The sequence below is a fragment of the Pituophis catenifer genome, unplaced genomic scaffold (assembly GCF_029215685.1).
Source record: "Pituophis catenifer annectens isolate HBS135680 unplaced genomic scaffold, rPitCat1.0.hap2 SCAF_8, whole genome shotgun sequence".
In the NCBI taxonomy this organism is placed as follows: domain Eukaryota; kingdom Metazoa; phylum Chordata; class Lepidosauria; order Squamata; family Colubridae; genus Pituophis; species Pituophis catenifer.
The window spans coordinates 12,195,749-12,339,927 of NW_027256888.1; the positions used below are offsets into that span (position 1 = coordinate 12,195,749).

The 144,179-nt window shown below is 41.8% G+C and overlaps 2 protein-coding genes across 2 annotated transcripts; both read right to left on the reverse strand.

Moving 5' to 3' along the window:
* Positions 1 to 10,748: 10,748 nt before the first annotated feature.
* Positions 10,749 to 32,193, reverse strand: PDCL2 (phosducin like 2). The gene is made up of 6 exons (XM_070948941.1): positions 32,128 to 32,193; positions 26,981 to 27,101; positions 18,707 to 18,797; positions 16,108 to 16,251; positions 12,654 to 12,862; positions 10,749 to 10,870 (listed from the first exon to the last, which is right to left on the reverse strand). The coding sequence occupies exons 1-6, from the start codon at positions 32,191 to 32,193 to the stop codon at positions 10,749 to 10,751; spliced, it is 753 nt and encodes a 250-aa protein (XP_070805042.1).
* A 4,117-nt stretch (positions 32,194 to 36,310) lies between these two features.
* NMU (neuromedin U) lies at positions 36,311 to 61,082 on the reverse strand. The gene is made up of 7 exons (XM_070949052.1): positions 60,938 to 61,082; positions 46,376 to 46,425; positions 46,087 to 46,134; positions 45,511 to 45,570; positions 41,228 to 41,302; positions 38,629 to 38,682; positions 36,311 to 36,346 (listed from the first exon to the last, which is right to left on the reverse strand). Exons 1-7 carry the CDS (start codon positions 61,080 to 61,082, stop codon positions 36,311 to 36,313), a joined length of 468 nt encoding a protein of 155 aa, XP_070805153.1.
* Positions 61,083 to 144,179: the final 83,097 nt, after the last annotated feature.

The following is a 144,179-nucleotide window of genomic DNA, read 5'->3' on the forward strand; positions in this document are numbered from 1 at the left end:
CCTCCAGGCCGCGGGGCTCGCAGCGTCCCAGCTCTTCCCGCCCAATCCACGAGGGCGGTTTGCCCTCGTTTCCTCAGAAAGAGTCAAGCGACGGCGGCAATCTTCCCAAGGCCTCGGCAGCAACCTTGCTTGTCACCGCGCATGCGCCACCCTGGCACTTACCGGCAAAACAGTAGCCGCCGTCGCCAAAACCTGGGAAAAGCTTTTTTTTTTTTTTTTAAACCCTTGTGCGCGTGCGCTCCTGGCAAAACCCGCGAACGGGACTCCGATCGTGCGAGAGCCCCCTCCCTCCCCCCCTCAGTCTCTTTTTTTTTTCCCTCCCGCCCCCCTCTGAATGTCCCTTTGGAGGCTACTAGGCATGCGCCATGAGCGCATACTCCAGCCCAAGGCTGCCCAGGGTGATTCCCGTTCGTCAAAAGCCGAATAAGGACAAGGGGTGCCTTGCGCCTGCGCCGCCGGAACGTTTTTTTAGTAGAACGGAACCTACTGCGCAGGCGTCCTAGCCGAAGCCCGCCTGACCTCAGATTACCTCGTTTTAGAACCAGGAGCCTCTAGGGAGGAAACGAAGGCGAAATAAATAAAAGGGCGCTGCGAGAAGACTTCGGTGCGCGTGCGCGGGATTGAGCGCGGGGAGAGAGAGAAAAATAAATGGATTGAATTTATCCAAAGGAGGAGCCGCTTTAGCAAATGGGATTATTGCAAGCGCCTTTATAAACGGGGGGTAGGTGGGTGGGTGGGTGTAGGGCTGGGGAGGGGGGTGGCCCTCTGAGGAATGCACTAAAATAACCGGTCTCCAACCTTGGCCAATTTAAGACTTGTAGACTTCAACTCCCAGAATTCCCCAGCAAGCTAACTAGAGAATTCTGGGAGTTGAAGTGCACAACTCTTAAATTTACCAAGGTTAAAGACTCCTGATGCTAAGGAACCTTGTTTATAGTGGAGCCACTTTAAAAAGCTGGCAAGATGCCCATTGTTGTGGATTTAATAAGACAAACACAACTTTTGGGTTAATCAGAGACAGATTTTATACATTGCGCAATAGGTTCAAGGCTCTGTACATGAAGCGTTGAACAAAGACAGGAATTAGGTACAATGGTTTTATACCCTTCTAGACAAAGGATTCTTTGAAGTCAGCAGTTCATATGGTCATATACATTTATCAATTTTAGTTGACATTTCCTAATTACAGAGTTTCTTTGCAAAACAGTCATAATTCTTTTTTGTAGATTACTGAAGCATATCTTTTATCTTTTGTTGAAACAACAAAATGGACATCTCTGTCACTTTAACCTCAAGGTGTAAATCACGTAGACTGTTCTTATCTGTGACAACTGAGAGGCCTTGAAGTAAGCATCCTTGCAAAGGAATGTCCCTGCCTGTGTTCTAATATAATTGCAAGCAATTTCTCTCTTACAATATTAAGAACAAAGAGGGGCCCTTCAGTGACTATCTAACTGGATCCGTGTTTTTTTATTTATTTTATTTTATTTGTTACCTGTCCCACCATACCATGGCACTGTAGGAAGAAATATCCTTCTGGGTTCAGCTCCAAGTGGGGGGAAAAGACACTGGAAACATGGAGACTGCTTGGAAAGATGGTTTAATGGTGGACAGGATCACATGGTTTGAGTTCCTGAACAGAAAAAAAGAGCCGAGATACAGCGAGTCCCCAGGTTTTATGCTTTCTCTGGCTTTGAACTGCTGGAAGAAACATCCTTCTAGGTTCTACTCCAAGTGGGGAAACAGACACTGGAAACATGGAGACTGCTTGGAAAGATGGTTTAATGATGGACAGGATCACATGGCTTGAGTTCCTGAACAGAAAAAGGGCAGATACAGTAAATCCTCGGGTTTTTATGCTCTCTCTGGCTCTGCATTTCTTGGGGCCCCAAAAGAGTATCCTGATTGGTTGTCAGACTCCCAGGGGGTGAGGGTTTTAGCTAGCCTTGCTGGCTGATGGTCACATGTGGTGAGTTTCTGCTGCTATTGTGTAGAGGGCTAATCCTATCTTTGTTGGATCTTTGGCAATTCCTACTTTGGCTCTGCCTGAAGGAGGTAGATCTTTGTTATGTAGAATAGACTGGCCCAAGCTTTAATGGCCCATTGACAAAGGGTGAGGGCAGGAAGATGGGAGCTGCTTCAAAACATGCTTATCCCAGGGAAATATAATATTCTGCCTTTTTCATATTTCCTAAAATATTTCACTCTTCCAGGAAAGGGGTGGGTGCTAACTTCCTACAGAACTTCCTGGGGCCCAGAAAGAGGATCCTGATTGGTTGTCAGACTTCCAGGGGGTGGGGGTCTTAGCTAGCCTTGCTGGCTGATGTAATCTTCCCACGTGCCATGTGGTGAGTTTCTGTCCTAGATGGGTCCTATTGTGTTGCAGATGAGTTTCAAAGATTGAAAGATTGAGTTTCTGCCTCTGGCCCATTGACAAAGGGTGGGGGCAGGAAGGTGGGAGCTGCTTTGTCTTTAAAACATGCTTCTCCATTTCTCATACAGGGAAACATAATATTCTGCCTTTTTAATATTTCCCAAAATATTTCATTCTTCTAGGAAAGGTGCGGGTGCTAACTTCCTTCATCACCTTGAAGACGATATAGAGCAGGGGTCACCAACCTTTCGGACCTCAGGGACCATTAACATCATAATTTTAAATCCCACGGACCACTAATATGATCTGCCTAGTGACTGGCTGGGTGGGCATGGCTAGGTGGTCATGTGACTGGGTGGCTGTAGCCAACTTGATGTCACTCACGCCAGCCTCTACTCGCCCCTCCCCTCCCACCCACTCCTCGCCTGCCCACCTGGACTCCTTAGGGCCCCAACAGGAAACAGTTGCTGGAGCTAAGCAGCCACCATGAGAAAGAGTTGGCAAAACAGCTGGCTCACTTCAAATTGGATCTGACCAAGAAGGAGGCTCAGCAGAAGCACCTCATTCAGGACTAGGAGCATAGGCTTTCCAAAAAGAGAGAAGACCTGCAGGAGTGCAAGGCCAAGTAGCGGCGCCTGGAAACTCAACAGGCTGATGGTCAGCTAGTTCCAGGCCATGATGCAGTCCCACTGGAACAAGGCCCTCCAGTTCTTCGCCACCAGCGGCACTTCCCTCCAGCCTTCGCCAAAAGTCCCGCACCAGGAGACCAAAGCAGACCCAAATCGGAATTTCTGCCCCCCTCCGACCCGCACAAAAAGACCCCAAAGAGGGAGACTATCTGCAGCAACACAAATGTTCATTGCACGTATCCATCCCAGGGGCCCTAGTTTGAGGACCCCTGATTTAGTGCAATATAAACAATTGCAAATAATTTTTCTGCAGACCACCAAAATTTTTTCGTGGACCGTCAGTGGTCCATGGACCACCAGTTGGTGACCACTGATATGCAGCACCCAAGAAGGCATCTGAGAGCAGGAAGCAGAAAAAAGAAAAGAAAAAAAGTTCATTTCTCTATCTCTATCTACAGTTTTACTGCTTAATCGTGGGTTCCAGGATAATTTTTTTTAATTCACAATTTAAAAAATGAAAAATCCTTGCTCTAGAACAGGGGCTTCTCAACTTCTTGCCATCGCACCTCTTTTTACTCTGCTGTAAGCTCTGGTGTAAAATCTGTCACTACCTCCATTTCTTCCCCATCTATTTGCTAGGAATTCAGAGGGCCGGATGCCATGATCTTAGTTTTCTTAATGTTGAGTTTCAAGCCAACTTTTGCACTCTCCTTCTTCTCCCACATCAAGGGGCTCTTTAGTTCATCTTCACTTTCTGCCATTAGAGTGGTATCATCTGCATATCTGAGGTTGTTGATATTTCTCCCGGCAATCTTAATTTCAACTTTTGATTCATCTAGCCCCGCCTTTCTCATGATGGAAGGAAAGCTATGGCAATTCTAGACAGCATACTAAAAAGCAGAAACATCAGCCTGCGAACAAAAGTGCGTATAGTCAAGGCTATGGTGTTCCCAGTTGCAATGTATGGCTGTGAAAGTTGGACCATAAGGAAGGCTGAGCGCCAAAGAATTGAGGCCTTTGAACTCTGGTGCTGGAGAAGACTCCTGCGAGTCCCATGGACTGCAAGATGATCCAACCGGTCAGTCCTAGAGGAGATCAACCCTGACTGCTCTTTAGAAGGCCAGATCCTGAAGATGAAACTCAAATACTTTGGCCACCTAATGAGAAGGAAGGACTCACTGGAGAAGAGTCTAATGCTGGGGAAGATTGAGGGCAAAAGAAGAAGGGGACGGCAGAGAACGAGGTGGCTGGATGGAGTCACTGAAGCAGTCGGCGTGAGCTTAAATGGACTCCAGAGGATGGTAGAGGACAGGAATGCCTGGAGGAACGTTGTCCATGGGGTCGCGATGGGGCGGACACGACTTCACAACTAACAACAACAAGCTTAATTTATACACCTGTAAAAATTCCTCCTCTAAAGACCTCCCCTAAAAGACACCAAAATGAACACAAATGAACAATGGAGATTATGCAGTGAGATTTGGGAAAAGGCAGATTTTTCATAATATCGCAACTAAAGGATTCTTCGCATCTCGCTCTGGTTACTTGGGTCCCAAGATAGCTACCTCAGAGTTTGCCAAAACCTGCTCTAAAATGTATGTGTGTATGTATGTACTGTATATATGTATTTATTTATTAAAGCATATATAAGATAACAGATAAAAGTATAAACATAATTTGAATACACGAAAAGAGTAAGTAAAAAGGAATATTAGGACAGGGATGGTCCCCTTATTGAACAATCCTGAGAAATGAAGCCCCTTCTTCAAACATTTGATCGATTATTTGCCATCAAGTTGATGCCAACTCAATGACAACATAGGTAGATTTTCTCCATGATAATCTGTCCCAAACCTGCTCCTTCAGATCTTCCAATGATGCACCGATCATCACTGTCACAGTGTCCATCCACCTTGTTGGCTGTTCTCTTTCTCACTTGCCATCCATCTTTCATAGTATTAAAGCATTTTCCAGGAAGCTAAATCTTTGCATAATGTGTGAAAAGTCTCTTAATCTGAACCTGGTCATGTGTGCCTTGAGTAAAAACTATGGGTTGAACTCAGTCGTGCGTTTCAAATATTTTTATTACTGGTTCTGTGGGTGTGGCTTTGGGGGAGGGCTTGGTGGGTGTGGCAGGGGAAGGATACTGCAAAATCTCCATTCCCACCCTACTCCAGGGGAAGTTACTGCAAAATCCCCATTTCCTCCCAATCAGCTGGGACTTAGGAGGCAGAGAATAGATGTGGGGGCAGGGCCAGTCAGAATTTTTACTACCGGTTCTCCAAACTACTCAAAATTTCCGCTACAGGTTCTCCAGAACTGGTCAGAACCTGCTGAAACCCACCTCTGGTTGAACTGTTCGATGAGCCAATGGTTTGTTTTCCTGGCTATCCATCTCAAAGAGTTTCCTCTAACACCAAAGTTCATAAGTGTCAATACTCTTTCTATTCTGCTTTGTCAAATATTAGGATTTAAACCTTGCAAAACTTGTGACTATTACTACATGCATGACTCAGTATCATTAAAGCTTGGTTTATTCCCTTTATTTTGTTTGTTCATAAGTAATATTTTCCCCAGGTTGCTAAGCAACTTTAACCAAATTGACACTTGGCTTCTCACATTTTTTTAAAAAAATACATAAACTGTATAAACACATGTTCCAAATTTAAAAATAAGCTTGTTCCCTTCATCCTTGCCATTCTGGAAAGTTATGATCCTAATCCACTATAAATTTCATCATGCTCGTTCAAAGTGGTGGAACTATAGATTGTTTATTCTATACAAATAGTCCTCGATTTACGACTACAATTGAGTCCAACATTCCTGTTGCTAAGTGAGACATTTCTTAAGTGAATTTTGCCTCATTTTACAATATTTTGTTCTGCCCCAACTACGGACCCCAAAGAACGCAGCACACACAAACTCTATACAAATCTTATTTTACTCAAATAACTTAGTCTTTATCAACCAAAGGCTGTTAATAAAACTGTCTTAACAGCCTACCAGAATTCTAAAATAAGGTAATCACAGTCTTACTAGATTTGGCAGAAAGCCCAGAAACAATTTTGCAGAGAATCCAGACATGAAGGAGAGTGAACTAAAGTTGTTCCCTACAGCTTACTGCAATCGGCATTCCTCCTTAAATAGGCTAAGGGAGTGGCCAATTAGCCCCAAGCCTTACTCTCGAGGAGACCTCCTCCTGAGGAGCCACTCCTGCCTTTTGGCAGCTCTGCGCGCCCGTGCATCAAGAAGAGGCTCCTCCTCTTCGTCCTCTTCACTTAAAGGAGCTTCTGGAGGTTCTGAAGGCCCTGGCTGAATCCCTGCCTCTGGCACCACATCTTCTCCAGCCTCCTCACTGTCCGACGAGCGCCAGCTGCACAGGCTGCTGGCATAGCACCACACCAGCCTCGTCATCAGAATCAGCTACAATCTGCACAGGCCGCTGACGGGCCACAACATATTTCTTGCCACAGTTGTTATGTGAGTCAGTGCTGTTGTTACATTAGTAACTTGGTTGTTAAGTGAATCTGGCTTCCCCATTGACTTTGCTTGTCAGAAGGGGGCAAAAGGAGATAATATGACCATGGGACACTCAACTATCATAAATATGATTCAGTTGCCAGTTGACTTGACCTTATATGACCATGGGGATGCTGCAAAGGTCATAATTGTGAAAAACGGTCATAAGTCGCATTTTAGTGCCGTTGTAACTTTAAATGGTCACTAAGCAAACTGTTGTGAAATGAATTGGAGTGGTATAAATTTTTTGCAAATATATAAAGATAGAAGAAAAATAACTATCGGCGACTCAAGACATTGCTTGTGGCTGCATTTCATCTCTGAGGAATCCCTTTATTTATATTGGGAAAGAGAAGTACTGAATTTAGGAATTAAAATCAGCATTCTGCATTTTTAAAACAATTTTAGCAATTAGAACAAATGCCACATTTAGTTACCAAAAGATCAGCCCCAAACGAGGTGAAGGAATTCCAGGTAAGAGATTATAAATATCCTTAAAGGGCCATATAGGGAAACATAACATTTAAGTCTTCTCCGGTAAAGTTCATTTATCTGGATGGTAGACCAAAAATAGCAAGTGAAATTCTCACTGTGAGTAAATGCCAAATGAGGTTGTGTTCTTTTCAGGAAAAACTGCAAATGTCTATAATGCTGACTCAGAGGTGAGATCCTAGAAAACCTAGAAACAGTGCTCGTTCTGGAAACATGAAAATATTTGCAACTTTGGAGGGAAAGTATGGTTTCTTTCAGCAAAATCATTTGCCAAGGAAGAAGTTTTTGGTTTGGTTCTTTTTTTTTTTCTTTCTTTTTGTCAGCTGCCATCTCTTGCTTGCTTGTGCTTCATTACCATGTGGTGACAATCTGCCAGGAATTCTGGGGACGGTGGATAGGAGGGGGAATGCCTGGAGGGAAAGCAAAAGTAGCGAGAGTACATGCTGTATCTCCTTGAGATGCCGCTTCAAGGTCACCGATTGGGAGAAGAACACAGTTGCGTGCCAACCTATACTTGAAGTGGCCCTTCTGAAAACATCTTGTTTGAACCTGATTGGCATGGATCAGTGGTGAAATTCAATTTTTTTTGCTACCGGTTCTGTGGGCGTGGCTTAGTGGGCATGGCAGGGGAAGGATACTGCAAAATCTCCTTTCCCTCCCCACTCCAGGGGAAGGATATTGCAAAATCTCCATTCCCTCCTCACTCCTGGGGCCAGCCAGAGGTGGCATTTGCTGGTTCTCCGAACGACTCAAAATTTCTGCTATCGGTTCTCCAGAACCTGTCAGAACCTGCTGGATTTCACCCCTGGCATGGATGTGTCAGCGATGGAAGCTAGTTAAGGGGGGGAGATTTTGAATTTGGGGACTTTGGCGCACAATTCTCAGTTGTGGCTATGCACAAAACTAGTGCAATGCACTTGACCTCTAATAAAACTACATCTTTCTCAACAGACGGAGCCAAGGATCATTTCTATTTAGAGGTTTAAGTTTGAGGCAAGTCTGACATTTTTACCAAAAGGAATAGGTTGGCTTGCTGGTGGCTAAGAATTTGTGTAGCAGAGTCAATGGTAAATGTTTGTTTTAAATGAACTCATAGTTAACTGGAAATCATCTGGTGAGCCACCCAAGAACTTAATTTTGCTTAGTTGCATGTGGCATTCTTGATTAGAGCTTGTTCCTTTGATGGCTTGCCCTAGCTCCAATTCTTAGTTTTTGTTTTAATTTATCTGTTTAGCAGAGTAGGTCTGTATTTCAAACAGAGTCCCATTCAAAAGAAGCAGGATCACAATCATATGTTTAGAGGGACTAGAGCGCTGGGCCACCTTCAGTTATGATCTCTGTGGGGCTTACTCCATGGATAGGATCAGTAGTGGGATTCAAATCCCGTTTCTACTGGTTTGCTCGTGGGCACACATGCGCTCGAGCGCACAACACTTCTGCGCATGCACAGAAACATCCAAGCGGGTGGGCGGAGCCTCCTTCCGCCGCTGCTACCAGTTCGCCTGATCCGGGGCGAACCGGTAGCAACCCACCCCTGGATAGGATTTTGCAGGAGCCCTTCAATCATCTCCCAACATTTAACTGCTCCTTTTTCAAGTGTTAGTGAAATGTTGCTTCCTTACAAAACATGCGTCCCCAAAGTCGTTGAGTTTGGATTGCTTATTGGACATAATCTCGTTGCCTTGGAGAAAAGAGGCTGAAATAAGTACCTACAGAGGAAGCTTGTGCTTGTGTTCACTATTCATTCGTCTGTATGCCTTTCTGCCATTATAATTCCAGTGCTTTTTGCCATCAGCAAACATCTTTATTAATAGCCTCAGACAGTACAATCGCTTCAATTGGCCTCTGCTGGATAAAAATTGTTAATTGCTTCTTTTGTGAATAGAAACGACCCTTCGTTTTCATTCATTGTTCATTCATCATTCACACAGAGCCTTGATAGTATAGTGGTCTAAGCACCCTGTTACTAACACAGCTGCTTGCAATTACTGCAGGTTCGAATCTCTCCAAGGCTCAAGGTTGACTCAGCCTTCCATCCTTTCTAAGGTAGGTGAAATGAGGATCCAGTTTGTGGGGGCAATAAGCTGACTTTGTATAAATATACAAAAGGATGAAAGCTATTGCTTAACGCATTGTAAGCCGCCCTGAGTCTCCGGAGAAGGGCGGCATATAAATCAAATTTTTTAAAAAAAAAAAAAACACAGAGAAAGCCATCTTGTTTAAAGCTGACTCTGCTGTAATAAAGGAACTCGTAGCTCTGCTCTATCTAATTCAGGCAAATTAGCGGGGCTTGAGAATGAATGAAAGATATTTTGCCTAGTACAGGTAGTCCTCGGCTTACGACCGGAATTGAGCCCCAAATTTCTGTTGTTAAGTGAGACATTTGTTATGTGAGTTTTGCCCAGTGGTGAAATCCTCTGCAGATTGCCACCGATTCACTGCCCACGCATGCGCAGTGCCCGCCAAAAGCACGCTTCGCACGGAAAGAGGCGGCTTAACAAGGTAAGTAGAACAGCAGGGGGGAACAGCTGAAAACAGGATTGCCTGCTTTCTAGCGAATATAAATCGCGTGGCACAGCTGATTGAAGTTTGAAGTTTATTAGATTTCTATACCGCCCTTCTCCTGAAGGACTCAGGGCGGTGTACAGCCATATTAAAACACATAGATTTATAAAATTTAAAACCAATTAAAATCGAATATATAAAATTTGGGCCGCAAATTAAAACATACATACACCCATTATAAAATTTGTACTTGTCGGAAATACCGGTTCAGACGAACTGGTAGCTTTCTTTTTACTACCAGTTCACTGGTGCGAACCGGTTGCATTTCACCCCTGGTTTTGCCCCATACTGTGGGGCACTGCAACCGTCATAAATATGAACCAATTGCCAAGCATCTGAATTTTGATCATCTGACCATGGGGATGCTGCAATGGATGTTAAGTGTGAAAAACCATCGTAAGTCACTTTTTAAAGTGCCGTTGTAACTTTGAACGGTCACTAAAAGAACTGTTGTAAGTTGAGGACTACCAGTACAAAGACATCACTAGCGAGATAATTTCACCCCACAGGATATACATTGTATGGGGGGAGTGGCCATTAGAACTTTTTTAATAAACTTTTTTAACTTTTTTTTTAATATTTATACTCTAATAAAAATTTATTTAAAAAAAAAGAAAAGGACTTTGGAACTGAGTCGTAAGTACCTTCTGGGGGCTCGTAACTTCAAATGGTCATTAAGCGACCAGTCATAAATCAAGGAGTAGCTGTAAGTAGTCCAGGCGCCTACTTCTCCTTAAAAAAAACTTCTTGAAGCCACTGAGTATAACTCAGCCATCTGACTGTGTGTTTTTGTATTCATTCTATCTATGACATGTCCATATGCCTGTACTAAGATATTTAACAAATTAAGCATTCCGTTTTGAAAAAAGATCTTGGAGAAAGCAATGACATCAAGGCTTTAAAACGAGAGATTGCCTGTATTTTTCACGACATTGAAATGCAGTTGTTGACAAACAAGCTACAGTGCTAAACAATCTTACTAGAGTAAAATCCAGCAGGCAAACATTGGGATATTTGTTCATCCAAGAGCAGAATGAGGGTAGAACATCAAATTTTGGACGGGAGTAGAAAGCCTTTATAACATTTGAGTGTGGACAGTACAGCAGATGGTACAATAATTGCAAACTAATTTGACCACATAGACATAGTAGCATTTGTCTCTTCGTACTCTAGTTATCGTCTATAGAAGCCTTTCTAAGTGAGGACATCATCATGTCCCTAATACCTCTTCTGGGGTTTTCTTCTAAATCCGTTTTTACAGCACCAAATTCTGCCAACTTCCATTCAAGATCTGAAACGGAAAAAAAAAAACCTATTCAGAGAAACGGAAAAAGGAACTGCAGCAATACTAATGTGCCTAACCTTTTCTCACTGGTTACACACACATTCATGCAGAGGTATCATTTCTCACGTCGGATGGAACCTAGCATGGAATGCATAAGGTTGTCAGGTAGGACTACAAGCTTAAATGAACCTTACGTTTGTTAGGGTTATTACTATATATTTATCCCACATAAACACAGCCAACGGCGGTTTCCACATTATGTTACTCCCGGTTCACCCCACACGCACGCGGTTCACACAAGCGCCTGCTTTCCGTGCACGCGACCGGCCTCAAAACTGTGCCTAAGTAGGACAGCATAGATCCAGGGGGGAGAGGGGGCAGGCCCACCCAAGATTTCCGCTACCGGTTGGGGCGAACCGGCCCGAACCGGCTGAATACCACCTCTGAACACAGCATGCTTAATTCTCCTGCCTCTTATTTTCCACAACAGCGATTTTGTGAGGTAGTTAAGCTGAGAGAGTGCGACTGGCCTGAAGTCACCCAGTCAGCTTTCATGCACAAGGGAGGCCTCAAATTGGCAGTCTCCTGGTTCAACACCTTAGCCACTACAGGTAGGCCTCGACTTACAACACTTTGTCCAGTGACTGATTGAAGTTACGACGGCACTGAAAAAAGGCATTTATGACCATTTTTCACCCTTTCAGCATCCCCGCGGTCACATGACTAAAATTCAGGCGCTTGGCCGCTGACTTATATTTATGACGGTTGCAGTGTCCCGGGGTCATGTGATCTTCTTTTGCGAAATTCTGTCAAGCAAAGTCAATGGGGAAGCCAGATTCACTCAACAACCGGATTTCTAACTTAATAATTGTACTGATTCACTCAACAACGGTTGCAAGCAAAGTTGTAAAATGACGCAAGATTCGCTGAATGAATGTCTCACTTAACCATAGAAATTTTGGGCATAATGATGGTCATAAGTCAAGGACTATTTGTACAGATTCTCACTGTTTATATTCCACTGTTCCTCCAGGAATTCAAAGCAGCCTACATGGAGATTTCTCTTTACATATCTCCCCATAACAGCAATCCTGTTTGGTAAGTGAAATTGACAGAGAGATTGGCTGACCCCAAATCATCCAGTGAGCTTCTATGACTATGAGTGGACTTGAACCAGTGGTGAAATGTAAAATTTGTTCTGTGGGCGTGGCTTGGGGGGGTAATGTGACTGGGTGGGCGTGGCCAACTTTTTTTTTTTTTTTTTTACTTTTAAAAGCATTTTTTCTACAACCTCTTTGGCCGAAGAAGTTGCAGAAAAAAAAATGCTTTTAAAAGCCTCAGATGATCAGGCAACTCAGCTGGGATCGTCAGAGGCTTTTAAAAGCATTTTTTTCTACAGCCTCTTCGGTCAAAGAGGTTGTAGAAAAAATGCTTTTAAAAGCCTCTGACGATCCCAGCTGAGCCGCGCGATCATCAGAGGCTTTTTTTTACTTTTAAAAGCATTTTTTCGGCCGAAAATGTTGTAGAAAAACTGCTTTTAAAAGTAAAAAAAAAAGCCTCTGATGATTACGCGGCTCAGCTGGGCATGGGGTGGGGATGCAGGGATTTTTGCTACTGGTTCTTTGAACCACCCGCCACTATCGCTACCGGATCGGGCGATCCGGTCCGAACCGGGAGCATTTCACCCCTGACTTAAACCAGCTTCAGTTTAAGCACTACATCGCATTGACTCTCTTTGTAGAATCCTCTAATTCACGGATTTATTTTAATATATATACATATATATTACCTTCTACCGTAAGTGCTGTTCCACCAAACTCCACAACTCCAATTAACTTGCCTTCAATTTTACCGTCCTTATAGACAAATATTGTAGGCAAGCAATTATCATGATAATTTTCAATACAGCTCTTGGCAATGGCTTTCACAAACTTAGTTTCTGGAAATTTTATGGCCAGTAGACTCAGGTGTCTGTTAACCAATGTACACATTGGAATACTAAAGGAGGAAGAGGAGAAAGAATTTGATTATTAATCTCCAACAGAAATATACCGTATAATAATAATCTTTGGTATGATGAATCTGAAAACAATGAATTAGTAGAAACTCTGTCAATTGCTTATAAATCCACATATGCAGTTTATAAATACCAGTATATCTGTCTGTTTTCAGTTCTAAGCATAGATGCCAAAATGGATCCCCTTCCTGACAATCAGGCCGAATGCCAATCTAAATGACTTCTTCATGCTGTGCAAAACACAGGCACCCCCTGTAAACTGCTTGGTATAACAGGATCGAGAAGCACGTTTTAGCTTCATGTGTTCTCCCGCCATAGATAATAGATTGTATATGAATCATGACTTATTGTAGGAGAAAATCAGGCAGAACGGGAGGTGGAGTTAAATGTGTCATTAGCTTAGAGTCCTTACTTTGCTACAAACAATCCAAGTCCAGCCCCTGCCCTTTGAATTCCTTTGACCCTTATCTAGCATCAATTTAGTGCTGACTATTAGTTGACTAGATTCTTGTGTATAGGCTTGAATAAATCTTTTGTGCTGCAATTTAGCACACGGTCCTGATCCTTTGCGCCTGACACTCAGTGACAAGAGCCTAATGCAGGGGTCAGCAACCTGCGACTCCAGAGCTGCATGCGGCTCTTTGGGCCCTCTGCTGTGGCCCCCTATCAGGTGATCCCACCACTGGCTGGCCTCGCCCTTTGCCCTTCCCTCCCAGTCACTCCTCGCCTGGCCTGAGAAGGTAAGGGCAACAATGGGGGATGGAGAAGTGGCCAGGGCAGAGACAGAGAGATACAGAGAGAGGGGGAGAGAGACAGACGTAGAGAGATACACAGAGAGAGGGAGAGAGAGGGAGGAAGGGAGGGGAAAGAGAAATATGTCAAAATGATTTTGTGGTTCCTGGTGTTTTTTAACAACTGGTTCTCTGCCCTAATGACCGGCTGGGTAGGCGTGGCTGGGGGGGGGGTCATGTGACTGGTGGAAGTGAGTGACATCAAGTTGGCCACGCCCAGCCAGGTTTTGTGGCTCCCGGTGTTTTCTTTTCTGTGAGAAACAGATCCAAATGGCTCTTTGAGTATTTAAGGTTGCAGACCCCTGGCCTAATGCATGCACCGAAGTCTGTTGCATATGGAGAAGTAGCATATTTAAAGAAATGGCTCTTTTGCCCAACTAAACTGCAGATAATATTTTATTATCCGCAAGAATCTGGTATATACAGAAATAGTTTCCCCGGGGGAAACTATTTCCTCCAGTTGGAAATTGTTTTTAGTGTTTCTCCAGTGACACATAGCCACTGTTCTTTTAGGTAACTTGGATTGGGCTGTTTAAATTAAGTTGCACCCAATATTACATCAGTGACACTGTAATGCAGGATTTTCCATCACTCTTCCCTTTATAAACATCTCTATGAAACCTCTAGATCCGTGATGGTGAACCTATGGCATGCGTGCCAGAGGTGGCACACAGAGCCCTCTCTGTAGGCATGTGCGCCGTCACCAGCTGCCCTTCCGGGTTCCATCACATGCATGCATGCCAGCCAGCTGGTCCAACACTCATGTGCACTGGCCAGCTGCTCTTTCCGGGTTCTGGCATGTGCATGCACGCCGTCTAACTGGTCTTCTGGCATGCATGCGATGGAACGCAGAAGACCAGCTGGCCACCATGCGCATGCGCACCATCCAGTTGCTCTCTTCTGGATTCCGGTGCTCTGGTGCATGCATGTGCATGTGCACACATGTTCCAGTTTTGGCACTCAGTGCCGAAAAGGTTAACCATCACTGCTCTAGATCTTCTTAGGACAGTGATGGCGAACTTGTTTTCCCACGGGTGCCAAAAGCATGTGCCAACACCCATAATGCAATGCCTCTCCACAGGTCTCTATCCCGCACATGCACGCTCGACCCCCCCCGTGCTTCCCTGCCTCCCACGCATGCGTGAGCGACCCCTGCTTTGGTGCCTCCTGAAGCCTCCTGGGACCAAAAACGGGCTGTGGGGCAGCACTGCACCCCCAAGCCCGCGTATGCGTGCATGACCAGCCTCACCCTCACACATGCAGGCGCGTCTCCCGGCAGAGACCTGAAAATCAGCTGCCTGGCGGGAGGCACACGGGCATGCGCGGTGGAGCTGATCTGGGTGTCGGCTCACGTGCCCGCAGAGATGGCTCCGTGTGCCACTTGTGGCACGCGTGCCACAGGTTCACCGTTACTACTGTAATGCTCCCTACATGGGGCTCCCCTTGAGGAACACCCGGAGGCTCCAACTGGTCCAGAATGCAGCTGCGCGGGTGATTATGGGAGCGACTTGGCGCTCCCATGTAACGCCTCTCCTGCGCGAGCTGCACTGGCTTCCAGTGGTCTTCCGGGTGCGCTTCAAGGTATTGGTTCTCACCTTTAAAGCGCTCCATGGCTTAGGGCCAGGGTATTTACGAGACCGCCTTCTGCAACCGATAACCTCCCACCGGCCAATACGCTCTCACAAAGAGGGCCTCCTCAGGGTGCCGTCGGTCAAGCAATGTTGGCCGGCGGCCCCCAGGGGGAGATCCTTCTCTGTGGGGGCACCCGCCCTGTGGAATGAGCTTCCTCCCGGAATACGACTGATCCCGGACCTCCGTACTTTCCATAAGGCCCTGAAGACTTTTTTATTCCACCAAGCCGACCTAGCCTAAAAGGTCTTATGGGATAGTTTTTTAAATTGTATAGATGTGGGGTTTTAAATTGGGAGGCCGATCGATTTAATTTATTTTAGTTATTTTTAACTTTTATATTATATGTATCTTAATTCCAGCTGTCCACCGCCCTGAGTCCTTCGGGAGAAGAGAGGTATATAAATTTAAATAAAATAAATAAATCACAGTCTTAGGAGGTTCCTCTACCTCTCTAGAGAAGATTTGGAGACACACCAGAAAGTGAAAGTGGCGGAATAGGGAATCAATGTGTGTCCCATCACTGCATCAATAGTGGGTTCCTCTTACCCTCGCTAGCGGTTCAGAACTGGGTGCATGCGTGTGGTGCTTGTGCACATGCGCAGAATTTCCATGATGATGTCCATGTGGGTGGGTGGAGCCTCCCCCCACCATCACTACCGGTTTACCCGAACCGGGGTGAACCGGTAAAAACTCATCACTGCACTGCATGCATTTCTAGTAGCAGAATGACATCAGGGTGTCAAGAGACTTACTGTATTTACAGTATAAATGTTCTAACACACACACACACACTCCTCTCTTACCTTTCATTATACAGATGGATGACAACCCACACATCCTTTGGCGCATTTGTGACTTCCTTCACGTATTGATCCCCAGAAATTTCATTCAGTTCTCCATATCTCTGTCTCTTTTGTAGAACTTTTAGTTCTGCTAAACGTTGTTTCCTAATTTAAGGAAAAACCTTTCGTACCATAGCCATTAATAAAAGCGGGAAGAGAGACCATGAACATATAGGGTTAAGGTATCACACCCGTTCCTTGGAGATTTTCAGAAATGAAGGTTGTTAAGGGTGGGAATGCAAGAGAGTTCAAAAATGCAGTGATTGAACTATATAGGAGAGAGATGGGGAATCTGAATTTGTTGCCTGGGCAACATGTAACCCATCCATTCCTTTCCAATTCAGACCTGCGAGCCCTTCCAGACACCACCGAGTGGGCAAAAACCGTTTTCAGTTCAAGGTAAAGGTAAAGGTTTCCATCACACGTATGTGCTAGTCATTCCCGATTCTAGGGGGCGTGCTCATCTCCGTTTCAAAGCCAAAGAGCCAGCGCTGTCCGAAGACGTCTCCGTGGTCATGTGGCTGGCATAACTCAACGCCAAAGGCGCACGGAACGCTGTTCCCTTCCCACCAAAGGTGGTCCCTATTTTTCTACTTGCACTTTTTACGTGCTTTCGAACTGCTAGGTTGGCAGAAGCTGGGACAAGTAATGGGAGCTCATCCCGTTACGCGGCACTAGGGACTCGAACCGCTGAACTGCCGACCTTTCTGACCGACAAGCTCAGCGTCTTAGCCACTGAGCCACCACGTCCCCTACTAATAATAATAATAGTTAGGATAAGACTTATCCTGTGATAGATCTACAAAGGTTTGGTTCAAGAGGGATCAGTTTTAAATAATAAACTCTGCCCATTAAAAGGAGCCTATTCAAAAGGCAACTGGACTTGATTTTTCCTTGAAGACGTTTCGCTTCTCCTCCAAGAAGCTTCTTCCGTTCTGCTTATCCCAGCTTCTTGGAGGAGAAGCGAAACGTCTTCAAGGAAAAACCAGAATGCCCAGTTGCCTTCTGAATAGGCACCTTTGGGACAACCATGACCTGAATGACTGAAAATCTCCATAGACTTCTGCTCATTAAACTTTGCAGGTATTTAAAACATCCGTTTCTCTCTTTAAATGCTCCTGATAAAATAGGGTATTTTTTTCTTAGGGGTGTGGGTGCTGTTTTTAGGGCAAACCCCACAACCTAAATATTTGCATCCCTACTTTCCTTAAAGCTTTCTTATAGTCCTCTAGAATGAGTTGAAAATTTTGGCCGGCCTGCCCATTTTAGTGATAATATGATGTTAATGAACACACTCTGTGGCCTTCCTTTTAGGCCAATTTGGGAAAAAACAAACAAACTACAATCCAGCAAGTTAGTTATATTCAGTATAGGAGATTAATTCTCTTTGAAAATTTGCCTGTTAGAACTTGCTGCATTTTGTTATTATATTAATAACAAAAAAAATCAATGTAAAATATATAAGAATGTATGTAGTTACATTCTAAAATGAAAGGGAAAGTAATATAACTTAAATCTAGGCTGCAGCCCCACAGGAGCACAGAACCCTATAGCCGTGATAGCGAACCTATGGCACGTGTGCCACAGGTGGCACACGGAGCCATATCAGTGGGCACGCAAGCTCAGCTCCAGCTGATTTTCGGGCCTTCTGGGCCCACCAGAAGTCGGGAAACAGGCTGCTTCCAGCCTCCGGAAGGCCTCCAGGGGGGTCTGGAAGACCCATTTTTGCCCTCCCCAGGCTCCTAGAAAGGCTCTTGAGGCTGGGGAGAGTGAAAAACGCGCCTTCTGGTCTCACTGGAAGTCAGCAAACAGGCTGTTTCTGGACTCTGGAGGGTCTTGGGGCTGTAGGGAAGGTAATTTTCACCCTCCCCAGGCTCCTAGAGAGCCTCTGGAACCTGGGGAGGGTGAAAAATGGGCCTACTGGGCCCACCGTGCCGTCACATGCCAAAAGTGGGGGGCGGGGGGGCATGCGCATATGTGGGGGGGGTCAGTGCACATAGAATTATGGATGTGGGCACACACGGGTGTGACCCCTCAGGCTCCCCCCGCTTTTGGCACACGATGGCAAAAAGGTTAGCCATCACTGCCCTATAATGTTTCTTTCAGAGTTGACGTATGGATAATTATATGCAAGAAAAAAATCCAGTCACTTGGCTTTTCTTATTAGAGGGATTATACTAAGGACAAATAAAACTTCCTCTGAGGTTTGGAAAACTCAACAGTTGTGATGCAAGCGGTATAGAAAGAGGACGTACTCAGGTTAAGAGTACTCACGAGAACAGTACGTACTCACTAAATTTGAACAAACAGATACATTATTTAGATGGGAATTCAGTGAAAATGGATTTTTGAAAGTAAGAGCTGTAGATGGCGCCAGTTGCTTGGATATTTGCTAGCCCAAGAACTAACCTTCCATGTATTTAAAGGTATTTCTAACATTTAAAAGTTGAGATGATGATGATGATGATGATGATGATGATGATGATGATGATGATGATTAGGGAGATATCTATTTCCCCTCACTGGTGACTTTGCATTTCGTCCTTAGAATTTGACGTACCTGTACATTTCAACAGCTTTTAAATCTTCCTCATCAAAATCATCTTCTGCCTCTTTCAGTTGCTTCAGATTCATTTTTTCATAAGGTTTCACTAGAAAAAAAGAAATGGAGAGAAACAGCGGTTTTAACCAAAGGCTAGAAGAAAATAGAGTGGTGTGCTGGCCTAGAGGTGAAACTCTCGCCTCATAATCAGGAGGCTGTGAGTTTTGATCCTTGGTAGAGGCAGATATTTCTCTCTCTGGGCACAATGAGAACGTATCTGCTGAAGAAAACTCCTCATTGGCGACAGGAAGGGCATCTGGCCAGTAAAGACTCAGTTCCATTCAGTTGCCCAGACTCCACTCCACAAAAGATTATGGGGTCGTTAAAAGAAGATGATGAAAGACTAGAAGAAAATGCCCAGTTTAAATATTTCTGGGAAAGAAGTGGATAACAAATCAAAATCTTTTTTTCCCCCTTGAGAAGGCAAATTGGATAAATCCGTGCCGAGGACTTCTCCTTTAAATCTCATTTCAGAAGGAACTTATGAAATGGCCTCTGCAGGCGAAATTGCTATTTTTCCAGCTTCGAATCTCAGCTCTCTTCTCTGAACTGTGGAGATGCTAGTCAATTCAATGAAGTCCTGAGGTGAAATGGCTCATGATTGAAAGCCTGTGTGATGGAGAAATGTCGGGCTATGTATGAAAAGCTTCAGATTCAACTGTTCTCCATTTCAGAGATTCTGTTTTCTCTTGGGGATATTGCCTTTCTTTTACCTATAGGTCAGGGGTCTCGAACCTTGGCAACTTGAAGACTTGTGGACTTCAACTCCCAGAGTTCCTCAGCCAGCTTTGCTGGGAGTTTTGCTGGCTGAGGAATTCTGGGAGTTGAAGTCCACAAGTCTTCAAGTTGCCAAGGTTCGAGACCCCTGACCTATAGGGTTTTGTTGTGAATGTCAGATGGAAAAAGCATTGCTTGCACATCTTTGTGGAAGTTGGGGGGAAAAAATTATCATAATAGAGAGCAAAGTTGATAGGAGAGGGATAAGGAAGAGAATAACTACCAATATTTTATAGGGAAGTGATTTTGGAGGGCATTAGAAGAACAGGGGGTAAGAGCCATGGCAATAGCTCTTGGTTACGTATCTGGCCGGCAAAAATCAGAAGATTGCTAAATATAACAGGAAAGAAAGAAAAAAGAACCATGTTGCAGACGATTTAATTTTGGGAGTTATGGAAGCCCTGCCTAGGGCAATCATGTTGGTGAAAAGACATGTGGCAGGGAACAGGTGGGAGCAGGTGTGGGGCCCAAGGCAACAGCTTCCCCTTGCTGTTTGAAGAGAGTCTGTATTATCTACACAGTGGTGGGATTCAAATAATTTTACAATCTGTTCTCTGCCCTAATGACTGGCTAGGTGGGCGTGGCCATGGTGGGAGTGGCCAGGGGGAGTGACAGGCAGCACTTGGCCTCCTGTACCCCCCTGGGAGCAAAAACAGGCCATGGGGGACACACGCCCCTCCACGCCCTGTTTTGGGCCTGTAGTCTCCTGGGAGCAAAAATGGGCCACTGGGAGGGGAGTCACACCGCACCCTCCCGCGCTCCATTTTGGGCCTAGTAGGACTCCCTGCAGCCTCCTGGGAGTGAAAACAGGCTGCAGGGGGGGGTGCTTTGTGCTCCCCCCTGTTGTGGATTTAATAAGACAAACACAACTTTTGGGTTAATCAGAGACAGATTTTATATATTGCGCAATAGGTTCAAGGCTCTGTACATGAAGCGTTGAACAAAGACAGGAATTAGGTACAATGGTTTTATACCCTTCTAGACAAAGGATTCTTTGAAGTTAGCAGTTCATATGGTCCTATACATTTATCAATTTTAGTTGACATTACAGAGTTTCTTTGCAAAACAGTCATAATTCTTTTTGTAGATTACCAAAGCATATCTTTTATCTTTTGTTGAAACAACAAAGTGGACATCTCTGTCACTTTAACCTCAAGGTGTAAATCACGTAGACTCTTCTTATCTGTGACAACTGAGAGGCCTTGAAGTAAGCATCCTGTGTTCTGAATATAATTACAAGCAATTTCTCTCTTACAATATTAAGAACAAAGAGGGCCCTTCAGTGACTATCTAACTGGATTCGTGTTCTTATTTATTTTATTTTATTTTATTTGTTACCTGTCCCACCATACTCCCCCCTCTGAGAGTTTGTCTTAAGCATAAACTCTCACAACTTACTTATAAGTATAACTACTGAGTATAAAAAGTTCCAATAAACAACTCTATGATATAAAAATGCTAACAAAATATAAGAATTAAAGGCATATAAAAGATTATATATGATTGTTTCCATTCTTCTAAGTCTTAAGAAGATTCTCTCCATCTTTCCATTGGTCCCATTTCCACATATGGATCTACAGCAGGATCTGTAAGTCCTTCCATAGGGTAGGAACCAAGTTGATTAAGAAAATGTTCTATCAAAGCTAGTTCCTTTTCAACTTGAATCTCCTTTACTGCTCTTATTGATAGATTTTTCAGCATAGGGATTGCACAAGGAATAAAAGCTAGGTCTGCCACAGCCATATTAATTCACCCGGATCCAGGCAACCAAGAAAACCACATGTCAGAAGCTTGTAACCTCTGACTTATCTTGGAAGCCCTATCCTGCAATTCCTTGGCAATTTCTCTGACCACACCTGATTTGTTACATGTTCCTGTCCAGTTTGTTGGTAAACACAAATATGCATCCTTTCCACATAAGAAGATTTATGGAAAAGGCATGCACTCAGTAGTTCCTTGCATTAGTCCAGACCCCTAAGTCCCTGCCACAAACATTCCTGCCAGTGGTTGCAATGGGACTTCCAGTGAGAGGTCCTTCTGTTTATCTCTGAGAATTGGTCCTTCAAAAAACATATCGAGAGGTAGTATTTCCAGGTGGAAAAAGGATACACAAATCTAATTTGGACTTCAAGTTGAACCAGAGCGAAAATTCTGAAGGTTGAAATGGTCTTGGACAGATTCCATCCACCCCACTTTCCCTTCTTAAAGTTTATTTCTGGTAGCCTTTATTCTAACCCAGAGCTGTGGTTTGACAGGAACAGCATGATAAGATGTAGGGCTAGCAGATAAACATAACCAGCATTTCTGACCTAGGGTAGGGTTATACTGATTAACAAGATCTTGACTTATTCCAAAATCCGTGATATATAGTCTCCTCTATGCAATTGTTGTAGAGGCCCATTTTCCTTATCTACTCCCCCCTCAGCTGGGTATGTCAAGATAGGAACCTTAGGTGGTGGAGTTGTCTTAGGTCTAAGGTAACGACCTCGTGCATATACAATGCGTTTGTGGCGTGAGTGAACTTGACCTAAAGTGTAGTCATCTAGGGAATCAATGTACATTTTATGTTCACCTGAGAGTCCTAGTGCGAATAATGTCCAAAGCCATAGGCAAAACATAATCACTGTGGTGTGTAGCTCACAACGTCAGGGTCAGGGAGAGAGTTAGTGGTACGTGTGGTTTGGGATATAGCAGTAGCAAGAAAAATCCTAGGTCTACCACAAAAACGTTCCTTATATATGTAAAACAAAATTACTAGTAAGATTAGAAAAACAAATACCCACAAAACGTACTCCCAAACTTCTAATAACATTAGCATGTGTAAGAAAGTGTTATATTAAAGCTAATAATATGTATATGTACAATGTGAAGGCAGTTGTCCTCTTTACAAATCTTCCGCCGTGCGTAGAGAATCAGCTTCCGGAGTGATTCAGCAAGGCTGATGATCACCTGGTATCAGTCTCATCCAGTGGATCCAGGATTGTCCTCCTAAGATCTTAAAAACACAATTACAAAACCAATACATCTGGGCGAGTGCGCAAAGGAATCTGAGCAGTTGTAGTCCTTTTCAGTTGGGAAACAGCATAGGCAACCACTGAATCCTAAGAAGAAAAAAAAATACAAAAATAGTCCAGATGATGAAGAATGCTATTCCCACTGGTGGCTGGATCCTTTGGATCATCAACTTCACTGGATTTCCTTGATGAGATTGAGCCCGTTCACTTGGGGTCTAACTTCCGTCCAGTTTGGATTAACATCCAATCATTGTGGTGGAATTTGTGGACTGGAAACTTCAAAGGTAGTGTTTGGGCTAATAGTCCTTGTTTCCTAAAAACTTCAAAATATCTGGACAGGTTATACACATATTGTTTCAATACTTTGTCTCTGGTTTCCAAGGAAGTAATGCATATGCTTCCTGTAGTGAAAACTACTCCAAACAACAGTTCATATGATGATAATCTGTCAAGGTTGGGTAAAATTCTTGACACCACTGTTGCTGTAGCATTACTGCAGATAAAAGCTGCAACCCACATTTGTTTATAATTGATGTTACTAAAGGATATATCCCAATACAATCATAGCTTAGTTTAAAAGTTCATGTACAATAGCTTGAAGTCCCCAATGACTCCACCCATATTTTGCCAAATGATGTCCAGAGACTAAGGGTTACAATGCATTAAGCAATAGCCATCATAAAGTCAGCTTATTGCCCCCCACAAACTGGGTCCTCAATTCACCTACCTTAGAAAGGATGGAAGGCTGAGTCAACCTTGAGCCTGGTGAGATTCGAATTTACAGTAATTGCAGACAGCTGGTGTTAAATTACAATGCATTTATCCACTGAGCTATCCAGGCTCCCTGTCCATAGAGCTTAATTTAATGAATACAATTCAAAGGTTTGAGCAGACCAATTTTGAGGCAATTTGTCTCCAGGGGGTGTCCCTCCAAATCAGGTCTTGTTTTTGTATGTAAGCCAATTATTTCAACACCATAAAGTTCTCATCCAAGGTGATCCATTGATCTGGTGTTCGTTAAGAACTGTGCTTGATTCAAATTGAGAACTGCAGGTAAAATCAAATCTGTCTGCTGCATTAAAATTGTTTCATTTTTGTTTAGAATTTTGAATCAGATAACCACCACTGAAGGATAGTTCTGACTTGATGTGGGGTGCTTACAATGAGGGCTCCCTCAAAAGATCAATTTCCTACTTTCTGAGCCAACACCCCTCGTGCAATTCAATGTTTGTGTGTGTGTGTGTGAGTGTGTGTGTGTGTGTGTGTCTACAAAGAGACCGAATGGCTTTTCCAAATTTGGCAAAGCCAATACAGGAGCCCTGGTTAAAGCCTGTTTCAAATTTTCAAGGCTTCCTCTTTCATGTCCCTCCCATTTCAAACTCCAAGGTCCAGATTCAATTAATTTTGCATAGAATTGTCTTAATTCTTGCTTGTTTATAGATGGAGGCAGAGACGCTACCCCTCCTTTCTATCAGGAGTGATTTTTTTTTCTCCTGTGGGGGGGGGAAGTCTTTCCCTTTAAAGATTGCTGAAAGGCAGAGCTTTCCCCGTCCTGAATTCAAAACTCCTGGAATCAGTTTTATTGTTCCTAGTAAGGCAAGCAAGAAACAAACACATCTTTTATTCTTCCTTTTGTTGTGGAAATAAGGTGGCGTCTCAGTTTCTTAATGGCCCATTGATAAAGGTGGGGGCTGAACTCTACCTGAGTTTCTGCCTATTTTCTTTAGGGGAATTTTCTTGTGCTTTTAATATTGAGCTTCTCAAATCTTCCAACACTCCCTTCACTGATTAAGTGTATTCAAATGCTTTGTTCACTTAATCTGATCTCTGTCAACGAAAAACACCACTTCTCTTCTTTGGATCGGGCAATTTTTAACGCTGTCTTCCCTGCTCAGATCACCATTTCTCTCCTACTTCTTAGCACTTCCACATTTCAATCTGCCAACTTCCATAACTTTCCAAAAACAAATCACATACCTTCTCCTTTCCATCAATTCTACTTTCTCTAACTCCTTCTTATACAATTCTCCTACCGCTGTCAGCACAAGTCTGTGTAGACAAACTTGAAAGCAACTTTCTGACTTCCCTTAAAACTTCCTCTCTTCCTTCAACTACCGTATATCCCTCTATAAACAAATGAGCTCCTCAGCACCAATTATCTAATCTCCCCGCAAACTGAAGTGAACAAAAACAAGCATACTCTTGAGGCAGAATCCAACATTTTAGACAAAAATGCCACTGAATCTCTCCCACCACACATCGCAATTTCCAACTCATCTCTGTGACAATTCCCAAAAAGGGCAGTAACTTGTGCTACTAGCAAACAAACAAATAAACAACAAACAAACATACAAACGAACCACCCTTCTCCTGAAGGACTCAAGGCGGTGTACAGCCTATTTTGTTTAAGACAAACACCTATTTAAAATAATTAAAAATATTAAATGGATTCGGCTCAATTTAAAACCTCAGAAATTTAAAACATCCGATTTAAAATTATGTTGCTAACCCAGCCTGGCGAAACAACAGGATTCTGAGTACAGGTTTAATGAAGCGTTTTTAAACCTCCAAAAATTTCCAGAAAAAATAAAATCAAAATTGTATTCAGAGCAGAAAAGTTTTCATATGCAAATTAAAGAGACCTAGCAGCAACAGCATTAGCCGATCACCCACTTCCCCCTCCTTTCTCTGCTCAGCAGAGAGACATGCTGTCCGCAGCCCACCCTTTTCCTGCTTCTTTCTTCCAAAGGAAGGGGGGGGAAATACAGGGAAAAAAATATTTAAAATACATAGAATTCTCATCTTCCTTTCGCCTCTCCTTTCAACAACACAACCCTCTGCATTTCTTTCTAATTTCTCACATTCTCAACACACCGGCATTCACATTTGCACTGCAATCAACTTCTTGTTTAAACCAATTTCACATACAAAAAATCCCACTTCATGCAAACCAACCATTACAATAATCGCAAATATCTCTCACAGCCTCAAGCACAAATCATCTCACTTTGCTGGCAGCCACACATATCACAATCAATTAAATTCCATTCAAATTTACACACTATCATTATATATATACATATATATTTAACAGAAATCACACCAAATTGATCAAATCATATCTGTTTTCCCATTTAGACAGGCTCTAATTTTTAACTGCCTGCTAAACCCCGGGAGGGAAGAACAGTAAACTCTGGCTGTTTAAGAATGTCAGTTTATCAGAAAATTTATAACACTGCAATTAGTTCTTCTCTTACCACACATAAGATTACACACAATACTTAGTACTTAATTTCAATACTTAAATACTTAATTCCAGAGACTTCAGCACGCCAACTGGTCTCCCAGGAGGTTGATCAAACCCCACTCTTCCACCCCTTTAAAGGGTAGGTACCTCTAAACAGAGAGACTTTAACTCTCTGATTTATACTTACCTGTTTTCTTTTCCTCTTTCTTTCTTTCTTTCTTTCTTTTGTATTTTTGTTGAGTCTGTGTCTGATCAACCTTCAAGGATTCTTGACTGGCCTGTCTTTGTCAGTGGGTTTACGGCACCTCCTCACTGAATCTCCATGGACTTCAAAGGAGTCCTAATGGCCGGCCAGTGGATTTTCCTTGGGGAGGCCTCAATTCCCACTGAGGCAGGCTGTCTGGTAGAACAAAAGTTCTCTGCCTTGTAGTCCCATCTGGGGTGCCATAAATGTTGTGGATTTAATAAGACAAACACAACTTTTGGGTTAATCAGAGACAGATTTTATATATTGTGCAATAGGTTCAAGGCTCTGTACATGAAGCGTTGAACAAAGACAGGAATTAGGTACAATGGTTTTATACCCTTCTAGACAAAGGATTCTTTGAAGTTAGCAGTTCATATGGTCCTATACATTTATCAATTTTAGTTGACATTACAGAGTTTCTTTGCAAAACAGTCATAATTCTTTTTGTAGATTACTGAAGCATATCTTTTATCTTTTGTTGAAACAACAAAGTGGACATCTCTGTCACTTTAACCTCAAGGTGTAAATCACGTAGACTCTTCTTATCTGTGACAACTGAGAGGCCTTGAAGTAAGCATCCTGTGTTCTGAATATAATTACAAGCAATTTCTCTCTTACAATATTAAGAACAAAGAGGGCCCTTCAGTGACTATCTAACTGGATTCGTGTTCTTATTTATTTTATTTTATTTTATTTGTTACCTGTCCCACCATACCCCCACGCCCCATTTTGGGCATAGTAGGCCTCCCTGCACTTACCTAGGAGTCAAAATGGGGTGTGTAGGGACTCCTGGAAGGGGCAGCGAGGGGCCAGCCAACAATTTAACTACCGGTTCTCCTAAATCGGCGCGAACCGGCTGAATCCCACCATACCATATTTAAATGCCTAATTTGCTACAGAGGTGAGAGGAAGTTAATTTTAATAACTGATGAAAGCTAGGCCCTTACCTTCTGCTTTCTTTTGTAAACGTAAAACCATTTCTTCAATTTCATCCTTAACCTCCTCTTTTGGAGGCAGAATCCCAAAATCTCTTAATATGTCATTCCATTCTGTATCTTCATTTGGATCCTTTGTAAAGAAAAGTCCCAGATATCTCTAAGTTACAGCATGCAATCATCTCACTTGGAATCTACTTGGACAACAGAAGTTTTTTTAATCTCTTCCTCTTCATCAGAACCCTTTCAGAGATCCAAGGTCCATAACTCAGACCAGAAATTAATTGCCTCATTATTTTTAAACGGACAGCTTTGCCTTCCCATCTCCATTTACTTCCTTTCCCTAGAGATTCTCTGGAGTACTTTAAGGTGAAAGAAGTTAAAGTCCCCCCCAAAAAAATTTAACTGCCGAACAGGAGGCCTGGTGGCTCAGTGGTTTAATGATGCTGGAGATAGTCTCAGCTATGGTGGTTCAAGCCCTAACACTGCATGGCAGGGTGAGCTTCTGTCACTTGCCTCAGCTTCTGTTCATCTAATAGTTCAAAAACATGTTCTGTGCAAGTACTGTGTTTTCCCAAAAATAACACCCTGTCTTATATTTTTTTGAACCCTGAAATAAGTGCTTGGCCTTATTGCCATGTGCTCAAAAGCCCAATTGGGCTTATTATCAGGGATGTCTTATTTGGGGGGAAACAGGGTAGATAGATAGGTACCACTTAGTGGGGAGACAAGCTGTTTGCTCTGTGCAGGTTGTCAGATTCCTGATGGCTCTGAACCTTCCCTGTTGCGATGCCTGTTTGTGAGGCAGCTCCAGGAAGGGAGGGGGCCTTGGGTGATGCTGCAGGAAGAGCCCCTCGTCTTTCTCTAGGGTTGAAGTCAGCTTACCCACCTGTGGTGCACCTTGGGAAACATGCAAGCATTTTCTATAACAGGGTGGGTACCAGGGGTGGGTTCTAATTTTTTTTACTACCGGTTCTGTGGGCGTGGCTTATTTTGTGGGTGTGGCTTGGAGGTCATGTGACTAGGTGGGCGTGGCTAGCTGGTCAGAGTCATTTCTGGAAGGTCCTCACACTTACGACCAGTCCTCACACTTATGACCCGACTCATTTGTTTGCTTTTAACACTGATCAGCTGTAGGGCGGCCCTTTGAAGCCCCCCGGCAAGAGTTTAAACAGTTTTTTCCCCTCTAGTCATCAGCTGGGACTCAGGAGGCAGCAATAGATTGGGGGTGGGACCAAATAAAAGGTAAGAATAATGTGGGTGGGGGGGTGGGAGGGCGGGGGGGAGAAGAACCGGTTCGGTGACATCATATCGTCACCGCTACCGGCTCGGCCGAACCAGACCGAACCGGGAGGAACCCACCACTGGTGGGTACGGGTACCTTGGCAAACCAAACTACTATTCTGCAATAAAATTGCGGTCTCCTGGCTTCTGCAACAATGCCACACTCTAATCATAATAACTGCCAAACAACCTTTCCTACAAATAGGAATGGTGATAGTGATAACAAAACTGAATTTTTGCTACCCAGATAAGAGATGATGAGTGGATGAAAGCAGCATTTTATCCCAAAGGCCTTCAGTTTTGTTGTTGTTGTTCATTAGACACTTTCCTGCTTCTCTCCTACAGAAATTGACTCTCTCCATTGATTTATACTTCTAAATTTGATTTGAAATCTGTTTAGAAACTTCAGTTGGTTGATCATTACTGGCTAAATTATATGTACTTAGATATTGATTGCATATATTTTCCAGATGACTTTCAAGCATCTTGTTCTTAAGTAGACAGTATGGTGTCCATGGGCCTTGATGTCCTAGTAAACATCACTGATGGTGCCTTCTAGACTCTCAAATCAATTTTCTTACAACTCTTAAATACTAAAATATTTTCCCCAGAGGAGAAGTTGAGTCATTGGTTCACTATATCGTAAATATAATAAAAGGGACCTGAATTTTGGCTAACTCATTCTGTAAATTATTTCATGTTCCCTGTTCATTTCTCAGAGTATTCCATGCATGGACTATTCAGAATAAACTTTCTTAATCTGAGTTGCTACTAAAAGAATACTGATCAAGTCAGTATATATCAAAGCATCATTGATTGAAAACTAAGCAAAGATTTAAAGTTGGGCAAGACACAGCAGATCCAAAATATTTTATTTGGAATCCGTTATTGGTTTGGGTTATAAAGCTATGGCAAATCTAGACAACTTACTAAACAGCAGAGACATCACCCTGCCAACAAAAGTCCATATAGTCAAGACTATGGTTTTCCCAGTTGCAATATATGGCTGGGAAAGTTGGACCTTAAGAAAGGCTGAGCGCCAAAGAATTGAGGCCTTTGAACTCTGGTGCTGGAGAAGACTCCTGCAAGTCCCTTGGACTGCAAGGCCATCAAACCGGTCAGTCCTAAAGGAGATCAACCCTGACTGCTCTTTAGAAGGCCAAATCCTGAAGATGAAACTCAAATACTTTGGCCACCTAATGAGAAGGAAGGACTCGCTGGAGAAGAGCCTCATGCTGGGAAAGATTGAGGGCAAAAGAAGAAGAGAATGACAGAGAACGAGGTGGCTGGATGGAGTCACTGAAGCATTTGGCGTGAGCTTAAACGGACTCCAGAGGATGGTAGAGGACAGGAAGGCCTGGGGAATGTTGTCCATGGGGTTGTGATGGGTCAGACACGACTTCGCAACTAACAACAACAAATTGGTTTGGGTATATGAAGGGCCATTTTTGCTTAAATTAAATGTAGAAAATATATGGTCTTTGGTGTAGAGCAGGATTTCCCATCATGACGACTTTAAGATACATGGACTTCAATTCCCAGAATCCCCAACCAGTCATGGCTTATTAGTATTATAAAGATAAATAGGGCTAATATTATTTGTAAAAGATAATTGTAATAATATGTCCATTTGTCTGCAGTACAATTTTAAACTTACTATTTAAAATTGTGTTAACTATCACATTCCGGAATCCTGAATTCTTAGAAAAAACGGAAGATTTCTAACTGAATTTTCAACATTCTCATAAAAGTAGGGTGCCTTGAGAGCTAATAAACCTATGATAGCTTTGTAACATAAATTAAATCTATTTAGATATTTTAAGACTCATGAGGAATGTTTAGAGACAAAATATACAGTTATTTTAAAATTATGTAATTGTCCAGAGGATTCTAGCGTTGCTCAGTTCTTCAAGTGTTTATCAGTTATGGCTGGTATAGAATGGATGACATATTTTCATCATAGGATCCCCATAGTGTCTTATTTTTTATTTCTCACAGAATTTAATCCATTGAAGTTAGGAGACAGGCTTGAACCTGAAGATTTGCAAATCTGAGCTCTTTGTCAAATGTTATGTTTTCTGGCTGAATTGAGTCCTACTGCAAATTGTGAGATGCAGCTTGGTCTAACTCCTCAGGGAAAGCTTCCATTTGAAAATTGAATGTGTTTTGGGATTTTCAGACCGTGGGGAACATGAATATGTGTTTCTTTTGCAAATCTGAGCTCTGTGTCAAAAGTTACGTTTTCTGGCTGAATTGAGTCCTACTGCAAATTGTGAGATGCAACTTGGTCTAATTCTTCAGGGAAAGTCTTGAAAACTTGAACCTGGGTGTCTGTTTTTAAAATGTTAGTTATTGGTTCAATCACCGTTTGCTTTGTTCTTCATATATATTTTATGCTTGCCTTCTCCATCTAAAACATTGTTTTTCAAACTTCTCGACTCTAATTTGGCTGGCTGGGGAATCCTGGGAGTTGAAATCCACGCATCGTAAATTTGACAAGTTCAAAAAATACTGATCTAAAGTGACATATGCCATAACAGTTCTTTCCTTCCTATTATTTTTTTTCCCCAGAAGTGTTTGTACATCAATCAAAGTTATGGTGCCTTAATTTTGTTTGATAGCAAATACAATTAATGCAGCTCATACAGTAGACTAAGTTGTCAAGCATGGTTAACAAATCCACCATGGCTGAATTCATGCATCACTATAAGGCAAATCTAAATTAACCATATTAAGTGTACATACGATATTTGTGTTTAATGGATCTCTGGATTTAGACAGCATATAGTAGGCCTGTTATAATTCAATACACTTTTAGGAAGCTTAATAATGTCTGCTTTTATATTTTGTTTCTAGAACTACTGCAAGCTTTGCTCCCATCATCGGGGGCATTTATCCTTGCGTAGTGCGATTTTAAATTACAACTGCCATGACTTTGCTGCTTAATAAACTCACTCTTCTCTTCTCCCAGGCAGTAATATTTCAGTGCAGTTTCCTTTCCCAAACCTCATCTAACAATCCTTTTGTAGTAGCTTAGCCTGGGACAAAAAAAGCAAGACCATGTTGGACGAAATGTCCATTTGGGTTGAGTTTCAAGTGGGAAGAAAGAGACTGGAAACATGGTGGCTGATGGAAAGATGATTAATAATGGTGGACAGGACCTCATTGTTTGAGGTCCTGGGCAAAAAAGCACATGGGTGAGAGAGAGAGATTTATACCCTCTGTTGGGCTTTGAATTTGAGCTTGTATTCTGATTGGTTGTCAGACTCCCTTGGGGCCATGCAGGGGTAACTTTGTAGGTTGTCTTTTGAGTCCCAAGCTTGGTTGAATCTTGCTGGGTGATGTAATCTCCCCAGGTGCCATGTGATGAGTTCTGTTGTTAGAGGGCTAATCCTACCTTTGTTGGATCTTGGGTGAGGGCATTTGCTTATGAATAGACCTAGCTATCTCTTTATCTCTTAAGTGCTGACGTCTGCTGTGGGCTATTGAGGAGGATGGGAGCTATTAAGATGAGTCTACTTCCTGCCTAAAAAACACGTTTCTCCATTTCTCATCCAGGGAAATATAATATTCTGCCTTTTTACTATTTCCTAGAATATTTCATTCTTCTTGGAGAGGGGTGGGTGCTAACTTCCTATAATGTCCTACTCAATTTGCATTGCAGTCTGGAAATAAAGCACTTTTCCATTTTAATTTCAGTTAACCTCTACCTAAAGAGGTAAGAATGAATACACTTGGTATAGAGTAGATATACTATATTGCATTAGCTCTGACCTGCATAGTGCTTAGGAACTGCCAAGGTGATGCCCCCGACACCGAGCTCTGATGCCACCAGCTTACATCTTCTTGGGCTTTCAACTGAATAACCAACCAACCAACCGCTTCAGGATGTGGGAGGAGCCAGTAGAAGGTCCATACCAGTGGATTCCTGCACTTGGCATGACCCTCAAAGTCCACTGCAACCTTTCCAGTTTGCCTCCAGAAGCTGTGGATGCTCCAACACTGGAGGCTTTTGGGAAGATTGACAGCTACTTGTCTAAAATGATATAGGGCTTCCTGCCTCAGCAAGAGGTTGGACTAGAAGACCTCCAATGTCTCTTCCAACTCTGTGAGCCTGTTCTGTTATTCTATGAATTTTGAAAGACCTTTTACCGTAGATATATAAAAAAAGAAGTCTATGTAATGGATAGGCATAGACATAGCAACAAAAGAAATGGGTAATAATGATTAGTTTACGAATTCAGCCCATTTATATTCCGATTTCTGTCCTATCAATTTCTTCTCTGCAAGCGGTAGATAGTAATCCGTAGGGAAAGTCAGTAGTAAGAGAGGCACAAAAACACATGAACAAAAACACTTTATTGTAGCATCATGGATTCCACACTTACGTCCTCCCTACGTCCATCAACCTATTAGGCTAATCTGGTGGTGATTGCAAGCACCTGCAATCACCTGTTGAGCTATCCAGGGAGCCTGGATAGCTCAACAGACTAAGCACTGTAATTTAACACCAGCTGTCTGCAATTAAAGTAAGATCGAATCTCGCCAGGCTCAAGGTTGACTCAGCCTTCCATCCTTTCTAAGGTAGGTAAATTGAGGACCCAGTTTGTGGGGGCAATAAGCTGACTTGGTATAAAAATATACAAAAGTATGAAGGCTATTGCTTAACGCACTGTAAGCCGCCCTGAGTCTCCGGAGAAGGGTGGCATATAAATCAAATTTAAAAAAAAAAAAAAGCACAAACTGAGCGGTACATGAGGATAAATGTTATGTTTAAGATATAAAAAGGCTTGGGATTTGCTCAAAGAATAAACAGCTACCGAATACTGTTTGTTATATTTCCCAACGGTAATTTTTTACTCAGGGTTCATGGTTCCACTTTTTGTAAAAATTATACAATGCTATAAAGCCTCAGTGTCAGTGGTGAAATGCTCCCGGTTCGGACCGGATCGCCCGATCCGGTAGCGATGGAGGCGGGTGGTTCGGAGAACCGGTAGCAAAAATCCCTGCCCCCCCCATGCCCAGCTGAGCCGCACAATCATCAGAGGCTTTTTTTTTTTACTTTTAAAAGCATTTTTTCTACAACCTCTTCGGCTGAAAAAATGCTTTTAAAAGTAAAAAAAAAAAGCCTCTGATGATCGCGCGGCTCAGCTGGGATCATCAAAGGCTTTTAAAAGAAAAAAACCCTTTTTTTCTTTTAGATGCCTCTGACAATCCAAGCTGGGTTGCCTGATCGGCAGAGACTTTGTTTCTTTTAAATGCCTCTAACGATCAGGCAACTCAGCTTGGATAGGCAGAGGCATTTAAAAGAAAAAAAGGATTTTTTTCTTTTAAATGCTCTGACGATCCAAGCTGAGTTGCTTGATTGGCAGAGGCATTTAAAAGAAAAAAAAGGGTTTTTTTTCTTTTAAATGCTTCTGACGATCCAAGCTGAGTTGCCTGATCGGCAGAGGCATTTAAAAGAAAAAAAGTCTCTGCTGAGCAGGCAACTCAGCTGGGATCGTCGGAGCCTTTTGAAAGCATTTTTCAAAATTCGCTGAAGAGGTTGTAGAAAAAATGGTTTTAAAAGAAAAAAAAAATTGGCCATGCCCACCCAGTCACATTACCCCCCTCCACCAAGCCACGCCCACAGAACCAGTAGTAACAAATTTTAAGATTTCATCACTGCTCAGTGTGTGTCAGTACACTGCACATGACTCCTTGCTGTGGGCAACAATACGTTGTGGGCAACAATATGTTGTCTTGAAAGGGAGCCCTAGGTTAGAGGCCGCGTCTTGCACAGAATATGCAGGCATGCTTTGGGCAAAACGAGACTTTAATTGCGCTTTGACCAAAACATGCCAGAACTGATCTGTACTTTTCTAACCATTAGAAAGGAATGGTAAATGTGGCATGAGTAGGTTAAGGCTGGTAACTTCATATACATCTTTTCTGTCCTACCAGCAGGGGTGGGCTTCTGGGTTCTCTGCCCGGTTGCTGGGTAGGCGTGGCCTAGTCGGCCTCCTGCACCACAGTGGTGGAGGGAGGCATTTTTGCCCTCCCCAGGCTCCAGAGATTTTCTGTGAGCCTCCGGGAGGGTGAAAACGGCTTCCTCAGGCTCCAGAGGCCCTCTGAAGGCTGCAAGTGGGCCTGTTTCCGGCCTTCCCAAACTTTCAGTACACTCATTTTTTGTCCTCCCCGAGCCTCCGCGTGTGCCCTGCACTTACCTGCATCCAAAACAGGCTGCGTGGGGACTCCTGGGAGGGAGGGGCTGGGAGGGAGGGGCCAGCCAAGGAAACATAGAGTGATTGGGTAGGAAGCAGACTTTGCAGCAAAGAAATGTTTTTCAAAAAAAGTTTATATGGCTATGTTGTGGATTTAATAAGACAAACACAACTTTTGGATTAATCAGAGACAAATTATATATTGCGCAATAGGTTCAAAGCTCTGTACATGAAGCGTTGAACAAAGACAGAAATTAGGTACAATGGTTTTATACCCTTCTAGACAAAGGATTCTGTTAATTCAGCAATTCATGTGGTCATATACATTTGTCATTTTTAATTGACATTTCCTAATTACTGAGTTTCTTTGCAAAACAGTTATAATTCTTTTTGTAGATTACTGAAGCATAGACTCAAATCATCTTCTGACGATAGACAACTTTTAACTCATGTGGATCCCCTTGACCTAACCAACCTTTAAGCTGTATGTCATTAGAATGTTCCTTTCTTCTGACAACTTAGAGGCCTCCTAGAAGAACCAAAAGGATTTTGGCTGAGTTTGTACTTTTTCCAACCGGATGCATTGCTTTTTAGAATAGAGTGAATAGAAAGTTATCCAATGGTCATCTATCAGAGCCCGCTTCATTTACATTAGCTATGTATAAGGCGGTGTATCATTAAAGAAAGTTGAATGCCACAGGATTGGGATGTTTAAGAAGTGTAGATAGTAACACAAAGAGATGAAGTCAAGATTTTGAAAGTTCTTCATTTCTGTTAACTCCTCTTCCAATGCTCTCCCGCTTCAACAGCAGAAACATCATAATATCATAATATGCAAGGAAGGCCCATTTAAAAATATTTTGGATATTAGTGCATTAGTTGTATTGCAAAAAACACTCAAGCCTAATTGGAAATCATAAGACCTAAAGCCCGGAAAGCATGACGCTAACAATCAACAACCTTCTCATTAAAATACGCTCATTAAAAACAACTCTCTACTGAATGTTTTTATTTACAATATAGAATGGAGAAAAAAAAACTATATATAGGTAGCATTCTCTCAACTGACAAAGTCCATGCATGCAAGAACAACACTTTTGTTTTATAATTTAATTTCACACCATTTCAAAAATCGTAACGCAAGGGAATAGAATAATGTTAATAAGATGCTTTAAAAATTGTACTTTAGGTTACAAACCTGTGCACGCTAATGTGAGGGCAAGCCCCATTACACAAGGACTTTTTTGTGAGTAAACCATGCAGAGGTTTGCATTTTTAATCATAAGAATTTTGTACTGTGGATAGAGTATCTTTTAAAAAAAGCGTTGACATTTAATAGCGCACAAGATGCCCATTTTTTTTTCTGCAGCCCCAAAAGTGATCCAAGAACAAGCCTAAAGAAAGGGAAAAATATATTATAATAATATATCAAACGATTTCATGACACTTTTTTGAGAGACACTTTTTAAAAATGGATTAAATTGTTATATATTAGAACTGCAGAAAAAACAATTACTACCAACCTGCCTTCCATTGAGGACCTGTATACTGCACAAGTCAAAAAGAGGGCTGTGAAAATATTTACACATCCCTCACATCCTAGACATAAATTGTTTCAACTTCTACCCTCAAAACTACGTCTATAGCCTCCAGAGCCTTTCTAGGAGTCTGGGGAGGGCGAAAATGGCCTTTTCCACCCCACCAGAGTTCCTCCGGAGGCCGAAAAGTTTGCCAACTTCCGGCCGACTGGTCTCAGCTGAAGCTGAGCTCGCGTGCCCACCACGATACCCATGATAGGTTTGCCATCATGGGTATAAAGCATTATTTGGAACAAAAAGTAAGATTAAAAACCTTTTTAATAGAAAGCAGCTGATCTTCTTCCATTACGTGGCTACAAAAAGAAAAAAAAAGAAAGGATAGATAAATTAGTATCTTTGGGAATGCCTCTGTGAGAATTATAAGATCACTTCTTGTGATTTGTGAATTGAAAACAAAGTTCTAGCACGTGAATGAATGATTTTTTTTCCAGGTCACGCTTACATTTTAATTACAGCTGAATATTAGAGAAGAGATTTGAGAGTTTCAATAATAAAGGAAAAGTAGGAAAAATGAACAAAAAAAATCTTGACCTCTGTTTACCTTAAACTAAGCCTTCCGACTGCAAATTGCCCTAGAGGTATATAAAAAAATGAAGTCTGCCTGGCTCATTGATTTAACTTGCGAGCTTTTATATTGACATATTCAGCAGAATATATGTAGTGCTAGAGGGCAGCAGTGATAATCTATAGCTGAGGACTGCAGGATTATTCTCTGGTAGCTAACAAGAAACTAAACAATTGGCATGTATCAGGTCCACCTGTACCTCTTTATTCTCAGGGCTTTTCAGAAAATGCTGGAAGTACCGCATTTCAGTGCTCTACTACACTGGGACCAATCTTACTCTCTCCCCTTCTGGATATTTCTTTATTTAGGTCATCCTGTCCTATCCTGCTGTGTGCATTTTTCTGTGTACATGCACACATACAGAACTGGAATCTGCCCAACCGAGAAATAACACAGTTGAAGGAGAACAAACTTATTTAAGCTTTGTTCTCTAAACTGGTTGCTGTTCAGTTCAAAAAAAAATAAAGCATCCTAGGTTCTGCATGCCTCTTAAATTGGTTGTATTATACATTTAAAGTAGAGTCACGAAGATATAAAATTGGCTGCATCATCTATTGGCAGCTGTTCTACAGGGGAATTACTGAGTCTGTCATTTGCACCTCCGTAACTGTCTGGTTTGGCTCTGCAACCCAACAAGACAGACACAGACTTCAGAGGATAATTAGAACTGAAGAAAAAACAATGGCTACCAACCTGCCTTCCATGGAGGACCTGTATACTGCACGTGTCAAAAAGAGGGCTGTGAAAATATCTACAGACCCCTCGCATCCTGGACATAAACTGTTTCAACTCCTACCCTCAAAACTACATCTATAGGGCACTGCACACCAGAACAACTAGACACAAGGACAGTTTTTCCCCGAATGCCATCACTCTGCTTAACAACTAATTCCCACAACACTGTCAAATAATTTGCTAAGACTGTATTACTATTATTATTCTCACTTATTACTGTAACCATGTTGCTTGTATCTTTCAACTTATATTGTTTTTATTTGTTTCCTAGTATGATTTGATAGCTTATTAGTAACCTTATGAGCAAGGTGTAATCATAGCTTTTCCTTTTCATCTGGTTAGTTCAATTGAAGACACAGTTTTACAATTTCATGCCCAATTATATGGGAGTAAGCTTTGAGATACTCACAAACATACACATTGTGTGTATATGTCTATATCAGGCTGCTCTATTATTTTGCACTTTGAGACAAACTGTGAGCTGCTTCAGTATCCTTGCTTGTGTGTTTCGCTACCATGCAGTGACAGTCTGCCAGAAACTCCGGGGAAGGAGGAGGAATGCTTGGGGAAAGCGAAAGTAACTGCTGTATCTCCCTGAGATGCTGCTTCAAGGTCACCTGGCTAGGAGAAGACAGCTGCATACCAACTTACGTTTGAAGTGACTATTCTGAAAACATCTTGCTTGAACCTAATTCATCATGGGGAGAGGGTCAGCGATGGGAGTCAGTTAAGGGAAGGAAAGGTTGGACTTAGAAATTTTGGCACACAATTCTCAGTTCTGGCTATGCACAACTGCGACACACTTGACTTCTAATAAAATTATACCTTTCTCAACAAATGGAGCCAGGGATCATTTTTATTTAAAGGTTTAAGTGCTGCCAGGTCTGCCACAAACTATCTAGACAATGAATGAGTATAAAATATTTTTCTGCTAATTACAGAAAAGACTAGCTCATATTTTCTCAGAATTACTGAGTTTGAGGGGCTTCAAGATTATGGAAGCCCACCCTTTACTCAACTGAAAGTGTTCTCCAATTGAACTTGATGCTCTGTTCTACTCTACTCTACTCTACTCTACTCTACTCTACTCTACTCTACTCTACTCTACTCTACTCTACTCTTCTCTACTCTACTCTACTCTACTCTAGTTCTATCTTAATTTATTGGCCAGCCAAAAGACTATCCCCAAAGAATAATCTCACTTCTCAGCATAGGTTCTGTTTATTGTCTTGTAATATATAGCCCTGAGCCAGAAACAAGCAGAAATTGACATACTCGGAACATAAAATATCCTCTGCTTTGAACTCCTCCAGGTATTCGATGTTCTTCCTAAAAAGAGAACAGATTTCAAAATCCCCAACACTGTGGCAAAGTAACAAAGACCAATTTTCATCCTTTTGCACATGGCAAAACCCTTTTTTCTCCAACAAGCCATCTCAATCAAGCTTAATGAGTGGACATATATGCCTGTCTGCCATAAATGGGAAACATTTACCCCAACATTTTGTGAGGTGATTATAACAGCCCCATCAGAATGTTTTGCTAAAAAGTCCTTAATTATTAAGAGCAATGAAAATCCGATTTCACTGACTTTTCTTTCATTTTCTTTGTGGTGAAAAGTTTACACGAGGACTTTCAGGTAAATGTACTACACAAAGAAACATAGTTTGTTTCTTTCAGGCTTTTATTGTTGTTGTTGTTAGTTGCGAAGCCTTGTCCGACCATCGCGAGCCCATGGACAACGTTCCTCCAGGCCTTCCTTTCAGGCTTAGTGTGATATAAATGCATATAAATGTATTGCTCTGTGTGAATCAATCCCATCGTGGCAAGAAAAAACCCCAACTTAGTGTTATATGCAAACTCAGTTTTAGAATATAGAATAACAGAGTTGGAAGGGACCTTGGAGGTCTTCTAGTCCAACCCCCTGTTTAGGCAGGAAACCCTATACCATTTAAGACAAATGGTTATCCAACATCTTCTTAAAAACTTCCAGTGTTGGAGCATTCACAACTTCTGCAGGCAAGTTGTTCCATGGACCAATTCTTCTAACTGTGAGGAAATTTCTCCTTAGTTCTAAATTGCTTCTCTCCTTGATTAGTTTCCACCCATTGCTTCTTGTCCTGCCCTCAGGTGCTTTGGAGAATAGTTTGACTCCCTCTTCTTTGTGGCAGCCCCTGAGATATTGGAACACTGCTCTCATGTCTCCCTTAGTCCTTCTTTTCATTAAAGTTGACATACCCAAGTCCAGCAACCGTTCTTTATACATATACGTATTTAGCCTCCAATTCCCTACGATTACAAGTAGTCCTTGAATTACAAAACCGTGGTGACCTTATTAATAAAAATAAATAAATACCAACTTTATTTCTTGATGTATATTTTGAAGTGCCATATAAACAGATTTAAACATTGTAAATGTTTCAGATACATCATGAGCCTTGGTGGTGCAGCGGACTAAAGTGCTGTTAAGTAGCACTTAGCTGCCAGCTGCCTGCAATTACTGCGAGTTCAAATCTCACCAGGCTCAAGGTTGACTCGGCCTTCCATCCTTCCTCGGTAGGTAAAATGAGGACCTGGATTGTGGGGGCAATAAGCTGACTTTGTATATAAAAGAACACCGCTTAGGGGAGGGGCCAAAAGCCCTACTAAGCAGATATATACAAAAGTATGAAGGCTATTGCTTAAATCAATAAATCAAACCAATAAATAAATAAACAATAAATAAATTTAATTTAATAATTTAATTTAATTTAATAATAAAATTTATATGCCGCCCTATCTCCGAGGACTCAGGGCAGCTCACAACAATAAAACAACCAGTTAAAAATATAAAATACATAATATATAATTTATATATTACATAATATATATATTATGTATATAATTTATATATTACATAAATTATATACATAATATATAATTTAAATATCCTAACAGATGCCAAGGCCTGCTGTGCTATTATTGTCCTATTGAAACTAATGGAACAAGAGTGTCATGAGTAATTTAGGCTACAGTGCTGAATGAATGCACTAATCCTCAATGAATTTAGGATTTAGTTCTGAATAAAAAAGAAAAGCATAAGCATGCAGTTAGAAATATAGGTAGTCCTCGCCTTACGACTACAATTGAGGCCAAAATTTATGCTGCTAAGTGAGGAACTTGTTAAATGAGTTTTGCCCCATTTTACAATTTCTCTTGCTGCCGTTGTTAAGTGAATCACTGCAGGTGTTAAGATAGTAACCCGGTTGTTAAATGAATCTGGCTTGCCCCTTGACTTTGCTTGTCAGAAGGTCGCATGACCCTGGGGACACTGCCACCGTCATAAATATGAGTCAGTGGTCAAGCGTCTGAATTTTGATCATGTGACCTTGGGGACGCTGCAATGGTCGTAAGTGTGAGAAACAGTCGTAAGTTGCATTTTTCAGTGCCGCTGTAACTTCGAGCAGTCACTAAAAGAACCATTGTAAGTCCAGGACTACTGTATGATACAGCCCAATAGAAATAATTAAAACTAAGAAATAGAAGCTTTTTTTAAAAAAAAAAAAAGAAAAAAGATGAGAAAGACACATGAAAAACAGCCTTGGTAGTACAGTGGTCTAAAGCACCCTGTTATTAAGACCAGCTGCCTGCAATTACTGCAGGTTCGAATCTCGCCAAGGCTCAAGGTTGACTCAGCCTTCCATCCTTTCTAAGGTAGGTAAATTGAGGACCCAGTTCGTGGGGGCAATAAGCTGACTTTGTATAAATATACAAAAGGATGAAGGCTATTGCTTAGCGCACTGTAAGCCGTCCTGAGTCTCCGGAGAAGGGCGGCATATAAATCAAATTAAAAAAAAAAAGTTATGCTGTTGTGCATAATTTAGAAGGTACATACGTCCGCTTTGTATCTCTTCTGTCTCCTGTCATGAAGTTGGGGAATAAATGGCAGCAACGGATGTGTGGCCAATGACTAAGAAAATAGGAATAGAGACACGTGAACGTCAGTGAGATTCTAGCCGGAATCTGGGAGAAATTCCCCCTCCTACAATAAACACTTGTAAGCCCAACAGAGACATGCATAATCGATATCTTCCAGGCTTAAAATCATCATATATGGGAGTCAGGGCTACTATTATACCGAAACTGTCTAGAGTGCTAAATGCAGGCAGTCCTTGACTTACAACAGCTCATTTACTAACCGTTCAAAGTTATAACAGCACCGAAAAAAAGTGACTTGTAACCATTTTTCACTTATGCCCTTTGCAGCCTCCTCATAGTCATGTGATCAAAATTCAGACACTTGGCAACGGACTCATATTTGTGACAGTTACAATGTCCCGGGGACATGGGATCCCCTTTTGCGACCATTCGACAAGCAATGGGGAAACCAGATTCACTTAACAACCTTGCTACTAATTTAATAATACTGCTGTCAGGTTTCGATGTCATCTCAAATAAATTGCACTCCCAAACAATTAATCTTTGCTGAAATATTCCATTTATTGAGTACGACAGATCTGGCCCCGACTTCGTCGTAGCCGATACTAACCCTCTGACCCCCTATCCCTTCCCTTTCCATTCCCCAATTCTCATCTTCTCATTAGCCATCTTCCAAGTCAGTCTCCCCTGCTTCTGACCTGACCCCACAGGAATGTCTCCCCTCCCATCCCATCTCCTAAGGGATATTATCTACAGAGAAAATAAGTAGGTGAAAAGTCAAGACTCGTCTCCTCCTTTTTATGGCAGCATCAGAATGCTGACAACTGCTTTAACAAAGCAGCGGTTCACTTAACAACGGTGGCAAGGAAGGTGGTAAAATAGGACAAAACCCACTTAACAAATGTCTCACTTAGCAACAGAAATTTTGGGCTCAATTGTTGTTGTAAGTCAAGGACTACCTGTAGACGAAGGAGGCCTCTTCTAACCACAAATATAAATGTTATAAATGAGATTAAATTGTATTTACACTGTTATTGTTCTATTTTTTTTTGTCTTCCCAGCCTAAAATGAGATGCTGTGGGATTTTTCGTCTTACATATTTAGCCTTCGGTCCTGTGCATCATGTAGAGAAGGATGAGACAGGAGGAATATTGGACTGTAGTCTAGCTTGGCATATTAGGAGGGCATCAGTGGTGCGATGCTGCTGGTTAACAATCAGTTCGGTGAGCGTGTGCTTTGCAAGCGCCTAAAGTGCTTGTGCGCAGCGCTGAAAATGGAGCATTTAGAAGCTCAGCTGCTTACTGTCCAAGTCAGCAATGGTAAGAACAGCGAGGAGGGGGGAAATCAGCTGTGCCACATGATTGAGATAAGCTACAAAGCAGGAAATAAAGGACATGATGGGGGGGGGCGCAGCCAGCTGATCGTCGGAACTAACAGTTCACCTGAATTGGTCCGAACCGGCTGAATACCACCTCTGGAGGGCATGCTAGGAGTGGAAAAAATCAGGATGACAGCAAATTCCCTGACCTCCAGAAGGGAGAATTTTACAAATCAATGCCAGGAAGAATCATTGGCTTAATTCTTTGAATCCAGCCATCTCTCTCTCTCACACCCAGGAGTATGGTTCCTTCAATCCAACTTTGATTTGTATGACTGTCTCTACAAACCCTACATCAGGGGGTGTCCAATCTTGGCAACTTTAAGAGTTGTGGACTTCAACTCCCAGAATTCCCCAGCTAGCCTGCTCAATTGTTTTTCTTCTCTTTGGCCTTGCAGAATTCAGCTGCTACTTGAAACAGCCAGTAGTGCTGTAGTGCTGTAGAATTAATTCCTTGATGATGGTTAGGACTTTTGGTATGAGATTTATACAGAATAAACTTCCTCTTGTTTGTTACAGTTTATTTCTTATTTGTTAAGAATGCCTCTTACAGTTTATATATTTATTTAAAATGCCTGTAAAAGTTCATGCAACAATGTAAGAGTTTTACATTCACAAAATGTATCATGGTAGAACTAGCTTTACATTAGTAGTGTCGTTTTTTTTGATTTCCTTGCTAAACCGACATGGCATGAGCTGTAATAAACTGGATTATCATAGATCATATAAAGGCAACGGGAACTGATAAAACTATTTAAAAAAGCAAAACTGGAAACAATTATGCTGCATTTTGTAGCAGGACCCCATTTCCTTCTAGAAATGGAGTTATTAGTTCATTCTAATAATGAACTTTACAATAATTTGTAGAGCTGTAAAAATAGTAATGATTTCTGATATTATCCCAGAATTTGGCCCAAATGGATTTCTGCCAGGAAGATTGACAATGTGGCAAGAACATTAACTAAACTATGTCCTTTTTGGAGAGGGAAAAGGGGAGCTTAATTCATGCTAAATTGTATTTAACTATTTAATTGCAGTACTATTTAATATATAGCAATGCTCATTTACAAACTATGGTTACATTAACTTTGGTTAGTTTCTAATGACAACTTTAGGAAACCGTGGTTTGAAATTAACTTAATTCAAAACAATCTGCATCAAAGAGCCTTGGTAGTACAGGGGTTTAAGGCACCCTGTTATTAAGCTTATTAAGACCAGCTGCCTGCAATTACTGCAGGGTTCGAATCTCGCCAAGGCTCAAGGTTGACTCAGCCTTCCATCCTTTCTAAGGTAGGTGAAATGAGGACCCAGTTTGTGGGGGCAATAAACTGACTTTGTATAAAATATACAAAAAGGATGAAGGCTATTGCTGAGCACATTGTAAGCTGCCCTGAGTCTTCGGAGAAGGGCGGCATATAAATCAAATTAAAAAAAAAAAATCATTACTTTCTAACAATGAAAATGCTAGAAATGAATAAACGCTGAAGTTTATCAACCCTACGAAGAACATTGCCCAATAAAGCTTGTCCTGCTATGTAATACAGAAAATATTGAATTTAAATTCATTTCAAGGCTTAGGCAAATTAGAAATGCCGTATTCGTATCTGCAAGTTGGTAAAACTTTCAAAATAAGATTTTTAAAATACCTACCAAACTTCCAATTTGACAAATGTTTCTGCTGACTAAGCCGCCCAGAGAAGCCCCATTAGGCTTAGATTTAGAATAACTTTATTGACACTTTAAATCAGGGGTGAAATGCTCCTGGTTTGGACCGGATCGCCTGATCCGGTAGAGATGGAGGCGGGTGGTTCGGAGAACCAGTAACAAAAATCCTTGCCCCACCCCATGCCCAGTTGAGCCACGCGATCATCAGAGGCTTTTTAAAATTATTTTTAAAAGCATTTTTTCTACAACCTCTTCGGCCGAAAAAATGCTTTTAAAAGTAAAAAAAAAAGCCTCTGTCTCAGGAATTCTGGGAGTTGAAGTCCACAGGTTGTAAAAGGGCCACATTTGCCTACCTCTGCACTAGGTCATTCTTGATATAGTAATGTCGACTTGTTTCAGAGGAAAAACAGACCATCCGGTTTTGCATATTCCTTATTTAAATTAATCCGTCGGCGAGTAGCCTTGCAATAGCTGGTATCTGGGAGCCACAAAGCCGAGAATCCATTAGCATCCATCGTTTGCTTGAAAACTAATTATAAAACATTGCAAGTAGTTCTCAATTTACGGCTGGAATGCAGCTTGGATTATTATTGCTGTAAGTCGTGACAGTTGTAAAACGGACCATCACCTGATCAATTTTATGACCTTTGCGGCCATCGTTAAAAGAACCCATTGTTCACTATGGGGTGTGCTTTTTCTGAAAACTGGAAGTAAGCGTCATGTTTTGGCCAAAACATCATAAATTGTGGTCGTGTGACCACAGGACACTGCAAATGGCCATAAATGTGAGCTGGTTATTAAGCACTCGAAATGAGGTCATCAGTGGTGATATTCAGCCGGTTCTATCCGGTTCAAGTGAACTGGTAGCGGCGGCTGCGGGAGGCTCCGCCCACCCACCCAGACGTCATCATGTCCCGTTTTTGATGCTCTGTGCATGTACAGAGGTATTGCGCGCAAGCGAAGCGAGCACGTGCACATTTGCGAAACGGTAGCAAAGGTAAGTCAATATCACCCCTGGAGTTCATGTGACCGGGGAATAGCAGTTGGAACTTAAGAACTGGGTATTGAGTACCATATTGGGCGGAGCCATCGGAACTTTTGAGCAGTTGCTAAGCAACCGGCCATAAGTCAAAGACTACCTGAACCAGAAGAAGCTGACTACCATATTAAGAAAATACAGTGGTAACTGTTATTACCTTGTCTTTCTGTAGAAATTCCAGAACCATAAAGCAAAATTCTTCGACCGCATTGGATGGCTAAAAAAAGAGAGGCTAGATTAATGAACTGAAATTATCCTCCTTGAAAAAATAAAAAGGGTTGATGTGCCTACAACTCAAGAATGGACCTTGAAGATGGCCAGTTTCGCAGAAATGGCGAAGATATCAGCATACTTAAAAGACCGGACTCAAGAGAGTTACGTATGGGAGTGGAAGAATTGGATAGATTATGTGCAGAATAAATATCAAGCCAGGAAGTACCAGATAGTTTTTAGCTAAATGTTGTGTAGAAATGTATAGTTTATAGGGGGCAAAATAGTTTATTGTGATGTAAAGATTTATAGTGCACAGGGAGGGGAATAGAAGGGTGGTAAAGTATGACATAATATAATGTGGATGGATTTCACCTTGGGGAAGTCATGGGGAGGGAGGGTTTGGGGGGGCTAGGGAGGGATGGGGGGGAAATGGGGGAAAAATTTGTTGTTTGTAAAACTTTTTCAATTAAAAAAAAAAATTAACACATTTGCATTATTTACAACGTTAAATTCAACTGACCTGAGGCAGAATGTCTTCAGCTGGGATAGCAGAACATATATCATCTATCTAACAATATTGAGAAGAAGGTAGATTCAGTAACGTTTTCAACTGAACAAAAATGGAAGAAATTTAGCTTTTTTTTGTTGAGTATTACAAATAAAGTATATGCCAGTCCCCTATTAGAATTCTCAATTATTAAATGTTTTTTTTTAAAAAACCACACCTTATAGTACGAATGGCATAGGCACAGCTTTGTGTTAAATAAAACAACACTAAAAGTAGTAACATGAGGGATACTGTTTTTTACCTCATTCCACACTTTTTCTTCTTGGAGAACATGGGACATCACTGGTACACCTGAAAATAAGGGGAAAAAATGATCTGGGTTTAAATTTTTAATTTAGGATATTACCAACTATGCAGAGATCACCAACTGAGTAACAAATACTGTTACTCAGAAAACAGAGTGGGTAACAAAAAAGCAGGCAAGACATTGAATATATACAAGAAGCTGACATTTGGAGTCCAAAAACAGTTCACTTCAGGCCTGATTTATGTTGTGCCATAAAATATTATATGCTTACGTCATTATTTTTTCTTGCTTTTCATTAATTTCAGTGCCGATAAATTTGTGAAATCTCTACACTTTTGAATCTGAGCTGCTTAGCAGTACACATTGGATTATGTGAAACACATGTTTTCAAACACATTTTATTTTAATCCCTAATCCTAACAATGTTGAGTTTGAAATGTGATCCGTCCCATAAATATCTACATCTATTTGAATGCAGAACTTTATTATACTTTTAAATCAGACAGTGTTCCCACTTTATCTAGATGTGAATTCAACATACTCAGGTATTTTTTGAAATGATTATAGTTAGAGAAAAATATATACTATGTATTTCTGTCTCTTTCATTCTCTAAAAGATATATATTCAACACCTAATCAATATTTCAACTATTTATGAATAAGGAATTTTTATGGTTCTTTATTTATAAGGAATCAAGAACATATGGAGCAAGCTGTCAAGAAATATACTACAGATTAACATTTCCTAGAGCATCCATAATGTCCTTGGAAAAGATATTAAAATGTCATGATGTGTCTACACCTACAAAGCAGGGGTGGGTTCTAAATTTTTTTACTACCGGTTCTGTGGGCATGGCTTATTTTGTGGGCGTGGTTTGATGGTCATGTGACAATTATTTAGGATTTAGCAGAGGTACTGGTCTACCAGGCTTTTAACTGTTTGCAGAGCTGTACCGGTCTACCCATTTGTTCTTGGCGCATCCTGGTCTACCCATTTGTTTTTCGAGCGTCCTGGTCTACCACCACACTGCCTTTTAACACTGATCAGCTGTAGGGCGGCACTTTGAAGCCCCGCGGCAAGAGTTTAAACAGTTTTTTTCCTTCCAGCCGATCAACTGGGACTCGGGAGGCAGCGAAAAATTGGGGGTGGGCTGAAATAAAAGGTAAGAATAACGCGGGGGGGAGGGCCCAGCTCCCAAACAAAGAGAACAGGTTCGGTGACATCATATCATCACCGCTACCAGTTTGGCCGAACCAGGCCGAACCGGGAGGAACCCACCACTGCTCCAAAGATCAGAATTGTACAAGCCATGGTATTTCCTTTACATATCTATTGATGTGAAAGTTGGATTTTAAAGACCCAGGCTAGAAAAAACATTCACGCCTTTGAAGTTGAATATTGGAAAAGATTCTTGAGTATACTATTATTTGAGAGGTTGCCACAAAGAAGAGGGGGTCACTTTATTTTCCATAGCACCTGAAGCCAGGACAAGAAACAATGGATGGAAACTAATCAAGGAGAGAAGCAATGTGGAATTAAGGAGAAACTTCCTAACTGTGAGGACAATTAACCAGTGGAACAGAAGTTGCCTTCAGACGTTGTGGGTGCTTCATCACTGGAGGTTTTTAAGAAGAGACTGGACAGTGTATCTGAAATGGTATAGGGTCTCCTGCTTGAGTAGGGGGCTGGACTAGAAGATCTCCTAGGTCCTTTCCAGATCTATTCTCAGGGGTGAAATGCTCCCGGTTCGGACCGGCTCGGGCGAGTAGGTAGCGATGGCGGCGGGCAGTTCGGAGAACCGGTAGCAAAAATCCCTGTCCCCACTGCCCATGCCCACCTGAGCTGCGTGATCATCAGAGGCTTTTTTCTTTTAAATGCCTCTGACGAGCCAAGCTCTGACGATCCCAGCTCTGACGATCCCAGCTGAGTTGCCTGCTAATCAGGCAACTCAGCTGGGATCGTCAGAGCCATTTAAAGGAAAAAAAGTTTTTTCTTTTAAACGGCTCTGACGATCCAAGCTCTGACAATCCCAGCTGAGTTGCCTGATCGGCAACTCAGCTGGGATCATCAGAGCCTTTTGAAAGCATTTTTTTTTACATGGTTTTACATGTAAAAAATGGTTTTAAAAGTAAAAAAAAAATGGCCACGCCCACCCAGTCACATTACCCCACACACACACCAAGCCACACCCACAGAACCGGTAGTAACAGATTTTAGATTTCACCACTGTCTAATCTGATTGATTGGTATAATGGACAGCCAATCACAACACAAACCAATGGCTCATCAAATAATTTAATCCAGAGTGATCACTCAAGACACAAGGACAGGGTCTCAAATTAGCCTGTTTTGGACATTGTCAGGTTTCAATGTCACCTCAAATAAATTGCACTCCCAAACAATTAATCTTTGCTGAAATATTCCATTTATTGAGTACGACCGATCTGGTCCCAACTTTGTCGTAACCGATACTAACCCTCTGACCCGCAAACCCTTCCCTTTCCGTTCCCCAATTCTCATCTTCTCATTGGCCATCTTCCAAGTCAGTCTCCCCAGCTTCTGACCTCACCCCACGGGAATGTTCCCCCCACCATCCCATCTCCTAGGGGATATTATCTACAGAGAAATAAGTAGGTGAAAAGTCAAGCCTCATCTTTTTATGGCAGCATCAGAATGCTGACAGACATCTTATGTGAAAACCTGGGATTCTTGAAATGACTTTAATGCTGGGGAAGATAGAAGGAAAGCGAAGAAGAGAAAAATCAGCAGCAAGGTGAATGGACCCACAATGGTGATGGCTGCTGGAAGACTTGAAAAAAATAGGTTAAGTATAAGAATGCTAAGAATCGAAAATGACTTGATGGTATACATAGTCCTTGACATATACCCTTTCATTTAGTGACTGTTTGAATTTATAGCAACACTGAAAAAAGTGCCTTATGACCATTTTTCACACTTACGACTGTTGCAATATCCCCGTGGTCACATGATCAAAATTGAGATGCTTGGCAATTGGTTCATATTTATGATGGTTGCAATGTCCCAGGGTCATGTGGTGACCTTTTACGACCTTCTAAACAAGCAAAATGGCTCAGGACCTGGGTACTTGCGGGACCGCCTACTACCACCAATAGCCTCCACCCGGCTGGTACGCTCTCTGTCAGCCTCCGCCTTTACTGCTTTGGCTGCCATGAGAAACGGGTGGGGTAGAATTAGAGCGCGTGGGGGGGAAGCGTGCTGGAGGGTTTTTGAAGAAACGAAACCTAATCTCCGAAGCGGCTATCGGGTCAACCGTCATCGCGTTCCTGATTGATGACGATGCCAGACGTGCTTCCACCTGACCTCTGGAAGACCTTTGGATTGGGTGATTGATGATGGACAGTGGGAGGGGATGCTTTCTATATGCAATTTTCGCGCCTATTACTTTAGTTTCAGCTTTTCCTTGGTTGCATTCACTTCATTTTCTAGTAAAAGTACATTACTCTATAAATAATGGAGTTTGGCTTATTCTTTCCTGGACTTTGAAGTAAGCAGACCTGACACTCTCATAGAAAGGGGCTCCTCCGGGTGCCGTCGGCCAAACAATGTCGACTGGCGGCCCCCAGTAGGAGAGCCTTCTCTGTGGGGGCACCTACTATCTGGAACAAGCTCCCCCCCGGAGATACGGAGGATCCCGGATCTGCGCACCTTCCGCCGCGCTCTCAAGACCTTTTTATTTCACCAAGTGGGCCTGGCCTAACTTTCTCCCTTTTTTTAAACAATTTTAATATTTTAATATTTTTAATATCTTTAATCCTCAAAGTTTAAATTTGTTTTAAATTGATTGGGGTTTTAATCTGTCTGGGCCAAACTATTTAATTCGATTTTATTTCTGCTTTTTAAATTTTGTATGTATGTATTTTATTGTTGGCTGTTCACCGTCCTGAGTCCTTTGGGAGTAGGGCAGTATACAAATCAAATAAAAGTAAAGTAAAAGTAAAGTAAAATCAACGAGGAAGGCAGATTCACTTAATAACAGTGTTACTAACGTCACAGTTGCAATGATTGACTTAACAACTGTGGCAGTAAAGGTTGCAAAATGGGGCAAAATCACTTAACAATTGTCTCGCTTAACAAACAGAAATGCTGGGATTTATTGTGATCATAAGACAAGGACTACCTGTATAATCTATCAATAAGTCAGTGTTTAAAGTGACACTGAGTTATATTGGTTGAAGATGTACAATATATGGATGTGTACTAAGCTATACAGACTGAGCAATAAAATTATTTGCACTGGGAATAACAATAGCAATAGCACTTAGACTTATATACTACTTTCACAGTGCTTTACAGCCCTCTCTACGTGGTTTACAGAGTCAGCATATTTGCCCCCAACACTCTGGGTCCTCATTTTACCAACCTCGGAAAGATGGAAGGCTGAGTCAATCTTGAGATTTGAAGTGCTGAATTGCTGGCAGTCGGCAGAATTAGTCTGCTGAATGAGATACTTAACAATTGTGATAAAAAAAGAAATGATACAAAAATGTATTGATGCTAAAGGACAATGGTTTGAGTACAAAATGAGAGACCGGTATAACATTAGTACACTAATGGGATTTGGTCATATGGAAAAAATGAACTGGGACGAAATGGCAAACTGTGTGTTTGTGTGTATAAAAAGAAAGATGAATCTGATTCATACAATTCTCAAAAAGAGACTGCTGAGTTTCTGAAGCACAGAAAGTGACGTACAGATATAATGGCAGTCAAGATTATTTGCAAAAATATGAAGGTGTGTAGAATATAGTGAATAGTGTTGGTGAATTCCAGATTTAAATCTGTTTCCTCTTCTTATCTTGTGCAATTAATTTGCTTTCTTACTACTTTATATTACTTTTTTGTGCTTTGCCTCACGAGTGCTGCTCACCCCAAAAGGGAATAGCGTGACATTTTTGCATGAATTATGTTAACAGGGTGTTTTCACCGTAAATAAAACCATACAATGTTCAAAAAGATATAATTAAACAGTTCTGATTTTTTATAATCTTATGCATATCTATTCTGAAGGAAATTCTAGTCAGTGGGCTTTGCTGCCAGAAAACTGCAGTATGAATGTATGTATGTATGTATGTACAGTATGTATATGTATGTATGTGTGTATAGATAGATAGATAGACAGATTATATATATATATATATATATATATATATATATATATATATATATATATATATATATATATATAGGTCTTTGGTTATTCGGGTCTTTGTTGTTTGGCTTCATGTTTGTGGCCGTGCGAGCTCTTCATGGTGGGTGTCAGTCTGCTTCATGTATGGATTGGAGGGGTTTAAAGTGGCTAATGATGCAGCTGCGGTTTAAACTTTAAACCCCTCCAATCCATACATGAAGCAGACTGACACCCACCATGAAGAGCTCGCACGGCCACAAACACGAAGCCAAACAACAACAACGCAGCTCACCAGCTCAAATCCCCCTACAACTCAGACTAAGCTGAGCACAACCAAGCCCCCACCCAAACAGAACACACACCCAGCCAATCAGAGCACAACCAACCCCCCATCCAATCAGAGCACAGCCAAGCCTCTAACCAATCAGAACACACCTCCACCCAATCAGCTCACACCCCCACTAGCAGTTAAAAGGAAGAGACAGCTGCGATCTCACATTGCTCCTGGAAGCACGAAGCCGAGAACACCAGCCTGAAGATGACGAATGAGACTTCGTCGAAACGTCGCCAAGACACTTCCAATTTTACGTGGGAGAAGACCCGAATAACCAAAGACCTACATACAAACACCCGCGAAAACCTGAGAAAACAAATATATATAGATAGATAGATAGATAGATAGATAGATAGATAGAGAGAGAGAGAGAGAGAGGGGGGGGGAGAGAGACAGACAGACAAGAGATGGATAGATAGATAGATAGATAGATAGATAGATAGATAGATAGATGGATGGATGGATGGATGGATGGATGGATGGATGGATGGATCGATGGATCGATGGATCGATGGATCGATGAATGGATGGATCGATGAATGGATGGATCGATGGATGAATAGATAGATATAGACAGGCAGATAAGAGATAGATAGATAGATAGATAGATAGATAGATAGATAGATAGATAGATAGATAGATAGATAGATGGATGGATGGATGGATTGACCGATGGATGGATGGATGGATGAATGGATCGATGGATGAATAGATAGATATAGACAGGCTGATAAGAGATAGATAGATAGACAGACAGACAGACAGACAGACAGACAGACAGACAGACAGACAGAAAGATGATAGATGGATGATCGAGAGAGAGATGTTTAGATAGATAGAGAACACAGATAAGAGAGAGAGAGAGAGAGATAGCATTCAAATTGTAAAATGAGGGCAAAAAGATTATACCCATTTACAGCTTGTTAGTAAAATATTTTATTACGCACATCAGCAGTGCTTGCTAGTTGGAGTCTGGATGGCTTCTAATACTACTCCTAGCACTACTAATTAAAAAAAAAAGTATTTTGCAACTCTTCCACATATTTCTGTTTTTAAAGGAAGAAAAAAGTCACAGAAGAAGCAACAAAGAGATGGAAGGGAACTGCACAAAGAATAGGATCCAGGCTAAGGACCACATTAAAATTCTAACCGGGCAATGCATATACGCTTAGTTAATGCTTTGTGCAGAAGCCCAAACACTTAGAGAAGATACAAACAAGACTGCCATTATTCACATTCTCTTTGTAATGTTTTCATTTTTAAGTTGTGGTTTTTTATAATATTTTGAAGTTGTAAATATAAACGTGATTTCGTTTAGGACTACGAAGCAAGTATTGCAGATCAGGCTAGATGATATTAAATATGAGCATTCCATATAATCGTATTTCTTTGTGTGCTTTGACGAATGCTGTCATTTTATCAGTGAAATAAGTAAACCATGGAATGGTTTGTGAATAAATAACTGGGATATTTTAAAATGTATTTATCTACTTGCCTTAAAATTGCATCTTCAGGATCTATTAGTAACTTTACCCAGGGGTGAAATGCTCCCGGTTCGGACCGGATCACCCAATCCGGTAGAGATGGAAGCAAGTGGTTTGGAGAACCGATAGCAAAGATCCCTGCCCCCCCCCCATGCCCAGCTAAGCCGCACAATCATCAGAGGCTTTTTTTTTTACTTTTAAAAGCATTTTTTCTACAACCTCTTCGGCCGAAAAAATGCTTTTAAAAGTAAAAAAAAAAAAGCCTCTGATGATCGTGCGGCTCAGCTGGGATTGTCAAAGGCTTTTAAAAGCATTTTTTCTACAACGTCTTCAGAGGTTGCAAAAAAATGCTTTCAAAAGGCTCTGACGATCCCAGCTGAGTTGCCAGATTAGCAGAGGCTTTTTTTCTTTTAAATGCCTCTGACGATCAGGCAACTCAGCTTGGATCATCAGAGGCTTTTAAAAGAAAAAAAGGCTTTTTCTTTTAGCCGAAGAAGTTGTAGAAAAAATGGTTTTAAAAGTAAAAAAAAAAAAAAAGGGCCACGCCCACCCAGTCACATTACCACCACCATCACCAAGCCACGCCCACAGAACCGGTGAAATTTTAGATTTCACCACTGAGTTTACCCTTATGTTTTAAAGTCAAGCATTTCATTAAATGAGCGTACTATAGATATACTTGAAAATATCTAGAAAGGAAAATATTAATTGCTTGACCTACTTGGTATTTCAGAGTTATAATGCCTGCATTGTGTGAAGAAATCCTATATCCTGTTCTATTGCAGAGATTTGTTTCTGCTGTGGCTTCTATTTAAAATTAGCATATAATATTCATTGGTATCACATTCTTTATTATGTCAACTATTATTTGAAAATTCAATATTTTTTATTTATTAGTTATATTACTGTATTTTTCAGAGTATAAGACGCACCTTTTTCCCCCCAAAAAAGAGGCTGAAAATCTGGGTGCCTCTTATACTCCGAATGTAGCACCACCGAGCTTCTCAAACGGAAGTTTCAGAGGCTGAAAAAGCATCAGAAACAAAACTTCAGAAAAGAAGCCCCCAAACAGAGCTTCAGAGGCTTTTTTTCTGAAGCTCTGTTTCAGAGGCTTTCGGAGGCAGGAAAAAAAGTTTTTTCTGAAACAGTTTCAGAAGTTTCAGAGGCAGAAAAAAAAGCAAAAAAAAAGCAAAGCACAGAGCTCACAACCAAGGAACCTGTTGCAAAAATTCACCTGGGAACAGCTGATTGGGGGTATTCTGGGAGGCCGATCCACCTGCCAATCAGCTTTTTTCTTATTTTCCTCCCCAAAAACTAAGGTGCATCTTATACTCCAGTGCATGTTATACTCCGAAAAATACGGTAATTATTTATTAGTTGACCTAAAAAGGCACTATTGCTCTCTAGAGGGGCTTACACAATAAGTAACTTTGCATTGGAAATGACATTCGTTGCCAGAAGTAAACTAGAACGAGACAGAGTTTTAAAAATTGGAATTACATTCTTACTGCTATAATTGTGACAAGGAGGAGTCCCCAGATCTGACTTAAAGCTCTGCATAATATACAATATGTATATTATGCAGGACCTGCGTGGAATTCTTTAAAAAACAAACAAACCAGAACATAACTTTTTACAATTGTTAAGAAACTCAGAAGACATAGAACAGAGTTGGAAACAGATGAAGTATTCCATTTAGATCAGGGGAGCCCAACCTCTGGCAACTTTAAACCCTGTGGACTTCATCTCCCAGAATTCCCCAGCCAAGTTTGATTGGTGTAAAATGACACACCTTTTGAATTCTGAGGTAACTGTCATATGTTACAGTGTAAGAAAAGCAGTTTACTGCAAATACTTAAAGTTAACCCTAATAAAAGAGAATATTTGTAGCTCAGGGTTGACATTTATTTATTTATTTTATTTATTTGTTTCAATTTCTATACCGCCCTTCTCCAAATAGGACTCAGGGCGGTGTACAGCCAAAGTAAAAAACAGGACATACAAAATTTAAAAACAGTTTAAAATAATTAAATATTTTGGCCGTAAATTAAAACAATCCAATTTAAAATCAGTTTAAAATTGATGAGGGCTCCTTGGTACTCTTTGAGCTTGCTTATAATAATAATAATAATAAACATTATTGTCATTGTATGTGTATACACAGTATACACATACAACGAAATTTACTTTCTTTTTTTTTTTAATTTGATTTATATGCCGCCCTTCTCCGGAGACTCAGGGCGGCTTACAATGGGTTAAGCAATAGCCTTCATACTTTTGTATATTTTTACAAAGTCAGCTTATTGCCCCCACAAACTGGGTCCTCAATTTACCTACCTTAGAAAGGATGGAAGGCTGAGTCAACCTTGAGCCTGGCAAGATTCGAACTTACTAATTGCAGACAGCTGGAGTTAAATTACAATGCATTAGTCTGCTGAGCTATCCAGGCTCCACCCACTTAACACCCAAAGACCAGGTCCCACACACATAATTTAGATATTTTTAATTGTAAATGGTTTTTAGTCGGGAGGTTTTAAATTTTGGGCCAAAATTTGTTTAATTCTTTTAAAATTTTAAATTTTGTATTGGGATGTTTTTTATTCTAGGCTGTGCACCGCCCTGAGTCCAGCAGGAGAAGGGCAGTATAAAAATTTAAATAAAATAAAATAAATAAATAAAAACAATCCCCAAACATACTCCCACCCACCACAAATTCCCCATCCCTAAACCTCCCAAGCATCCACACAACAGACCAAGTAATGCTGTCCAACAGCTCACTGATGGTGGCCCTTTAGTTCATTGTTGAGTGCAATTATAGCTCTGGGATAAAAACTATTCAGAAAACGTGTGGTCTGAGTTTTAATTGTTCTGTATCTTCTGCCAGAAGGCAACAGTCCAAAAAGATTGTAAGCAGGATGGGAAAAGTCTCTGAGAATGTTATGCAACTTCCTCAAACAACGAGATTCAAAGATGTCATCCAGGGCTGGTAGCTGGAGTCCGATAATATTCTGGGCAGTTTTAATGATTCCCTGTAGAGCTTTTTTGTCCGCTACAGAGCTGCTCCCATACCATGCAAGAATGCCGTATGTCAGGACACTCTCAATGGTGCTGCGATAGTAGGACAGAAGTAGATGCTGAGATAGATTTATCTTCCTGAGCATTCTCAGGAAGTACAGCCTGAGAATGTTTTCTTGCAGACGTTTTCAGTGCTAATAAGGAATGGGGTTTGATCTCAGTTTATATCATAAACTGACAGCAAACAACACTCCTTACCCTGTTTCCCTGAAAATAAGACCTCCCCTGATAATAAGCTCAATCAGGCTTTTGAGCGCATGTGTTAAAATACCCCCCCCGAAAATAAGCCCTCCCCAAAAATATTTAAACGCATGCACAGACGGTCCCCGCCTTTTCCTCTGGTTAGGGTTAGAGAGACAGAGTTGGAAATCAGGTAAGACGGCAAGAGGAACCCCATCTTGCTCAACGCGCCTCAAAATAATGAGACCTCCCTGAAAATAAGGCCAAGCGCTTATTTTGGGGTTCAGAAAAATATAAGACATTGTACTACAGGAGCCTGTAGTACAGTGGACTAAAGCACTGTTATTAACATCTGCTGCTTGCTATTACTGCAAGTTCAAATCTGACCAGGCTCAAGGTTGACTCAGCCTTCCATCCTTTCTAAGGTAGGTAAAACGAGGACCCAGTTTGTGGGGGCAATAAGCTGACTTTGTATAAATATACAAAAGAATGAAGGCTATTGCTTAACGCATTGTAAGCCGCCCTGAGTCTCCGGAGAAGGGCGGCATATAAATTAAAGCAAAAAAAAAAAAAGACAGGGTCTTATTTTCGGGGAAACACGGTACTAGCACTGATGATATTTGGATAATGAAATGTCTACAAGAAAACAAGCAAGCTCAGAGAGCACCAAGGAGCATTCTTCACAGCCCTCTATGAAGAAAAGAGGTAAGTCACTCAAGAGTTGCCTTGTTTATTATACACTTCGGGATACCTATCCCAAAATCTAAGTAAAACTTCATGTATTAAAATCCTGGAGAAGGAAGTAATTGAGGAAAACATAGATTTGGCACCTGAAACCTTTCTCCTGGGAGTACTAGAGGACATATGAGAAAAGATAGAGATATCTAATTATACACATCATCACGGCAGCCAGAATAACATACGCGCTGTCAGGTTTCGATGCAATCTCAAAATAAATGAACTTCCAAACTGCCAATCTTTAAGGAAATTTTCTCTTTATTCGAGCATAGCAACTGGATCCTGATTCTTCGTGGTCAACACTGACCCCTGCCCCCCAATCCCTCCCTTTCCGATCCCCAACCCTCCCGCCTCCCACCGGCCATCCTCCAAGCCACTCTCCCGATTCCTTTTCCCGTCAGTCCACAGGAATGTTTTCCCCCTCCTCATCTCTAAGGAGACCGAATCCTCAAAGGGATTTAGCAGGCAAAAGTTCAGGCTTCATCCTCCCTTTTCCATGTCAGCGCTGAGACGCTGACACGCGCAGCATTGGAAAGATAAGGGAATACTACCAGAAGAACACTTAATTCGGAAAATTTTAGAATGCGCTGAGATGAGCAAATTAACATATGAGATTGACGAGAAAGAGGAATCGGAATACTATACGGTATGGGGATTATGGTATAGATGGTTGGAAGATAGAATAAAGAAAGGAAGAGAGATAGCTTAGTATAGCCAAACAAGGGGGAAGTTGAGGAGATATCATAAGTCAAAAATGTATTCAATCTGTATTTATATTATCACTGTCAAACCGATACTCTATGTATTGTATTATAATGTAATCTAATAAAAATTAATTAAAATAAATAAATAAATAAAATCCTGGAGAAATTTTTTTTGGGGGGGCAAGCAAACTTTTACAATTGCCTTAAAGCAGGGGTGCCCAAACTTGGCAACTTTAAGACTTGTGGTGGAGCTGGCTGGAGAATTCTGGGAGCTGAAGTCCACCAGTCTTAAAGCTGCCAAATTTGAAGACCTCTACGTTAAAGTCTGAAACAAGAAACATAAACTTTGAATAAGAATGAGAGGAAGGGATGCTTGGATAGAGAACTTCCCAAATAGCTTTTTATGGCCATTTTAAAGAGGGGAATCCTCAGGGAGGGGGGGTTACTTATGGCAGGGCCACCCTGACCTAAGAATGTAGTATTTGAAATGCTCGATGTTTTCCATTCAAAGCAGCAACGTGCTAGAAGCACAGGTAGTCCTCGACTGACAAAGTTTCATTTATTGACGGTTCAAAGTTAGAACGGCACTGAAAAAAAAAGTGACTGTTTTTATTCATTTATTTATTGATTCGATTTATATGCCGCCCTTTTCCGGAGACTCAGGGTGGCTTACAATGCGTTAAGCAATAGCCTTCATACTTTTGTATATGCCTGCTTAGTAGGGCTTTCACCCTCTCCCCAAGCCGTGTTCTTTTTTTTAATACAAAGTCAGCTTATTGCCCCCACAATCCGGGTCCTCATTTTACCTACCTCAAAAGGATGGAAGGCTGAGTCAACCTTGAGCCTGGTGAGATTTGAACTTGCAGTAATTGCAGGCAGCTGGTGTTAGTTAACAACACTTTAGTCTGCTGCGCCACCAAGGCTCTTTTCACACTTAACGACCATTGCAGCATCCCCCATGGTCATATGAGCAAAATTCAGATGCTTGGCAACTGACTCCTATTTACGACGGTTGCAAGTATTCCCCAGAATCATTATCTGTTCTCCTTTCGCCACTTTCCGACAAGCAAAGTCAGTGGGGAAACGACGATCTGCGTTACCAACTTAACACCTTCAGGGATTCCCCTGGGGCAAGAAAGGTCATAAACGGGGCCGAAACTCACTTAACAACCATATCGCTTAGTTAGTGATGGAAATATTGGGCTCCATAGAGGCCGTACGTCGAGGACGGACCTGTGTGATGAAAAGTCCCACACACGCACACTCTGGATAATGGGGGCATTTGCTTTCAATGGATTCCCTCCCACCCCCCAAAAAAGTGTGTTTTTTTGGGAGGAAGATCCCAGAGAGATCGGTTGCTAAGAGAAGAAACTCTCTATTTTTTTTTTCCTCTTTTTTTAGGCAGGTGACCTGATTAGCAGTTTGACAGGAAAGAAAGAAAAAGCTTCTTAATAAAGGCTGACACGATTAAAAGCTAGAATAAGTGATTGAAATAGAGGGGATATCAATATATACATTTTTATTTGATACAATGGAAGTAATAATGAGAAAACTGTGGAATAATTGGATACTGGTAGACTGTAACCTAACATAGATGTGTATTGTTATTAGCAATACATAAATTGATCGAAATTAATAATACTGTTTAATCTGATCAGTTTCATTTGTATTGGAATGTAGGGCACCCAGGTGCCACACTGTTCACGCATTGATTTGACATTTTTTAAATAAAAAATAAAAAACTAGAAAGAAAGAAAGAAGAAAGAAAGAAGGAAGGAAGGAAGGAGGGAGGGAGGGAAGGAAGGAAGAAAGAAAGAAAGAAAGAAAAAGAAGGAAGGAAGGAAGGAGGGAGAGAAGGAAGGAAGGAAGGAAGGAAGAAAGAAAAAGAAGAAGGAAGGAAGAAGAAAGAAGAAAGGAAGAAGAAAGAAAGAAAGAAGGAAAGAAAGGATAGAAGGAAGAAAAAGAAGGAAGGAAGGAAGGAGGGAAAGAGGGAAGGAAGGAAGAAAGGAAGAAAAAGAAGAAGGAAGGAAGGAAGAAGGGAAGGAAGGAAGAAAGAAAGAAAAAGAAGAAGGAAGGAAGGAAGAAGAAAGAAGGAAAGAAAGAAAGAAGGAAGGAAGAAGAAAGAAAGAAAGAAAGAAAGAAAGAAAGAAAAAAGGAAAGAAAGAAGAAAGAAGGAAGGAAGAAAGAAAGAAGGAAGAAAGAAAGAAAGAAAGAAAGAAAGAGAAGGAAGAAAAAGAAGGAAGGAAGGAAGAAGGGAAGGAAGGAAGGAAGGAAGGAAGGAAGGAAGGAAGAAAGAAAGAAAGAAAGAAAGAAAGAAAGAAAGAAAGAAAGAAAAAGAAGGAAGAAAAAGAAGAAGGAAGGAAGAAAGAAAGAAGAAGGAAGGAAGAAAGAAAGAAGAAGGAAGGAAGAGAAAGAAAGAAAGAAAGAAAGAAAGAAAGAAAGAAAGAAAGAGGAAAAAGAAGGAAGGAAGGAAGGAAGAAAAAGAAGAAGGAAGGAAGGAAGAAGAAAGAAGGAAAGGTAGAAGGAAGGACGAAGAAAGAAAGAAAGAAAAAAGGAAAGAAAGAAGATATAAGAAAGAAGGAAGGAAGGAAGGAAGAAGAAAGAAAGAAAGAAGGAAAGAAAGAAAGAAAGAAGAAAGAAAGAAAGAAAAAGAAGGAAGAAAAAGAAGGAAAGAAGAAAGAAAGAAAAAGAAGGAAGAAAAAGAAGGAAAGAAGGAAGGAAGAAAAAGAAGAAGGAAGGAAGGAAGGAAGAAAGAAAGAAAGAAAGAAAGAAAGAAAGAAAGAAAGAAAGAAAGAAAGAAAGAAAGAAAGAAAGAAAGAAAGAAAGAAAGAAAGAAAGAAAGGCGCTGAGATTTGGGGCTGCCCCCTTACCTTTGCAGGAGCTCACCCCAAAAGCCAGCAGGGCGAACAGCAGCCTCCAAGGCGTTCCGGGACCGGCTTTCCTCCGGCTGCCCTTCGCCGGCAACGGGAGCAGAAGTTGCTCGGGACGGGTCCGGCCAGCGCTGCCCCTTCGCATGGTGCCTCTTAACGCCGGCGCTCCTGCTTGCCGCTCCCGGTGGTTTGCGAGGGCTCGGCTGGGGCGCTCCCACTTTTAAATCGCCCAGCTCTGGGGAAGGCGGCGACTGGGCAGCCTCGCCCGCCCACGCGTGACTCAGAAAAGCGTCCGAAGTCCAGCAGCAGAACGGGGGTCCCCTCCCTGGAAGGTCTTGGGGGGGAAAAGGCGACGCGGATTGACCGCAGACCCTTACACGAGGGAGTCGCGTGCGTGCAAAAAACACGCGTGGGGCTCGCTCTATCCTTCTCTTTTTTTGCTCCACGGGCAGAAGTGGCAGAGCCCGCATATGTGACACTTCGAAAAAGGAAAGTGTGCGCCCCCCTCCCCAATATAATGATTCCTCACCCCCTCCCCCTTACAGGTAGTCCTCGACTTACAGCAGTTCATTTAGTGACCGGTCAAAGTTACAAGGGCACTGAAAAAAGTGATTTATAAGCCTTTTTCACACTTAGGAACCCTTGCAACGTGGTCACACATGGTTCTGTTGGCGTGGCAGAGGAAGGATACTGCAAAATCCCCATTCCCTCCCCACTCCAGGGGAAGGATACTGCAAAATCTCTGTTCCCTCCTCACTCCAGGGGAAGGATACTGCAAAATCTCCGTTCCCTCCACACTCCTGGGGAAGGATACTGCAAAATTTCCATTCCTCACTCCTGGGGGAAGGATACTGCAAAATCCCCATTCTCACCCCACTCCAGTCAAAGGATACTGCAAAATTTCCATTCCCTCCTCACTCCTGGGGGAAGGACATTGCAAAATCTCCATTCCCACCCCATTCGGGGGCCAGCCAGAGGTGGTATTTGCCGGTTCTCCAAACTACTCAAAATTTCCTCTACCAGTTCTCCAGAACCTGTCAGAACCTGCTGAATAGCACCCCTATCCCCATGGTCATGTGATTGAAATGTACATACTTCGCAACTGACTCATATTTATGACCGTTGCAAGTGTCATGTGATCACCTTTTGCGAGCTTCTGACAAACAAAAGTCAATGGAAAGACCAGATTCACTTAGCAACCATGTTTCTAACTTAATAATTGCAGAGATTCTCACTTGACAATTGTGGCAAGAAAGGTTACGAAATGGGCCAAAACTGACTTAACAACTGTCTCGCTTAGCAAACGAAAAATCTGGGCTCGATTGTGGTCAAAAGTCGAGGACTATCTGTGTTGCTAAAAAAAATTGTAGAAAGGAGAAGACATTAAAAAAGCTTGCATCTTAAGGAGAACAGTTGTTTGTTCTGTGCTAGCTTTCTACCTGCAGGGAGATGCCTTTTTCATACATACAGCATTAAAAACAGTCCGTGTTCCATCACAGCATTTTTCAGTGTTATGCAAAGTTATTGTCTTGATTTTGCCACATTTGTAAATCAGGAGGCGAATCCTAGAATAATATGGATTTTATGGTACCTTGCCCAGAATCACTGTAGGTGGGAATCGATAGCCATACAAAATTAATTAACTGATTGATTAATGGATTAATTAAATTAAAATCATATAGGAAAACTTCTAGATACAGGTGGAGTATTATTATTCTGTAGTAATTTCTTCAACATTTATTTATATTTATTTATTTATTTATTTATTTATTTATTTATTTATTTATTTATTTATTTAATTTGATTTGATTTATATGCCGCCCTTCTCCGGAGACTCAGGGCGGCTTACAATGCGTTAAGCAATAGCCTTCATACTTTTGTATATTTATACAAAGTCAGCTTATTGCCCCCACAAACTGGGTCCTCATTTAACCTACCTTAGAAAGGATGGAAGGCTGAGTCAACCTTGAGCCTGGTAAGATTCGAACCTGCAGAAATTGCAGGCAGCTGTGTTAATTACAGGGTGCATTAAACCACTGTACTACCAAGGCTCTTATTATTTATTGGTTTATTATTATCTTATTTGTTGGTTCGATTTATATGCCGCCTTTCTCCGGAGACTCAGGGCGGCTTACAGTACGTTAAGCAATAGCCTTCATACTTTTGTATATACCTGCTTAGTAGGGCTTTTTGGCCCCCACTAAGCGGTGTTCTTTTTTATACAAAGTCAGCTTATTGCCCCCACAAACCGGGTCCTCATTTTACCTACCTCGAAAGGATGGAAGGCTGAGTCAACCTTGAGCCTGGTGAGATTTGAACTTGCAGTAATTGCAGGCAGCTGGTGTTACTTAACAGCACTTTAGTCTGCTGCGCCACCAAGGCTCAACACTGTAGGATGAATTTCATGCCCTACACATTGCAGTAGAATGGCTTGTGATAGCCAATGTAAACAGCAAAATAATGAATATAAATGCTTCATTGTATGAAGCAATATGACATTATCTCTAACATAGCATGACAGCTGAGCAAAGGGGGATAAAAGGGGGCTGGACTAGATGACCTACAAGGTCCCTTCCAACTCTTATTATTCCAAGGTACGAGCAAGTATCCAGGGTTTTCCAGAAAAGTTTTTGGGAGAAAGAACCTAGACCCGTGATGGTGAACCTATGGCACGCATGCCACAGGTGGCACACGGAGCCATATCGGTGGGCATACGAGCGTTGCCCTAGCTCAGCTTCAGTGCGCATGCATGCACTGGCCAACTGATTTTCGGGCCTTCCAGAAGTCAGGAAAGAGGCTGTTTCCGGCCTCCGGAGGGCCTCCATTGGGGTGGGGAAGGCCCGTTTTTTGCACTCCCCAGGCTCCAGATGCTTTCTAGGAGCCTGGAGAGGGCGAAAACCGCCTTCCCCAGCCCCCGGAAGCCCTCCAGAGGGCAGAAAACGGGCCCATCGGGCCTACCATGCCATCACGTGTCAAAAGCATGGGGAGCGTGGGGGGAGGAGTCAGGTGCACATGCAGGGGGCGGGGCCCATTGAATTATGGGTGTAAGCACGTGCGCGCGCAAACCCCCCCCCACGCTCCCCTCGTTTTTGGCATGCAACGGCAAAAAGGTTAGCCATCACTGACCTAGACAATTCACTTCACACGTTCATTCCACCACAAATTCCCTTTTGGCTGTTATTAGCATTAAGAGCTATGAACATGCTGCTATACAGGTAGTCCTCGACTTAACGACCACAATTGAGCCCAAAACGTTCGTTGCTAAGCGAGACATTTCTTGAGTGAATTTTGCCCCATTTAACCAACTTTCTTGCCACAGTTGCTAAGTGAATCAGTGCGGTTGTTAAATTAGTAGCACGGTTGTTAAGTGAATCTGGCTTCCCCATTGACTTTGCTTGTCAGAGGGTCGCGAAAGGGGATCACGTGACCCCCCCCGGGGACACTGCCACCGTCATAAATATGAGTCAGTTGCCAAGTGTCTGAATTTTGATTGCATGACCATGGGGATGCTGCAATGGTCATAAGTGTGAAAAACGGACATAAGTCACTTTTTTCAGTGCCACTGTAACTTCAAACGTCACTAAGTGTACCTGTATACTTGTAGCTCTGCTTACCTTGCGGATATTAGTGGGAGGGGGCAAAAACATGGAGTTTCATCCTCCTATTATTGTCTCTGAAGGAGGTAAAAAAACATAGTTGGGAAGACAGAAACCACAGAATAATTTGAGAATATGTTAGGATTCTGGCCTTCCTTCTTACTATCACGTTTCCCCAAAAATAAGACCCTGTCTTATATTTTTTTGAATCCCGAAATAAGCGCTTGGCCTTATTTTCAGGGAGTCTTATTATTTTGGGGTGCATGGAGCAAGTTGGGGCTCCTCTTGCCGTCTTACCTGATTTCCAGCTCTGCATTTAAATATTTTTGGGGAGGCCTTATTTTCGGGGGGGGAGGCTTATTTTAGCGCATGCGCTTAAAAGTCCGATTGGGCTTATTATCAGGGGATGTCTTATTTTCGGGGAAACAGGGTAGTGTCAGGAAAATTGTTTTAAAATACCAAAATTTAATGAGAAAACATGTAGAGAAAAGAAATGCTTCAGTTTCAATTATTAATTTCACCAATCCAGGTAACCACTAATTACAAATTTCGCTAATTATTACTTGACTACTACAGGTAGTCTTCAAGTTACAACCATCATTCCACCTGGCAATTACAGGATGCTCTCAAGGCGGTGGCCATGTGACAAGATGCAATTTTATGATTTTTTTTTTCCATGTTGGTCGTTAAGGGAATACCACACTCGTTAAGCAAGCAGTGAAGTCATTAAGCAAACCCACTGTTCGTTATAGAGCTGGTTTTTGCTGAAAAACAGAAATAAACACCTGTTTCTGGCAAAAAAAAGTCACACGTCGTGGTCATGTGACTGCAGGAAGCTGCAAACGGCTGTAAATATGGACCGATTGCTGAGTGAATACAATCATGTGGCCCTGGGGAGGGACGGACCATACTAGAACTTTGAAACCGGGTCGTAAATAGCTTTCTGTGGCACCATTATAACTTCAAATGGTCATTAAATGGAAAACTATATGTGATCCAAGTATATTGGTACAGTTTGAATCAATATTACCTCATTTCACCATTTTGGAATGGAATGGAATGGAATGGAATGGAATGGAATGGAATGGAATAGAATAGAATAGAATAGAATAGAATAGAATAGAATAGAACAGAACAGAACAGAACAGAACAGAACAGAACAGAACAGAATAGAATAGAATAGAATAGAATAGAATAGAGTATTACCTCATTTCACCATTTTGGAATGGAATGGAATGGAATGGAATGGAATGGAATAGAATAGAACGGAACAGAACAGAACAGAACAGAACAGAACAGAACAGAACAGAACAGAACAGAATAGAATAGAATAGAATAGAATAGAGTATTACCTCATTTCACCATTTTGGAATGGAATGGAATGGAATGGAATGGAATGGAATGGAATGGAATAGAATAGAATAGAATAGAATAGAATAGAATAGAATAGAATAGAATAGAATAGAATAGAATAGAATAGAATAGGGATTGTGCCAGAAACATACAATAGAGAATTGAGATATTTGATTGTGAATGTTTTAACAGCGACTAGAATTGTGTTTGCTAAAAACTGGAAAAATGAGAAAAACGCAAGATGAAGTTAATAAGAAAATAATGGAATGTGCTGAAATGAGCAAATTGACATTTGAAATTAGAGAACAAGAAGATAAACAATATTATAAGATATGGGATTTATTTTATCAATGGCTAAATAATAAAACATGGAAATTGAAATATGAAACATGAAATGAATGTTATAAATATAATATTTGGAAATATTTTTTATGAAGCGATAAAGCCATAGTTAAATAAATGATAAGTGAGGATATTTATCTGTTTGATAATATGAGAAATTAGATAATTAGTAAATTTTGAATATGGGGATGAAGCACAAAAGACTTGTAACCGACCAACACACTGTTTGCAATTATAATGGATGATGGATTTATGTTTTATATTTTGTTTAAAAAAAATAAAAAATTAAAGAAAAAATAGAATAGAATAGAATAGAATAGAATAGAATAGAATAGAATAGAATAGAATAGAATAGAATAGTAATGGCTAACCTTTTCCGGACTGAGTGCTGAAAATGCATGAGCGCGCATGAACCCCCAAAATGCAATGTGCACCCCCCCGCACATGTGCCCCTCGCATGCACATGCCCGCCATCCCATGCATCCACACGTGGTCCCACGCATGCCCCCCGCCCCCCACACACGCGCGGCTGAGACCCGAAGACTAACTGGCCAGTGGGAGGTGCACACGCATGCGTGGCGGAGCTGAACTGGGACGATGGCTCCCATGCCCACAGAGAGGGCACTGCATGCCACCTCTGGCACGCATGATATAGGTTCGCCATCACGGAAATAGAATATTCTTTATTGGCCAAGTGGGTTTGGACATACCTAGAATTTATCTCTGGTGCAGAAGCTCTCAGTGTACATACAAACAACAAAATGATACGTCATAGATCATCAATCATAAGAAACAATCATAAATCATAAGATAGAAACAAGTGATAAATCATAAGGTACTGTTGTGACCTAGGCCTTACCAGACACAATCAGTTCTAAACAAACATATTTTATTAGAACACTTTAGAATTACTTCATTCTCAGCTTTGTCCAAATTAATTCCAAAACAAATTCTTCATAAACAGTCCTTCGGCCTTATCACCAACCTTTGTCTTCTTTGGCACCCTGCCAAAGGCTTTTCTTGGCAAAACTCCACAAAGTTCAGAAGCAAGAGACACTGACAGGGAAACAAATGTAGCAACGTTGCTTTCCTACAAAGAGCCCAAGAGCGGTTGCTGCTCTTTTAAGCCTTCTGGGAGGGGCCAATCATCTCCTGGCCTTACTCCCGAGTCGTTCTTTTTGCTTTAGCTGCTCTTGCCTTCTGGCAATTCATCACATGCATACACTAGGAACAGGCTCCTCCTGTTCCTCTGCCTCTCTGCTATCTGCCTCTGTGTTGTGGCTCCATTGCCTGAGCCTGGGCTATCGACAGATGCAGACTCTGAGAGTGAGGGGGAGGAGTTGGCAAGGCCTCCCTCTCCAGGACCCTCCTCTCTGGCAATGCCTCCGGAGGACACCGAAGGCCAAACGATAGGTTCAGAGCCAAGCACATCCCCACAGCCACAGGTGGACAGCGACGAGGAAGATAAGTGCTGGCTGGACCCTCGACAGAGGCACAGGGAGAAGCGTGCACAGCAGAGGGGAAGGCGTGCCAGAGATTAGCTGAGTCACTGGACCACACCCCACAGGGTATAAATGTGGGTGTGGTGGCCGGTTCAGTTTGTGATGAGCAAAAACTGGAAATACTCCATGATCTCTGCTTTACTGGACTTTGCCTGCTTTATCGGACTGCATTTGGATTAATCTTTGTTTTGTGTGAGTAAAGTCTGAATCGGCAGCTAGCCACTGGGTTGCTGCCAGCTTTATCATCAAAGAGTTTTGTCATGTGGCTTATTAACTCTGGGCCGTCTGTGGGGGTGTGTGCGTGGTACGGGGACAGAACACTCTGGAGGCTCCAGAGTCCGTGCATCGCTCCCAGATGGCCCTGGCCCCATCTCTGACTCCAGGACTGGCCCATTGTCCTCCCCAGCCTCCTCACTGTCCGACTCCGCTGCCAGCTCCGCAGGCTGCTGGCGGACCACAACAGGTAGTAGGAAGATGAGAGGATGAGAAAGATGAATAGATGAGAAGGATGAGAAGGATAATAGCAATACAGCGTTACCATCTGGATAAATATATTTAGGCATAAGACAGTGCCGTGGGAGTTAGGTGTTTAGCAGAGTGACGGTGTGGGGGAAGAACTATCTTTGTGTCCAGTTGTTTTGGCACACAATGCCCGATAGCGGCATCCTGAGGGGAGCAGTTGAAACAGTTTACATCCAGGATGTGAGGGATCTGCAGATATTTTCTCAGCCCTCTTTTTGGTCTGTTCAGAATTGTCATGGTTTCAAAGTCCAACAGCGATGTAACAGAAGTGATTTGGTGACAGTGGTGCTGAAAGTGGGGCCTGAAACTTATCAGTGAATGAGGGAGCCAATCCCTGTTGAGATGACCAAGACTCCAAGCTTTCATCATTCAGGACATCAGAGACTGCTCTGCTGTTTTTATAGCTCGTTTCATGCCTCTTAGGCTGATTCACCCAGATTTGGGCATTGCAATTTATCAACACCTGATTACTCAGTATCGAACATTTTCTGATCGAGTACGCATCGTGTATTCCCAATATTATTCATTTTACTGCACTTCAACATATGTCAATATTTTTGGCCTCAGTGAGTAAAGATTATGCTGTGGCCTGAACCCCTGCTGCTATTTCGTATTATCAACTTTAACTTGACAATAGTGGAATCATATACATTTCTAAATTTCTGATACTTTTCTCCATCTATTATCAGAATGATTCCCTGTACTTGATAATGTATAATTCCCAATACTTTATATCACTTTATCATGCCTTGATAAGGTCACACTTGGAATACTGCATCCAGTTTTGGTCACCACGATGTAAAAAAGATGTTGAGACTCTAGAAAGAGTGCAGAGAAGAGCAACAAAGATGATTAGGGGGCTGGAGGATAAAACATGAAGAACGGTTGCAGGAACTGGGTATGTCTAGTTTGATGAAAAGAAGGACTAGGGGAGACTTGATAGCAGTCTTCCAATATCTCAGGGGTTGCCACAAAGGAGAGGGAGTCAAGCTATTCTCCAAAGCACCTGAAGTAGAACAAGAAGCAATGGGTGGAAACTAATCAAGGAGAGAAGCAACCTAGAACTAAGGAGAAATTTCATGACAGTTAGAACAATTAATCAGTGGAACAACTTGCCTCCAGAAGTTGTGAATGCTCCAACACTGGAAATTTTTAAGAAGATGATGGATAACCATTTGTCTGAAGTGGTGTAGGGTTTCCTGCCTAAGCAGGAGGTTGGACTAAAAGACCTCCAAGGTCCTGTCCTATTCTATTCTATTCTATTCTATTCTATTCTATTCTATTCTATTCTATTCTATTCTATTCTATTCTATTCTATTCTATTCTATTCTATTCTATTCATACTATTTTTCAGTAAAAGTTCAACTGCATTTGAGATCCAATTTCCATGAAGTTCAGAGTTCTGATGCCGAGATTCCATATGGGATATCGGAGCATGTGCTTTGGTATCTGGCTGAGTTTAATTCCTTCATGCAATTAATTTGCAGATCTTGCAGGAATAAACACATCCTTATTAAAAGGATATTTCCAGTTTTAGATGGCTCATTTTGAGCGCTGATCTTTTGTGGTTTAAACAGACATGATCCTGGCAGATTCTGACATCAATCTTATTTTTCAGCTCTTTTTTTTCTTTTTTAACGTTGGCAGTATATTCTTGGGGGATCGGGAAGGATCACACCAGAGGACTGGGGTTTGCTGCAGCTCTTCCATGCTTCATCTCGAAGGGAAGAAAAATACAGACAATACATTGCAAAAAGTGAAACTGACCTGATTTTTCTTGTGTCCCAAAGTCAGATGCAACAACCATTAGATAGCAATTTCTTGATGCACCTGCCTCTCGCATTACCTTATGTAGTTGATTATGTGGGCGCAGAGTGTGGCCGCGCGGGTGGTGACGGGAGCGACGTGGCGCTCCCATGTAACACCTCTCCTGCACGAGCTGCACTGGCTCCCGGTGGTCTTCCGGGTGCGCTTCAAGGTTTTGGTTATCACCTTTAGAGCGCTCCATGGCTTAGGTTATTTACGAGACCGCCTGCTACCACCAATAGCCTCCCACTGACCAGTACACTCCCATAGAGAGGGGCTCCTCCGGGTGCCGTCAGCCAAACAATGTCGACTGGCGGCCCCCAGGGGGAGAGCCTTCTCTGTGGGGGCACCTACGATCTGGAACGAGCTCCCCCCCGGAGATACGGAGGATCCCGGATCTGCGCACCTTCCGTTGCGCGCTCCAGACTTTCTTATTTCATCAAGCTGGCCTGGCCTAAATCTTCTCCCCTTTTTAAATGGAAATTTTAAATTTGGTTTTAAATTATTGGGGTTTTAAATTTGTTCAGCCAAATTATTTAATTCGTTTTATTTTATTTTAAATTTATATGTTTTATTCTATGGCTGTTCACCGCCCTGAGTCCTTCGGGAGTAGGGCGGTATATACATTCAATAAAATAAAATAAATAAAATAAATGTAGAAGCCTATACTGTATACGTCTATAATATTCTAATTTCCTATTTACCTCTCTGCCCACCCCTGCACCTATCCTATTGCCACAGTTCCTAAAATTTACTTGTTTATAAAATGTTTGCTAGTCCATATGGCTAAGCTTGCCCCTGTTAATTAAATCTGCCTGGTATCTGGAGGGAGTCCAAAATAAAATAATAATCTGCCCTGTTTTTTGTATAAACTTACTCCTGGTTAAGAAACTGGTAGAACCCACAACAATGCCAAGTTGATGGCATTTCTATCCAGATACTTGTATTACTGGGAAGACTGAATCAGGAACACATGATGAATGCAGTCTGATTACTGTGTTCAGGCAGTCCTCACAATTGAGCCCAAAATTTATGTTGTTGATTGAAAAAATTGTGAAGTGAATTTGTCCCACTTTATGACTTTTCTTACCACGCTTGTTAAGTGAATCACTGCGGCTGTCAAATTAGTAACATGGTTGTTAAGTGAATCTGGGTTTTCCATTGACTTTGCTTGTCAGACGGTCGCAAAACGATTCCTGAACACTGCAACCATCATAAATATGAGTCGGCTGTCAACAGTGGTGAAATATGAACCGGTTTGGTACCGGTTCGCTGGCCACACATCCGTGCCAAGCGTGCACTGCACATGCGTGCTGTGCGCCAAATGCACACTGCGTGCACATGCGCACCGCGCACCATGAGGAGGCTTGGGAAGCTAAGTAGAACAGCGTGGGAGGGGATCAGCTGTGTCGCGCGATTTAGCTTTGCTAGAAAGCAGGATTTCCTGCTTTCTAGCAAAGCTAAACCGCGCGGCACAGCTGATCGTCGGAAATACCGGTTCGGAGAAACAGGTAGCTTTTTTAAACTACCGATTCGACCAAACCAGTAGCTAACTACCTGTTTGACCGAACTGGTAGCTAACTACAAGTTGGCCCAAACCAGTAGCTTTCTTTTTACTACCGGTCGGCCCAAACTGGTAGTTTTTATCATTACCGGTTCCCCAATGCTACCAGTTCACTTCAGTTCGGGTGAACCGGTAGTGATAAAAACTACCAGTTTGGGCCAACCGGTAATAAAAAAAAAGCTACCGGTTTGGGCCAACTTGTAGTTAGCTACCAGTTCGGTCAAACAGGTAGTTAGCTACTGGTTTGGTCGAATCGATGCTGCAATGGTCATAAGTGTGAACAATGGTCCTAAGTCACTATTTTCAGTGCCGTGGTAACTTCGAACGGTCACTAAGTGAACCGTCATATGTGGAGGACTACTTGTATTGAGTCTCATATCATGAGGGCTATATGTTCAGTACTGCTAAACCTGGCCACTTTTCAAGAGATTAAAAAAAACCACTCTACATTGTTGTAGTTGACCTATATAGTCTAAAGAAGGAACAAGTAGTACAACACGAAGAATACAACACGAAGAATACATGGCTTGCTTTCCAACTTAATAAATAAGGATTATTTTTTTTAAAAAAGAAATTGAATCATAAAGGTTGAAGGTGGAAAGCCAGGCAGATACTTGAAGGATGACAACACCGCGTGACTTATCATGTTTCTCTGCCCTTTGGAAGATGTTTTGTACTAATTTGCTGAATTCCAGTACCCACTAAACTGGCACTGATGGGAGCAAGTTCTTTTCGGCCTTGGTTTTGCCCTAGAGTAAAATCCATCTATTGACAAGGCAGACACAACTCATTACTTGAAGGGTTTTCAGGTGTCCTGGTAGTTCTCAGGAAATGAAGACTTGAAATGCCACGACCTTTTCTAGGAAGGGGCAAAAAATGCCACTGTAACAGGGAGGGCAACGTAAGAGAATGGGATGAGGAAAAGTCACACACACACACGTATATATATATATGAAATCTATATGAAATATATATTTCAAAGACTACAGAAAAACTATTCAGCACAGGAATATATTTGGATTGGAGTGTTAGCGCAGATGTCACAAATTGGTAGATTTGGGCAGGGGTGAAATTCAGCAGGTTCTAACAGGTTCTGGCGAACCGGTAGCGGAAATTTTGAGTAGTTCGGAAAACCGGCAAATACTACCTCTGGCTGGTCCCAGAGTGAGGTGGGGATGGTGATTTTGCAATATCCTTCCCCCAGGAGTGGGGAGGGAATGGAGATTTTGCAGTATCCTTCCCCTGCCACACCCACCAAGCCACGCCCACAGAACCGGCAGGGAAAAATTTGAATTTCACCACTGGATTTGGGGAATACGCTGAATGCAAATAGTCCTGAACTTATAACCGTTTGTTTAGTGACCGTTCAAAAGATATAACTTTAAAAAGTGACTTACGATTGGTTCCATTCACTTAACCACCATTGGAGCGTTCGCACAGTCAATTGATCAAACTTTGGACACTTGGCAACTGGCAGGTATTTAGGATGGTTGCAGATTCTCAGGGTCATGTGGTCACCATTAGCAATCTTCCTAGCCAGCTTCTGACAAGCAAAATAAATGGATCTGCTTAACAATCTGTCAGTGTAATGCAGCTTTAAAGCTGACCAACCGTTGTAAGGATGTGAATCACTGAGGATAAGTCAGCAGGGTTATTGCCCCTTTAAGACTGAGGATGAGTCAGCAGGGTTATTGCCATTTTAAGAAGCTGTCTATATAAGGGAGGCCATTAAAGGCGTCTCTTTTTCTCCTCTTCTTGTCGTGTTCTATCTGCACTGTAGTTCTCTGTGTAGAGTTGAAGATTGATTGCTTGCCTGGTATGTACCTACCACGTGTATGTATGTATATAGAAGTCTTGTATATAAACCACTATTTGTAATGACAAAACCTCTGTGTCCTGTATTTTGCTGCTGGGCTGTCTCAAAATAGAAGTCACACTGTAAACACTCTGACACAATCACACGATTCACTTAACAACTTTGCCCCCCCCCCAAATTCATAAAATTGGGCACAACTCACTTAATAATTGCCTCATTTAGCAATGGAAATTATGATCCCAATTGCGGTCACAAGTTGAGATCTCTCTGTCCTACTTCATTTGTAACTAAACTCTGAACTTTTTCTATACCAGGTGAAACTGTCCTTGATCAATTATCTAATTTAAAAACTTCTTTTTAAAAATGCACTTTAATCCAAATTAGATAAAGAGGAATTATTGAGTCTGTCATCTGCACCTCTATAACTGTCTGGTTTGGCTCTGCAACCCAACAAGACAGACACAGACTTCGGAGGATAATTAGAACGGCAGAAAAAAACAATGGCTACTAACCTGCCTTCCATTGAGGACCTGTCTACTGCACGAGCCAAAAAGAGGGCTGTGAAAATATTTACAGACCCCTTGCATCCTGGACATAAACTGTTTCAATTCCTACCCTCAAAATGACGCTATAGAGCACTGCACACCAGAACAACTAGACACAAGGACAGTTTTTTCCCAAATGCCATCACTCTGCTAAACAAATAATTCCCTCAACACTGTCAAACTGTTTACTAAGTCTGCACTACTATGAATCTTCTCATCATTCCCACCACCCATCTCCTTACGCTTATGACTGTATGACTGTAATTTTGGTGCTTGTATCCTTACAATTTATATTGATATTATTTCCCGATTGCTTATTTGTACCCTATGACTATCATTAAGTGTTGTACCTTATGATTCTTGATGAACATATCTTTTCTTTTATGTACACTGAGAGCATATGCACCAAGACAAATTCATTGTGTGTCCAATCACACTTGGCCAATAAAAGAATTCTATTCTAGTAGGGGTTTTTAGGTTAAAGCTACTACAAATAAAAGCCTATTGATTGAAAACTATTGATATTTTAAACAATCCTAATCAGAACATAATAAAAGTCCTCGCCTGATGAGAAAAAAAATAGGCCGTAAAACAATCAGGCATTGATAAGCAGAAAGAATTATCTATTTGCAAGTGTCTTAGAAATTTTCTGGGAAGGCTCTTGCCAAAACATTTAAGAGAGAAATATATTTAAGTCCTTCGGTCTAAATTTTCCTATGCAAGTTCCATTGAAATACAGCTAGTCCTTGATTTACAACAGTTCATTTAGTGACCGTTTGAAGTTACAACAGCACTGTAAAAAGTGACTTATGACCATTTTTCACACTTATGACCATTGCAACCAGAGGTGAAATCCAGCAGGTTCTGACAGCTTCTGGAGAACCGGTAGCGGAAATTTTGAGTAGTACAGAGAACCGGCAAATGCCACCTCTGGCTGGCCCCAGAGTGGGGTGGGAATGGAAATTTTGCAATATCCTTCCCCCAGGAGTGGGGAGGGAATGGAGATTTTGCAGTATCCTTCCCCTGCCACACCACCAAGCCACGCCCACCAAGTCACACCACGCCAACCAAGCCACGCCCACAGAACCGGTAGTCAAAAAATTTGAATTTCACCACTGGTTTCAACATCCCCACGGTCTTGTGATTTATATTTGGATTTATGACGGTTGCAGTGTCCCTGAGTCACGTGATCATCTTTTGCAAACTTCTGGCAAGCAAAGTTAATGGGGAAGCCAGATTCACTTAACCACCGGGTTACTAATTTAACAACAGCAATGATTCACTGAACAAATATAGCAAGAAAAGTCATAAAATGAGACAAAACTCACTTAACAAATTTCTCTCACTGAGCAACATAAATTCTGGGTTCAATTGTGGCCGTAAGTCGAGGTCGACAACCTGTACCCAAAATTCAACTGGTTGTTGTGGCTCCGTTACCTGAGCCTGTGTCATCGGCAGGAGAGGACTCCGAGAGTGAAGGAGAGGAGTTGGCAAGGCCTCCCTCTCCGGAACCCTCCTCTCTGGCAATGCCTTCGGTGTCCGCCGAAGGGCAAGAGATAGGGCCGGGGCCAAGCACGTCCACGCAGCCACAGATGGACAGTGATGAGGGTAATGAGTCTTGGCTGGATCCACGCCAGCGTCGCAGAGATAAGCGCGTGCAACAGAAGAAAAGGCGTGCCCGAGATTAGGCTGAGTCACTGGATCACACCCCACAGGATATAAAAGGGAGCGTGGTGGCCAGTCAAATCTTGTGACGAACAAAGCTGAAAGCTTCCACGCCATTCTGCATTGCCGGATTTTTGGCTATAGATTTTGCTGGATTATCTCTGGACTTGATTGACTCCGTAATTATTGAGCTGTTTCTTTTGATGTATCAGAAGTGGGGAGAAGTTATTTCTCCTCTTTGTAAATAATAAACTCTTGGCAGGCAGCCACTAGGTTGTTGCCAAGTTCCGTTATCATAAGGAAAAGGATTTTGCCGGCTGGTTTGGTCTTTAACTCTTGAACGTCTGTTGGTGTGTGTGCGTGTGGTTGGGGACAGAACACTGGTGGAATAAAACTCCACTTCTATTGGCTCAGTAATTTCCCCCTCTCTTTTGTGGACTCGGTGAAAGTTGTCTACTACTTACAAATACGTATGCAAAATAATCCCAGACAAGATACCAAATGTGACCGTATATTTGGCAAGACTGATATTGGCAATGGACACTTTGTTATGGTCATTGCTTCCTTCCTTAGACACGATGCATTGGGAAGAATAGTGAACTATGTACTTTGAAAAGAAAACCAACTATAATTACAGTCTGGTCTGGTTATATCAGAGCACAGACCAAACTCATTATTTGTAAACTTGATACTTGCATCCTTTACTGACAACAGTGTAGTTCTCTCAATGCGTCCCATTAAGGAAGGATGGGTAGAGGAAATCCCTCCATATTACCAGAAACCATGGCCCTTCTTCCATAATTAGAGGATATAAGACATTAGGGGTACAGGGAGAAAGCATCTAATTAAATTAACAGGAAATGAGCTAAACTGTTCACATCTAATAAAATCATCCCTATTGATTTCTGTTTCACCATGACAACTTATTTAGAATCAAATTATTAAGCCAATGTGTCCTATTTCAATTCCAACTTCTGACAAACTTTCTTTTCTTTTCTTTTCTTTTTTTTTTTTGAATTTCTGGTGTCCATTGGCGAAATGAATAGTCCAATATAGAAGACAATATGTTTTTCTTGAAGGCGCTCTTATTTTTTGAACATTAAAAACTGTGGCGGTGGAGAAGAGGTAAGCAGGAGAAATATGAGGCTCTTGTCTTCTACTGTTGGTGGTTACCTTTCTCCAAGTTTAATTGTTATGAGATGCAATTTGCTTAGAAATAATACTTCCTTCATGAGTGATCAGTGATCTACCATAACTCTGAATGGCCACCGGCTGTTCAGGTCCTTGTGTCCTACTTTGCAAACATTCTTTTGTTGTTCATGGAGTGAGAGAAGGAGAAAGCTATGTCCCCAAGGATGTAATGTCTTTTGCCCTGCCAAATCTGATAATTTGCAATTGAAATGAAATGAAATGAAATGAATAGAATGGAATGGGATGGGATGGGATGGGATGGGATGGGATGGGATGGAATAGGAATAGGAATAGGAATAGGAATAGGAATAGGAATAGGAATAGGAATAGGAATAGGAATAGGAATAGGAAGGGAAGGGAAGGGAAGGGAAGGGAAGGGAAGGGAAGGGAAGAGAAGAGAAGAGAAGAGAAGAGAAGAGAAGAGAAGAGAAGAGAAGAGAAGAGAAGAGAAGAGAAGAGAAGAGAAGAGAAGAGAAGAACAGAGTTGGAAGGGACCTTGGAGGTCTTCTAATCCAACCCCCTGCTTAGGCAGGAAACCCTACACCACTTCAGACAAATTGGTTATCCAACCTCTTCTTTCAAACTTCCAGTGTTGGAGCATTCGCAATTTCTGGAGGCAAGTTGTTCCACTGATTAATTGTTCTGTCAGGAAATTTCTCCTTAGTTTTAAGTTGCTTCTCTCCTTGATTAGTTTCCATCCATTGCTTCTTGTCTTACTCTCAGATGCTTTGGAGAATAGCTTGACTCTTTCTTCTTTGTGGCAGCCCCTGAGATATTAGAACACTGCTATCATGTCTCCCCTAGTCCTTCTTTTCATCGAACTAGACATACCCAGTTCCTGCAACTGTTCTTCATATGTTTTAGTCTCCAGTCCCCTAATCATCTTTGTTGCTCTTCTCTGCACTCTTTCTAGAGTCTCCACATCTTTTTTACATCGTAGTGATCAACCTGAGGGTAGGACAAGAAGCAATGGGTGGAAACTAATCAAGGAGAGAAGCAATTTAGAACTAAGGAGAAATTTCCTGAGAGTTGGAACAATTAATCAGTGGAACGACTTGCCTCCAGAAGTTGTGAATGCTCCAACACTGGAAATTTTTAAGAAGATGTTGGATAACCATTTGTCTGAAGTGGTGTAGGGTTTCCTGCCTAAGCAGAGGGTTGGACTAGAAGACCTCCAAGGTCCCTTCCAACTCTGTTATTCTATTCGATTTTAAGATATCTCCAATTGCATTCTGCCTGCTTTAAGGTGAGCGATGTCCCATTCCTTTCAGCAAGGAACACGAAAAAGGGATAGATAGAATTATATTACATTTTTGAAGTAGCAAGAAAAGCATCATGAAAGCCAAGCTTCCACAATCAAATATACATATACAGTAACGTACTCTAAAAAAATGGAATGTCATTCTCTCACATCCTATGCAGACAGCGGGTGGCAAACATTAATATATTGAATTTTGGATTCTAATAGTAGAAGGAGAATCTACAAAAAAAGACTTGGCTTTCATCAACACGAAGCATCTATTTCTCTGCCATTTACATCAATAGTATCAGCCAGTCTGCCTTTCAAGTGTTCTTCATACGTTTCTTCCTTCTTTTCAACTAGAATATTGTTTTCTTTCAACTTGCAAAAGTTTGAATGCTTTTTATTTATACACTGCAGTCAAAGAGGTAATGCAAGTCAATACTGCTGTCCAATAACTAAGGCATGTTGTTTATGTCTTACGTCAAGCTGAGCCATATTTAGATTGTATCCAGGAAAAGGATATGGTACTCTGCTCAGGCCTCAAGATCATTACACCAATTAACATTTTGCCAGGCAGTGAAAAAAAAAAGTTGTCTTATATTAAATGTTATGCCATCCAAGTATTGCCTATTTTAGTGGAATCATCCGGGTTCTTAGGCATAATCTTTTCTCATCACTGGTTATCTAATGCTACTGGGAGGGTCCTTCTATATCAGGGGTGTCAAACTCTATTTCATTGAGGGCCACATCAGGGTTGTTTGACCTCGGGGGGCCGGGGTGGGCATGGCCAGCTCAACGTCGCTCATTGGGGGGGCGCCTGTGGCAGCCCGAGTGCTCTGCCAGTAAAAATGAGTGTCAGGTTTCCGACGGATGCCCTAATTAAATCATGAGCCTCGAGCCAAGCTTCAAAGGAAATCCAGTTATTTATTAGGAACCTTCATGTTAGCACGTTCCCAAATAAAGGCAACTCTTACACTACGTAATTTACGGCCCCAATCATGACCCTGTTTCCCCCCTCCCCCCAGGGTGTGTCATCAATCACATTCACCCACAGAGCAATTTTGCGGGTTGTAGAGATCACTCTCCTCCAGCCACTGTGGGTAACCCTGGGAGATAGCCTTGAGAAAGATATGTCTGGAATGTGCTCCTGTCTTTGGCTGCCATACTGCTTTGTCGGTTTCCCATCCCCCTTGCCTATGGCAACTCGAGAGCAGACCAGGGATGCTTTGGGTACTTGGGCTCCCGAGTACTGTTTTCAGCTGTGACGGCTTCCTGCAACCCTCTGCCAGTGAAAACAGAATTCAGAGAGCAACTGTTTCCAGGGCAGCTCCGCGGGCCAGATCTAAGCACTCTGTGGGCCAGATCTGCCCCCCCCTCAGCTTGAGTTTGACACCCTGTTCTATATGCATCACAAATTCTTAGTTGTTCCATTGAATGGCTTCACCGTATCCCTTGCTAAGGCACAAGGCCTGCCTGTTATCTCTCCAGTAGAAAGCAATGTCATTCCTATACATGGTCTTTCTGAACCAACAAAAGAGCCATTTGCCAAAACGAAGCCGTTTTATGATATTAATCAGCTATCTCCATCTTTTCGGGATACAGCAAATAATATTCAATGAAGATGACAATCATTTGTTGTCTCAAGACAAGGAGAATCCTTTCCTTTATCCTCCAACTCAGCAGATGAGCTCCTAGGAAAAATGTGGACTCTGTAATTGCAGATCTCTGAGTTTTAATTTAGAAAACATCTTCCAAGTTTTAATCATTCCTTCACGGGAATGGAGCTGACCAAGAATGCCTTATTCAGTTGAGTGTAGTGTTGCTGTAACAAATTACTTCTATTGTCCAGCTGGGAAGAACAATCTGCAAAGGGCTTTGGGAGACATGGTGTGGGGGAGAATTATGAAAGTGTTGTGTTGTAAGTTCTGCCCCTTGCATAAGAATATCATGACATTATATATAAGCATGAAAAGGGCAGACCTTGTGCTGTGACATTGCTTCCATCATTTTGATAAAGCGTTGGAGCCTGCTGAGGCCTTGGTTACAAGGTGAAAATGTCACCCAGCAGGACTCATTAAAATTCCTTCATGCTGTCCTCTGGGTGTGAGATGACAGTATCTTCCTGGATCACGTTTTCCTGATTTCTGGTGATTGTCCTTCAATTTTCATACCTAGATCGGAATGCATTCATTTTCTGTAATTAGCCTCAAGTAATATCATATAAGAGTGAGAAACATAGTCAATGACTTCACGACTCACTGCACTAGTGAGGCCACACTTCGAATACCGTGTCCAGTTCTGGTCACCATGGTACCAAAAAAAGATGCTGAGATATTAGAAACAGCGCAGAAAAGAACAAGAAAGATGATAAGGGATTTGGAGACTTAAACCATATGATGAATGGTTAAAGAAACTAGGTATGTCTAGCTCAGGGCTGTCAAACTCCCGGCACGTTTCCAAAAAAATCGGGCTTCAAAAACGGGCCAAAAAAAGCCGAGAAAATGGGCCGAGAAAAGCCCCAAAAACAGGCCGAAAAAAAGCTTTGAAAATGGGCTGAAAAAGCCCCCAAAATGGGCCAAAAAAAAAAAGCCTTGAAAAAAGGCCAAAAAAAGCTAATAAGTACTGACAAATAGTCTCTTCACACGACATTAACTTCTGAGGTAACTTCTTTATTAACTTGAACAGGAGACTCTGAACGATCTCCTCAGAACTCAGAAATCAACTCGAACAATCGCTGACAGCTCTTATATACCGGCTGTCAGCGTGGTTAACCAATCACAAAGCATTACCCTACTATCCGTTCCAACAGGGGGCACAACCTGGGGAACCTGCTCAGTACATAACAAAAGCCTTAAAAAATGGGCCAGAAAAAGGCCTGAAAAAGGTCGAAAAAAGGCCAGAAAACAGGGCGTGCGGAGGCCAAAAAAATGGCTGGTGGGTGAGCGAGGCTTCAGAAATATTCGGTCTATAAGACGCACAGACATTTTCGCCCCATTTTGGGAGACAAAAAAGTGTGTCTTTTAGTCTGAAAAATATGGTAGGTCCTTATATCACATCTAATTTTCTACCTTTGACCTAGCAAATTTACGGCAACCACTGTCATTCCTGTAATTCCTTAACATCAGGAACTGGCAAATGAGGATATGCTCCATTCAAAATCTGAGCATCAATGTTGAAGATGTCTTCAAGAGCAAGAGTCTACTCATGCTTATGTTGCAGAAATTCAGGAATATCTTAAATCATGCCATAACCTTTCAGAAACAGTTCAGCTTTATCCCAAAGGTGTTTTTTTCAAGAGGCAACTGGACTTTCTGGTTTTTCTTTGAAGACGTTTTGCTTCTCATCCAAGAAGCTTCTTCAGCTCTGACTGGATGGTGGGGAATGGAAGGATTTATACTCCTTGCAGACAGCTGGTCATTTGCATCCTTTTAGCGGGTCATTAAAGTCACCTGGAGGTTTATCTGTGTCCTCAGGGTCACCTGAGTGGTGCAAATTGGTGTGGAGCCTTCTTGGAACTGCTGAAAGGACTGTGTTGTAGATTGGAGATAGATGATGTTGTATCCCTCCCCCTCTGTTGAGAGAGGGCTGTTCAATTTTGACATAGATGGCCTCTTTAACCCCCCTAAAGAGGCCATCTATGTCTGCAAGGAGTTGTTCTGCCCCAGATATGGACCCAAAAAACACAGCACACACAAACCTTAGTTTACTAAATAAACCAGTATTTTACAACAACGGCTGTTAATTAACTGCATTAACAGCCGCTAAGACTTCAAAGAATAATAACTGAAAGCTTACTATGGTTGGCAGAATGCCCAGAAGCAATTTGCAGGAAGCTGATAAGATAAGCAAAACAAGACACGAAGGTATGTGACCCAAGTTGTTCCCTGCAAATTGCTTCAGTCGGTGTTCCTCCTTAAATAGGCTAAGGGAATGGCCAATTGGCCCCAAGCCTTACTCTCGAGGAGACCTCCTCCTTTTGGCAGCTCTGCGTGCCTGTGCATCTAGGAGAGGCTCCTCCTCTTTGTCCTCTTCGCTTAAGGGAGTTTCTGTAGGCCCTGGCTGAATCCCCGCCTCTGGCACCACATCTTCTCCAGCCTCCTCATTGTCTGACTTGAGTGACAGCTGCACAGGCTGCTGGCGCAGCACCACACCAGCCTCCTCACTGTCTGAATCAGCTACTAGCTGCACAGGCTGCGTACGAGCCACAACAGGAGTATAAATCCTTCCATTCTCCACCATCCACTCAGCACTGAAGAAGCTTTTGGATGAGAAGTGAAACATCTTCAAAGAAAAAAACAGAAAGTCCAGCTGCCTCTTGAAAAAAACACCTTTGGGACAACCATGACCTGGATGACTGAGAATCTCCATAGGCAGCTCAGACTTATCGATCACTGCGTATTCTCATGCAAAAATCTTGTTTTCTATCTTCTATGCTTTAGATTTGTTATAAAGTGTGCTACGTGATAAAAAATAAAAACATAAATAAATATTTAACTAAACAGCAAGAGACTCAGTGTCCCACACTGCTCTGGATATTCAAGCTGATTAACCCAACAGAACTAATATAGTTAGTAACGTATCGCAATGATGTATACTAAAATATAGCCAATAACAACAACAAAATATAATCCAGTACATTAAAAATAAAACTGCCCTTTTCAATGCAAATCGGAAGAAACGTCATGTTATGCATTTGTATTAAATGGAAGCGCTTATTTTAATATTGTGTGAAATCTCAAAGGATGTATTGCTTTTGGACATCTACAGTAGAAAGATAATAAACTCCTGAAGCTTAATCTTCAAGAGGCTCTTTTGTGGGCTTGGGAGAAAATAATAATTTGGCTTACATAGTTAACATCTTCTATGACATTTTCACCTTGAGACTAATACCGTAGTAACTTGGAGTTGTCTTTGCTTATTATGTCAGCTCTTTACAGCTTTGAATACAAATTTTTATCAGTTTTGCATTTGGGGGAAATAAATAAATAAATCTGCTTTGGCCACTTAGTCATCATGCATATTTCAATATATTAAAGTGGGTCTGCAGGAATATTTTTTGATCTTCTTAAGTAAAAATTCTCCATGGACAGTAACACATTATAGACTTGTTTATGAAGAAAAACAGCTGTTGGGATGGGGGTTTTTTTTGCTGGTCTTTCCTCTTGTTGGAAGGAAAATCCATCTGGTTCAGTTCCAACCTGGGAGAAAGACGCTGGAAACAACATGGAGGCTGATTGGAAAGAAGGTTGGTTTATTGATGCAGCAGAACCACCAGCAGCATGTGGTTCTGGGACAGCTGACCAACTGGCTGAATAGGTGAGTGGATCTTTATAGTTTCTGTAACTTTGAAGTTTGGGATTTATGCAATATGGGCTTTGTGTTTCTAAAAGGGTATTGGGCAATTCCTATTGTGGCGAGCGAACCAGTAGCAAAGGTAAGTGAAACCCACCACTGAATACTTCCAACTGTTGGAAGAAATGTCCATCTGGGTTCAGTTCCAAGTGGGGGAAAAGTCACTGGATTCATGGAAGTTGCTTGAAAATGTTTATTGATGAACAGGATCACATGGCATGATTTCCTGGGCAAAAAAGGCAGAGATGCTGAGAATGCCTGGGTTTCATGCCCTCTGTTGGGTTTCGAATTTGAGCTTGTGTTTGTTCTGTCCCCGTCTCACACACGCACACCAGCAGTCGACCAAGAGTTAAAATAAACCTGCAGACAATAAGTTCCTTTGATAACAGAATTGGCAGCAACCCAGTAGCTGCTTGCCAAAAACTTTACTCACAGAGGGAGGTTTTCCTCCTCCGTCAGATAAACCAAAATAGATTCACAAAGCCAAAGAATTGTCAAGTCCAGTCCATAATAAGTCCAAGGAAGGCATATAACGAAGTTCCAGAAACATAGTATGACTTGCTAGCTGTTCAGTTTTGTCTGTCACAAAGCCTGAATGGCCACCACACCCCCTTTTATCCCCTGTGGGGTGTGGTCGTGACTCAGCTTAATCTCTGGCATGCCTCCTTCTCTGCTGTGTGCGGTTGTCTTTCCGATGCTGTCGAGGATCCAGCCAAGACTTATCTCCATTGCTGTCTAACTGCGGCTGCTCGGAGATGCCTGGCTCCTGGCCTATCTCTTCTCCTTCGGAAGACACCTGAGGCATCGCCAGAGAGGAGGGGAGGCCTCCTCTGGAGAGGGAGGCCTTGCCAACTCCTCTCCTTCATTTTCGGAGTCTTCTCCCTCCGATAAGACGGACTCGGGGGTCGGAGTCACAACAGTGTTCTGATTGATTGTCAGATTCCCATGGGGGTCATACAGGGGTAACTTTGTAGGTTGTCCTTTGAGTCCCAGCCTTGGTTGACTCTTGCTGGGTGATGATGTAATGAAAGGGCTTTGGGCAATTCGTACTATGGCTCTGCCTGAAGGAGGTAGATTTTTGTTATGTAGAATAGACTGGCCCAAGCCTTAATGGCCCATTGACAAAGATGGTGGTGGGGAGTTGAGTTTCTGACTCCCTTTTAGGGGAAATAGTCTGCCCTTTTAATATTTCCTAAAATATCTCATTTTCCTAGGAGAGGGGTGGGTGCTAACTTTCTACACAACAGTGAATGTGATAAAAGTAGAGGGTCTTATATATCACATTCACTGTTGTGTAGAAAGACCCTCTACTTTTCCTGCTACAGTACTCAGTCTGATGGCAATTTGCTGGTAAACTAATAATCTTCAAGTACATGTTTGTTTCCAGTTTTGAAATTCCTCTCAAGAATTTGTGCAAAGCTAGATTCCTTGTGCACTAGAAACCTTGGCGTTCGGTGCTTTGTTTTTCTCATCTTTACCAACCAATTATAGAGTACATGGCAGTTAGGTGGCAGACGCATATTATTCATTTTTTTGGCATAGTGCTTTCAGACACCACTTCTTCTTTACATGTTCTTTACATGTTGCATTTGTCATTATTAATCAAAACAGAAATTCTAGAGACCTTCATTGTGAAGTCTCATTTGGAAAGTTTTAGTTATCGGAATTTGATATTTTGTGGACCATGGCTTACAAATCAAGGAAAAAGAAAGAATCCAGTGACTCAGCTTTTTAAAGAACCCTGGTCAGAATATAACATTGGTGCATTTCAATATCTGTTCTTCGATTGTCTCTTCTGCAGGGGTGAAATGCTCCTGGTTCGGACCGGATCACCCAATCCGGTAGCGATGGCGGCGGATGGTTCGGAGAACCGGTAGCAAAAATCCTTGCGCCCCCCCCCATGCTCAGCTGAGTCACACGATCATCAGAGGCTTTTTTTTTTACTTTTAAAAGCATTTTTTCTACAACCTCTTCCGACAAAAAAATGCTTTTAAAAGTTAAAAAAAAAAATCTCTGACGATCCCAGCTGAGATGCCTGATCGGCAGAGAGGCTTTTCAAAGCATTTTTAAAAAAGCCTCTCTGACAATCCCAGCTGAGTTGCCTGATCACCAGAGGCTTTTCAAAGCATTAGAAAAAATGCTTTGAAAAGTTAAAAAAAAAAAAGTTGGCCACGCCCACCCAGTCACATTACCCCCCCCCCACCAAGCCACACCCACAGAACCAGTAGTAACACATTTTACATTTCACCCCTGCTCTTCTGCCAATATCAAATGAGTGGGATGAGCCACAGATGTAACATAGTGTCTGAAAGTTTCTATGACTTATTATTCTAAGCTCTAAAAAACATCTCACTCCACTGGTGTTAAATTTTCAGTTGTGAACTACGAATGTTCAGAAAATGTAGGGACAAATAAATAAATCTCCTCTCCCTTGTTTATGATTTTAAAGGCACAGGAGCACATTTTGGGTGAATAATAATATGACTATTGTTGCATTTGTATAGCTTTCCCATCCCTTTTTAGAAGGCCTTTTTAATAGAATAGAATAGAATAGAATAGAATAGAATAGAATAGAATAGAATAGAATAGAATAGAATAGAATAGAATAGAATAGAATAGAATAGAATAATTTATTGGCCAAGTGTGATTGGACACACAAGGAATTTGTCTTTGATGTATATGCTCTCAGTGTACATAAGGAGAATAAAATACATTCATCAAGAATAAAAAGATACAACACTTAGTGATAGTCATTGTTACTAATAAGCTATCAAATCCTACTAGGAAACAAAAAAACCCAAAAAAAATTGAAAGATACAAGCAACATGGTTATAGTAATAATTGGAAAAGGATAGATACTAGTAAGGAAGAGAAGAATAATAGTAATACAGTCTTAGTAAATTATTTGACAGTGTTGTGGGAATTATTTATTTAGCAAATTGATGGCTTTTGGGGAAAAACTGTCCTTGTGTCTAGTTGTTCTGGTGTGCAGTGCTCCATAGCATCGTTTTGAGGGTAGGAGTTGAAACAGTTTATGTCCAGGATGCGAGGGGTCTGTAAATATTTTCACAGCCCTCTTTTTGACTCGTGCAGTATACAGGTCCTCAATGGAAGGGAGGTTGGTAGCAACTGTTTTTTCTGCAGTTCTAATTATCCTCTGAAGTCTGTGTCTGTCTTGTTGGGTTGCAGAGCCAAACCAGACAGTTATAGAGGTGCAGATGACAGACTTAAACTAAATGTTGTACCAAAATGCAATCTAAAATTAAGTATTTATTTACAACTTGAATGTCACTGTATGCGGGGCTAAGGTAGCAAGGCAGTTATGCACACAAATAGCACAAGGGCAGAACATGGACCATTGAGGAGCTTTGACCAGTGGTGGAATTCAATTTTTTTTACTACCGGTTCTATGGGTGTGGCTAGGTGGGTGTGGTGTGGCTTGGTGGGCATGGCAGGGGAAGGATACTGCAAAATCTCCATTCCCACCACACTCCAGGGGAAGGATACTGCAAAATCTCCATTCCCACCCCACTCGCGGGCCAACCAGAGGTGGTATTTGCCGGTTCTCCGAACTGCTCAAAATTTCCGCTACAGGTTCTCCAGAACCTGTCAGAACCTGATGAATTTCACCCCTGGCTTTGACCCACCCACCTCACTTCCCCAGCAGTGCCTGCCCGGATGTGTCAACAACCAGCTGGCCAGACATCCTTTGCTGTCACAGCTCTGCTTTCCAAAATATACTGGCAATCAATTGTCACTGAATGCAAGGAGGTAGGAATGAGGCATGGAATATCTGGTTGGTAAAAATGGAGAATCTAGTTCAGTGATGGCTAACCTTTTTGCCATCGCGTGCCAGGAGAGGGGGTGCAGGGGAGGGTCGTGCGTGCATGTGCCCACACCCATAATTCTATGCGCTCTGCCCTGTGCATGCGTGCGCAACCCCCTCCCCCCCGGCTCCTGGCACATGATGGCCTGGTAGGCTCGTTTTTCTTTCTTACCTGGCTCCTGATCCTCTCTATTTATCTGGGAAGGGCAAAAACAGCCTCTCCCACTCCCTTGGAGGCTCTCCAAAGGCCTGAAAGGGCCCATTTCCCAACTCCCGGTGGGACAGGAAGTGACTTTTTTGCTGTCCCCAGCCTCCAGAGCCTCTCTTGGAGTCTCTAGGAGCCCCTCTAGGAGTCTCTAGGAGCCTCTCTAGGAATCTCTGGAGGTTGGGGGGGCAGCAAAAAACGTCACTTCCTGTCCCACCGGGAGTTGGGAAATGGGCCGTTTCAGGCCTTTGGAGAGCCTCCGAGGGAGTGGGAGAGGCTGTTTTCGCCCTTCCCAGATAAATAGAGAGGATCTGGAGCCAGGTAAGAAAGAAAAACGGGCCTTTCCCCGCCCTCAGGCCCTCCAGAGACAGGAAACAGCCTGTTTCCCTACTTCTGGTGGGCCCAGAAGGCCCGAAAATCAGCTGGCTGGCGGGTGCATGCACTGGTGTGCCCAATGATATGGCTACACGTGCCACCTGTGGCACGCGTGCCATAGGTTCGCCATCACGGGTCTAGTTAATTCTACTAGCAGACTTCCTAACAGACTTTTGTGGATTACATTTGAAGAGTCAATGAATTAGAGAAATGCATTCCGAACATCAGGAATATACAGTAGTGGCCAAAATTGTGGAAACCTTTTGGGGAATGTGTATTTTCTAAAACTAACTAATAACACCACTTTTTTGGGGGAGTAGTAGAATTATATATCAATGGAAAGATAATTTATTTATTTATTTATTTATTTATTATACTTATATGCTGCCCTTCTCCCTAAGGAGGTACTCCCTAAGGAGGTACTAAAAACAATCAATTTAAAATCTCCCAATTAAAATCACCAATTTAATCAAGAATGTGATGCAATAGCTTTTATGAAGGATTTGTTATTAGAATAGCAGTTACAGTATAAAAAAGAAAAGTGAAACACATAGAAAAATGAGATATACAAAAATGATCACCATAAAAAAAATGAGATATAGAAAAATTATCACCAGGTCAGTTAATACTTAGTTGGGTAACCTTTAGCATGAATTATGGCCTTACAATGTCTTCCCATGGAGTGAACCAAGTCTTTTAGTTCTGCAGCTGTTATAATGTGAAACCAAGATTGAACGATTGCTTCTATTAACTGGGTTTTATTGCTTGGTCGCTTCTGACTAACAAGTTTCTTTAGTCGGCTCCATAGATTTTCAATTGGGTTAAGGTCTGCACTATTCCCAGGCCATTCCAGCAGTGGAATATGATTATCTTGAAACTCCCCCAAAAAAGTGGTGTTATTAGCCATCAAACCTCAAAAATACACTTTCCCCAAAAGGCTTCTACAATTTTGGCCATTACTGTACACCTCTTAACAACTCCTGTTACAGTGGCGGGTTGCTTCCGGTTCGCACCGGTTCACAAGAACCGGTAGTAAAAATTTTTAGTAGTTCGGAGAACCGGTAATAACATTGGCTGGCCACGCCCCCGAACCGGTCCCCAGCCCGGTCACCGCTTGCTTACCCCGCCCACCTCATCAGAGGCTTTTTTTAAAAACTTTTAAAAGCATTTTTTCTACAACCTTTTCGGCTGAAAAAATGCTTTTAAAAGTTAACAAAAAAGCCTCTGATGATCGCAGGGCTGAGCTGGGATCTTCAGAAGCTTCTAAAAGCATGTTTTCCTGTAATCTCTCCAGCCGAGGAGGTTGTAGGAAAAAAAATCCCTTTAAAAGCCTCTGGCAATCCCAGATGACTTGCCTGATCGTCAGAGGCTTCTAAAAGCATTTTTTTCTGGAACCTCTTAAGGTTGTAGAAATAATGCTTTTAAAAGTAAAAAAAAAAAGTTGGCCATGCCCACCCAGTCACATTACCTCCCCAAGCCACGCCCACAAAATAAGCCACGCCCACAGAACCGGTAGTTAAAAAAATTAGAACCCACCCCTGTCCTGTTACAGTTCACTGAACGTATGTACAGATACAGCTAATTGGAGTTTGCCAGCGGACCTTCATAGAAGAGATTAAGATTGAATCTCTGGCCAATTTGCCCTGTAAACCAACAACATGTCCTTAATTAATGTGATTAATGTGAGAACGTAAGAAAGGAGCAAGAAGAAATAGAAGCGTTTTTGATTTGGTATCTTAAAAACCAAAACTGAAGATGACCCAGTGGTGAAATCCATTTTTTTTTACTACCGGTTCTATGGGCGTGGCTTGCTGGGCGTGATGTGGTGTGGCTTGGTGGGCATGGCAGGGGAAGGATACTGTAAAATCTCCATTCCCACCCCACTCTGGGACCACCCAGCCAGAGGTGGTATTTGCCGGTTCTCCGAACTGCTCAAAATTTCCGCTATAGGTTCTCCAGAACCTGTCAGAACTGCTCAAAATTTCAGCTACTGATTCTCCAGAACCTGTCAGAACCTGCTGGATTTCACCCCTGAGATAAACTGGCAGGAGTCTATACAATTGTAGCCTGTTGTTGAAGACTTATCCTTGCAGTTTATGCAAACATTAGAAGTCCTTGAAGAAACAGTCAATGGATTGGAAATGAGTGACCACACTTCAGCTAATGAGAAAAGATGAAGACTCATCAGATGAAAGAAAGGAAGTATTGCAAGAGGATATGACAGAGGAGACAGCTCATCATAAGGAGGGGAAAAAAATAAAGAAACAAGATAATGATTTGTGCCCTGTAGAAAATAGAAATGTGGCTGAAATGGAACCTCTTATACCACCTGAGAAATAAAAACAGAATATTGGCTTTTATCAAGAAAGTTCTTGTCTAACACTCTAGTGTTCCGAGAATGGAAAAATAAACAAAACGATCTTGAAGTTCTTTTACTGGAAAGCAAAATTAATTTAAAAGATATGAAAGGGACTCGGCGGGATGACTCTCACGATCTGAATATACTGTAGCAAAGGAAGGATATCAGTTGTTGAAAATAAATAGGAACAATATAAGGGAGGAGATTGTTTAAAAAAACGATCCGCGGCTGCTCAGAAATTGAAAGAAACTGATTTGGCGGTATGGTAGAGCAGAGTTCCTCAAAGTTTCCAGCTTTGCGGAATGGCAGGGGAGGGGAGAGAGAGGATGATTCTGCACGAGGCAACTGGCAAGCGTGCACACGCACAGTTCCACTTGCTCGAGCGGTGTGCACGCACATCTGCTGCTCACTTAAATGGAGCGTGCACAGGCGCTCAACGGCTGCTTGCGCAAGGGAGGATGTGAGTGCACAGGCTCACCAGCCATTTCCGCGGCCCGGTTGCAAACCCTTCACAGAATTCCCAGAATTCCCTAGCTGGGGAATTCTCGGAGCTGAAGTCCGGCAGGCTTAAAGTTGCCAAGGTTGGAGGCAGTGGTGAAATCCAATTTTTTTTTACTACCGGTTCTGTGGGTGTGGCTTGGTGGGCGTGGTGTGGCTTGGTGGACATGGCAGGGGAAGGATACTGCAAAATCTCCATTCCCACCCCACTCCTGGGGGAAGGATATTGCAAAATCTCCATTCCCACCCCACTCTGGGGCCAGCCAGAGGTGGTATTTGCCAGTTCTCCGAACTACTCAAAATTTCCACTACCGGTTCTCCAGAACCTGTCAGAGTCTGCTGGATTCCACCCCTGGTTGGAGACCCCTGCACTAGTGGGCCGCAGCCCACAGGTTAGGGACCCCTGTCTTAGAGGGTATCTGAATTAAAATAAGGGAGGATCGAATTTTTAAAAATGGGAAGAATTATAAATGAGATGCCACAAGGAACAATCTTACTGTCAAGTTTCGAGGTCGTCTCAAATAAATTGCATTTCAAACAAAGTCTTTGAAGAAAAAACTCCTATTTATTAAGCATGACATTCTACACCCAACCCCATAGAAGCCAACATTGACTTCCAGCCCCAAAACCCTCCGTTTCCGTTCCCCACTCCCCTGCATTCATTGGCCATCTTCCAAGTCATTCTACTCCTAATCTACTCCAGCTCAAAGGAATTTCCCCCCTCCCATCCCATCTCCTAGGGGATATTATCTCCAGGGAAAATAAGTAGATGAAAAGTCAAACGTCCCTTTCCAGACGCCTTCGCTTCTCCTTCTTATGTCAGCACTAGAGTAAATGTAGCTTGAAGTGCTGACACTTACTAAAGAAAAGTTAATAAAAGACTGATCCTTCAGAGAGAGAAGTCAAATTGTAGGATGGAGCTTATTTGGTGGGGGGAAAAAAATTCAGAATAGTGATTGATTACAAACTGAATGAATAATATCAGTAAGATGATTGCAAAGAAGGCAAATGCAATTTTAGATTTCGTGGAGCAGAGCTGCCTCAGGTATCAGGTACAGTTCAGAATAACAGAGCTGAAAGTGTCACTGCGTTTTTGTATTTACCAGATGAGCTCTTATTTTTGAACTCTAAGACTTACTGTAGCTTGCCAAGTTCTTATCAGTAACTGATACTGCGCATGTCTACATTCTTTCACTTTCTTCTAACTTTCTTTGTTCTCCAGCCAGGAGAGGTGGCCGGGAAAGCTTTGCCAAGATGTAACTAATTAGATAAGTGAGATGTTTTATTTTTTTTTATAACAAATAAATGAGTTTTTCTTAGGAAATATATCTTCGGCAGTGGTGGGTTCCTCCCGGTTTGGTCTGGTTCGGCCGAGCCAGTAGCTGTGACGATATGACATCACCGAACCGGTTCTCCCCTCCCCGCCCTCCCACCCCCCACCCACGTTATTCTTACCTTTTATTTGGCCCCACCCCCAATCTATTGCTGCCTCCTGAGTCCCAGCTGATGATTAGAGGGAAAAAAAACTGTTTAAACTCTTGCCGGGGGGCTTCAAAGGGCCGTCCTACAGCTGATCAGTGTTAAAAGCAAACAAATGAGTTGGGTCATAAGTGCGAGACTGGTCATAAGTGCGAGGACCTTCCAGAAATGACTCTGACCAGCTAGCCACGCCTACCTAGTCACATGACATCCAAGCCACACCCACAAAATAAGCCACGCCCACAGAACCGGTAGTAAAAAAATTTAGAACCCACCCCTGATCTTCAGGTTTATTTTCTTAAAGTATGCTTCAAGGAAAAAGCCTCTAAATCAGGGTGCAGTTACCCAAAAGCAGAATGGGATTAATTAGCACCCTAACAGAAAGGGACCTTGGAGGTCTTCTAGTCCAACCCCCTGCTCAAACAGGAAACCCTATACCACTCCACACAAACAGCTCTCCGATCTCATCTTGATGGAACATCCACAACTTCTGAAGGCAAGCCATTCCACTGATGAATAGTTCTCACTGTCTCACAGTTTAAATCGAATCACTTGCGCAGAACTATTTTGGATCAGATTCAAGCCCGTTCTTCCTGGAGAAAATGTTCGAAAGCAGTTAAAACTAAACTGTGATCCAGCCAACAAATAAGGTTAGGAGTGGAGGATTAAGCTGCAATCCAGCTAAAAATCAACCTAGGAGGAGTGAAGGAGATATTTTTGAGGAACAGTTACTGATTTTGAAATGTTCTTAAGAGAGGAATAAAATACTTTATGTTGATTATTAGATGTGAGTTAAAAGAAACATTGACTTGATTTGGGTCTTTGAAGTAAAGAAAATATATGAAATACTGATTGTTAAAATGATAAATGAATATTATAAAGAGCTGTTTAGATTTGAAGTTTAAGATTTAGGGTGATTACATAATAAAATACTAAATGTTAGAATAAGATGTTAGATTGAATGATAAAAATTGGGTTTAGATTTGTTCTTTTTTTCTTTTTTTTCCCTTTAAGATGTTAACTTAACTTTAAGGTGTTAACTGAGGAGCCTGAGTGGCGTAGGAGGCTAATGCCTCCTAAGGCAGCATTTAACATCCAGCTGCCTGCAATTACTATGAGTTCAATTCTCACCAGGCTCAAGGTCGACTCAGCCTTCCATCCTTTCTAAGGTGGGTAAATTGAGGACCCAGTTTGTGGGGGCAATAAGCTGACTTTGTATAAATATACAAAAGAATGAAGGCTATTGCTTAATGCACTGTAAGCCGCCCTGAGTCTCCGGAGAAGGGCGGCATATAAATCAAAATAATAATAATAATAATAATAATAATAATAATAATAATAATAATAATAACTGATGAAATTTGGAATTTATACTTATTTTATACCGGATCAAACCCTTGCTCTAAAAAGATGCTGTTTTATGTTTTATGTTTAAAAATAAATTCAAAAAAATTCAAAAAAAAAAAAAAAGCCCGTTCTTCTTGTTTTACTTGGGGGTATTTCTCTAAAGAGAAAGCTAAAATAAAACAAAGCCTCCCAGTCAAAATAGTGGCTTAAATCAGGGATATTGATTAACAACTTCAGGTCATTTGGAAGAATTATTGCATGGGACTTGAACACTTTTGGAAAATCAAAAACAGCCTGCAGATAATAATATTTCAAATGGTTTTAAAGTTAGGATTTAGTTATTTTTCTTCACATACAAGAGATGTATCTCCCCACCATTTCAAGATTCTATGCTGTACTTGGCTTATGAATTTTTTTTTTTTTAAATAGATGTATTCCGTAAGTTTTGGGTTTTCCCACTTGGACCCCATCATGATACCAATATGCCCTGGCAACGATTCTCTGCTGTATCCTATAATTGTGATTTCAACTTGTTCTTAGTCCATTAAAACAGTTTCCCCCAAAAGCCAAAAGCATTCAGTGGTAGCTACAAGGTGTGTAAAACCTGTTATGCTTCATCTCCTATTCTGCCCAAGGCAAAAATCAGTTGACGAATAGCGGGTGGGCTATTAAGAGCCCTTATTGACTGTTTCAAGGTGCTATGGACAAGCCCGTTCCCTTCTGGCTACCCGACAGCCTCATCTGCCGTCATTCTGATATTGACTTCCTAAAAGGTTGAATTCCTAGCAAGGCTAGGCTGATGGTCTACCAGAATTTCACAAAGGTGCTAGACTTCTGTGTCAGCTGTCAGTCAATGGTGCTTTCTTCAGCAAATGGCACAATTGCAAAATAATTGTCAGGGTATGAAAGAGTTAACAGCTGTAAGCTGAGTTGTAAGCAGAGTCAGCCCAAAGCTGATACAACAGAATGAGGCAGCAAAGTTACTGCTACTTTAAAAAGCTGGGTCAGAAGCTCTACATGTCTTTAATCTCTAGATCAGGGGTGTCCAACTCAAGGCCGGGGACCAGATCCGGCCCGCAGGGTGCTTAAATCTGGCCCATGGGGTCGCTCTGGAAACATGAAAGGACTGGCCCGCGGTGCCTCTGCCAGTGAAAACAGAGCTCGGAGGGCCCCTCCTGAGCTCTGTTTTCACTAGCAGAGGGTTTCAGGAGGGCGTTGCAGCCAAAAACAGAGCTTGCAAGGGCCGTGGGCGGCTCTCCTGAGCTCCATTTTTACTGGCAGGAAGCCGTCACAGCCAAAAACGGAGCTCAGGAGCCCGTTTACACTGACAGAGTGCTCAGGCGTCCACAGGCGCTCCTGACATGAGTGACGTTGAGTGGGCCATACCCCACCACCATCACCAGCCTTCTGAGGTCAAACACAACCCCGATGCGGCCCTCAATGAAATCGAGTTTGACACCCCTGATATACAGGATAAGCTAAATATATGTTTGCCATTTGTAACACATTTCTCAGTTGGCAAAATCTTTTTTTCTCAATCTTAGGAAATGTGTCTTATACATTCAGAAGACAACAAGTTTATAATAAATAGCAGTTTATTTATTGGTTGAATAAAAACAGCATTTAATTGGGATTATTGCCAATAACTATATTTATATTTGTATTTTTATTAAATTACTACTTGGGAAGAAAAAAAAAGGATTGGAAATTATGAATGGTAACTTTCCAGATGGAAATAATTAGTCAGTGGTCATTATGTGCTGGAAGTATCATCAATTATGGAAACAGATTTACAATTTAGCATGGGTTATAACCATATTATAATCAAGAGAAAAAACAAATTGTGGGCTGGGGTGGAGAGTTCTGGAATAACAGTCATGATAATAATAAAAGACAGGCAGTAAATAAATTTAACAAATAAGAAAATAAATAAGACCGGAGCGTAATTTATATTTACATAATTTTGAAAGAGAAATAGTCATCCAAACATGAATTACTTGCCATTTAATTAATCAGTGGAATTTCTGAATGGATTTTCACAAAGGCAAGAGAGAAAGAAGGGCATGGTACATATTATAATTTAAGTAATCGTCTTTATAAGTCAAGAAATTACGTATTACATCTTTTCTCAATTTAGACAGATTAGTTTTTTGCTTAAGTAATAGCTGACCTGTGTTTGAGTAGTGGTAAATCCATTGTGCAGTACTGCAAATATATTGGGCAGACATGTATTCATTTATAGAGACATTCATTCATGGAAAAGATGTCTTAAGTCTGGTTGAGAAAAACCATCATAAAGGAAAGGATCTAGTGAGCTAATTACACAGCAATTGTCTTCTAGGGGATCCAAAATTGGCCACTGTGGAAAAAAAGAATCCAGAACTGGTTCTAAAAATCAAATTCTAACCTGACTCTTATCCTGTCATTCCTTTTGGCTTTGGGGTTGAACTTTTTTCACCTGACAATCCTGCATTCCTATTGCTGGCATCATGAATGTTTCTCCTAAGGACCCAAAATTGAGTGTTCTATCTAGATCGATCTATCTATCTATCTATCTATCTATCTATCTATCTATCTATCTATCTATCTATCTATCTATCGTTAATAACTTAATGACTATCATTACTTGATGACTATCATTAAGTGTTGTACCTTATGATTCTTGACGAATGTATCTTTTTTTTTTATGTACACTGAGAGCATACGTACCAAAGACAAATTCCTTGTGTGTCCAATCACACTTGGCCTATGAAGAATTGTATTGTATTGTATTGTATTGTATTGTATTGTATTGTATTGTATTGTATTGTATTGTATTGTATTGTATTGTATTGTATTGTATTGTATTAAATTGAGTTTTAAATTGAGCCGAATTCATTTAATAATTTTAAACTATTTTAACTGATGTTGTCTTGTGTTTTTAATAGGCTGTACACCGCCCTGAGTCCTTCGGGAGAAGGGCGGTATAGAAATAAAATTCTTCTTATTCTTCTTATTCTTATTGTATTGTATTGTATTGTATGTACCTACCTACCTACCTACTTATCACATCTCTCTCTCTCTCTTATTTCTACAATAAATTAATAATTGCACATCTTATGCCAATGTGCACCCCTTAGGTCTTTAGCAGAGGTAAAATGCTCCCGGTTCGGACCGGATCACCCGATCCGGTAGCGATGGCAGCGGATGGTTCGGAGAATCAGTAGCAAAAATCCCTGCGCCCCCCCCCCCATGCTCAGCTGAGTCGCACGATCATCAGAGGCTTTTTTTTTTTTACTTTTAAAAGCATTTTTTCTACAACCTCGTCCGACGAAAAAATGCTTTTAAAAGTAAAAAAAAAAAAAAGCCTCTGATGATCGCGCGGCTCAGCTAGGATCGTCAGAGGCTTTTCAAAGCATTTTTTTCTATAACCTCTTGGCCGAAGAGGTGGTAAAAAAATGCTTTGAAAAGTCTCTGACGATCCCAACTGAGTTGCCTAATCGGCAAAGAGGCTTTTCAAAGCATTTTTTAAAAAGCCTCTCTGACGATCCTAGCTGAGTTGCCTGATAGCCAGAGGCTTTTCAAAGCATTAGAAAAAATGCTTTGAAAAGTTAAAAAAAAAAAAAAAGTTGGCCATGCCCACTCAGTCACCTTACCCCACACACACACCAAGCCACACCCACAGAACTGGTAGTAACACATTTTACATTTCACCCCTGCTTTAAAGATATTTTTATCAACATCTCACGAACTGATATAAAAGCACCAGTGAATATAAATCCATTTTACGATATGGAAAGGAAACTGAAATGTGGGGGTTTTTTTAAATAGTTATAGTCATATATTTTCGCAAATAAGTATTTTCTTATCAGGAGAAAAGGTTGGCTTGCAACGCATATAAAATATATTTACCAGCCATTATTACTTTTGATGCCATTTAAGGTGCTGTTTAATAAGTTTGCTCTTGTATCTATTCCATGCTTGCTGTAAATTGTAACTCTCCTGGATCGTACTCTCTGTGGGATAACTGCTGAACATCTGTAATGCCATCTGCCTGGATTTAGCGGTTGCTTCTTCCAGAAACAGCCGTTTGGGGATAAATAGGCACTCTGCACCTTCACTGATCTGTGGAAACAGGAAAATAGTAATAACAATCTCTTTTTCTAAGCAAGACACTGTAAATAATCTATATTTTAAGGCTACACTCTATTGTGTTAGGTATAAAATAAATCTGAGCTCTCCAAAAAGATAGCAAGGTAGTTAAATGTATTAATCATTACACATATATGCTTGCCAAAAAAAGAACACTTATTTAAATTTAGCCCACAATATAAGAGTTTTTTTAATTGTTAAGATGAAGCGCAATCTTATCTAACTATGAGAATTTTTATCAAGAAGATGGTTTGTCTAAAGAACAATATATTCCAATTTCCAAATAAAATGAAGAGACTATCAGAGGAAATGTTACTGTGACTGATTAGATGGGCATTCTTTGTGTCTGCTATTTCTAACTCACAGTTAAAATTAAAAATTATTTAGGGCTGATATTAATTAGGGAATAACACCACCCAAAGTTTTCTTTTAACCAGGAATGAAAAACAACAACAACAAACCACATTCAATACCTGGTTTCAAAGTAGGAAAATATACATATATGAACCCACACTGTTTCATAACAAGAGTTCCAATTTAACTGATTTGTACATTATGTGTTTCTGAAGACACATTGCAGGCGGCAAATATAATGTGAACATGCATGAAAGTACTTTACCAGCTATTCTAAATATTTATTGCTTTCTGTTTTGTTATTTTGCAATAAATTGTAGCAATGGCTAGAAATTGAAGCACAAGTTACTCTACAAAAAGTTTTATTTGGAATGCAGATAAGTATGCTCTCCGCTGAAGCTCTCATCTTGTATTTCTTGTTTGAATTTACTATTCAAAATTAAGTGGATAAGCAGAGCACAACAATTCTGTAGCACTAAAGCTTAAAGCCCCAGAATCATATCATTTCCTACATAATTTCTTAGTTATATTTCTTGCTTATTAATTTCATAAAGTCACTAGATACTTATTTATTTTTTATTTATTTATTTATTTGAATTTATATACCGCCCTTCTCCCGAAGGACTCAGGGCGGTGTACAGCCAGAATAAGAACACACAAATAGAAAATTTAATAACAATTTAAAATATATATTAAACAATATGGCTCGTAACTAATTAAAAACCCATTTTTAAACCTCAAGAATTAAAAATTAAAGATTAAAAGTTAAAAAGAATTAGAATTAGGCCAGCCTGGCTTGTTGGAACAAGGGCATGGCGGAAGGTGCGTAGGTCCGGGATCCTCCGAATCTCCAGGGGCAATTCGTTCCAGAGGGCAGGTGCCCCCACAGAGAAGGCTCTCCCCCTGGGGGTTGCCAGTCGATGTTGCCTGACCGACGGCACCCGGAGGAGACCCTCTCTGTGGGAACCAGCTACATGTAGGATTTTTAAATGGCATCTTAATGTTATTTAAATAAAGTCAAATGAAGAAACAAGAAAAAAGATGTCTACTCATAATAACTACATTGTTTTGATAGTCAATATAGCTACCATAAAAAGAATGTAATTCAAAAAATAGAATAGAATAGAATAACAGAGTTGGAAGGGACCTTGGAGGTCTTCTAGTCCAACCCCCTACTCAGGCAGGAAATATATTGTTATGCTCTAGCAAGAAATATCCTGGCATAAGGAGACCAAATCAGTACTTCTATTAATTATCAATATGTTACCAATGCCCAAAAAAACTAGTGTTTTTTCCTTAGAGAGAGGAAGAACTGAAGAAGCTTCTTGGATGAGAAGCGAAATGTCTTCAAGGAAAAACCAAAAGTCCAGTTGCCTTTTGAAAAAGCACCTTTGATTTTTTTTAAATGTTCAGTTTATTTATAGGCTCTCATTTTTCACAAAGAATATTGATTTCTGAATTGACAAGGCTGATCTTCAGTCTTAACATTATTTTTAAAGTAAGATAAACGTATTTTCTTTTTTTTCTAAAATAAGGACTTACCAGACTGAGCTGAAGAACACACGACTTGTCCATTAAATTGGCCAGTCCCTGTAATGAGAAACAGTTTAAGAAAATGAATAATGCTAATAATATTGTTTCCATTTTGAATAATTAAATAATTAAATAAATAATTGAAGAATTATTTATTTTACTTTATTTATTTGTTAAATTTATATCCTGCCCATTTCAATGTCAAGTGACTTTGGGCAGTGTTGTGCCAGCTGGCACTGAATCTCATTCAGTGGGGTATTTTAAAAATTAGTTGCAGTGGAAAGATTTTTTATTTATTTAGCATATAGCATCCGCCATGTAATCACTGATATACAAATTTAGTTTAAATAAAGCATCAACAAATATATGTGTATGTGTATGTGTATGTGTATGTGTATGTGTATGTGTATGTGTGTGTATGTATATAGAGGGGGGGAGCGGGAGTGAGAGAGAGATGTGGACAATACAATGTAGGAGATAAAATATTAGGTAAAGGTTCCCCTCGCACATATGTGCTAGTCGTTCCCGACTCTAGGGGGCGGTGCTCATCTCCGTTTCAAAGCCGAAGAGCCAGCGCTGTCTGAAGACGTCTCCGTGGTCATGTGGCCACATGACTAAATGCCAAAGGCGCACGGAATGCTGTTACCTTCCCACCAAAGTTGGTCCCTATTTTTCTATTTGCATTTTTATGTGCTTTCGAACTGCTAGGGTGGCAAAATCTGGGATAAGTAATGGGAGCTCACCCCATTACGTGACACTAGGAATTTAAACCGCTGAACTGCCAACCTTTCGATTGACAAGCTCAGCGTCTTAGACACTGAACCACCGCGTCCCCTAATATTTTAATAAAATATTACATTAAGATAAACCATATTAAAATCACCATATTAGGGAGCCCTAGAATTGCAGTGAGATAGATGTTACAGTTTGATATCCGTGTGTGCCCTGCACTTACCTGCATCCAAAATGGGCCAATGGGCCACATAGGGACTCCTGGGAGGGGTGGAGCGGGGCCAGCCAGGAGTGGAATTTGGGGGTTCTCCAAATTGCACAGAATCTTAGCTAGAGGTTCTCCCGAACCCCTGAAAACCCCCAGCAGCCCAACCCTGGTTTAAGGATAGCAAGGGTTTGGGATATCTTCCCCAGAGTGGGGAATCTTTCCAGTGTTCAAAGCATCTGCATAAAATGGTTGTAGCCCTCTTCTAGCATGTGGTCCTAAATGTTTAATAAACTCTGGGAAAATCCCATCAGGCTTTTCTTACTTTGAGGCTTCTCATAGGTCTTTCCAACTCATCTTCTGAGAATAGGGGAAAAAAAGGAGTTTTCTATCATTTGCTCATTTTGGCCTCCTGAGGCCTCTGTGCGTCCTGTTTTTTGCCTCCCCGGCCTCCAGAAGGCAAGTGGGGGCCGGCGGGTAGGTGGGGCAATGTGGGCGGGGCAGCCTTGTGGTCCTGTGTGGGCCGGATTAATGGCTTCAGCGGGCCGTATCAGGCCATACTTTGAGGACCCCGACCTAAAGGAACATTTATATGTAAAGCTATCTGAGAGGATGATATTTAGGTTCTCTGAGTAAGAATTAGAGTTGCTTCTCCCAGTTTCCATAATAGGGATCATACTTTTCAGCTACTTTGGGTGAAGTCTTAAGTTTTCCGTTATTTCTATCCGTTTTTCTTTATGCTTGTTGTTAATAGAGTATTCTGTTTCTTCTCCCAGATTAGGCTCACCCGTTCTTCAGCACTCTTCATATAAAGTAGAAATATTAAATGTGCTATTATTCTCTTCAGCATTCTACTCATTTTAGATCAATCATAAATATATATATATATTGCATTGTGGTGTAAATTGAGACTTGATGGTTAGCTTAAAGTTATTGATTTCTTCAAGCCAAACTCATTTTATTAAAATCAGCATTGGAAACAGTTCTATATTTATGAATATTATAATCAAACAGAGATGTTAACATAGAGTTATTGTTCCGAAGATTTTTGTGTTAAGAAATTGACAGGGCATCCACCCAGGTCCCTATTTTGGACCATAACTTTTTAAAACAGGGGAAATGTTTTTCAAAATCCAGGCCAAATTTAGTTCGCTTTAAGAAGGTGAAGGAAATGGAACCACATAAAAGAAATGCAGAGGAGTGAAAAATCAGAGGAGTGAAAAAACAAGAGGAGATTCTACTGTTCCCCTGAAAATTCTTCATTGATGAACAAACAAACACATACAACAAAAATGCATCTTGCTGTTTTAGCTGGCTACCAAGACTGGAAATAAATCTGACTTCAAAAATAACTGAGGTGCTGTCTGGGTAAGAAGTCTTCTAACTTTTTGCCATGGAATTTTCCCTCAAGCACCCCCTTTGGAAAGTGGGACTCAACAGAGGTAAATAGCGATGAGTAAAGACCTGGAGCTACTGTCAGATTTGGAAAAGAAAAGAAATTGTAGGCAGAAGTAACATTAAAATTAAAGGACAGACTGCAGTGGTGAAATCCAATTTTTTTTTACTACCGGTTCTGTAGGCGTGGCTTGGTGGGCATGGCAGAGGAAGGATTCTGCAAAATCCCCATTCCCTCCTCACTCCTGGGAGAAGGACATTGAAAAATCTCCATTCCCACCCCATCCAAGGGGAAGGATACTGCAAAATCCCCATTCCTTCCTCACTCCTGGGGGAAGGATATTGCAAAATCCCCATTCCCTCCCCACTCCTGGGGGAAGGATATTGCAAAATCCCCATTCCCTCCCCACTCCTGGGGGAAGGATACTGCAAAATCTCCATTCCCACCCCACTCTGGGGCCAGCCAGAGGTGGTATTTGCCGGTTATCCAAAGTACTCAAAATTTCCGCTACTGATTCTCTGAAGTGCTCAAAATTTCCGCTACCGGTTCTCCAGAACCTGTCAGAACCTGCTGGATTTCACCTCTGACAGACTGGATTGGTTAGCTCTTTAAAAATTAGACTGTTTCAAAACTCTGGATTATACTATTACTACCACCTTGACTTGAAGAACTTTGGGTAGTTCTCAACTTACAACAGTTCATTTAGCAACTGTTTAAAGTTACAACGGCAAAAAAGTGACTTATGACCAGAGGTGGGTTCTAAATTTTTTTACTACCGGTTCTGTGGGCATGGCTTATTTTGTGAGCATGGTTTGATGGTCATGTGACAGTGGGCATGGCTTGATGGTCATGTGACTGGGTAGGCGTGGTCAACTCAATGTCACTCACATCAAGTTTTTTGACACGCCCCTTGTTCCTTCCTCTCAGGCCCAGTTTCGACTCAGTCGGCCGGAGAGAAACATCTCTAGCAGATCTGGCTTTCAGCCATTGTCTGTTCGATTATCTCAGAGTCACTGTGAATTTTTTGATCAAACAATTCTTTAGGATTTAGCAGAGGTACTGGTCTACCAGGCTTTTAACTGCTTACAGAGCTTTACCGGTCTACACATTTGTTTTTGAAGCGCACTGGTCTACCACCACACCGCCTTTTACCGCTGATCAGCTCTAGAGCGGCCCTTTGAAGCGCTGTGGCAAGAGTTTCAACAGTTTTTTGCCACTCTGCCACCACCGAGAGCATCGGAAACCGCTTTCAGGGAGCTTGGCCTCAATTGCCAATCTACCACCACCGAGCGGTTTACAAGGAGTGGATCGGTTCTAGCTGATCAGTTGGGAGGCTTCTTGGCTTCTCAATTTAAAGCAATGGTGTCTTGGTTTTTTTCCCTCTTTGTCAAGTGAGCCCTGATTTTTTCTTTCTAGCCAATCAGCTGGGACTCGGGAGGCAGCGAATAGACTGGGGGCAGAGCCAGGCAGAAGTGGTATTTACCGGTTCTCCGAACTACTCAAAATTTCCACTACCGGTTCGCAAGAACCGGGGAGAATCAGTAGCAACTCACCACTGCTTATGACCATTTTTCACACTTATGACCATTGTAGCATCCACATGGTCATGTTATTTACATTTGGATACTTGACAACTAACTCACATAAATGACAGTTGCAATGTCTCAGAGTCATGTTTTGCGACCTTCTGGCAAGCAAAGTCAATGGGGAAGTCAGATTCACTTAACAACCATGTTACTAATGTTATAACTCCAGTGATTCACTTAACAAATCTGGCAAAATAGTTGTAAAATGGGGCAAATCTCACTTAACGAATTTTTCACTTGACAACACAAATTTGGAGCTCAATTGTGGTCATCAGTTGAGGACTACCTGTAACAACTTTTGGACGGGATGTTAATTTCCAACTATATGCATGTAACATAATTAGATTTTCTTTATAACTGCAGCATTTTAAAAACATATCCATATGTTTCTAGTTCAACCAACTTGTACATTTCTAATACTCACAAAAATATCACCTTGCTCAAGAGTTCTTATCTTTAGCAGCCGAGGAACTAAGGAAGCTACCTGTGTTGAAAAGAAAAAAGTGTGTTAAATGAAACAATTTTTCCTTATTATAGTTTGCAGCCTTTTAATTATTAAGAATTTCACTTTGACTAAACTAGTAACAATAGCACGACTGATGATACTAAAGGGAATATTTTGTTTAATTTAGTTTGGTCAGTGTAACTAACACAAAAGAAATGGAGAAGTAATTGGATCTGCCCAATTCAAAATAAGAACATGTTTAATCTTGAGAAGGTTTACAACCTGTTCATTTTAATAATCTTCAAATATCCTGTACAACAATCTGCTACTACTAGAATGTGAGTGGGGGAATTTTAGTAGGAGGCATTCTCAGCTAGGGACATTTGTGGAACTGCTGAGCCTGAATCAGTGGTGGGTTGCCCCTGGTTCAGACCGGTTCGCAAGAACCGATAGTAAAACTGGTGGGAGGCCCCGCCCACCGCCCCGGATGTCGTCATCAGTGTTCTGTGCATTCTCAGAAGCAAGGCGTGTGTGCAGAAGCAAGGCATGTGCGCAAGCAAAATGAGAGCACGTGCGCGATCCCGTTGCGAACCGGTGGTAAAGGCAAGTAGAACCCACCTCTGGCCTGAACATTTTTCTCTCAAGGGTATTTAGTTTTTTTCAACCCTATTTCAAAACATTTCTCTTGAATGAGAATCCAATTTTTTACTGTGTATTATTATTATTATTATTAAGAAAATATTATTGATTAGCCTTGTTTTATTTTTTTTATTGCTCTATATGACTTTGGCATATTGTGAATATTTCTGCTCTTGCTTGCCTGTTTCATGTAAAAGTCAAGGTATCTAGCACTATGGCTTAATTGTTAAACCATTTTTCCCACAGACGTGACCTGACTACTCCCTCAAGAGATGCATCTTCCTGAAATTATAACTTTTGTACATCAGTTGGACTATATGTCTCCATAAGCAGCAACATTTTCAAGGATACTGATGTTCAAGGGTAACGTTTACTTGTTCTTCCTGTTCAAAGTGGGATCCAGGATCAAACAGTTAGAATAGTAATAATTTTGATTGACATTCATACTCCTCAAAGTCTAAGTGCCCTCTTTCTAGAATAGAATAGAATAGAATAGAATAGAATAGAATAGAATAGAATAGAATAGAATAGAATAGAATAGAATAGAATAGAATAGAATAACAGAGTTGGAAGGGACCTTGGGGGTCTTCTAATCCAACCCCCTACTCAGGCAGGAAACCCTACACCACTTCAGACAAATGGTTATCCAACCTCTTCTTAAAAACTTCCAGTGTTGGAGCATTCACAACTTCTGGAGGCAAGTTGTTCCACTGATCAATTGTTCTGTCAGGAAATTTCTCCTTAGTTCTAGGTTGCTTCTCTCCTTGATTAGTTTCCATCCATTGCTTCTTGTCCTGCCTTCAGGTGCTTTGGAGAATAATTTGACTCCCTCTTCTTTGTGGCAGCCCCTGAGTTATCAGAACACTGCTATCAAGTCACCCCTAGTCCTGCTTTCCATCAGACTAACCATACCCAGTTCCTACAATCCTTCTTCATATGTTTTAGCCTCCAGTCCCCTAATCATCTTTGTTACTCTTCTCTGCACTCTTTCTAGAGTCTCCACATCTTTTTTTACATCGTGGTGACCAAAACTGGATGCAATATTCCAAGTGTGGCCTTACCAAGGCATTATAAAGTGATATAAAGTATAGGAAATTATACATTATCAAGTATAGGGAATCATTCTGATAATAGATGGAGAAAACATTGCTATCATGTCTCCCCTAGACCTTCTTTTCATTAAACTAGACATACCCAGTTCCTGCAACTGTTCTTCAGATGTTTTAGTCTCCAGTCCTCTAATCATCTTTGTTGCTCTTCTCTGCACTCTTTCTAGAATCTCCACATCTTTTTTACATCGTTAAATTCTAGATACAGGAATGTCCATATTTCTTTGAACCTCCATCTGTACTCCTTATCAGTTGTAAAACAATCCTTTGCCAATTGCCAGTGTACACGTAAGGCTATTTTCAATCACTACAATAACCATATATAAAATTCAACTGATAAATTTTGCTTTTAGTAACAAGAGACCGTTGTCTTACTGTAACTTCCTAGCTTTCCTAACATTATTGTTAAATACTGTCTGTTGATGTCTTAAATTTTTCCACAAGATAACAAACTATGATTGCAGAACTTTCTAGATATATATATCCATCCACACCAGTAGTGGGTTTCAAAAATTTTTACTACCAGTTCTGTGGGCGTGGCTTGGTGGGCGTGGCATAGCTTGGTGAGCATGGCTTGGTGGGCATGGCAGGGGAAGAATACTGAAAAATCTCCATTCCCACCCCACTCCAGGCGAAGGTTACTGCAAAATCCCCATTTCCTCCCGATCAGCTGGGACTTGAGGGAAGAGAATAGATGGGGGCGGGGCCAGTCAGAGGTGGTATTTACTGGTTCTCCGAACTACTCAAAATTTCCACTACAGGTTCTCTAGAACTGGTCAGAACCTGCTGAAACCCACCTCTGATCCACACATCCATCCATAAAGTATTGTCCTTACCTTTGGTCCTTGTTTCTCAGGCTTGCATTGAGGTGTCATTTGCCATGTAGCTTTATTGGGTAACCAAAAAGATGTAGATCACAATTAAACATTTATGAACAGTTTCTAAGAACAGGTGTAGAGGTCTTTTGAAAATGTGTATGTTGAAATTAACTTATTGCCCTATTTATATTTAAATATTTTAAAATTATTATTTATCTAAAATTTTGTGTACACACATTCACAAAGACATGTATATAATCTTTTAAAGAATATGTCTAAAAGCATACAATTTTTGAACTAATTTTTTAATGCTTGTAAATCTTTTTATCTTTTTTCTATTCCTTTCTTTCTTTTTTTCTTTGATTCTACTATAAACACTAATGGTTTATAATGTGAAACCTGCAGGAATCAGTTCATGATGCCTGTAGATTTTGGCTAAATTTGGTTTTAATTAAAAATAAGGGGGGGGGAAGAAACACAGGAAATACAGTTGATTCATTCATGGTGCATTTTTGAGCCAATTAGGAAGCACCTGTAAAGTCTGCTTCCTGTTATCTAACAAAGGTCCTGATTACTAAGTTATAAATTGTACCTATATTCTCAGCTCTGTATAAATGCACTTGAAATTATCAATTATCTTGGTAATTTATCAACATAGTTTCAAACTATAGAGCAAAATACACTTGAAAAGCTCAATGCTAGGAAATACGGTAGCAAATTGCATGTACAAACCCATTTTTGACCTAGAAAATAGTTCCAAAGGTTATAATATACTGAATTTGATTATCTATAAGTTAACCTATCACCTGTTTCAAGAGTGACATTGAGGAAATGATTAAGAAAATTAAAATAATTACCATCTTGAGTGTTAATTGTCCTTGGATCCAGCCTTGCTGCCTCTGTACAACGGCCCTATAAAGTCATAGAGAAGGTTTGTTATTTGTTTTGTTTCTTTATCTTTAACCTTTATTCTTTTTTTATGAGCTAAAATACAAATTTAATAGTTGGAGCATGGTCTCGAGATGTCTCATTAACCCCAGCGGAAATATAGTGAGCATGTGTTTAAAATATCCTGGATTAAAAACACAGCATTTGAATAGTGTAATTATCTTGGTTATTTTCCATCTGAGGAAAACTGTTTATTATGAATTCCAGTGTTATATGCAGGGGTGGGCTGCTGGGGGTTCGCAAGGGTTTGGGAGAACCTCTAGCTAAGATTCTGTGCAGTTCGGAGAACCCCCAAATCCCACTCCAGGCTGGCCCCTCCCAACCCTGCCCCTCCACTTCCAGGAGTCCCCACGCAGCCTGTTTTGGATGCAGGTAAGTGCAGGGTGTGCACGGAGGCTCGGGGAGGGAGGGCGAAAACGGGCCTACCGGAAGTTCGGGAAGGCTGGAAACAGGTCCATTTCTGTCCTCCAGAGCCTGGGGAGGCCATTTTTGCCCTCCCGGAGGCTCGAGGAAAGCCTCTGGAGCCTGGGGAGGGCAAAAACCTCCCCTCCCCCGCCATGGTGCAGGAGGCCGACTAGGCCACGCCTACCATGGCTGCGCCCACCCAGCAACAGGGGCAGAGAACACCTTGCTAAACGTTTTGAAGCCCACCTCTGGTTATATTTCTCAGCAGTTTCATTTTTCTACCAAACCACCACACCATTTGTGCTCTTGGTTTTCTACTTAACTACCTAATTTTGTTAATTTTAATATTTATGATTTTATTCTAAGATGCCCAGAGTTGCTTTGGATAGTAAAATGGGGCGGCATATAAATTTAATGAATAAAATACATACAAATAATCTACGCCTTCAGCCTCTTCCAATTAGCTGAACTATAATGCCAATCTTCCGATCCAACCTGCATCCTATACCACTGCCCCTTGCCACCATTGCCACCCATGGCTGTGGCTGCCTATTGCTGCCTAAGTGCACCCTGTTTTTGGCCTCCGCACATCCCATTTTTGGCTTCCACGCACCCCGTTTTCGGCCTCCGCACATCCCGTTTTTGGCCTGTTCCAGGTGGTGGGGATCGCTGCTGCTGCCACTGCCTATCCCAACAGCCTGGAATCGGTCAAAAATGGGATGTGCAGAGGCCGAAAATGGGGGGCCGGGGGGCTGCGGAGGACATTTTGGGGGGCGGGGGAGTGCCTCTTTGTATAAAATATACATATTTGAAAAATATGGTATTTATATACCGTTTCATAGTGCTTTACAGCCCTAAGTGATTTACCGAGTTAGCATATTTCCCCCAACAATCTGGGTCCTCATTTTACCAACCTTGCAAGGATGGCAGGCTGAGTTAACCTTGAGCCAGTCAGGATTGAACTACTGGCAGTGGGAATGCAGAGTGAGCAATACTGCATTCTAACCACTGTGCCACTACGGGCTCACATATTATTAGAATCACCTTGAAACTTTTCACAGTATTGAAAATTCTTAACTCACATCCTTATCAATGTAATTGTTGTACTGGTGAAGCTGAATCCCAACAATTATGAATTATGCTTCATATCTGTATCAAATGCTCCATCTCTTTCCTAGGTTTAAAGTGCCAGACGAGGGGAGGGAGAGAAAAGAATTGATACATGGCCACCTTTTTATTTAATTTTTGTCTCTTAGTTTTGCATCCCATCTTTTTTTTTTTTTTTGGTTTCAGGAGTTCAGTGGGCCTTACACAAGGATATGCTTTCATTTCATTCCCCAGAGAAAATTGCCTCATAGGTTAGGTGAGCTCCAAACTCTCCCAATAAATTTCTCTGGCTGAAAGTGAAACTGAAGTTTCATATCCCCAGACTTCATCCAACACCTTAACCCAGGAGTGTCAAACTCGATCTCATTGAGGGCCACATCAGGGTTGTGTTTGACCTCGGAGGGGCCAGGGTGGAAGTGGCCAGCTCGACCTCACTCGTCAGGTATGCCCGTGGTGCAGGGGTGGGTTCTAAATTTTTTTTACTACCGGTTCTGTGGGCGTGGCTTATTTTGTGGGTGTGGCTTGGAGGTCATGTGACTAGGTGGGCGTGGCTAGCTGGTCAGAGTCATTTCTGGAAGGTCCTCGCACTTACGACCAGTCCTCGCACTTACGACCCGACTCATTTGTTTGCTTTTAACACTGATCAGCTGTAGGACGGCCCTTTGAAGCCCCGCGGCAAGAGTTTAAACAGTTTTTTTCCCTCTAGTCATCAGCTGGGACTCAGGAGGCAGCAATAGATTGGGGGTGGGACCAAATAAAAGGTAAGAGTAACATGGGTGGGTGGGGGGGGGAGAACCGGTTCGGTGACGTCATATTGTCACCGCTACCGGCTCGGCCGAACCGGACCAAACCGGGAGGAACCCACCACTGCCGTGGTGGCCCGAGCGCTCTGCCAGCAAAAAGGGACTCCCGAACTCCATTTTTTGCTGCAACAGCTTCCTGCAACCCTCTGCCAGCAAAAACAGAGCTTGGGAGGGCCGCCCACGGGCCAGTCTTTTGCTGTTTCTAGGGGGCCCCACTGGCCAGATCTAAGCAACCTGGGGGTCAGATCTGGTCCCCGGGCCTTGAGTTTGACAAACCTGCCTTAACCACTGCACCAAAAGTTTCTTTCAGAGTTTTAAAATGTATTCTCACTTTAGTCCACTCCAACTTTGGCAACTTTAAGATATATGGACTTCAACTTCCCAGCCAGCATCTTCAAGTATCCAAGGTCGATAAACTGCTCTAGTCAGTATTAATTTTAAGAAATCAAGTGATACATTAATAACACTGTTATTGTTTTCTCTTTAAAGATACTTACTGATTTTACAATAACGATGAAGTAAGAATTCAGGCTGTCCATTATAACAGTTGTTCCTGCTCTATAAATACAAAGGAAAAATCAGAGCTTACTCAGTAAGTAGGCATTTACTCAAAATGTTCATTAACTCATGCCGTGGTCTGAAAGTACTTGAAATATGCTAAAAACAATATTGAATTTCAATTGCTGTTTCGTTTAAGCACACTGATGTTTCTATTTTAATGCTGACTATTCACTGTCTTTTTCTTAGAAATCTTAATGGTAAAACCATGATGAGGTCTTAGAGAAGTATATGATATACATTCCTCAAATAAATTACCACAATATTTTGCTTAAGATTGGTAGGTATTTCTATCATTTTAGAAATTTGCCATTAGTACTGGCTATAATAGCTACTCTATCCAAAGTCTGCATAATTGGTTTGTTTCTTCAATCTCCTGAATTGTACGGACTTTTTTAAAAATCTGAACTTTTTCAAATTCAAGATCCCCCCCCCCTTTAGAGTTTTTACTCTTAATGAAATGGAGGTAACAATGGCAGTCTCCCTGCCCCCCCCAGGGGTGAAATGTAAAGTTTGTTACTACCGGTTATGTGGGCGTGGCTTGGGGGGGGGTAATGTGACTGGGTGGGCGTGGCCAACTTTTTTTTTAAAAAAACTTTTCAAAGCATTTTTTCTACAACCTCTTCGGCCGAAGAGGTTGCAAAAAAATGCTTTGAAAAGCCTCTGCCGATCAGGCAACTCAGCTGGGATCGTCAAAGGCTTTTCAAAGCATTTTTTTTACCACCTCTTTGGCCGAATAGGTTGCAGAAAAAAATGCTTTGAAAAGCCTCTGCTGATCAGGCAACTCAGCTGGGATCGTCAAAGGCTTTTCAAAGCATTTTTTTTACCACCTCTTTGGCTGAAGAGGTTGCAGAAAAAAATGCTTTGAAAAGCCTCTGCTGATCAGGCAACACAGCTGGGATCGTCAGAGGCTTTTCAAAGCATTTTTTTATCACCTCTTTGGCCGAATAAGTTGCAGAAAAAAATGCTTTGAAAAGCCTCTGACGATCCCAGTTGAGACGCACGATCATCAGAGGCTTTTTTTTTTTACTTTTAAAAGCATTTTTTTGGCGGAAGAGGTTGTAGAAAAAATGTTTTTAAAAGTAAAAAAAAAAAGCCTCTGATGATCGTGCGGCTCAGCTGGGCATGGTGGGGGGGCACGCAGGGATTTTTCCTACTGATTCTCCGAACCACCCGCTGCCATCGCTACCGGATCGGGCGATCCAGTCCGAACCGGGAGCATTTCATCCCTGCCGCCCCCCCAATCTACTGCACACACTTAACCTCCCATAGGGAGAGAACGGCATGGTGGCCTAGTGGTGAAGAGCTCGCCTCCCACTCAGAAGATTGTGTGGGCCACGTGGGGACTCCTGGGAGGGGAGCAGTGGGCGGGGCCAGCCAGGTGTGGGATTTGGGCTTCTTCAAACTGCATAGAATCTTAGCTAGACATTCTCCCGAACCCCTGCAAACCCCCAGCAGCCCACCCACACTTAGAGGGCACTGATTTTTCAAGCCTGGCTTACGTACATTTCCTGGGAAAATATATTCCCAGGAATTCAAGGTGTTGGTTACCACCTTTAGAGAGCTCCATGGCTTAGGACCTGGATATTTACGAGACCGCCTTCTGCCACCGAGAGCCTCCCACCGGCCAGTACGCTCCCACAGAGAGGGGCTCCTCGGGGTGCCGTCAGTCAAACAATGTCGACTGACGGCCCCCAGGGGGAGAGCTTTCTCTGTGGGAGCACCTGCCCTCTGGAATGAGCTCCCCCCGGAGATACGGACGATCCGGATTTACGTATCTTCCGCCAGGCCCTCAAGACTTTTTTATTTCAACAAGCAGGGCTGGCCTAACTTCTTCAATTGTTTAATTTTAATTTTAATTTTAAATGGGGTATTTAAATTGTTGGACCAAATTGTTTAATATATTTTAAATTGCTTTTAAATTTTGTATTTTATGTTTTTTACCTTTGGCTGTTCACCGCCCTGAGTCCTTCGGGAGAAGGGCGGTATATAAATATAAATATAAATAAATAAATAAATAAAATAAAATATGGCAAAATCCCACTGGAGGCAAATCCACTTAGGGTTACATCTCCATGAATTTGGACAGCAAAATGGATATTGCCAACGAATGAATAATACATGTTTGTACCTGTAGAAAAACTGCCATTAATTACTAATTATTCTAGCAAGATACACATTATTAATAACAACCTGTATAATTTCTGTAGAGAACAATGAATGATAAAATCTATTTTTTCTGATGGCCAAGTAGAGAAGAGTGGAAGTTTCCTGCAGAAAAACAAGGCAAATATATATTAGAATTGCTAATGAAATATTTGTTCCAAAACTGAAATATGTAAAACAAACCTACATCTGGTAGCAGGAAGCTTTGATGACTCTCTAGTTATTCAAATCTTAGTTCTTGGTGAGATCACTCACTCCTCTGAGAGTGTTTTCCTTCGGGATACTTTTTGATCTAATCTGAATTTTTAGTAGGGTTGAGGCCTACAGTGCTTTAATCATCCTAGCCTGCCCCACTGCATCTTATCTATTATCAATGGATTACACGACTCAACATAATTAATTTTAAGATATACACGATACTACTATACATTGACACCTGCTGGTTGGGAATGTACATTAATATGGTTACAAATGCAGAATTATAAGGAGATGAAAGGCAACTATCACAAATTAAGGTGTTAAATTCTTTGCTAACACATTTTTCCAATATGTTTGGTAATATTTCAGAAATGTGTAACCATGTAACACTAAGCCTTCATAAGTTTACAAATCAAGAGAGCTATTTGTTGTTGTTAGTTGCGAAGTCGTATCCGACCCATTGCAACCCCATGGACAATATTCCTCCAGGCCTTCCTGTCCTCTACCATCCCCCGGAGTCCATTTAAGCTCATGCCGACTGCTTCAGTGACTCCATCCAGCTACCTCGTTCTCTGCCATCCCCTTCTTCTTTTGCCCTCAATCGTTCCCAGCATTAGGCTCTTCTCCAGTGAGTCCTTTCTTCTCATTAGGTGGCCAAAGTATTTGAGTTTCATCTTCAGGATCTGGCCTTCTAAAGAGCAGTCAGGGTTGATCTCCTCTAGGACTGACTGGTTGGATCGCCTTGCAGTCCAAGGGACTCGCAGGAGTCTTCTCCAGCACCAGAGTTCAAAGGCCTCAATTCTTTGGCGCTCAGCCTTGCTTAGGGTCCAACTTTCCCAGCCATACATTGCAACTGGGAAGACAGCTATACTGTATATTATCTCCAATAAACAAAAATGGAAAACTGATAAATACTCATTTTCTGCCATATGTCTGACTGGCCACTATAGGTCTTTAAGTTTCATCCAATATGGTTTATAAGTTTGCATACTTAAATCCAAGGCAATGTGCTCATTTTATCACCTAATTTATGCAAAACATTTCTATTTCAAGTGTGAAAAACTGTTCACTCCCAATTACCAATAAGGCTCCCATAGTTATAAGGGACATAATTTAAGTTATGGACCCTATTTGTAGTAGGTGCCTATTAGCTTGGGCACAGCGTTATACCATTTTCTAAACACTGTCACATCAACATGAATAATGCAGCTTTTTATGTGAGGGGAATTGTATGACACAATTTCTCCCACTGTTGAAAATCTGAGGTGGCATGAAGTCGCATTGGCAATGTGGAGGTGTACAGTATCTTGAATCGTTAAATCTGTAAACTCTATATCAGGGGTCAGCAACCTGCAGTTCTGGAGCCGCATGTGGCTCTTTCACCCCTCTGCTGCGGCTCACTGTCACTCAAAACATGCGTCACAACCGCCAATGTGTGACACCGGCTGGCACACGATTTATTGAGCTTTTCAACCTCCAGTAGGCCAACCATGGAGAAATCCAAGAAAAGAAAAGTTTCAGAAGAAAACAGAACGTTTAATGCAACTACATATGCTAGTTTTGTGGCAGCTCAAGAAATAGTCAGGCACGGGAAGGGTTTTGTGGCTCCCGGTGTTTTCTTTTCTGTGGGAAATGGCTCTTTGAATGTTTAAGGTTGCAGACCCTCTGCTCTAGATGCAACTTTAAGAAAGAAACCATTAAGGAGAAAATAAGTATTATACTTTTTTACAAGAACAGAAGCTGTGAAAACCACCACCATCCCAGCTAGAAATCATTATAAAACAGGTCAGAAAGTAGAAAGGAAAAATCGGAATTACCCTCAGAAAGCCAATCTCAGAAATCTAGTCAGCAACACTGCATCCCCTAAAAGCTAAGGAACTCTGAAAGGAGCAAGTATCCCATTCCTTCATCTAGGTTAGAAGGTTCCCATTATCTTAGCAGGTACCTTATCAGCCCAGTCTAGAGGGGTTTTGTATATATGAAAGGGAGGCTGAGTATAATATGAGTGCATGTAAATTTTATTTATTTCATAGTACGTATTTTGTAGTGCAGATTTTACTTCCGTTTCTCTAAAAGAACCTGTTTATGTTGAGCGTGTGAATGTTTGTTCCCTCGTTAATACCCACTACAGGCCAGGACTGTGCATTTCTTCTCTTCTAGCCATCCCCAACTCTGGGCTAGGAGAAACCCTGTCACCCCATGTTGCTCAACAAAGAATGTTCTTTCTGCGCCAATTCAAACTGTGCACTTTAATCCAAATTAGAGAAAGATGAATTATTGAGTCTGTCATCTACACCTCTATAACTGTCTAGTTTGGCTCTGCAACCCAACAAGAGAGACACAGACTTCAGAGGATAATTAGAACTGCAGAAAAAACAATGGCTACCAACCTGTCTTCTGTTGAGGATCTGTATATTGCACGAGTCAAAAAGAGGGCTGGGAAAATATCTACAGACCCCTCGCATCCTGGACATAAACTCTTTCAACTCCTACCCTCAAAACGACGCTATAGAGCACTGCACACCAGAACAACTAGACACAAGGACAGTTTTTTCCCGAACACCATCACTCTGCTAAACAAATAATTCCCTCAACATCATCAAACTAGTTACTAAGTCTGCACTACTATTAATCTTCTCTTCCTTACTATTATCTATCCTTTTCCAATTATTACTATAACCATGTTGCTTGTATCTTTCAATTACATTGTTTTTATTTGTTTTCTAGTACGATTTGATGGCTTATTAGTAACCTTGCTTTCTCTAAGTGTTGTATCTTTTTATTCTTGATGAATGTATTTTATTCTCCTTATGTACACTGAGAGCATATACACCAAAGACAAATTCCTTTTGTGTCCAATCACACTTGGCCAATAAAGAATTCTATTCTATTCTATTCTATTCTATTCTATTCTATTCTATTCTATTCTATTCTATTCTATTCTAAGCAAGAAGGGGAGTCTTACAGGCATGTCCCTACAGGTAATGAAGAAGAGTGATTGACAATGAGCAGGACAGTGAGCAAGGTGTAACATAGCTTTTCCTTTTCATCTGGTTAGTTCAATTGAAGACACAGTTTTACAATTTCACACCCAATTATATGGGAGTAAGCTTGGATACATCCACAAACATACATATTGTGTGTATATGTCTGTATCAGGTTGCTCTGTTATTTTGCACTTTGAGACAAACTGTGAGCTGCTTCTGTATCCTTGCTTGTGTGCTTCTCTACCATGCAATGACAATCTGCCAGAAACTCCGGGGAGGGTGGATGGGAGGGGGAAATGCTTGGGGAAAGCGAAAGTAACTGCTGTATCTCCCTGAGATGCTGCTTCAAGGTCACCTGGCTGGGAGAAGACAGTTGCATACCAACCTACGTTTGAAGTGACTATTCTGAAAACATCTTGCCTGAACCTAATTCATCATGGGGAGAGGGTCAGCGATGGGAGTCAGTTAAGGGAAGTCAGCGATGGGAGTCAGTTAAGGGACTTCGAAATTTTGGCACACAATTCTCAGTTCTGGCTATGCACAACTGCGACACACTTGACTTCTAATAAAATTATACCTTTCTCAACAAATGGAGCCAAGGATCATTTTTATTCAAAGGTTTAAGTGCTGGCAGGTCTGCCACAAACTATCTAGACGATGAATGAGTATAAAATATTTTTCTGCTAATTACAGAAAAGACTAGCTCATATTTTCTCAGAATTTCTGAGTTTGAGGGCCTTCAGGATTATGGAAGCCCACCCTTTACTCAACTGAAAGTGTTCTCCAATTGAACTTAATGTTTTGTAAAATTTTTATTAGCTGTTGGTTCAACCCTGTGCTACAAATATTACTTGATGCTGGTATGTACACTGAGAGCTTATGCACCAGAGACAAATTCCTTGTGTGTCCAATCATACTTGGCCAATAAAGAATAAAGAATTCTATTCTTTACTGGCTGTTAGAAAGCATTTTTTTAAAAACTTTCAATCAGAATTTTTTTTCCAGTAACTCTAAATCAGGGGTGTCAAACTCATGGTGTCACGTGATCAGAGGTGGGTTTCAGCAGGTTCTGACCAGTTCTGGAGAACTGGTAGCGGAAATTTTAAGTAGTTCGGAGAACCGGTAAATACCACCTCTGACTGGCCCTGCCCCCATCTATTCTCTGCCTCCCGAGTCCCAGCTGATCAGGAGGAAATGGGGATTTTGCAGTAACCTTCCCCTGGTGTGGGATGGGAATGGAGATTTTACAGTATCCTTCCCCTGCCACGCCCACCAAGCCATGCCCACCAAGCCAAGCCACGCCCACCAAGCCACGCCCACAGAACCGTTAGTAAAAAAATTTGAAACCCATCACTCCTTCGCTAAACCAGTGGTAGGCGTGGCCAGCGCATGATGCATCTGGGCTGCGAGCCACGAGTTTGACACCCCTGCTCTAAATTATACAGATAATTCTCAAATTACAATCTCTTGAAGTTGCAACGGCACTGAAAAAGTAACTTATGATTGCTCTTCACATTTATGACCATTGCAGTATCCCTGTGTTCACGTGATCAAGATTCGGTTGCTTGGCAACTGGCATGCATTTATGACCGTTGGGGTGTCCCAGTGTCCTGTGATTTTCCTTCTGACAAACAAAGTCAATGAGGAAGCCAGATTCACTTAACAACGGTGTTATTAGCTTAACAACTGCAGTGATTCACATAACTGTGGCAAGAAAGGTTGTAAAATGATGCAAAACCCCTTAACAACTGTCTCGCTTGGCAAAGAAACTTTGGCTCACTTGTAGTCATATGTTGAGGATTATTTAGATTCTTTGCATCCTTTCCTCTTCTAACTAACTTTTAAATCAAATTTAAAACAAAAACAAAAACTAAACATGATTTTATAAACTTGTATCTAGTGCCCTCTAGTGGACAGCTATATAATGAAGAGAACAATTAGACCTCAGAGGGGGAAAAAATGAACATTAAATTCAGACAAAAATAGAATAACAGAGTTGGAAGGGACTTTGGAGGTCTTCTAGTCCAACCCCCTGCTTAAAGGTAACAGTGTTCTGTGTGTCTTTGGCATTTAGTCATATCTTTACTGCTTACCAATCTGTATCTGGATTGAGATACATCTGGAAGGTGCTGGTCATTATTTATGGCTTAGCTCCAGGTTACTTACAGGATTAGGTAAAGGTAAAGGTTCCCCTCACACATATGTGCTAGTCCTCCCCGACTCTAGGGGGCAGTGCTCATCTCCGTTTCAAAGCCGAAGAGCCAGCGCTGTCCGAAGACATCTCCGTGGTCATGTGGCCGGCATGACTAAACGCCAAAAGTGCACAGAACGCTGTTACCTTCCCATCAAAGATGGTCCCTATTTTTCTACTTGCATTTTTTATGTGCTTTTGAACTGCTAGGTTGGCAGAAGCTGGGACAGGTAACGGGAGCTCACCCCATTACGCGGCACTAGAGATTCGAACCGCTGAACTGCCGACCTTTCGATTGACAAGCTCAGCGTCTTAGCCACTGAGCCACCGTGTCTCACTTACTTACAGGATTAGGGTTACGGAAAATCTTCCTATTTCAATTAACTCAAAAAGAATGCTTTGGGCTCTCCCTCAATTGATTAGTCCTTTTCCAAGATTTGCCCTATGGAATATGCTGTCCTCTGAAATCCATACAGACTCTGCATTTCCTATCTTTCCAAAAAGCAAGACCTGTCTCTTTAAAACAGCATTATAATTCACACCTTGGAATGTATCTCACTTTCATAACTGCCTTCCTTTTGCTTTATTTTTTACGTTATTGTTGTGAATTTTATGTGTCGCAAGAAAAGGAAATTGGACAATACAGGTAAATCCCCAACTTACCACGGTTCATTTAGTGAGCATTCAACGTTACAACGGCACCGAAAAAAAGTGACTTATGACCATTTTTCACAGCATTCCCATGATCACATGATGAAAATTCAGCCGTTTGGCAACTGACTCATATTTATGATCGTCGTGTGATCGATCACCTTTTGCAACCTTCTGACAAGCAAAGTCAATGGGGAAGCGAGATTCACTTAACAACCATTATAATTATTATAATTATTTATAATAATTATCCATGACTATAAAGTTATGGTTTAGCCTACAGCCCTGGTATTTTTCTGGTAGTTTTCAATATAGATCATAACCAGGCCAGACTGTGCTTAAGTTTTTGAAATCAGTGATCTACTAAACTTGAAATACAGATTTATGGTTTGTTGTCAGAAAACATGTGCCCAAAGCCCCAAATTCAGTTTCTCTAGCACAGGGATGTCAAACTCAAGGCCCAGAGGCCGGATCTGGCCCGTGGGGTGCTTAGATCTGGCTCGTGGTACCTCTGCCACAGAAAATGGAGCTCGGGAGGGCCGCAGGTGGCCCTCCCGAACTCCATCTTCGCTGGCACTGGGCTGCAGGAGGCCAACACAGCCGAAAATGGACCTCAGGAGCCTGTTTTCACTGGGAGAGCACTCGGGCCGCCACAGGCGCCCGCAACATGAGTGACATCAAGATGGCCATGCCTCCATAGCCACGCCACGCCCCCCTGAGGTCAGACACAAACCTGATGCGGCCCTCAATGAAATCAAGTTTGACATCCCTGCTCTATCATCTTGTTCTGTCCCCATACCATGCACACACCCAACCAGCCAGCCAAGGGTTAAATAAACTCTTCAAACACTCAACGTCAGTGATAAGGAACTTGGCAGCAACTCCGTGGCTGCCTGCCAAGAACTTTTACTCCGATAACACAGACAAAAATGCACACAGTTTGAATAGTCCAGTTTGTAATTAAATCCACAGCAAATAGGTGTTGTGTCCGAAGGTGCAAAGTGCCTCACCAGAGATTAGCTTTGTCCGTCACAGAGTCCGAATGGCCACCACACTCCCTTTTATAGCCTGTGGGGTGTGGTCCAGTGACTCAGCTTAATCTCTGGCACGCCTCCTTTTCTGCTGCGCCCGCTTGTCTCTCCGACACTGGCGTGGGTCCAACCACAATGTTTCTTCGTCACTATCCGAAACACCTGGCTCCTGGCCAATCTCTTCTCCTTCGGGAGACACCTGGGGCATTGCCAGAAAGGAGGGTCCTGGAGAGGGAGGCCTGGCCATCTCCTCTCCTTCATGTTCGGAGCCTTCTTCCTCCGATAAGATAGGCTCGGAGGACGGAGCCACAACACCTCTACATAAATTCCCAGAAAAAAAATCAGCCTAAAATCTTGGAGAGTAGCTGCTGATTAGTATTGATAATACTAATATTCAATATTTTGGACCAACGGTCCAGTCTGTTTCACTCCAACAGAATTGTGGCAAATATAGTGGAAGGCGCAGATTATGGGATGTAATTTGCAGACAATAAAAGACAGTCCAGTCTGTTGTATTTAGTAACAATGATCGAATAAGGACAACTAATAGAAATAACACCCCACTAGCTGTCAACCTTCCTGACTTTCCATCTGCCCCCACCTATCTCTGATGAAAATCACAGCTTGGCCATCTTTGTATTTTACAGATATACCAGCCTAAACAAAGCAGGAAGGTTCTAATATATATTGTATTTATTAATATGTAGAACTATGTGAAGAACTTTGGATACAGACTTATAAAATATGTATCTTTAGTAAACATTTAAATAAGAATGATCCAGGGGTGGGTTTCAAATTTTTTTACTACCAGTTCTGTGGGTGTGGCTTGGTGGGCATGGCATGGCTTGGTGGGCTTGGCAGGGGAAGGATACTGCAAAATCTCCATTCCCACCCCACACCTGAGGGAAGGATACTGCAAAATCCCCATTCCCTCCCCACTCCTGGGAGAAGGATATTGCAAAATCTCCATTCCCACCCCACTCTGGGGCCAGCCAGAGGTGGCATTTGCCAGTTCTCTAAACTACTCAAAATTTCCGCTACCTCTTCTCCAGAACCTGTCAGAACCTGCTGGATTTCACCCCTGGAATTATCTCATTATGCATTTGTCAGTGTCGCTGTTAGATGTAAGGATATCTGAGATACTTTACAGCTAAATGCATATATTAATTATGGGCTTTAAATCTAGAAGCAAAAATAACCCAGATATGTATGAAATATTAAACACATCTGAAGAGTATAGCCTGCTCTGCAAAAGTGCTTAAGTTTGACATGTCTTACAAACATCCAAGGGCAAAATGACTGATCACTCCTAGGTGAAGCCAAAGATCTGTTTTCCTTTTTAAAATCACTTAACACCTATTATGTTTAGAACAGACGCACAGGATCCAATTTTATCCCTTTTAATTCTTTTCTGTGAATACATAGCTCTTTTCTCCAGGAAAGAGCCTTGATAGTACAGGGATTTAGTGCACCCTGTTATTAACACAGCTGCCTGCAATTTCTGCTGGTTCGAATCTCTCCAAGGCTCAAGGTTGACTCAGCCTTCCATCCTTTCTAAGGTAGGTGAAATGAGGACCCAGTTTGTGGGGGCAATAAGATGACTTTGTATAAAATATACAAAAGAATGAAGGCTATTGCTTAACGCATTGTAAGCCGCCCTGAGTCTCCGGAGAAGGGCGGCATATAAATCAAATTAAAAAAAAAAAAGGCTGGAAGCGGAAATTATTTTAACAAAACTGGCAGTAAACAATCTCTATAACTCAAAAGCAAACTAATAGAGATACTGTGTGTGCAGTACAGGTAGTACTCATTTAGCAACTGCCACGTTTAGTGACCCTCTGCATTAGAAAGGTGACGAAAAAGTAATTTCGTGGCCACTCCTTGTGTTTATTGATCTTTGCAGGTCTACAAAGCAAAGGAAAGCTGAAGTAAGATCGTAAGTACAGTTGTGGTTGCAGTTAGTGACAAAACAGAATAGAACAGAACAGAACAGAAGGTGGAAGAGACCTTGGAGGTCATCTCGTCCTGCTCAAGCAGGAGAACAAAGTTATCATTTTGATTAACTACTGAATCGCTGGTGTCAACTCCAGTTGCTAAATTAGGACTTTGTTAATTGGTATGGTATCATTTTCTTTCCATCTGCACTCCCCTATCCAGTGGCCAAATTTTTACCACCTGATATTATTTGATCTTATTATTCAACCAGCATTTCTTAGGGAGAGGGTCTCAATTTCCAGAATGAACATAAGGGAAGGATTGTGAAGGCTTTCATAAGAATCTTTTCCTTAAAGTGAATTCATACACAAAGCACGCTAAATGCCATCCGTGTAAACATCCCAGTGCCTGCTATGAATCCTAATGATCTTTTTATAATAATAATAATAATAATAATAATAATAATAATAATAATAATAATAATAATAATAATAATAATTTTATTTCTATACCTCCCTTCTCCCGAAGGACTCAGGGCGGTGTACAGCCTATTTAAAAACACAGAACAAAATGACGATTTAAAATTTAAAATCATTAAATAATTAGGCTCCAATTAAAATCCCAAAAATTTAAAATACTCCAATTTAAAACTGTTATGTTGATAGCCCGGCCTGGTGGAACAACAGGGTCCTTTTAGGTGGAAGGCAGTGGTGGGTTTCAAATTTTTTTTACTACCGGTTCTGTGGGCGTGGCTTGGTGGGTGTGGCATGGCATGGCATGGCTTGGTGGGTGTGGCTTGGTGGGCATGGCAGGGGAAGGATACTGTAAAATCTCCATTTCCACCCAACTCCAGGGGAAGGATGCTGCAAAATCCCCCTTACCTCCCAATCAGCTGGGACTCGGGAGGTAGAGAATAGATGGGGGCGGGGCCAGTCAGAATTTTTACTACCGGTTCTCCGAACTACTCAAAATTTCCACTACCGGTTCTCCAGAACCTGCTGAAACCCACCTCTGATGGAGGGTGAGTTTACACGCACCATTTTTTGTTTAAGAAGGCCAATTACATGGGGGTGGGATGGGCATGAGGTATCTATCCAGCCATTGGCGTGAAGTTTACTCCACAGAAGGCGTGAAAAGTAAAGGTGATGATTGTTATTTCCCTACAGTGCCCAAAATAACCATCAGCCTGCCAGTGTTTTGTAAGCTGTATAATTTAAAAGGACAGTTTAAGAAAAGGTGATTTAAATGCAAGAAAGATATTCTCGTTTTTTTCCTCTTGATTTTGCTGAGTGTGTCTTCCAAATATAACCCAAATTAGAAATTGTACTAAAACAAGCAAGCTTATGCTTCCCATTATCACATGGTTCAGTTTTTAATGTCTCTCCTTCATTTTCAATGATTTTTTTATTTTATAGCATTTCTGTGATTGAGCTATTCCTATATATATTCTAACCTACCTGAAATTAAGATTAATTTAATTAATTGATTCATTGATTAATTAAATTAATATTTGAGCGGTGGCTCAGAGGCTAAAACGCTGAGCTTGTCGATCGAAAGGTCGGCAGTTCAGCGGTTCGAATCCCTAGTGCCGCGTAACGGGCGTGAGCTACCGTTACTTGCCCCAGCTTCTGCCAACCTAGCAGTTCGAAAGCACGTAAAAAATGCTAGTAGAAAAATAGGGACCACCTTTGGTGGGAAGGTAACAGAGTTCCATGTGCCTTTGGCGTTTAGTCATGCCGGCCACATGACCACGGAGACGTCTTTGGACAGCGCTGGCTCTTCGGCTTTGAAACGGAGATGAGCGCCGTCCCCTAGAGTCGGGAACGACTAGCACATATGCGCGAGGGGAACCTTTACCTTTACCTGGTGCACATGTTCCGTACATAAGACTCATAGAATGCAATTACTGTAATCTACCCTGAATGTTTATAAAACAAAGTTACTTTTATAAGTCTATGACTGCTCAATTCTTATCTAAAACACACATTAAAAAAAAAGCAGTTACCTTAAAAAGCAGCAAGTTGCATGGTACTGTTCATACCTTATGCTGGCAAGAGCACATTCAAAAACCTGTTAAATGAAGAAGAAACAACAAATTTGTTTATAGTCAGCTATTGTTTGCTTTCCATGAGTCCTCTTCACCATGGCCAGTGGTGGGTTGCTCCCGGTTCTGTCTGGTTCTATAGAACCGGTAGTAAAACCAGCAGGAGGCTCCGCCCACCCACCCGGACATCATAAATCTGCGCATGCGCTGAAGCTTCTGGGCACGCGGTTCCGTTGCAAATCAGTAGTAAATGTAAATAGAACCCACCGCTGACCATGGCATAGTTTGATTGCCATCTCCTTCTCCCCTTTGTCATGTTAGCTATGTGTGAATCCCACCACCCTTCTCTTTTAAGTACCATCCATATTCTGCTACAGGTAGTCCTTGATTTACAACAGTGACCAATCAAATTTGCAACGGCACTGAAAAAAAGTGACGACCATCTTTCACACTTACAACCATTCAGCATCCCCTTGGTCACATGATCAAAATTCAGATCAGTGGTGGGTTCCACTTACCTTCGCTGTCAGTTCGGAACTGTGACCGCGCCCATGCTTCGTGCGCCTGCGGCGCTTCTGCACATGCCCAGAACCTTCTAAACCTTCTGCGCATGGGCAGAGCGTCCGTGATGACACCCGGGTGGGTGGGTGGAGTCTCCCGCGGCCGCCACTACCGATTTGCTCGAACCGGAGCGAACCGATAGAAACCCACCACTGATTCAGATGCTTGGCAACTGACTCACATTTATGACGGTTGCAGTGGCCCGGGATCATGTGATCACCTTTTGCGACCATCTGACAAGCAAAGTGAATGGGGAAACCTGATTCGCTTAACATTAGTAAGTAACGTTACTAATTTACTAACTGCAGTGATTCACTTAAGAACTGCCGCAAGAAAGTTTGAGGAAAGATTAATCCTCAGTAACGGAGTTGACTGGTTTCACATTTGAATTTAAAGGTGTACATTAATGGTTTTTTTTTATTTATTTTTTTAATTTTTAAACATAACAAAACTTAAAAACAACCATCATTCAATACAATCACAGAAAGTGTGTCGATTGGTTAAGATTCTTTTGTGCATAATCCCGTATCCAAGATTACAAATTGTTAAATTTCTCTTATTTGACAATTTTATATATCCCTTTATATTATTATTCTTATTTAACAAAGGCTTAACTCCCATAAGAAAACACTTCATATATTTTATCATTACATTAATTTCATATTTCATACTTCATCTCCATGCTTTATTATCTAACCATTGATAAAACAAATCCCATATCAAATAATATTGTTTTTCTTCCTGTTCTCTAATTTCAAATGTCAATTTGCTCATTTCAGCACATTCCATAATTTTCTTAATAACTTCATCATCAGTAGGTACTTTCTCTTTTTTCCAATTTTTAGCAAATATAATTCTAGCCACTGTTAAAACATTCACAATTAAATATCTCAATTCTCTATTATATGTTTCTGGTAAAATCCCTAATAAAAATATCTCTGATTTAAAGTCAATGTGTTTCTTTTGTCATTTTTTCCAACCATGTGTGGATTTTAGTCCAATATCTTAAAGGTGTACATTAATGTTTAGGTGGACATATCTGAAAAGCAAGGGAAGGGGGGAACTGCAATGGAAGAGAAGTCTTAGCCTAGAATTTAAAGGTGGTTTTGAAGGACAATCCTCCATCTCAAAAACTGCTTAATATGTCTGCGTCAAAGATGTAAAACATAAACAAAAATTGGGATTTTAAACTTACCCATCAAAAATTAACCCCGAAGACACCAGACTAAACAAGATCGTACTTATTGCAATCATTGTAACCATTATTCTTAAAATTTCTCTGTATTCATTTCAGTCTTTAGGGAAATCTGTACACCCTTTTTGGCCAATTTATTTCTGTTACTCTCCTCAATCTCTTAGTATTGGTGAAAAGGTCAAGCCAAACTGCCAACCTACAATTAACACTCTGAATTTGGAAATCACCGCGGAAAGAATATTTCCACCTCTATCAATTTCTGCCACGATGCCAGGCGATAAAGCCTCTCCTTGGACAGGGAGAATCTACTCCACACTTTAAAGTGCATGTCACAACTTTTATCATGGAAAAAAACATAAATATTTAAAGTTAATGTCTGATGCTGGCAGTATTATCAGTCTGATGACTCATCCCCTTGTATCTTCGTTTATTACATCTTCAGCTCCCAAAGCTAGAACGTATTAAAAATGTAAGAGAAATTCTACACTATTAAGACTTTCATTCTGTAGATATTTATTTCAACACGGGCCGTATTGCAAAGTGTGATTTCTTTTTTTTTCTTTCAGAAGTCTTTTTCACCTGCTTAATGTGGTTGCTTCCTCTGAGAATTAAACACTTAAAATACATTAAATTAAACATTCCAGAGCCTGAAACAAAAACCAGTAGTAGTTAAGCAAAACTGCTCTGAAACCATTATTACTGCTGTTTTTGAAGTACTAATTTTGTAGCACATAAAACCTGTGCAATGTGTCTTTGGTATATTTCTGACAAAGTTCCTTTATCGATAAAGAGAATATTTGTAGCCTCAAGGTTGAAATGAGGGCTCCTTGGTGCTCTCCAAGCTTCGTTGTTTTCTTGTAGACATTTCATTACCAAACCAGGTAACATCATCAATGCTAGTAAGGAGTGGAGGGTTGCCCTCGGTTTATATTCTAGTGACTTGTGGTAGGGGTGATCTTGGAAGTACTTTGATTAAGTCAGGGGTCGGTAACCTTAAACACTCAAAGAGCCACAAACCAGAAGTCCCTGTTCAATTCTGGAGCCAACCGGAAGTCCGGTTCCCCCATCATAGTCTCCACCTAGTATGGCATCCTTTTTCCTCTACCTATCCTAATCGAAAGCCCTATCAATTGTGGAGCTGACCAGCAACAGGGAGCCACAGCAGAGGGATGAAAGAGCCACATGCGGCTCCAGAGCTGCGGGTTGCTGACCCCTGTTTATTGTTAGTTTTGCAGTTCCTTGTTTGGAGTATTGTTTACTTCTTCATTGTTGGTCTGATCTTATGCAGGTGTTAATTATGATCATCTGGGTGTTGATTGCTGATGGGGAGGTATTTTGGTCTTTTTGATCCCTTTTTGGTTTGTTGATTGTCTCTGTTGTACCTTAGGTAGATGTTGTTTATGTCTATGTTTCTATTGATGGCTGATTTGTCAGAGCGCCAGACTTCCAGGAATTCTCCACCATTTTTTGGACTTGGCTTGGCCTAGGATGGTCAGAGAGTCAAGGACGTGACAATAGGTGAGGATGAAATTATGGTCTCATTTCATGTCACAGCCCTTTTCACATCCATAGACTCAGAATTAGCCAAAGAATCTATGACAATATTGCTCCACGGGACACATGACTGTTGTGGCTCCATTACCGGAGCCTGTGTCATCGGCAGGAGAGGACTCCAAGAGTGAAGGAGAGGAGTTGGCAAGGCCTCCCTCTCCAGGACCCTCCTCTCTGGCAATGCCTTCAGTGTCTACCGAAGGGCAAGAGATAGGGCTGCGTCCACGCAGCCACAGATGGACAGTGATGAGGGTAATGAGTCTTGGCTGGATCCACGCCAGCGTCACAGAGATAAGCGCGCGCAACAGAAGAAAAGGCGTGCCCGAGATTAGGCTGAGTCACTGGACCACACCCCACAGGATATAAACGGGAGCGTAGTGGCCAGTCAAACCTTGTGACGAACAAAGCTGAAAGCTTCCACGCCATTTTGCAGTGCCGGACTTTTGCTATAGACTTTGCTGGATTATCTCTGGACTTGATTAACTCCGTAATTATTGAGCTGTTTCTTTTGATGTATCAGAAGTCGGGAGAAGTTATCTCTCCTCTTCGTAAATAATAAACTCTTGGCAGGCAGCCACTAGGTTGTTGCCAAGTTCCGTTATCATAAGGAAAAGGATTTTGCTGGCTGGTTTGGTCTTTAACTCTTGAACGTCTGTTGGTGTGTGTGCGTGTGGTTGGGGACAGAACAATGACTTAACCAAATGCATGAAGATTGAAACACCCAGGATCATGGATCTTATCAACCTCTGCCTAACCACTTACTTTCAATTTGACGGACAAACCTATTAACACATCAACATACAACTGCATGAAACATCTGGCTATTTCCTCTTTATTAATCAGAAAAGCACATCAGCGAAAATGAATATGAAGATCCTCTCAAAGTTTATCTCAGACCTTCCATGCTGTTATTCTCACAAGAAAATTCTTCCACAGATGCTGAGATTGAATGATAAATATAATATTTGCGTTGTTTTCAGGGATTATTAAAGCATTGAAGGGTAATGTCCTTTCGCCGTTCCCATTTGCACTTCTGCACCACATTCTCTAATGAGATCATTACAGAAATATATGAACAATATGGCAAGCTAATGGATTATAAATGTACCCACATGCAAAATAGAAACCATCAACTTTCACTTCTAGTATATTAAAATGCATTTTGGATCTAGACCAGAATAGAATTATAGACTAGAGGAAGAAAATCCAACTCTTATTTTCTCTGAATGAGCTTTTTCAATGTTTTATTACAACATAACACACATAAAATTATATTACAGTATTACACAGATCTATAATTTAGACCTTGGAGATAGGCAGAGAAATATTTTTATTGCCGTGTCAAGAAATCTTTAATATACAGACAGCTCAATATAACTTCTGCAAAAGTGTTGTTTAATTAAATTGAATCTGCACGTGTCAAATTCTTCTCTAATGTGTCAACAATCTAGGCCACAACTGCTGAATAAAAGCACATTAGCTATATAAAAGCTTTGTGTATAACAGAATACAGTATCAACATTTGTAAGATGGCTATGCAATGAAATAAATTGTCAATTTCATTGTTATTTTAAAATCCGTTCTTCAGAAATAAATTAATGAAATAGTTCCTAAATTATTCTAGTTCAGATCTTCGTGTTGTTAGGAATGATAGAAATAAAGTCTATATTGATTATGCTAAGCAAAAAAGTACAGATGAAAAAAAATCAAGGAAGATTGTTACTATGACTGTAAAACAAGATATTATAAAAACTACAAAGATAGCTACTGAGTTAGAAATATATTTTGATTACAGCAGTTAATGTTAAATTTATAACACCGAGAGGGAAAGCATGAACTTAATTGCTGAAGATTAGAGTGTTGACAGAACTGTAAAATACCACAACAATCTTTTCTGTCTTAAAAATCTTTTGTGACTTTTCTATCCTAAATCTCATTGGATTCTCTTCTTTAAACCTTGCTGCTCAGGGACAATTGCGACTGATAATTCATTCAGCTATGATAGTTACTGCTGTTATAATTATGAATATTCATACAGGAGAAAAATGTTGATTTGATGATAGTGTTACGGGGAATGCCCATTAGTACAATATTGCCTGCCACATTTAAGGGGACAAGGCACTTACCAACAAAGCTTTAATTTATGCCATATCACCTTATGTTTAACATCTTGGGATCAAGAGAGGCCCGCTGGATGGGCACTTTGAATACAGAGAACCTAAAGGCTAAAATAGATGGGCAAGTCTTCAAGAGGAACCAGCAACAATGCAGATACTTTGGCTCATACCTTACTTCTTTTACAGGACTGCAGTGAAAGCATAAATGAGGACACTGTTTTAAATAATTAATTAATGTAATTAATCTCACACGTTCTGCCTTTTTCCTTTGGGCGCTTATAGAATTAGCTTCCTTCAAGGGCAAATGCATCTGTTACCAGAGTCAGTGAGGCTCTGAGAAATCAAAGGTAATGGTTCCCCTCGCACATGTGTTAGTCGTTCCCGACTCTAGGGGGCAATGCCCATCTCTGTTTCAAAGCTGAAGAGCCAGCGCTGTCCAAAGACGTCTCCGTGGTCATGTGGCCGGCATGACTAAACGCCAAAGGCGCACGGAACGCTGTTACCTTCCCATCAAAGATGGTCCCTATTTTTCTACTTGTATTTTTTATGTGCTTTTGAACTGCTAAGTTGGCAGAAGCTGGGACACGTAACAGGAGCTCACTCCGTTACACGGCACTAGGGATTTGAACCGCTCAACTGCCGACCTTTCGATTGACAAGCTCAGCATCTTAGCCACTGAGCCACAGATTAATTAATTAATTAATTAAGTGCTGCTTAATCTGGTCTCTGTCCTGTGGCGGGATACATATTCTGGAAATTTCCAAGAGGCCTGCCTGTGGAAAATCCATCCTATTTCTGAAAATGTTGGTGCATATTTCTTTTCCTTGCATCGAATCAACACAGTACTCCATAGCCCTGTATTAATGACACAGGTGATCTGGTGATCTCCTCTTCCCTGTCCATCTGATGAACCTAGTTCTGAACGAAGAGATTGATCTACAGTTATCTATTTTGCTGAAGATACTACTGGTAGGTTGGCACTTCTTCCTACCATTTTAATGTGTTTCCTCCACAGCAAATATTTTTTTTAAAAAAATAAAAAATCCATGATGCTTACAAACAGCATTATCACAAACAGAATTAGATGGCTTACTCATTCTGATTCACCTCGGAGTTTCCTTTCCCTATAATCCATCATCCATTTAAACTGTTGCATGAAAAGGATCTGCAAAAATTTGTGATTTAACTCAGGCATGCTGCAAAACAACTTTTGGTTGTTGCTGCTGCAACAAACCAACATCTCGGAAATAAATTAAACAAAAACAAAATTTAGGTGGTGATATTGTGTACATCAGTGTCACAGATGAAACGGATCTCTCCAAGCAAATGTTAACACTGCCAAATTCAAAATATTTTATGGGAAAAAGAAGTCTATATATCCCATACCTTTTTGTCAATCACAAGAAGTTCGGTATCAGATTTACAAATAACTGAAGCAGGACGTCTCGTGTTTGTCAATAGACAGGTTTCCTTGAAAAACAACAAGAGTAGTTTTAGCCTACCTTTATGTAAATTTACTAAGAAAAATGTACAAAAGCATATTAGTCAGTTATATTAAAATTATTCCTATCATTCTGTATCCAATGTCTCCTCTTTGGAGAAAGTTCAGGGGTGGGCTGTTAGGGATTCGCAGGGGTTCGGGAGAACCTCTAGCTAAGTTTCTGTGCAGTTCGGAGAACCCCCAAACCCCACTCCTGGCTGGCCCCGCCCACCCCCTCCCAGGAGTCCCCACACGGCCCTTTTTGGATGCAGGTAAGTGCAGAGCGCTCATGGTGGCTCGGGGAGGGCAGAAAACGGGCCTACCGGAAGTTCGGGAAGTTCACCCTCCCGGAGGCTCGAGAAAAGCCTCTGGAGCCCGGGGAGGGTAAAAACGCACCCCCCCATGGTGCAGGAGGCCGACTAGGCCACGCCCACCATGGCCACGCCCACCCAGCAACTGGGCAGAGAACCCCTTGCTAAAATTTTTGAAGCCCACCCCTGAGAAGTTTGCTGAGATGGTGAGGCCAATCAGCTGCACAGTACTATATAAATGAATTATTTAGTTCCTTTTCCAGTCTGGGTTCAAGGCCATGTATGGGGGCAGAGACGGCATTGGTCACTCTCCTGAATGATTTATGTTGGGACCTGAATGACGGGAGTGTGTCTTCTTGGCAACTGTTGATACTATTGGCCATGGTATCTTATTGGCCTGCCTAAATGGGTTGGGAATTCATTTTGCCATGGTTCCTTTCTCAGTGGGTCCATTCTTTTGTTTGTGAAAACTATTTACACTGCCATAGAAATGGGATTATTCATTGGAAACATTAAAAAACCCTAGTAATCAATTGTTGTACTGTACATACTTTCTTAATATAAGCTAAAAAATTATTCTTGACACATTTCTCTTTCGTGTTTTTAACTCTGTACACTAAGAAGTGGCATCTGCACAAATTATTTTATTTTATAAACAGGAAAATTGTTACCCCTATGAAATCTTCTTCTTCCAGTTCATACAATGTTTTGGAGGCTAAAATCCCATTTTCACATTTTTCATCAGTTATCATAAATTTCAGCTTGCCAGACAACAGTAAGTAACATTCAGTTGCCATATGTCCTTGTTTCATAATGACTGTTCCAGCTACGTACCTATACGAAAAATACTTTAGAAGTCGTTTCTACAATATTTAGAACGCAATCAGCAACTGGTTTTTAGAAAAGGGATATCCTTGAAGGGAGTATATGATAAATATTTAGGTATATGTAAATTTTAATCATTTTTAAATATTTTAAATATTCAGTACTTTTATACTTTCTTTCTATGATCATAGAACAATCCTACAAACCTGTTCTAAATATTATTTAGTTTTCTTGGGTTTACTCAGTAGTAATTGAGTATCAGGACATATAGAAATATGTCCTGATCTGCGATATAAGCAATAGAATAAAATATTATGTTTCTTATCATCAAAGAACTAAAGTACGGTACTTAATTCTACTGCTTCGTGAATTTCAGTAATAAGTTTAGAAGCAGACATTTTCAAGTCTGCATGCCATCCGGAGGATTTTCTGCAGATGATTTACTAATTTGCATATAGAACCTTATCAAGTATATTTAGTCTCCTTGATTTTTAGAGGACATTAAGTACACTTATAAAAAGCCATAAAGAATGCATAGATATGCTAAAGGCATCTCTTTTTGGCATCCCTGTGCAAAGATTTTTCTTGCTTTTGACTGGATACAATGCAGGGAATCCTAGCAAAATAATTGCTCTGGTATTAATTTATTTGTATTAAGGCATTATTACAGTAATATTTAGAAGGGTTTTTCCTTTATCAAGTGGAAAATCATATTTTTGGCAATTTTAGAAAGGGCATGATCTTGACAGGAAATATTCATGAACTTCATTGCTTTGCCATGAAGAGACGTGATGGCACAGTGGTTAGAATAGAGTACTGCAGGCTAATTCTGCTGACTGCCAACTGCCAGCAGGTCAGCAATTCAAATCTCACCAGGCTCAAGGTTAACTCAGCCTTCCATCCTTCCAAGGTCGGTAAAATGAGGACCCAGATTGTTAGGGGCAATAGGCTGACTCTGTAAACCGCTTAGAGAGGGCTGTAAAGCACTGTGAAGCGGTATATAAGTCTAAGTGCGATTGCTATTGCCATGTATCTGATTTCAGCAAGGTCACTTCCATCTGTTCAAATATATTTCAGCACAGCGTCTTTAAGGAAGTGCCAACATTGCCTCCAAATTACATTTCTTGCTTCTAATCTGAAAAAGTGTCAATTTCTCACATTAATCAAGAGGATCCATCTTTGGAAAGAATATATTTCCTTACACTTATAAACAGAGGTGGGTTTCAGCAGGTTCTGATCAGTTCTGGAGAACCGGTATTTTGAGTAGTTCGGACAACCGGTAAATACCACCTCTGACTGGCCCCACCCCCATCTATTATCTGCCTCCTGAGTCCCAGTTGATCAGGAGGAAATGGGGATTTTGCAGTAACCTTCCCCTGGAGTGAGAAGGGAATGAAGATTTTAGAGTATCCTTCCCCTGGAGTGGGTGGGAATGGATATTTTACAGTATCCTTCCACTGCCATGCCCACCAAGCCATGCCACGCCCACCAGGGGTGGGTTCTACTTACCTTTACTACCAGTTCGCAACGGGGCCGCACACACAGAAGCATTTTGATGACATCGGGGTGGTGGGCGGAGCCTCCCATTGCTTTTACTACCAATTCTATAGAACCGGTGCGAACCAGGGGCAACCCACCACTGACGCCCACCAAGCCACAGAATCAGTAGTAAAAAAAATTTGAAACCCACTACTGCTTATAAAAGCAATGTCCTGCCACATTGCTCAAATAATTCTGAGCCATTTTTTAAAAAATCCATTTAAAAAAAATAACAAAAGGCCAAATTTTAAAAAGTGCTTGAATTCATTTATTTTTAAAAGGTGATTCGAAGCATCGGATGACTGGGCCAACAGATACATCTGTGGATTATGCAAACTGCAAACAAAATTTGACACCGTAGCTAAAGGGTGTCCTCTAATTTTTGTCCTCATCTTGAAAACCTTCACTCTACTCAATGAAGGTCTGTTGGAAACTTGATAGACAAGCTGTAAAGTGCCAGCTAGGAAAAAAACAACACACACCTTTAATGAGCTTTATACATTATCTTTCAAAGTAACAGCCATCTATACTGTTGTATTTTTCTTAGTCACCAAAGGTCTAGAAGATCTCCATTAGAAGGCGGCTGCTGAAACGTGGAATACCAAAGTAATATTATGTAGCTTTCATCTGTCAATATTTTATTTTAATGGGGCAGGTCATTTCTAAAGAACGATAAATATTTAATTGGAAAAATTTCAGCTTTCTTGAAAAACATTCACCTTGTGACCTAGCTTTCTGAAGAGAGCTTATGGAGTGGATCTCATTTGCGTCCAGTAGTATCACCCAGGCTTCTTACTTACTTTTGGTAGATGAAAGCTTGGCAAAGCTTCTGTTGTGCATTGCTGGGGAAGCTGTGAAAGGCTCTGTTTGTCTTCAAACACAATTGTATCTGCGTAGGCAGGGGGGAGAATGTAGTTTATAAGCAACACGGGTATTGAAGGCAAGGCACCATCTTTTTTAAAAAAAACACGTTTTATTGGGTGGGGGGTTTCTTTTCTCCTCTCCCACTTTCACCCACATCTTTCTTTCTTTCTTTCTTTTTTTGAAGAGATTAGAAAAGCGTTTGAGTAAAGACTTGAAGGGAAAAAGAGAATAAGATGAAATATATTGTTAATAATTAAAAAGATAAGGGATCGGGGCTGCCTGAACTCCCCAATGGAAAATATTAAATTGAAAATGAATACAGCAATAGAGAGAGATGAAGGAATTGGAGGGGAGCAGGAAGGAGAGAGAGGGATGGAAGAGTAAGGAGGAAGGAAGGGAAGGGAAAGCAAAGTAGAAGAGAAGGTAAGACAGAGGGGAAGAGAGGAGGAGAAGGAGAAGGGAAGGGGAAGTAGAGAAGAGAAGAAGAAGGTGGGGAAAGAAAGTTGGAAGGAGAAGAGGGAAAGGCTAGGTTTGAGGAGAAAGATTGCTGTACAATAAAAAAAAAAAAAAGAAGATGAAGTGGAAGAAAGGCAGCTCCGAACAGGCAAATATAAATATATTAGGAAAAAGAATGAATTGTTAAAGAATAAAAGAGGATAAATATGTACAACTAGCAAAGTTAGAATTTAGGGATAAATTGTTAGATCGGCGCAGGGAAGCAAGACGCGACCAGCTCTGGTCCAATTCAGTACTTTATTCAAGCACGGGAAAAAGACGAGCGGCTGGGTTGCCGGAGCTCTTTTATACGCTCCGGCATGCTCAGCCGCCCAATGACAGCTCTTTGAATTTCCCGCCGGAGGATTAGCCAATCCCCGGCGGGTGCCCATATAAGGACATAACACTCCTCCCCCCTTAGTCTGAAAAATGTCCATCACAGTTAATGTACGTGACGAAGTCACGCAAGTAGGCGGGGCGCCTGCTTGCCCGAGATGACCTGCGCAGTTCAGTCTGAGCTCCGCCGCCGGCCTGTGCAGGCGGAGCTCCTGTCCCTCCCGGCTCCCCCGGGGGGGGTGGCCAGGGCTCCGGCCGTCGAGTGTGCGGGATCTGTCCCAGCACCTCCGGCCGCAACATCTGGAAGTTCGTGCTGGAGTCGCTGGTCCTTCCCTCGCCCGGAATGTCTGGAACCTCGCGGCTGGATGTCGCTGCTGTCCGGTGGGTGCCATCCGAAACCCGGTAAGTCCATTGGTGTTTCGTTGGGCTTCCGTGGCTCCCGTCGCTGTCGCTGTCCAGTGTGGTCCACCTCGCTGGGGTGGTGTTCATCTCCGCGGCTGGGTTGGTGCGGGTTGGCTTCGCAGGGTTGGTGCTGGCCGACCTCGCCGGGGTGGTGCTGTTCGACCTGGTCTGGGTGGTGTGCGCCTCCCTTGCTGGAGTGGTGTTGGTCGACCTTACAGGGTTGGTGTTGGTCGACCCGGTCTGGATGGCGGTTGGGGTCTCCCTCACCGGTTGGTTGCTGGCCGGCTCGGGTTGCGTGTTGTGCGCCTCCCCCGTGTGGTTGTCCCCGGTCTACTTGCCTGGAGCGTCGGTCTCCCTGGCAGGGCTGTTGTGGGTACTCGTCGCTGGAGGGGTGCGATTCTCCCTCCCTGGGTGGGTCCCGGTCTACTCCTTGACTGTTGTGGCGGTCCCTCTCCATGGAGTGGCAGATGCCCACCTCGCCGGGTTGGTGATGCCATCCCTCTTGCGGCAGGTCCCGGTCTACTGCTCTGGATTGCCGATGGGTGAGTGCATGGTAATGTGCTTGGCCGACCTCGTCGGGGTGTCGGTGGTCTGCCTCGCCTGGGTTTTGTAGGCCTGTCTCGTCGGGGTGTCGCAGGCCTACTTCGCCGGGGTGTTGTAGGCCTGCCTTGCCGGGGTGTTGCAGGCCTACCTCGTTGGGGTGTTGTAGGCCTACCTCGTCGGGGTGTGGTAGGCCTACCTCGTCAGGCTGGTTTCCTTCCGATCCCCTCCACCTTTTCCGGAGCTGGTCGATGTGACGTCTACAGACCTGTCCATCTTCCAGCTCGACTCGGTAGGACTTCGGGCCGGTTGTGCTCTCTATTCTCCCCTTTAGCCACTTCGGAGAGCCGTTGAAGTTAAGCGCAAACACCGGGTCTCCTATGGCGAAGGCACGGAGCGGCCGGCTGGCCGTTGCTGTCACTTCGGGGTTGTACTGGGGGTGCAGCCGGTCCAGGGGTGACCTCAGGCGTCTGCCCATCAGTAGCTCAGCTGGGCTCTTCCTGGTGGTGGCATGCGGGGTGATGTGCTGTGTAAGGAGGAAGTTGTCGATCCTCTCTTGCCAGTCGCCCGGACTCATCTTGGTGAGCGTCTCCTTGGTGAGTCTCACCATGTGTTCTGCTTGACCGTTTCCGGCTGGCCTGTAAAATGCGGTGAGGGCGTGGCGGATGCCCTGTCCCACCAGGAACTCTTCCATGGCCTCCACGTTAACTGTGGGCCATTGTCTGAGACATCTGCTGACGTCACTGGGCAGTCTCTGTCGGCGTCGATGTGGAGGAGGCTTATGGTGGGTGCGGGGTCTTCTACTGGCTCTTTGGATGGGCACCTACTCAGGGCATCTGCGTTCCCGATGGTTTTGCTGGGCTTGTGAATGAGTCTGTATGAATACCCGGCAAGGAATATGGCCCAGCGTGTCATCCTGGGTGACATGTAGCCGGGTGTGGGTTTGTCACCCGCTAATAGTCCCAAAAGTGGCTTGTGGTCAGTGATGACCGTGAAGTTCCGGCCATATAGGTACTCATGGAAGCGCTTGACTCCAGCCACAATGGCCAAGGCTTCCTTGTCCAGCTGGCTGTAATTCCTCTCGGTGCTGGACATCGTTTTAGAGAAGTAGGCGATGGGTGCCTCTGATCCGTTGGGAAGCTGGTGGCTGAGGACTGCGCCAATCCCATATGGTGAAGCGTCGCAGGTCAGCAGCAGAGGAAGCGTCTCGTGGTACTGGATCAGCACGCTGTCGGAGGATAGGAGCCCCTTGATGGTCTTGAAGGCGTTTTCTTCCTCTGTCCCCCATCTCCACGGAACCACTTTCCCCAGCAATCGATGGAGTGGCTCAGCGGCTGTTGCCTTCTGTTTAAGGAACACCGCATAAAAATTTAGCAATCCCAAAAATGCTTGAAGCTCGGCTTTGTTTTTGGGGGCTGGAGCTTCGTGGATTGCCCTAACTTTAGCTTTGGTGGGGTGGATGCCGGTGCCATCTATGAGATAGCCCAGGAACTCGACCTCCTGGACCCCAATGATGCATTTGTCCCTCCTCACTCTCAAACCCTTCTCCTTGAAGCGCTGCAAAACTTGTTTGAGTCGCTCAAGCAGCTGGGTTTTAGAGTGCCCGGAGATCAACACATCATCAAAGTACGGCACCACCCCTGGAATGCCTTGGAGAAGGCGTTCCATCATTGATTGAAAAATGCCTGGGGCTGCGCTGACTCCAAATTGGAGGCGGTTGCACTTAAATGTGCCCCTATGAGTGACAATCGTTTGTGCCTCCGCAGTTTTTTCATCCACTGGCAATTGCTGGTAAGCCTGGGCCAGGTCCAGTTTTGCAAATATTGTCCCACTCCCAAGTGAATGCAGCAGATGTTGCACCACTGGAACTGGGTATGCGCTCTGCGAAAGGGCCTTGTTAATCGAACATTTATAGTCGGCGCAGATGCGCACAGATCCATCATGCTTCATGGGGATCACAATGGGTGTCTCCCATGCTGCATGATCGATCGGTTCCAACACGCCCTGGGCTATCAGCTTATCTAGCTGAGCATCTACTTTAGGCCTCAGGGCAAACGGAACTCTGCGGGGCTTAAGCCTAATGGGGGTAATTGTCTTATCAAGATTAAAGGAAATGGGCTTCCCCACAAATTTCCCCATCTTACCGTCGAAGACTTCCTTGAACTCTTCGAGGAGGGTGTCGAGTTCGTCCTGACGAATTTGGTTAACCCCTACTATCCCGAGCCCTAGTGGCTTGAACCACTCCATGCCTAGCAGGGTTGGGCGGTCGTGCTCGACGATGGTGATGGGGAGGTTGCCTTGGAATTCTTGGTAAGACACGTGGAGCGAGGCTCTTCCCAGGACTCCGATGTGGTTTCCTCCGAAGTCCACCAGCCTGGAGCGCAGGGGTCTCAGGTGCCTCTTGCGGACGTCTGGCTTGATGCGTTTTAAATTTTTCCAATCCATGATTGAGTAGATGGAGCCAGAGTCTACTTCCATGGAGCATGGGGTCCCTTCGAGCAGCACGGTCGCGTGGCACTTGGTGGCGGTGTCGTCGTCGTCGGAGAGGTGTATTGTGGTTTGGTGTACTGCTCTCCTCCGGTTCCCGTCGCTCTCGCCCCGTCTGGATTGGTAGGAGGACCGTTTGGATGCCCTCGCGTTGTCCTCCCGGTTTTCGCGAGGGCGGTGGCTGGAGGGCTCTGGGGCTGGTTCCTCAGCTCTGCATGCCTCTGCAATGTGCCCTCTCCTGTTGCAACGCCGGCAGGTTGCGTCTCTCCATTTGCAGCTGGCTCTGGTGTGGTCCCCTCTGCAGCTGGCACAGCGCTCCCCCTTGTAACTTTTTTGGGCGGTTTCCCGCCTTGGGGGTCTGGATACCTTGTGTACGGTGGATTCCTCCTCCGACTCTGATCCAGCTGTGGAATCCTCAGTTGATGATTGCGTTGTGGAGCGAATCTTGTGGATTCCCTTTGCTCTGCTTACTGTGGCAGCCGCTTTCTCCGAGATTTCGGATGCGGTGGCTTCCTCCACCACATCCTTGAGCACGAGTTTCTTCCTGCTCAGGAATTTCTTTTGCAGGCCTCTGTCCCTCATGCCAAAAACCACGCGGTCAGCGATGGCGTTGTCCACGTGGTCAAACTCACAGCTGGCTGCGATTTGGCGCAGGGCAGCCACAAATTCTTTGATGGTATCACCTTCCTTTTGATCCCTCTGATGGAAGGTGAAACGGTTCGCCACTGGTGTTCCAGTTGGGGCATAGTGCTCTTCCAGGATCTGCAGCAGGTCTGTCCATGGCACTTCTTCGATGTCTCGTGGTGCTACGAGATCGATTGCCATATCGAGGACTTTGGAGCCGCAGTTGGCCAAGAAGATGCCCTTTTTTCGGTCATCATCGGCATCCCTGATGTTGTTTCCTCTCAGGTATTGCCGAAATTTGACCACGTAGGATTTCCACTTGTCCTTCCCTGGGCGGAATGGAGCAAGGGCTGGCAAAGTGACTTCAGCTGATGCCATGCCCCTGGAAATCCCTACGAAGTGACTCAGTTGCTCAGTGACTTAGCTCTATGAGGTTGGCTTCGTGCCACGAGGTTCGTCGCTTGGTTCTAGTCCTTCATCGCCAGTGTTAGATCGGCGCAGGGAAGCAAGACGCGACCAGTTCTGGTCCAATTCAGTACTTTATTCAAGCACGGGAAAAAGACGAGCGGCTGGGTTGCCGGAGCTCTTTTATACGCTCCGGCATGCTCAGCCGCCCAATGACAGCTCTTTGAATTTCCCGCCGGAGGATTAGCCAATCCCCGGCGGGTGCCCATATAAGGACATAACATAAATGAAGAAGGTGTTTATATATGCAAGTATAGAAATACTGAGGTATATTCAAAAAAAAAGGAAAGGGGGGAAGACAATATTGACAAAAATTGTAATTGAGTAAAATGTATGTGAATTTGACTAATTGTATAAAATAAGAAACGACCAACACTCTGTTCAAAAAAAAAAAAAGGCAAGGCACTATCAATGTATCACTATGCGCATCACTATGCACCATAATTAAACTTGCATGCCATCATCCAACTCTCAGTGACTTTAGGTGGAAACTGTGAAATTAGTATTTACTCTCAGAACTCATCCAAAATCAGGGAAAGTACTCCGTCTTTCTGTTTCCTGACAATGAAAACAGAAGTTTAGGATAAGGAAATGAGTTTCTGTTTTGTACTGCCAAATTCCTCTTTCTTGACTTTGTGTCGGAATGGTCAAAAAATTGGCAACTCCAAATCTCAACCAACAAATGCTCTGTCTTACAAATTGGCAAAAAGAACCAGAACACTAAATACAAGCTAAGTGGACATGACCTTGTAGATGACCCTCACTCTATCAAGGGCCTTGGAGTACTCATATCAAATGATCTAAGTGCCAAAGCCCACTGTAACAACATCGCCAAAAAGGCATTAAGGGTTGTAAACCTAATCTTGCGTAGCTTCTTCTCCGGTAATATTACACTACTAACTAGAACATACAAAGCATTTGCTAGACCAATTCTCGAATACAGCTCATCTGTCTGGAACCTGCACTGCATATCGGACATTAATACAATTGAGCGCGGCCAGAAATATTTCACAAGAAGAGTCCTTCACTCCTCTGCTCGTAACAAAATACCCTATGCCAACAGACTTGAAATTCTGGGCTTAGAAAATTTAGAACTACGCCGCCTTCGGTATGACCAAAGCGTAGCTCATAAAATCATCTGCTACAATGTCCTACCTGACAATGACTACTTCAGCTTCAACCACAACAATACATGAGCACACTGATAAAATGGGCGCAGAATTTTGAACAGCCAATAATGATGGAAACTTGGGAAAAAATATGGGTGACAAATGTGAAATTTACTAAAGCGCAAAATTTAAGGGAAAACTTTTACAAAATGTTTTATAGATGATGGCATCTAGACCCAAAAAAGTTATCTCGTATGTATCCGAATGTACAACCAAAATGTTGGAGATGTAATTGTGAGGATGCCACTTATTTTCACATTTGGTGGACATGTAAAAAGGTTAAAGCGTTTTGGATAAAAATTTGGTGGATTTTACAAAATATTCTTAAAAAGAGGTTGAAATTTACACCACAGCTGTTTCTGCTGGGTATAGTTACGGATTGTACAGTTATAGAGACTAAATTGATTTTGAATTTAATAAGTGCAGTAAGACTGTTGGTGGCACAATATTGGAAGAAGCAAGATTTACCTACAATCCAAGAGTGGACAATGAAAGTTACAAACCTAGCGGAAATGGCAAAAATCTCGGCGTACTTGAAGGATCATTCAAATGAAAGATATTTAAGAGACTGGAGAAGATGGATAGATTATATTCAAAATAAATACCGGAATAAGAAATTGCAGATAGGTTATGAATGACTATATAGATATTTGGTGTGTCTTTAAGTAATCAAGTGAGGCGGGTAATTAGGGAATTGAAGGAACAAGAGATGTGGAATGTTATAATTATTTAGACTAGGATTGATCATGATTGTTGAAGATTATACCCTGTAATTTGTTCTGGGAAGAGGAGGGGGGAGGGGGGAGGCTGGAGCAGGGAAGGGGGGGGAAATATGTAAACTTTTTGTAAAACTTTTCAATAAAAAAAAATAAATAAACGAGCACACAATAGATACAAACTTAAAGTGAACTGCTCCAAACTCGATTGCAGAAAATATGAGCTCGCCCCGTTAAGCGGAACTAGGGATTCGAACCGCTGAACTGCTGACCTTTCGATCAACAAGCTCAGCGTCTTAGCCACTGAGCCACCACGTCCTACTTTATGTCTACTTTATGTCCTTTTAAATTGTCATCTCTTTTCTCAGACTGTCTTAAGAGGAAGTCTGTTTTAATGGAGTAGCAAGCACTTTGTGACATATCCCAAATGACACATTCAATTCAAGGAACAATGTTTAATAGAATTATTGTGATAGGATAACAAGCTGACACATCCCAACTGTGTTTTGTTCCTAAAACTGGCTCCGCATTGCCTCCATATAACTTGCTTTAGCTTTCTAAGGTAACTGTTCCTAATCTGTCGCCCACTGCAAGTGGTCAGTGGTGTAACAACAACATATGTGACATTTTGGCATTTTCATACGCACACCATATTGCTCAAAATCTGATGACATGTTGTCATTCCCACTTGAAATCATGCAAGATTTCAATCAAATTTCAATTAAAGCTATGGAGATTCTCAATCATCCAGGTCATGTTGTCCCAAAGGTGTTTTTTCCAAGAGGCAACTGGACTTTCTGTTTTTTCTTGGAAGATGTTTCAACTCTGAAGAAGCTTTTTGGATGAGAAGCGAAATGTCTTCCAAGAAAAACCAGAAAGTCCAGTTGCCTCTTGAAAAAAAAATTCAATTAAAGCATTTATTTTTGTTTATTTTTGTTGTCTGTCTTGCATGCTAAGACTCTGTATGGCTGATCCCTGGTTTATATGGTAATCTTCAAAGCTTGTAAAAAAAAATCTAGCAATCTGCTAGAGCCGTGATGGTGAACCTGTGGCACACCTAGCCATATCAGTGGGTATGCCAGCTCAGCTCTGATGCGCATGTGCGCACCGGCCAGCTGATTTCCAGGCCTTCTGGGCCCACCTCAAGTAGAGAAACAGGCTGTTTCCTGCCTCCAGAGGGCCTGGGGGTGGGAAGACCCGTTTTTCTTTCTCACCTGGCTCCAGATCCTCTTTATGCATCTGGGGAGGGCGAAAACAGCCTTCCCCACCCCCTCGGAGGCCCTCTGGAGCCCTGAAATGGCCCATTTCCCAACTCCCGGTTTGACAGGAAGTGACATTTTTTGCTGTCCCCAGCCTCTAGAGACTCCTAGATATATGTGAGTAAAGAGAATAGATATGAAAAAAGACAACTACAGATTTTCTTTTCAGAAGCTTTTATAGAGAGAGACTTCTAATTTGACAGTTGCAGTTTTTATTGTAAAGGAACTCCCAATCAGGGAATTGTTCTTTCTTTAAAATTATTTCCGTGGACAAATTACCAATGGAAAAATCCAAATAATTATATTAGCAAAGCCGATTATTAGCTGATAGATAGTTTTACTTTGCTAATATTGTCACTGTTTCAAGAAATAGTGATTTATAAATCATATATTTATTGAGTCAAACAAATCTCTGGCATAGGTTTTGATATAAACAGACCATAGCTGGTCGGTTAATGCCCCAATATGTAAGGTTACATTTCATAATGTAATGTTAAAAGATAAAATGCTTGTCAATATTTATCAGCTTTACAGAAAAGCTTTTATATTGTAACACTTAAATAAAAAAATCTATGAGATCTAAAAGCCTGTCTATTATACAGAGAGTTAACAAAATGTGTCTTTATATAGTAGCACATGAAAGTAATTACCTAGCATATTTTAGGTAATGCTAGGTTTTGTTGGATAGTATCCCAAATGCCAGAGGATTTCCTAATTTCACCTCCTTCCAAAATCAGAGACAGGGTTCTCTAAAGTCAAATATCCCCTCTTATTTCTCTCTGTCAAATGGAAAACTATAAGCATTTCTCTTGTCGTATAGTATGTGCCCTGCAAGTTGTAGCCAATGCAGTGTGTGTGTGTGTGTGTGTGTGTGTGTGTGTGTGTGTACGACAAGCAGTCGTAAATGCGACTGCTTCAGGGCTCCTGGATTGGAGCTGAAAGGCGAAAGGGAAGCAGTATGCTCCTTCCCATATTGGGGTAAACCAGGTGCTTCAACAGAAAAACACTTAATCTCTTCCCTGGCTCAAGCTGATAAAGGGAGGATAACTTGTGGCTCAGAGGTTAATACAACTGCCTAATATGCAGGCACCTAAATTCGAATCCAAGTAAGGGTATGGCTAGCGGATGAGAGCTAAATAGCTTGAAATAGATCTATACTAGTCTCCCTTTATTTCTTTATCAGCAAATATAAATTTGGTATAAAATGGTTTGTCGTGAATGCGACTGCTTGAGGGCTCCTGGATTGGAGCTGAAAAGCGAAAGGGAAGCAGTATGGTCCCTCCCATATTGGGGTAGACTAGGTGCTTTGACAGAAAAACATATATATAAATATATATATATGTATTTCTCTTTAGCCAGGTTCTTCCTACGTAAACCAAGATTTTTATGCAGCCCTGGTTCAGTGAAATCCCAATCCAGTAGTTTCTAGGCTTTTTTTCTTCAGCAGCCAGCAAGCTGCCTGCTGCCCATTGGGAGACTAACCTAGCAGCAGGGAGCAGGGAGCTTGCTGGCTGCTGATGAAAAAAAGCCTAGAAACTAGTGGATTGGGATTTCACTGAACTAGGGCTGCATAAAAATCTTGGTTTACGTAGGAAGAACCTGGCTAAAGAGAAATACACATAAAGGCCTACGAAAAGAAAACAAAACAAATATATATATATATATTCTTGGATCTATGCATTAGAAATAGAGGTAAAAGTAATGTAGATAAAGGAAATAATGTGAATAAAAGAAAGGAATCATACAGA

Bases quoted from the DNA above. Each gene is read 5' to 3' on its own strand.
- NMU (XM_070949052.1), bottom strand. From the start codon at position 61,082: ATGCGAAGGGGCAGCGCTGGCCGGACCCGTCCCGAGCAACTTCTGCTC. The intron at 46,426-60,937 runs GTAAGGGGGCAG...CCTTATTTTCAG, and splicing joins TGGGGTGAGCTCCTGCAAAG to GTGTACCAGTGATGTCCCAT. The intron at 36,347-38,628 runs GTATGTCAATTT...TTCTTTTTGTAG, and splicing joins GAGGATATTTTATGTTCCGA to CCACGTAATGGAAGAAGATC.
- PDCL2 (XM_070948941.1), bottom strand. From the start codon at position 32,193: ATGCCAAGTGCAGGAATCCACTGGTATGGACCTTCTACTGGCTCCTCC. The intron at 27,102-32,127 runs GTTGGTTGGTTA...TTCTTTACAAAG, and splicing joins CCCACATCCTGAAGCGGTTG to GATCCAAATGAAGATACAGA. The intron at 16,252-18,706 runs GTACGTCAAATT...TCCTTAAATTAG, and splicing joins AAAGCTGTTGAAATGTACAG to GAAACAACGTTTAGCAGAAC.